The 144,179-nt window shown below is 36.9% G+C and overlaps 5 protein-coding genes, 4 long non-coding RNA genes and 3 pseudogenes across 11 annotated transcripts; 5 read left to right on the top strand and 7 right to left on the bottom strand.

The window, feature by feature from the left end:
* The first annotated feature begins 35,122 nt into the window (after window positions 1-35,122).
* On the top strand, window positions 35,123-36,309 carry LOC147481687 (uncharacterized). The gene is made up of 2 exons (XR_015206613.1): window positions 35,123-35,604; window positions 35,875-36,309. It is a non-coding gene; the product is annotated as an uncharacterized LOC147481687 (long non-coding RNA).
* Window positions 36,310-36,856: 547 nt separating this feature from the next.
* Window positions 36,857-44,025, top strand: LOC147481685 (chitinase 1 pseudogene; annotated as a pseudogene).
* On the top strand, window positions 37,224-39,723 carry LOC147481686 (SNAP25 homologous protein SNAP33-like; annotated as a pseudogene).
* Window positions 44,026-44,650: 625 nt separating the features above from the next.
* On the bottom strand, window positions 44,651-48,917 carry LOC147481684 (uncharacterized). The gene is made up of 3 exons (XM_086575419.1): window positions 46,423-48,917; window positions 45,351-45,893; window positions 44,651-45,240 (listed from the first exon to the last, which is right to left on the bottom strand). Exons 1-3 carry the CDS (start codon window positions 47,359-47,361, stop codon window positions 45,139-45,141), a joined length of 1,584 nt encoding a protein of 527 aa, XP_086431545.1. The 5' UTR covers window positions 47,362-48,917; the 3' UTR covers window positions 44,651-45,138.
* Window positions 48,918-55,521: 6,604 nt separating this feature from the next.
* LOC147481683 (glutathione S-transferase L3-like) lies at window positions 55,522-59,481 on the bottom strand. Its single transcript, XM_086575420.1, has 10 exons — window positions 59,248-59,481; window positions 59,067-59,141; window positions 58,830-58,890; window positions 58,624-58,710; window positions 58,090-58,188; window positions 57,896-57,992; window positions 57,652-57,728; window positions 56,550-56,657; window positions 55,915-55,995; window positions 55,522-55,809 (listed from the first exon to the last, which is right to left on the bottom strand). Exons 1-10 carry the CDS (start codon window positions 59,322-59,324, stop codon window positions 55,801-55,803), a joined length of 771 nt encoding a protein of 256 aa, XP_086431546.1. The 5' UTR covers window positions 59,325-59,481; the 3' UTR covers window positions 55,522-55,800.
* Window positions 59,482-64,272: 4,791 nt separating this feature from the next.
* LOC147481682 (uncharacterized) lies at window positions 64,273-66,052 on the top strand. 2 transcript variants are annotated; one of them, XR_015205601.1, is made up of 5 exons: window positions 64,273-64,833; window positions 64,917-65,013; window positions 65,193-65,280; window positions 65,834-65,901; window positions 65,982-66,052. It is a non-coding gene; the product is annotated as an uncharacterized LOC147481682 (long non-coding RNA). The 2 variants fall into 2 exon arrangements; XR_015205602.1 differs by having other exon boundaries at window positions 64,273-64,842.
* Window positions 66,053-69,906: 3,854 nt separating this feature from the next.
* On the bottom strand, window positions 69,907-72,569 carry LOC147481681 (uncharacterized). Its single transcript, XR_015205281.1, has 4 exons — window positions 72,409-72,569; window positions 72,271-72,312; window positions 71,237-71,331; window positions 69,907-70,005 (listed from the first exon to the last, which is right to left on the bottom strand). It is a non-coding gene; the product is annotated as an uncharacterized LOC147481681 (long non-coding RNA).
* Window positions 72,570-74,013: 1,444 nt separating this feature from the next.
* LOC147481680 (uncharacterized) lies at window positions 74,014-79,224 on the bottom strand. Its single transcript, XM_086579010.1, has 15 exons — window positions 79,070-79,224; window positions 78,812-78,957; window positions 78,434-78,717; window positions 78,220-78,381; window positions 77,947-78,030; window positions 77,734-77,784; window positions 77,569-77,633; window positions 77,483-77,504; window positions 77,356-77,421; window positions 77,107-77,205; window positions 76,921-76,998; window positions 76,041-76,196; window positions 75,841-75,916; window positions 75,352-75,470; window positions 74,014-74,139 (listed from the first exon to the last, which is right to left on the bottom strand). The coding sequence occupies exons 1-15, from the start codon at window positions 79,222-79,224 to the stop codon at window positions 74,014-74,016; spliced, it is 1,689 nt and encodes a 562-aa protein (XP_086435136.1).
* On the bottom strand, window positions 78,843-81,417 carry LOC147481679 (adenylate kinase 4-like). Its single transcript, XM_086578287.1, has 6 exons — window positions 80,981-81,417; window positions 80,514-80,607; window positions 80,282-80,426; window positions 80,082-80,200; window positions 79,922-79,938; window positions 78,843-78,957 (listed from the first exon to the last, which is right to left on the bottom strand). The coding sequence occupies exons 1-5, from the start codon at window positions 81,096-81,098 to the stop codon at window positions 79,926-79,928; spliced, it is 489 nt and encodes a 162-aa protein (XP_086434413.1). The 5' UTR covers window positions 81,099-81,417; the 3' UTR covers window positions 78,843-78,957; window positions 79,922-79,925.
* Window positions 81,418-92,244: 10,827 nt separating this feature from the next.
* On the bottom strand, window positions 92,245-95,373 carry LOC147481678 (importin subunit alpha-1b-like; annotated as a pseudogene). Its single transcript, XR_015205473.1, has 5 exons — window positions 95,275-95,373; window positions 94,737-94,865; window positions 94,091-94,218; window positions 93,926-94,000; window positions 92,245-92,363 (listed from the first exon to the last, which is right to left on the bottom strand). The product of XR_015205473.1 is annotated as an importin subunit alpha-1b-like (transcript).
* A 26,633-nt stretch (window positions 95,374-122,006) lies between these two features.
* LOC147481677 (uncharacterized) lies at window positions 122,007-128,829 on the bottom strand. The gene is made up of 2 exons (XR_015204253.1): window positions 124,481-128,829; window positions 122,007-122,764 (listed from the first exon to the last, which is right to left on the bottom strand). It is a non-coding gene; the product is annotated as an uncharacterized LOC147481677 (long non-coding RNA).
* Window positions 128,830-141,251: 12,422 nt separating this feature from the next.
* Window positions 141,252-141,695, top strand: LOC147481676 (uncharacterized). The gene has a single exon (XM_086579008.1). The coding sequence runs from the start codon at window positions 141,252-141,254 to the stop codon at window positions 141,693-141,695; it is 444 nt and encodes a 147-aa protein (XP_086435134.1).
* The last annotated feature ends 2,484 nt before the right edge of the window (window positions 141,696-144,179 follow it).

Raw genomic sequence — 144,179 nt, 5'->3', positions numbered from 1 at the left:
GAATATAAGAATTTCATGTCAAAGTCACAAATTGCCAACACGTTTTGCCAACAATCTTTTCCACCTCTACCTCAGTAAGGGGTCTGTTTAATAGGAGGAATAACTGCATGAATGAGAGTGCCATCTAATGCTCCAACAGCCATTTTGAATTCCCCTTGTCTAAGATCCTTATAAGTTCTAAGTTCTCCAACTGGGGCATCCCAAGATGGTGGTACATTCATCTCTTTGGAAAACACAATCATAGCTTTCAACACTTCATGAAAGTACTTGTGAATTGTTTCTTGATAAGAGCCCAAAACTGTAGTTTTAACCCCTTTAACAATATTGCTTTAGACCAATTATGTGATTAATAAGTTAGAGTTAATACTGTTATCGTGTTTTTGTGTATTTCAGGTATTGGAGTCGAATATGTGCAGAAATGCGTCCCTTTTGCGAGATCAAGGAGCAAGGGTTGGTTCATAAAAAGTTCTATGGTAAAAGGCCAAGATTCAAGGAGAAAAAGCCTTTTTAAAGCCAGGTCAAAGCTGAAAAGTAAAAGTCAACGCGGGCAGAAACAGCGCATAAAAGTCAGCAGAATTTCTGAAGGCCGTATCTTTGGACTCATACCTCAGAATTGGGCCTACCTTATGTCAAAACGACCAGCTCGGAAAGAGCTTTCGAATGGTCTAAGCCTTGACCCAATCAGAGGAGCAAAAGTGAGCAAAAAGTCCGTGGAAGTCAAATCTAGCTGAAAAGGCCTCTATGGACTAAAGAAATTGGGTTTTGGGCTCGATTTTCCGGCCCAAAACATGGCTCCTCAGCCCATGCACGAAAAAGTGGATCTGGTCTCCTCTATTTGTATGGAGAAGACTTAACTCTTAAGATAACCTAGATCTAGATTAGAAAATTAGGTTAGACTCCATTAATTAGTTCCAATAGCTGGTTTTAGATCTAGTTTTTACCTTCAATTAATTAGTGTTAAAACAAAGTAGATTATTATTTAGAATCACTATTAGTTTTATAATAAAGTATTAGTTTTCATTTAAATTTAGTTATTGATTAAATTCTTATTTAGTTTTAGTTGTTTTAAATTCATAAATTAGGTTGTCTTCATTTTGATTCTTAGACTATTGCTAAAATTAGATTTATAAAGTTTAAATTAGTTATTAAATTATGATTCGTTATTATTGTTCTTGTGTTGGGAATGATAGTATAATGATATTAGGCTAAAACCTCCATTAGAGGAGGTCAAGGAAGCCATGTGAGGATGATTGCTTGTTAGAGTAGTTGTTATTTAGAATAGAAATTTCACATCCCATTACTCTCACCATTGTTCTTTGTGTTTGTTCAATTGAATGTGTTTAAGTCTTGAGAGTTAAGAGTGGAACGAATCCGTACTTTATATATATATACTCTCACATATAGATTCATGCAATATATATATTGCATGAATCTATATGTGAGAGTAGGAAATAAATAGTTTATACCATAAGAATAAGGCTAGAGTAATCTAGTCAAGTTTTTACGGGTTATCAAATGGCGCCGTTGCCATCTTAATCTCGTTCAAGACAAGAATTAAATTGCTTGAATTCAAGGGGCAATCCCCTATTCTCTACCCACCCACCCTTTTAATTTTTCATTCTTATTTCTTGAATTTTCGGAATTGTTCACTGTTTTAGGCATAGGGGCTACGGATTCACAGAGGAAAACACTGCAGTAAAGGTATTTTTAAATTTCCAAAAATTCTAAAAATTTACAGACGTAATCCTTAAAGTGTTATTGATTTACTGTAATACTTTCAGATTTTTCCTAGTTGTTTTACCTAGTTAACTAATATGATCTTTACAATGCTGCATTTCAGTTTTCAAACCGTAAGTTTTTGAAAAACAGACAAGTAAGGTTACTTAAGCAGTTCCAAAAATTCTAAACTTTTTACAGGAGTATCTATCCTAAGTTAGGAGTTTGCAGTAAAAATTTGAAGAGTGTTTGATTTGTTTTGACCTCCTAACTAGTGGAGTGTTTCCAGTGTGTTTCTGTAGTTTTGCAAACACTTAATTTCTGAAACAACAGCCGATAAGGAGGGTTTGTAGAACTTCAATTACTCTAAAATTTTTACAGAAATACCCATGATCCTCCAGGAGTCTACAGTAAAATGTTGGCGATTTTTGTCTCTGTTTTGATTAGTTAACCATTCGGTTGTTTGTATCGTGTCCGAAAACTGTTTAACAAACTTTGAAGAGCAGTAGGACTTTCATAGCTCCGATTGATCCGAAATTTTACATGCTACTTGATAGACGTCTTAGCAATCTACTATAAAAATTTCAAATTTTTTGGAGAGCGCAACCTGCGCCCATACAAGGCCAAATCTGAGCGCAACCCGCGCCCAAAATACTGGAATTCCAAATTCCACCTAAAGCCTGAGTCAGCCCTAGATAAGCCTATTCTTGGCATACGTGCTCAACCGCTGGACATTATGTCAAGCACGAGCACGAGCCAACCACCGGAACTTGAGTTAGATAGGGAGCGACCCGCCTTCCCTCTCGAGCAAAGACGATTTTCACAAGTCAGTCCAAATTTTCATTTTTTCAAGTTATTCAGTGTTTCTAACATCATACAAACACTGAGATCGTGTATACAAGACGCTATTCAAATGCATAGCAAGGAGGCATTCAGGTACTCCTTCTTCCACTCCTCGCCTCTTCTGTCAGAGGAGTTTTAATTCTAGTATAATCAGGCTTGTTTTTCCTAGACATAAATACCACACGCCTATCTAGAATTTCACACACTACACCTGCATCAATGGCTAAAGAACAAGAGACTCCTCTATCTAATTTTTATAAAGCCCTAAACGATGGGCCTTAAGTGGGCGCATCGTTCCAGACCTAGTGGGGGATTTTCGAATTCCCCCTAATATATTTAACTTGTTACCAGTTTTTCATGGTTTAGACCACGAGAAGCTTTACCATTCCATCATCCTAGCGTATGATAGACCAAGTTCTCTCTACATTCCATCATCCTAGCGTAAGTCCGGATCAAGTTAAACTTAGGGTGTTTCCATTCACCCTAGCTGACAAGGCAGCGTCTTGGTTAACTGCCCAAACGCCAAACTCTGTGGACTCATGAGCTAATCTTGTTCAATTGTTCATGGAACAGTTTTACCCACCACTGAAGACAGATGAAATACTTCAAAAGATTCATTTCTTCCACCATAATCCTCATGAATCCTTTTCAGAGGTCTGGAATCATTTCACTGATCTTCTCATTGAATGCCCCCATCATAATCTTGCGAAGGACACGCTTGTTCGTGCCTTCTTCAAGGGGTTTTTACATCATCATAAGGAGGTTCTAGATATCATGACTGGGGGTAGTTTTCTTTGTAAAGGAGCCTCAGAGGCTTATAAATTCTTAGAGGATCAATCTAAGAGGAACAACAATTAGGGAGGTAATGAATCTTCCCACTCCACTCCTTCTTTTGAGGTTAAACCTGATTCCAAGCTTAAAACTCTTATCGATGCCCTCACTAAAAAGGTAGATGCCATCTCTATTAAACAACAACCTACTCCTGTCACAAACATTAATCTACTCATTGTAATGTCTGTTTTAGTCTTGAGCATTCCGACTTCTATTGTCCTCTTGTCTATGCACAACCACTACCACAACCATCAACCTTCCACCAGTTAACTCAACCTCAAGGACTAGGAAACTTAGGTGACCATAATAGAGGTTTAGTGCCCATGACCCAGAACTATCAACATCAAGACATGAACGCTCAACAAGCCTTAATGCCAGTTCAACCATCTACAGACAAATTAGTAGTGACCTTGTTGGAAAAACAAAATCAAATTATGCAACAAAACTCAAACTTGATGAAAGATCAGCATGATCAAAACTCTTATATAATGAAACAAACGATGCAAATGATGCAGTCTTTGTGCCAAAAGGTTATTGACATGTCTCCTAACCGAAATAATGGTTTCCAAGTCAAGCAAAGTGCCTACTCCTGAGTAAAAAAACACCGCCCGAAATAAACAAGATTCACTCTAATGGTAATATAAACCAAGGGGACCTACAGGCAGTTACTACCCTTCGTTTAGGGAGAGTAGTTGATAACAAAGTAACTATGCCCAAGACCACCCCAAATAGAAGCTAAAATGAAACCATACCAAATAATTGTAATAGAAACTGAAGACCTTAAACTGTAGAAGTACCCGGTTAAACCACAACCGAAAGGGAAAACCTTACAAGACCCAATAATAGAAATTGAAGACCCTACACCTGTAGAGGTTCCAATATGGACACCTAGATGGAAAACGGATAGAGATAAAGCAAAGACTAATAATATTGCTAAATATAGAGATAACCCACCATAGCCCCAGAGACTAGTTATGTCTAAGAAGGACGAAAATTTTGATGAGATTAGGGAAGTGTTTAAAAATCTGACTATAAACCTACCTTTTCTAGATGCTATAAAAAGTCTACCTGGACACGCTAAGTTTTTAAAAGAGTTGTGCACCAAGAAGAGGAAAACCAACATACCCCACGAAGCATTCTTAACTAAACAATATCCCTCTTTATCTGAACATAATGGAATTGTTAAGTACAAGGACCCTAGTCGTCCTACTGTACAATCACTACAAGAAACAGGGCTTTTGGCGACAAAAAAAAATGTCGTTGAAAATTGTAGAAACATCGCTAATAAGATTTGACGACGATTCAGTCGTGTCATCGTCGCTAATGATATAGTCGGCAAAGATATAGAGCGACGATTATTTAACGTCACCAAATATGAGATCTTCAACGACGATTCTTATTGTCGCCGTTTATCTAATTTTGTCGCTAACCCATTTTCACATTCTCAATGCAAGATCGTCACAAAAGATAAACTTTTTGCAACATTTTCAAAATCGTCGGTAATTAGGCCTTACTAGCAACGCTTTTATCGTCGATAAAAATCAACAAAATTTGAAAATTTTAGCGTTATTAACGACGTTTTAATCATTGCTAGAAGTCCAAAAATTTAAATTAAAAGATGTTATTAGTGACGATTTTAGTGTCACTAGAGATATTAGTGATTTGAAACTTTGTTTTTATTGCGACAATTCTATCGTCATTAAAGATCTAAAATATTTAAATTTTGTGTGTTTTTAGCAACGTTTCTATTGTCGACAAAAATTTAACGGATTTAAAAAATTAATATTATAAACAACATTCTGATCTTCGCTGGAGTATCATATCATTGCCAATTGTGCACCATTAGTTGTACACGATTATTCCCCTCCTCCCCGTTACCATTCAACAAATAAACCTAAAAAATAGCCATAACATCAATTATTTAATAATATGTAATAAACAGTAAATAAAAATGAGTCAATTTACTACATTAGAAACAAAATAGAGTTACATCATCCCCTTTCATAAAATTTTTTGAACTTTGTCTTAATAAAAGTGTTAGGTTAAACAAAAACATTTCTAAGCATCCTTCGAGTAGCTTTCGAATGAACTTCGTCTTCACAAAAAAGTGAGATACAATAGCATTTAGATTCAAAGGGCCTCTTGCAATTCCAAACTGCCATTTCTTCACAAAGAATAGTACCAAACCACTTATCTTTTAACGTAAAATTATCTGCACACAAACATATTATCCATTAGACCACCAAAAAAATGGGAACCCAAAAATATAATAAATTCATCACGTTATCAAAACGATGAACGATTAACAATTATGTTAAGTTTAAGACGATCCAAATAAGTTATCAATGTCCTAGTTCAGATTAGCAATAATAAACGGGATAGTAGTAGCGATAAGGGTGAAAGAGTTCAATGAGAGAAGAGACAACATTGGTGGAACCGAAAAGCCGTTGCCAAACACACACAACAGCCTTGTGTACCCCTTACCATTCAAGTCCCTTTTAAGTCTATAACATCACTAAGAAAATACTTTGATACGTTTCAAACCAACAAACTCCCCATTAAATGCAAAACTTAAGTCTACAAACTCCCTGTTAGAACAACTAAATGCAAACAAGTGATACAAAACTCCGGACAATGTGATTCATGAACGAAATTAATGTTTAAAGCTTAAACCAACCAACTCTTACTCGATTCCAACAAGCGGATAGTGCTTGGCATTAAAAAAACTGTCACTTAAACTCTCTACAAGATATGTTATCCTAAAAGCTCCAAACAACACAAAGGCGACTTACTAAACTTCATGAAACAAAGAAACTGACCTTCCAGAGCATCTTCTTTGGAAAAGGACCCTTTAACTCCATTTGGAGACGAAGTATGTCATTGTTTGATGGCCCGGGAAATAAGACCTTCCCTGAATAGAGCTCATATAGAAGAACCAACAGACCAAATATCCATGGGATGATCATAAGTCAAGCCAAATCTTTGTGGTAACAAAAACACAAGTAATGAGCTGATTTAATTAAAAAGCACATAAGGCTGAATAAGCGAAAAATCAATTCAAGTAAGACATATATATTTTATAAAGATGTAAACAAAAAGAGTGGGACATACTTATTTCAGAGGCCCTATAAAATCGGCTCAAGATAGGGTGTTATCTCATTCTTTCCAAAGAAACATAGCATTTCCAAAGTCACAAAGTTTCAAAGACATTTTTTTGCCTCGTTAACTTTGTTTAAATAAAAAAATAGTGAGAAGCCAAAGGCAAAATTTGCAACAATATGCAAGCACCTATGAAACAATACAAAGAAAGGTGAAAGTCTACCAAAGATATTGTCCGGCTTTATATCACAAAGGTCAGAGCACCACGTTTCTAAGATGCTTCAATGCAATAAAATCGCTTTGCATAAGCTCTCACAAAGAAATCAACTTAAGGGCAATATTACGACCAAACTTTTTGAGAACCTCACGAAGATTCATATGAAGAGATTCAAAGACTAAACAAAGATGATTACGATACTTGAAACTTGAAATAAAACGAACACAATGACGTTTGTCCTCGGGATCTGCAAGCCTAGCTTCTTTAGTATGACCCACTCTTCCAATCTGGCCTTGTACCTTTATGTTAGCACAAAAGTTAATTTTTATGTGACCAGAAGGGGATAAATAATGAAAATAAAATGAGGAATACAGAGAGAGAGAGAGAGAGGTAACTCACAATGTCATTATTACGGATAATATTTATTGCTACTTCTTAGTTCACCCTTCCCGCCCTAAGATCTTTTACCGAAAGTTGAAAAACGCCTTTACCATGAGCTGCAATAACCCTCATATCTGCTATCAAGTACTTCTCCAAATCAATAGCCTGTGAGTACATATTGTAAATACCCCCATCAAGGAAAGATGATCGGAAGAAACTTACAAAGAATGCACAAGAAAAGGCAAAATGCACAAAATAATCGGGAGGCTCTAATCAATCAATGCAAAAAGCGTTGAAGAGAAGCCACTTGAGAAATTGAGACCAACTGCGGAGTGAACTAAACAATGATATTACATTATTACAAAGCAAAGAGATTTGATGAAACTTCATAGTACCATACGCATCATCCCAATTATCATTGAGGCCATTCCTTTCAACTTGCAGGCCTTCCCCTTTCCCTGGAAGACAAATAAAAGCTCGGAGAAACAAACAAAAAAAAGGAAACAGGAATCCAAATTTTCAGTTTGCTTCAAAGGCACAACCAATACAGATAAATATAGTCTTCTCAAAGAGAGATTTTTTTTAAATGTACAAGATCCATTGTGATAGTAAATTGAAGCGATCACATTAACATTTTAAAAGATATGTTTTGGTCTTTGGGGTTGGTAATGTAGGAGAAAAAACTTGCTTCGGTGTAGAGCTCAAAAAGAAGTCACTACAATGATAACATACCAAGAAAAAGAGAACTTTTCCTTCGAGGGGACCTAAGAGGTTGGCACTACTTAGGCGCCACTTATCATATATTATTGGAGGAGAAAGAGTGCAGAGGAACTCGGATGATCTGAATAAAAACAAATCAAACAAAAACAACCAACAAAGTCGGTTAATGAAAAATCATCATAAAAATAGGAACACTACACTCTTGACAAGAGACTAGCTCGAGATAAAATATCATAGATCTCTATCTTGGCTTCCTCAATAGACGCTTAGGTTAAAGACGGGATCTCTTACTGTTTAATGAGAAGAAACCTTGCAAAGCAACAATTTCTATAAGAAAAAATTGTGAGAAACCCATGACTAAAAAAAAAATATAGAGAAAAACAAAATATGCAAGAAGAATTAAGTAAACCCCCTAGAATGAATTTCATTTGCTAATCGACTGAAACCCCAAAAATCAAATTTAAAACCCTAAGAGAGAGAATAGAGTGATGGAGAGTGTACCTTCTTCATAAAACGGTTCTCCAATCCGATGGGGAGGGTTATTCACATTGGTTGAAGTGATTTAATTTAGAAGAATGGCAGTTTAGTGGGAGAGAGATCTAGCGGAACCGAGTAGTAGTTTTTTTTTTTTTTTTTTTTCCTTTTCTTTTTAATTGGATGGGCGTGAGATAACCAAAAAATTTGAGCCCGAAATTTTTCAAACAATAATTTTGACTCGCTCAAATCACAAATTCAGAATTGGTATCAAATATATATATATAGATTTTAATTTTATTTATGCCAAACCATTGGCTACAATGAAAATGCTGCCAAAAGAGTAATTTCAAGCTACGTTTTTTTTTTTCAACGTTGGGATACTCTATCATCACCGACGCTTAAATACGTCGTTATTGGTAAAATGTTTTTCCAACAGTCCTTTCGTCGCCAAATAATTTTTTCTGATTTATAAAATTTCCAAAATTTTTGAACAAGGCTTTCAGCAACATAAAAAGCGTAGCCAAAAATTTATCATCAAATGGTACGACACTAGAGAAATTGTGACGTTACAAACGTCGCCAAAGATGATCATTAGCCACATTTTTTTATTGTCACTAAAAGTTTTGTCGCTAAATAGCCTATTTGTTGTAGTGAATGCACCTTAGGTGATACCTTCATAACAACTGCTTTATTAGACCTGGGGGCCAGTGTTAACTTACTCCCTTTTTATTTATATAAACAACTAGATCTAACAAAACTTCAACCAACCAAAATGACTTTGCAGTTAGCCGATCGTTCTATTAATTATCCCAAGGGTGTAGTTGAAAACATTCTCGCTAAAGTGCAGGATTTTTACTATCCAACCGACTTTGTTATTCTTGACACAGAAGTTGCTGATAATTCTATTCCCATCATCTTAGAGCGTCCTTTCTTGGCAACCGCCAATGCCCAAATCAATTGCCGGGATGGCTCAATGACTCTTTCTTTTGGAAATCTTTCTGTGGAAGTTAACATGTTTAGACAAAAGCAAAGACAACTAGGTTTTCTTGTAGAAGGTGAAGTTAAGTCTATTGAAAGTTTTGTATATCACATTAGTGCTTTCGACAATCTCGTCCCCACACTAGTAGATACCCCTCTTATGGAAAAAGACAAAGATCACAATTTTGACTCCTTGAACAAAACTGAATTAGAGACAGAATTTTCCACCACGCGCCGACCTACAAGAGATGGACTAAACCTCACAATGATAGGCGAGATAGATGAATTCCTCAAAGATGGAGATGAATACCATAATTATATGGATCACGAACAACCTAGATGAGGAATTCAACGAGTTTCTAAGAGCCTGTGATGATCCACCCTCTCAAGAACTACCTAAAGAGCCACCTGATACCTTCATTTTTAGATGTGTGATAATACCAACCCATGCCACCAATAAGTTTTATGCTAAAACCACGCACTCATTTTTTCCATTCCTTCAATCTAAAACTTATCCATACTCTACATATCTTCCACAACCATCCATTTTCCCACGATCATTCACTTGAACACCTTTTCGTTCAAAGAAAAAGAAGAAACTTTATGCTCGATTAGGTTCTAGATCCATCAGAATTCACTCCCATTCTACTAAGCCATGCCATAGGAAATCTTGGTGCTTAATTTTGTTTGATAGTGCTTTCCATGTTCACTATTCATAGAAAGATCCACAATTCTATAGATTATTGATATATGGGAAAATGCATGTTAATACATATATATCACATTAAGTTTAGGGAATCTGACTTTAAAAGACCCAAGTTTTTATACAATACCAACTTTCTAGAGTATAGGCCAAGCAAAAAATTTCAAACTTAAAAAGAGTTTTCCAATTTTTTTTGGGGGTGGCGTATTTTGGTATTTCATTTCAAATTTTTTTTGCCACCCTTTGCTTGTCATGTTTACTCTAGTAGAGTTTGTGTTAGTTCGTACGTAACAGTTTAATTGTGCTTCATGTTATCATATCATTTTTACAATATTTCTGTTACAAGTACTGCCAATTTTTACCATGTTTCTATGGTAAATTCTTTCCTTATCCCTTTATACTTTGAGGACAAAGCATTCGATTGTTTGGGGGTGGGATAGAAACATTTGCAAAAATTAGGCACTTTTAGGATGTAAATTACAAATCATAAATATTGTTTATACTAGGCACTTAGTGATAATAATATTATTCCCTTTTTCATGATGATATTAGTCTAGAAATCTCACGTAGTACTTGAATTAGGATTTAATTTTTAAAACATAGATTAATACATAGGTAATAGTCATTGCATCTTTTCACGAACATCTTGCATGAGCGTCTTTGATTATACTTGGGAGTATTTTTCTGAGACCTAGGTTAGAGTACTTAATACATATCCTATGAGCATCTAGCCTAAAAGCCTCATAAAAGTGAAATATCTGAGTGATGACACAAGGGAGAAGTCAATTCCAAGTAGAGAAATCACACATCCACTTGCTTGATCACCACACCATATCCTAAGCGAGAATTTAGGCCTTCTTTGGATCCATATAGCCAGAAATTCACACCTATATGAAATTTATTATCCGTTAGTTGCCCACTGAGCCTTTTATTAGCCTTTTCACAAACCACAAATCCTTTACCCAATAAAACAAAATAAAAAATAAAATCAGCCTACCTATCTGGATAAGTATGAGAAATTGGATGAGTGAAGAAAAGAAAAGAGAAAAACCTGTGTAAACAAAAATTAGTTAGTAGCTTCAGAAAAGAAAAAAAAAAGAAGTTTTCATCCAAAGAAAAGAAAAGAAAAAGAAAAATAGAAATAGAATAAAAACTCCAAAAATAGAATAAAATGAGTCAAAAAGCCAAAATAAAAAGGCTAAGGATGGAAACAAAGTGTCGAAGCAAAAGAACGAGGTTTTCTCTAGTTACATAATATGAAGACCCTATTTTCTCATACTTGTCTTTTTGAATATCCATTTCCTTCCTTCTTCAACCAACACCTACACCCCGTATCACCTAATAAAGACCTCTAGCTCAATTAGGAATAGGTTGGTGTTATAGTAAGTGGCAAATGTGTTTGATCGACCTCGGCTTCCTTGGATTGTCATTGAGATTGTGAGGAAATGTAGGCCCACTGCACACTGGAGTTAGCAAACTTGAGTGGAAAAATCAGAGTGTTATGTGTTTTGACACATTCCTTGTGAGAACCTACTTAGGCACGCTACCCAAAAGTTTCAGAAACAGACCTGCCATTGCATTTCATATCATAGTTCATTGTATAGTTGTTTGTCTTAAGATGATTTGATTATTATGCATGTATTAGTTTAAGTTTTAGAATGATCATTCTTGTTTAAATACTAGTGAGATGTATAAATCATTGAGACATAAATAAGGAAACAATAGTTTTATTTCTTAGTCGTTGTAGTATAGATGAAGTTTGTGAGTATCTTCACTGGAAAACTCTCACGAGGCTATAACTCGTCTACTAGGAAATTCCTAGTGGTTTAAGGCCTTGTTGCATATGGTCAATGCAATCGCACTCGGCGAAACGAGATTAGTTAGAACTCCATTTTTGGTCACTTATTCTAATTTCTCATATTTGCTTGAGGACAAGCAAAATGCTGTTTGGGGGTGGTTTGATAAGAGCCCAAAACTGTAGTTTCAACCCCTTTAACAATATTGCTTTAGACCAATTATGTGATTAATAAGTAAGAGTTAGTACTGTTATCGTGTTTTTGTGTATTTCAGGTATTGGAGTCGAATATGTGCAGAAATGCGTCCCTTTTGTGAGATAAAGGAGCAAGAGTTGGTTGATAAGAAGTTCTATGGTAGAAAAAGCCTTTTTAAAGCCCGGTCAAAGCTGAAAAGTCAAAGCCAATCTTGGGCGTAAATAGCGATAAAAGTCAATGAACTTAGAAGGCCGTATATTTGAACTCGGACTTTAATTGGGCCTACCTTATGTCAAAATGACCGGCTCGGAAAGAGATTTCCAATGGTCCAAGCCTTGACCCAATTAGAGGAGCAAAAGTGATCAAAAAGTCTGTAGAAGTCAAATCTAGTTGAAATGGCTTCTGTGGACTAAAGAAATTGGGTTTTGGGCTCGATTTTCTGGCCAAAACATGGCTCCTCGGCCCATGCATGAAAAAGTGGATCTAGTCTCCTCTATTTGTATGGAGAAGACTTAACTCTTAAGATAACCTAGATCTAGATTAGAAAATTAGGTTAGACTCCATTAATTAGTTCCAATAGCTGGTTTTAGATCTAGTTTTTACCTTCAATTAATTAGTGTTAGAACAAAGTAGATTATTATTTAGAATCACTATTAGTTTTATAATAAAGTATTAGTTTTCATTTCAATTTAGTTATTGATTAAATTCTTATTTAGTTTTAGTTGTTTTAAATTCATAAATTAGGTTGTCTTCATTTTGATTCTTAGACTATTGCTAAAATTAGATTTATAAAGTTTAAATTAGTTATTAAATTATGATTTGTTATTATTGTTCTTGTGTTGGGAATGATAGTATAATGATATTAGGCTAAAACCTCCATTAGAGGAGGTTAAAGAAGCCATGTGAGGATGATTGCTTGTTAGAGTAGTTGTTATTTAGAATAGAAATTTCACATCTCATCATTCTCACCATTGTTCTTTGTGTTTGTTGAATTGAATTTGTTTAAGTCTTGAGAGTTAAGAGTGGAACGAATCCGTACTCTATATATTGCATGAATATATATATATATATATATATATATATATATATATATGTGTGTGTGTGAGAGTAGGAAATAAATTTTTGATACTGTAAGAACGAAGTTAGAGTAATCTAGTTGAGTTTTTACGGTTTATCATTTCTCCAGAATGTTGGAATAACCAACTTACATGTGGCATACTAGTGTTATGACTAAGTGTTAACAAGAACATCTTCATTTTCTCATGGTTCCATAGGTAGGTGTTTACTATTAACCAAGTGCCCTCTCTCTCGAAAATGATTATGCAATGCTTGAAAAGATTCTTTCAACATCCTAAAAGATTGGAAAATTAGTTTTGATGGACCATTCAAAGTCTCCCTAACTAAATCTTATCCACTACGTGAGGAAATGCATATCTTGTGACAGACTCTCCTTGGGAGTGTATTTCTTCTTGCATGGTTGAGCAATATCACTAATGTTATAAGACTCACCAACAAGGATAACTTAAAAGAATCCATATAGACCTACATATAATAAGGATAACCATATAAATGTATCCATCGCAGTGCATTCGGTGCAAACTAATTAAAAAACAATTTATGCATTTCAAAGCGAGAATAACATACTAGAACTTGGCATAATTATGAGTGTGTGAGAACTTGGGTTGATAGTGGAGCAAGCATCAGGAACACCTAAGCGATCATCTTAACCATAATGTATATCAGCAATTTATAATGAAAAGTGCACTTCCATTATCATACAAAATATAAAATGGGGTGGTTCTCTATCAAAGTTCAAATGTAGGCTTCCTCTGCTAATACTCCATCTTTGATTTATTGATCTATTTCATCCTAAACTAAACTTACACATTCTTATCAATCAGTCCGCAACAACACAAAATTTAAAATAAAGAGAGAACCAGTCAGCAGCAAACCTAAAATCAAGTACTAAAAGAAAATAAATAAATCAGTAACCAAAAATCAATTAGTCGGCAGCAAACCGACCACAACAATCAATAAAGAGAAATTTAAACAATAGCATACAATGCAACAACAATAATGCAAGTGCTAGTCAGAGAGAGTGCGAGTGCGAATTCAATAATGAACAAAGTCCATGAATACTAGCATAATCTAAGAGACAACTCGCCAATTTAATCAATGCCAATTAAGTTTCTATTGCATACTGAGTGGCTCGATCAACCTTGACAGTGGCGACAATAGTTTCACACTTTATCGCGGTTGTGGCAGCAGCACCAAGGCGCTCGGTCGATATCAAAGATGGAGCTCGTGATTAGTGGCAACAGCAGCTGCTTGTTGGTCTGGGAAGAATGAAGAAGAGATAACGAAGGCAAGGGGTAGTGTGCTTGGGGCGTTTATGTCTTTTCCCAGCATACAAGTCTTACAGAATTGTAGTAGATCCAATGTTGGTACTAACATAAATCATTCCTCTTATAAGAGATTTCTAGTATAATGCCTCTTATAAGAGGCAAAAAACGAACCAAAAATATGTCCCAAATCACTGGTCCACGTGTCTTATAAGAGGAAAAAATAAACAAATGGCCCCTATGTTGGTAAACTGTTAGAGATACATTATGTTGGCTTATGGGATCTTTATATTGTCTTACTGGTAACCATTGAGGAAAATGAAATAACATGTTCACTAATTGAACACAATGCAATGCTTCCTGCACTTGATACATAAGTACCCAATCTATTAATATGCACTAAACCATACTCAATGCAGTGCTTCCTGTGTTGTGTGATTGTGTCTAGTAGATACTATTTCAACAAGTTTTGCCAAAACACACTAGTTGGGTTGGAAGTGATCTTTTCGGAAGAGATTGCGAAGGGGATGGTTGTTGGTGAGAGTTGAGACTAGACTTTGGTTTGAAGTTGCCTACGTACCCAAATGTTGTATTGCTTTGGGATCAAGTCTCAATTGCACAGTTCTGGAGAATGACCAATGTTGGATTTTATATGTCAGATTGGTGATAGTTACTTTCTCGTTCTCCAATATTCCAATCATAGGATCAAATTGGAGAACTTGCTGGAGTACTGTCACAAGATTTGAAGTTGATGGAAGTGAATCTTGAATTTGGAGAAAGTTGTGGAAGTTGTGGAAGTTGATTGATTCGGTCAAACAACTTCCTCGCAAATGTTCAAGACACGTGTCTAATTGAATAGACTTTGCATTATATGGGTAGGTAGGCTATAAATTGAATCTGAGCATGGGCTCTGAGCGTGGCCTTTTTAGGCTCTGAGCATGGGCTTTATTGTAGTTAAGCTCTAAGCATGGGCTTTTTGGGATCTGAGCATGGACTTTATTGTAGATAAGCTGAGTATGGGCTCTGAGCGTGGCTTTTTTGGGCTCTGAGCATGGGCTTTATTGTAGATAAGCTATAAGCATGGGCTCTGAGCGTGGGTTTGTATTGAATTGGGCTTTTATTGAGCCACATTTGTGGGGGGTCAGAACAGATACCGACCCATACTCACATTTGTAAAACGTACCAACTTTCTACAATGATCTTGTCCGTGGTTTTCAAAGAAGCCAAATGACTGCAGGGAACAATTCATCTTTGTCATAGAGTCATAATCAAGTAAGCGGAGTGAATGTTTTGAGAGAGGGGGGGGGGGTACGTGGCCCAAAATATAGTTTGGTAAATTTGTGTCTGTTTGTCCTCAATCCTTCGCCACTCTCCCTCTGCCTCCTTCACTCCCAAACTCTCTCTCTCCCCACCCACAAACCCATCTCTCCCTCCACCCTCCACTCATACCCCGACTGCTTGCAGTTATCTAGTTACATATATAAATTACCATGGAAGGGACTGCTTTAGATATTTCTGCACTTGTTAAGTCATTAGTGTTTGCAGATTGAACTGTAATGGATCTATTGATAGCGTAAGTTGAAATGAGTTCCCCATGTATTTTAATTGTGAAATGATAATGGGCAATAATTGAAGAAACATCAATTCAACTTAAACATAATGGGAAACTTAAACTTACTTACATAAGCTCGTAGAAAAACAACTAGAACTCAACAAATGGACAATTAGACAAACACCAATAGAAGTGATAGACAAATAAAGGGGTTTCCTGATTAAGTTTGTTAACCTGTTAGAGAAATACTATGTTGTCTTACAGTATAGTTATATTGTGTTAAAAGGAAACTTTAAGGAAAGGACATGACATGTTTAATTAAGTACTAATTGAACACAATGCAGTGCTTCTTGCAAGTCAAACATAATGACTCTATATTTTTGTAAGCAAGGGATAAACAAAGGTCACAGGTTTATAAAGTGCAGAAGTCAACCTAGATGCGGCGCTTTCAAATGGATTGATCTCCCAGATGAAGAAAGCCATCAAGCAACTACAACTAGGTAAGAAAAGGTCACAGAAGGAGGGAAGGTGAAGGTAACAGTGGAGGGGAACTCCACCTCCAAAATTACCATGGAAGGGACTGTTTCAGATATTTCAGCACTTGTTAAGTCTTTAGGGTTTGCCGATTGAACTGTAATGGATCTAATGATAGCATAAGTTGAAATGAGTGAACATTTTGAATGTATTTTAACTGTAATTGATGTAGTTTAACTGTGAAATGATAATGGATAATGATTCAAGAAACATGAATTCAGCTTAAACATAATGGAAAACTTACACATAATTACAAAAGTTCGTAGAAAAACAACAAGAACTCAACAAAGGGACAATTACAAATAGGTGTTTCCAGTTATGTAAGTTCTTCTATTAGAGATACACTGTGTTGTCTTTATACATAGTTATGTTGTTGTGTATTTAATCATTGACTAAATGACATAACATGTTTAATAAGTAATAATTTCACATAACCATAACACAATGCAGTGTTTCCTGCAGTTGATAAATAATAAATACCCAGTCTATTAAAACGTACTGACTAACAGGAAAGAAATAATTAGATATATAAATGACTAGTTAAATTGGGTTTCAGCAAAGTCTAACATGAATGGGAAAATGGAGTGAATGCCACTTGCTAGGATTACTTGATCTGCTAGGACCTTCTTCTCCATGAAACTGTACCATATGATCTTGTTGTACCAACTGAAAACTCCAATGTCTGATGGTAGTAGGTCAACAAAGTTTGAATGGCGAAAACTTTCATACAATATAAATATCCTCGGTTCACTCCACACACAGTTCTTGTACCGCTGCAAAACCCAGAGTTCTAATATTTCAATGCCGATGTCGTCATCATCCCAGAAAGAGAACATAATAGCTATGGAGCCATCATAGGGAAATAGCGTGTACGACTTCGGTGGACGTTGAGTATCCAGTAGCCTAATCCTTGTCCATTGCTCACGTCGAACGTTAAAAACTAATATTCCCACAACCCAAAGAGACCAATGAAGATTTCCTTTTGCAACAACTCCAGCATCCCTTTTAATGTGTTCATCATTAAAAGACAACTCCAGGTCGTCTAACCTTCTCCATTGGTTAACTTAGGAATTAAACAATTCAACATGATAGATGATACATTTCTTCAATTTGTTGTCTCTGGAAGGCCTTACAATGTTGTGGTTGGGTATTGAGAGCCTAACTATAGTGAATTGCAAAGGTTCCACAGAATTAACCACCATTCCCACACATTCTGTGAAGAATCTGTTCCTAGGATTATTTAGGTGATGAAGGTTTCTAGTCGTTGGTTTGCATACATAAAACTTTTGGTTTTTTTCGTAAGGTGTGTTCAAGAGAACAATACCTTCCATTGATGATGCAAGGACCGATGTGCCATCAGGTTTGAAGTCCAAAGTTGTGCCTGGAATTGGTGGGTTGTTTTCATTGCGTTGGATGCAAAAGATATCCTGAATTCCCATTTGTATTCTATATTTATGATGTAACCAAGAAAAGATCCCATCAGCAATGCATGGTCCTTAGTGAAGGAACTTGAACTTGTAAAGGATGACCATTTTTGGCAGAGAAACATATCTTTTTTGAGAAATGGAAGTGGAGTACGTTTGACTATCTCTTCAAAAATTTCATCTGGCATTTCCATGTTGCTGATGTTGTTGATGTTGTTGTTGTTGTTGTTATTCTGGTTGTTGTTGTCGGTGTTGGTGTTGTTGTTGTTGTCGGTGTCCATGTTGGTGTTAGTGTTGGTGGAGTTGTTCTTGTTCTTTTTGAATATAGATGAAGAATATCCTTCCATTGTTGTCCTTGAGTTTAGGTGGGTTTGATATCGAGTGTGGAGTTTTGGGGTTTGATATCCTCTCAATGCTTACAAGTTGCTCAATAAATAGAAATGAATGCTTTTAATCTTGGGAGACGTTTAGTCTTTTAGACAACCGTTTATTGAAGAACTGAAAGGTCGTGACTTATTTGTAAAGTGAATCTAACCACCTAATTAATAAAAGAAACTAAAATCTATTGTTATCACTGTCAACCATAGTTGGAAAACACAATGTTTTATAGGTGAAGTATGTTGTTATATAAGGGATGTTATGTCTTCAGAGTTTTCTAATTTGAAATTAGATTCTAGGCTTAGATTCTAACCACAAAGATAACACAAAAATTGATGCTACACTCTTTCCCACTGTATGGAATACTTAATGTGCTATATGATAGCTATCTTGTCATATCAGTTAGGTGTGTGTTCAGAGCGGTCTAATTTGAAATTTGAATCTAACCTCCTAATGAACTTCTAAAACATTTGCTTCTCAAATTGACTATAGGATGGTATACATAATGTCTAAACCAGACTTTATGTTGTCATATCACACACGTGTCATCTTCAGGATGCACTAATTTGGAATTTGAATCTAACCAACTAATTAACACAATCACATTCGCTTCTCATTATGACTAGAGGAAGGTATACATATACATATACATAATGTATGCTATCATATCAGCAATATTTCGTCTTCAGGGTGCTCTAATTTCAAATTTGAATCTAACCGCCTAATTATAACCTTGGGAACTGTTGCTTCTCTCTTTCCACTAGATAATTGTACACTTAATGGATTATATCAATGTTACGTTGTCATATTTGGTACGTTTCATGTTCTTGGTGTTCTAATTTTTAATTTGAATCTGACCACTGATTAACACAAACCCGTTGGTTTTCCATTCCGACTATAAGATGGTGTACATAATGTCTTGTAACGACTTTAAGTTGCCCTATTGGAAACATGCTTTGTTCATGCATGGTGCTCTATTCCAACATCTAATTTTAAGTTCCAAATATAAATACAGATATATATTACTAGTTATACTTAGTTGGGCCAAATTGAGTTTCACCAAATTCTGGCATGAATGGTAGAATGGAGTGAACGCCAATTGTTGGGATTTTTTATTCTGATAACACCTCCTTGTCCTTGAAACTGTACCATATGATCCTATTGTTCCAACTGAAAACTCCAACTTATAAGAGCATTACCAACGCAGGTGGATTTATTTCCCCTCTTATAACTGCCACGTAGGCAGTATTTCCCAACTTTTTCACCATTTTGGCAAAAAACAAGGTGAGGCTGCCCAATGCAAAGGTGAAAAATAATCTCGGACTAGATGTTGGATTCTGTTTAGAGGCATTTTGATTGAGACGGAATGTAACATCTCGTCCGGTATTTTGTCTGAAGTTAAAAAAAAACCGAAAAAAAATCGAAAAAACACTCGAGAGGGAATCCAACATCCCGTCCGAAGTTCCCAAGTCAGCCACTATCTCAGTTGAAGGTTTCACCTTATTTTCAACTTGGGAAAATAGTCACCAGTTAGTCACCTCTACTTTGGGCACTGGTTTTCCCCACCAAAGAGGTGACTACTTTCACAAACCCCTCTTTTCCACCTGCATTGGGAATGCTCTAAGAGGCCAAAAACAAACCAAAAATATGTCCAAAATCACTGGTCCACTTGTCTTATAAGAGGTTATAAAACCTCTAGGTCGTATAAGAGGCTTAAAAAAATGGCCCCTATGTTGGTTAACTGTTAAAGATACATTATGTTGGCTTATGGGATACATATGTTGTCTTACATGTAACCATTTAGGAAATTGAAATAAGCAGTTTAATTAAGTACTAATTGAACACAATGCAATGCTTCCTGCACTTGATACATAAGTACCCAGTCTATTAATACGTACATACCCTTATACTCAATGTAGTGCTTCCTGTGTTGTGTGATTGTGTCTAGTAGAAACCAACCCATACTCCCATTTCTAATATGTACCAACTTTCTACAATGATATTGTCCGTGGTTTTCAAAGAAGCCAAATGACTACTGGGAACAATTCATCTTTGCCATAGAGTCATAATCAAGTGAGCGGAGCGAATGTGTTTGAGAGCGGTTGGGGGTACGTGACCCAAAATATAGTTTGGTAGGTTTGTGTCTGTATGTTTGTCCTCAATCTTTCGCCACTCTCCCTCTGCCTCCTTCCTGTTAGAAAAATGGATTTGCATAAATCCATTGAGATATGAATGACTAATTTATCTCCCAAGTTACTCTCCCAAGTTACCCCACTTGAGATGAAATGGATTTCTCTTGAAACAGTACGTAAAGTGAGAAAAACCTTTTTGAAAGGGTGCACTGGTTCGTAACAGTGCATTATGTTGAAAAGGTGCGACCTTTCGAAATGTGCACTAGTTTGAAATAGTGCATCTTGCCAAAAAGGTGTGACCTTTCGAAATAGGCACTGGTTTGAAACAGTGCTTTATGCCAAAATGGTGTGTCCTTTCGAAACGTGTGACTTTTCAAAGAGTTGCTTACATTTTCCCAAGAGTCACTGTGTTGTTTCGAAGAAGCACCACTTACCTATAAATAGTGGATGAATTTGGAGAGAAAAACACAAGTCAAATACTATGTTGTGTTCGCTGATTCTGTAGAATTGAAGTGCTAGCTTTCTATAGAAGGAAATCCGTTCTATCTTGGGAGACAGTTTCCCATCAACCTTCAAGCACCGTGAGGTGGAAAATATGTCTTAAGGACATAGTGATCTTCACTAGGCTCGGATTTAATCATTGGTAAAGTAAGTTCATTCGTTGAACTAAACGGTTTGTTTGTTTGTTGAATTAAAGGTTTGTTAATGATATTTTCGTTATATCAATTTGTTTTCTTGTTTACTTAACAATAAGTATATTTTTGGAATAAGTTTCCTACACTTCCCTCCTTAACTCTCTCAGTGCTCCCATAAACCCATCTGTCCCTCTCTCTTCCCCACCCTCCACTCACGCCCCCACTGTTTGTAGTTATCTAGTTACATATATAAATTACCATCGAAGGGACAGCTTTAGATATTTCTGCACTTGTTAAGTCGTTAGTGTTTGCAAATTGAACTGTAATGGATCTATTGATATTGATAGCTTAAGTTGAAATTAGTTCCCCATGTATTTTTTTTTGTGAAATGATAATGGGCAATGATTCAAGAAACATCAATTCAACTTATACATAATTAGAGACTTAAACTTACTTACATAAGTTCGTAGATAAACAACAAGAACTCAACATATGGACAATTAGACAAACTCCAATAGAGGTGATAGACAAATAGAGGGGTTTCCTGATTAAGTTGGTTAAATTGTTAGAGATAAACTATATTGTCTTATAGTATAGTTATATTATGTTAAAAGGAACCTTTGAGGAAAGGAGATGACATGTTTAATTAAGTACTAATTGAACACAATGCAGTGCTTCCTACAAATCAAACACAATGACTCTATATTTCTATACTCAAGGGATAAACAAAGGTCACAGGTTGATAAAGTGCAGAAGTCAACCTAGATGCGGTGCTTTCAAATGGATTGATCTCCCGGATGAAGAAAGCCATCAAGCAACTACAACTATAGAAGAAAAGGTCACAGAAGGAGGGAAGGTGAAGGTAGCAGTGGAGGGGAACTGTACCACTAAAATTACCATGGAAGGGACTGTTACAGATATTTCAGCACTTGTTAAGTCTTTAGGGTTTGCCAATTGAACTATAATGGATATACTGATAGCATAAGTTGAACTGAGTGAACGTTTTGATGTATTTTATTTGTAATTGATGTAGTTTAATTGTGAAATGATAATAGGTAATGATTCAAGAAACATGAATTTAGCTTAAACATAATGGGAAACTTATACATAATTACAAAAGTTCATAGAAAAACAACAAGAACTCAACAAAGGGACAATTATTAATACAGGTGTTTCCAAATTATGTAAGTTACTCTATTAGGGACATATTGTGTTGTCTTCATACATAGTTATGTTGCTTTTAAGTTAAGCATTTAGGAAAGGACATACCATGTTTAATAAGTAATAATTTAACAGAACCATAACACAATGCAATGCTTCCTACACTTGATACATAACTACCCAATCTATTAAAACGTACTGACTAACAAGAATTAAATAATTACATATATAAACCACTAGTTAAATTGGGTTTCGACAAAGTCTGACATGAATGGGAAAATGGACTGAATGCCACTTGCTGGGATTACATGATCTGATAGGACCTTCTTCTCCATGGAACTGTACCATATGATCTTGTTGTACCTAGTGAAAACTACAATGTCCTCTAGCAGTAGGTCGATGAATTTTGAATGGGAGAAACTTTCATACAATATAAATGTCCTCGGTTCACTCCACACACAGTTCTCATATCGCTGCAAAACTTAGAGTTCTAATATTTCAGTTTCGATGCCATCCTCACCCTAGAAAGAGAACATAATAGCTATGGATCCATCATAGGGAAACAACGTGTATGACTTCCGTGGACGTTGAGTCTCCGGTAGCCTAATCTTTGTCCATTGCTCACGTTGTACGTTAAAAACCAATATTCCCGCATCCCAAAGAGACCAATGAAGATTTCCTTTTGCAACAACTCCAGCATCCCTTTTAATGTGTTCATTATTAAAAGACAACTCCAGGTCGTCTAACCTTCTCCATTGGTTAACTTGGGAATTAAACAATTCAACATGATAGATGATACATTTCTTCAATTTGTTATCCCTGGAAGGCCTTACAATGTTGTGGTTGGGTACTGAGAGCCTAACTATAGTGAATTGCAAAGGTTTCATAGAATTCACCACCATTCTCACACATTCTGTGAAGAATCTGTTCCTAGGATTATTTAGGCGACAAAGGTTTCTAGTCGTTGGTTTGCATACATAAAACTTTTGGTTTTTTTCGTAAGGTGTGTTCAAGAGAACAATACCTTCCATTGAAGAGGCAAGGACCAATGTGCCATCAGGTTTGAAGTCCAAAGTTGGCCCTGGAATTGGTTGGTTATTTGCAATGTTGGATGCAAAAGATATCCTGGATTCCTTTTTGTATTATGTATTTATGATGTAGCCTAGAAAAGATCCCATCAGCAATGCATGGTCCTTAGTGGAGTACATTTTCTGCAGACATACATTGCTTTTTTGAGAAATGGAAGTGGAGTACATTTGACTATCTCTTCTGAAATTTCATCTAGGATCTCCTTGTTGTTTTTGTTGATGTTGTTGTTGTTGTTATTGTCGGTGTCGGTGTTGGTGTTGGTGTTGGTGTTAGGTGGGTTTGATATCGAGTGTGGAGTTTTGGGGTTTGATATCCTCTCAATGCTTACAAGTTGCTCAATAAATAGAAATGAATGCTTTTAATCTTGGGAGACGATTAGTCTTTCAGACAACCATTTATTGAAGAACTGAAAGGTCGTGACTTATTTGTAAAGTGAATCTAACCACCTAATTAATAAAAGAAACTAAAATCTATTGTTATCACTGTCAACCATAGTTGGAAAACACAATGTTTTATAGGTGAAGTATGTTGTTATATAAGGGACGTTATGTCTTCAGAGTTTTCTAATTTGAAATTAGATTCTAGGCTTAGATTCTAACCACAAAAATTGATGCTACACTCTTTCCCACTGTATGGAATACTTAATGTGCTATATGATAGCTATCTTGTCATATTTGGTAGGTGTTGTGTTCAAGGCGATCTAATTTGAAATTTGAATCTAACCGCCTAATGAACTTCTAAAACATTTGCTTCTCAAATTGACTACAAGTTGGTATACATAATGCATAAAACAAAATCTATGTTGTCATATCACCTACGTGTCATCTTCAGGATGCACTAATTTAAAGTTTGAATCTAACCAACTAATTAACACAATCACATTCGCTTCTCATTATGACTAGAGGATGGTACACATATACATAATGTATCTTTGTCAAATCAATATTTTAATCGGGGTGCTCTAATTTCAAATTTGAATCTAACCACCTAATTATAACCTTGGTAACTGTTGCTTCTCTCTTGCCACTAGATAATTGTACACTTAATGGATTATATCAATGTTACGTTGTCATATTTGGTACGTTTCGTGTTCTTGGTGTTCTAATTTTTAATTTGAAAATCGCTTTGATTAACCAAACCCGTTACTTTTCCATTAGAATATAAGATATTGTATTTAATGTCTTATATATATTACTTTAAGTTTCCCTATTGGAAACATGCTTTGGTCATGCATGGTGCTCTATTCCAACATCTAATTTTAAGTTCCAAATATAAATACAGATATATATTACTAGTTATATTATTTTTGGCCAAATCTTTGTTTGACTCTTGCCCATTTGATGAATGGTAGAATGGAGTGAGATTAACAATTTTGGGATTTTTTATTCTAATAACACCTCCTTGTCCTTTTACCATATGATCCTATTGTTCCAACTGAAAACTCGGACTTCTATTTAATGGGTTTGAATCGGATATATGTTTCGTTCATACAATTTGTCTAACAAAAACTTCATCAATTCACTCCATAACCTCGATTGTTTTCATTTAAAACAGATCAGTTCTAATATTTCAATATTAATGTTGTCCTCACGTGATGAGGAGAACATAAGAAAATTTGCCATCAAGGTTAAAAAAAGTTTTTAGGACTTGGCGGGGGATTTTTTAAGTTCATTATCTTTGTTCATTGTTGCTTTTAAATGTTAAATACCAATATACCTTCTTCATAAAACTTTAATGGAGACATCCCTTTGCAGATGTTGGGTTGCAAGTTAATGTGTTAAGCATTAAAGGACGTTATAGAGATGCCAAGTCGTTCAAGATTTGTTAAATTGAATGTTTGTGAATCAAACAATTCAACATGGTGAATGATTAAAAATTCCTTCTTGTTGTCTGTTCTTTGTCTTACGGTGTTGTAGTTGGGTTTTGAGATCCTAACTATAGTGAAAATTAAAGGTGTCATGGATTTCACCAACATTCCCACACAATGAGTGAAGAATTTGATCCTAGGATTATTCAGGTTAGGACTTGCTCTATTTCGCCGGTTTCTAACATAAAATTTTTGGTCTTTCTTGTGTGGGGTGTTCAAGAGAACTATACCTTCCAATGAAGATAATTGTACGCACTTAATGGTTTGAAGTCCATAGTTGGGGCTGGAATTACGGGGTCATGGCCAATGCGTGGAGGCCAAAGATATTATTGATTCCCATCTTTGAATCGTGTCTATCATGTATCCAAAAATGATCTTGTCTTCAACGCGTGCTCCTTTATAAAGGAACTTAAATTTGTAAAGGTTTCCCATTTTAAGAGACTAACTTGGCCTTTTTAATAAATTCTCTATGGAACACGTTTGACAATTTCAAATACACAAAGGTCATGCGGCATGTTGTATCCTTGCCAATGGGTGCCACCATTCAAGAAAAGACCGCCATTGAATTTACGGTTGATGGGTGTTTTTGAAATGGTGAACATATGGGACTTTTCGGGATCTACTTCTCTATGTCCTTGGTTTTATAACATATGGTATATTGTTCTATGGGGTTAGGTTAGAAATAACCAAATCATTTGGATAATTGTATTTCGTCAGTACTCTAACTGTATATCAATAATCGTTTGATACTATTATCTATAATGCCTCTAACATAACCGTCTTTCTATTGTCTTATGAGGCAGTTAGTTTGTCCTGAGAAGTCTATTGTGATGGTCATGTGGTTTACAGTGTAGGAACCATTATGGTTTCATGTAATGATTTACAAACCGCGAGAACCAATGCGCAGCGGAATAAAGGGTTCTCACGATTTTGTTTAGAATCATACCTTTCATCAGCTGTGATTTCTCTGAGAATCCAAGCTCTATGAATCAGCAACCTCTTGATCTTCTATTGTATTCCTATCCTTAGAATGGACGTTGTGTGGGCAACGATCTTCCAGCCCCTTCTTTCTCTCTTGGCCTCTCTTACTCACAAAGTTGGAACCGAATTTGGAACTGAATTTTTGAGCAATCAAACAATTAACATGGTGAATGAAATAGGGTTTCTTTATATAGGCTCATTTTTGGGACCATGAGGAGAAATTGGGTTTGAGATCCTCTTGGCGGGCTTGGGTTTCCCATGTTTTCCCCAACACATGACCCAAGTGAGTGAAAAATGGCTTATTCCACTAAAGGTCATTGTTGCAACCACCCTAATCCCAAATTACGTTTATGGGCTCCATATTATATGGTCTTTCTCTGGGGTGTTTAAGAGATCGAATGCCCGTTGATTAAGTCAAGACGACAACTACATTAATCAAATTTTTATGTCCTTGAAGTCCATAGTTCAACCTCATTGTCATGTCGGATTAAAATCCACCCAAAGGGGTTTACATGACAATCCTTATAAACTCCTCAAGGGACATCATAAATGATCTTCCTACGGGTCCGTCGCAGATTCCTTCTATAATCAAGGAACCTTATATACAATGTCATTACCCAATCCATCGATTTTGTTGATTAACAAATGAATCTCACTCATTGACGATTTAAACCAATGTACAACACACATAAGTGCCCATTATTATATCCGGATTAAGAGGACAAGCATCCATAATAATAGAGGTGTTTGTTCTCTTATATAATTTATAAAGATAAACAACCTCACTTAGTCTTTTAGGGAATACACACAAAGTTACTTTTGTAATCCTGTAGTCAAGATAGACTAATACCAAATTATACTACAAATCAATGGTTTGTCCAAATTCATCTAGGTTGTGAACGTTTACTTATACTTTATAAATAATCGATGATGATATGATCTTCGTGGTGTCACCACACACCATATCATCTACAACTATAAGTATATTAGACACATGCATATAACTAATAACATATATAATATGTATAACATTTGCCCATATGATTCTCATTCAAAATATAAAGAATTAGAGTTAATTAATACAAAAGTAATGATTTTAGTATATAACCCTATCATACAGATGGACCACACTACCACTTTAATTATTATGTGTGCGGCGTACCAGATAACATCTTGTTCGACACATCAACTATTGAAATTCCTCTTTAAACCGTGACCAAATTTCTCCGTGACAATTAATCTTCTCAAACTCTGAATCGCCTAAATCATGACAAACCCTAAAACTGTACCCCTCAAAACTGAAAGGTTTGTTTTTTTGTTCCTTGCTTTTATACTGTTGGCTTTAATTACTTGTTTTTTTTAGTTTTTTTAATAGGAAACCTTAATAGGATTATTCCTTTGTCTGGTATTTTAGTTTTTAATTTAATACTTTAGTTCTCTGTGTTAGATATTGGGTCGACCTGAGAGAATTCGATTATATTTAGGCAGTATGCGTCTAATTAATTTAATTACCTATAGCCATAGTTGTTTTTACCCATGCTTTGTTGTCCTAATACTATCACACTATGGCTTGATATGTCCTATGTAGTGGAAAGAGGAAGAAACCTGAAGAACTGGCATGGATGTCAGGAACAAAGATTACTTGTCGCTGCTGTCCAAAAATGCTTCAAGAGAAGCTTTTCCAAGGGTTTGATATGGAGGAAAAAGGTAGGTTTGCATCATCTCCGTTTGGGTTTCTACTAACTGTTGATGGCAATGTGGACCCTCTGGATCCAAAACAAAGGAAGTACAATCATTTTACCCACCCCCAATTGGTTGTCTCCATTCTGAAAAGAAGAATTGCACCATTGACTTACAAAATTGGGAACAAATATATTAGTTTTAAGTCTTCCGATTTCTAACTACTCACCGAGCTTTCCACCGCCCGTCCAAGCAACAACTATTACGATTTGAATCCCAAGAATCCGATTAATTTCAGATTGAGGTATTTTAAAGAAAGTCGTGGTTCCCTATGTGGTCAAATTCGACTGACTGCTATTGAGCAAGCTAGGGAGGTGGCAAAGGCTAATGCATTACACAATGTGGAGATGAAGAATGGCATACATCGCCTTAATAGGTTGTACGCCCTTGGAGCTTTCCTCATACCTACTGGCTCGAAAGGGGTCGATGTAAGATGGGTTGACATTGCTGCTGATTTGGAGGTGTTTGATGCTTTTCCTTGGGGGTATCTTGCCTATGAACTCCTTTGTAAAAAGTTGGAAGAGTTGTATGATAGTATTACTGACCACTTTCTCCAATGCGCTACCCAGCAATATACTGGCACACTCAGGGTTGTGCCCTTGCATTCACCCTTTGGGTATTCCTCCACATTCCATCTCTGGAGGCAAGAAGGTTGGATCCACTGACCTTCCCATGGTTTAAAGGGTGGGTGCGAGTTGCTGGATACAGTTGTCGCGACAGTGCATGGGATAAAAAGCTTAGTAGCAAGAAAAAACTAGTGGTTCTAGAATGGTTAGACATTCCTCAAGTTGTTAGGGAAGAACCGGTGGTCAGAGATGTTTTGGAGGTGTTTACTCATATTCATTTACCCAAGTGTTCACAGCCTTATAAATTTGTTTGTGTTAAACATATTTTCATGCTTGTTTTAATACTTTTATGCTTTATTGTGACAGCGAGAGAGGGTCAGTCCGACTCTGGCATACAATCTCCTATTGACAAGTAGAGGACTAAACCAGAAGACTGAAACGGTATGGCTATGATGCAGACCTTTTGTTTGCCTTGCTATTCTTATACCATTTTTGCATTTCTGTTTCTTATTGTTTCCTTTACGTTTAATCATTTCAAGTAATGAACAAGACTTTAGAAGAGTTCCTTGTTGTTGCTCATGCAACTGGCGGAAAAAGGCTAGAAGAGAACTTAGCAGTGAAAATAGTGAGGGTAATGGGGAAGAGGATGAAGAGGAAGAATAGGTTAGAAGTGAAGAAGAGTCCACTGCGAAAAGGGTGCGACGTCCCAATGCCAGGGAAAGCCGCTCCACAAAACTGGGGAGTCTGACTAAGAAACAACATACGGTCATCACCATGAAGACACATGTTGCTGCTGGGACAAACTATCAAGAAACCACAAGTTTGAACAAGAAACAAGTAAAGATCCAAAGCAACTCTGAAGAAGAATGGGAACCCTCCTAAAAATAAGGTTACAACCCAAAACATAGTCCTAAATAAGGTGTCTGGTATTGCTTCCACTCAGAGGTCACCACGATCAGCAATGAAAGTCACCGCGGATGCAACAACTTCTTCAACTAATAGCTTGCCCGACACACTGCTTGTTGCAAAATATATCCAAAGCAAACGTAAACCATTGTTCGAGGTAGACAGAACTCCATTTGCTCCCCAGCGTGTTGGGGGGACTGAACCGGAGCCTCTATCTTCCCCTGGGGAAGTTGAAGACAGGCGTCTTGAACTCAGAATAAGCCGAACTAGCCTACTAGAACTTGTCAACAATCCTCTACCATAGGAGGAGCCTGATCTAAATAAGAGACTGTGGAAGCCAAGTGAACGTTTGGTGAGTGAAATGGTCATTTTCACGACAAAAGTGGGACATGGTTTGTTGGGTATTTTTGCAACCACCTTAGACCCCACCTCTGTGCCTAAGTATGCCAAAATAATAACTTATGTTTCTATGTTTTATCTCTAACAGGATTTCAATCACATGCCCAATGCATCTGAACTGGGTCACGGCACCAACCACCAAGTGCCAACTCAACTTCAACTGAGTCTGATTGATAACCCTTGTAAAGATACTGAGGCGCAACAAATAGTTATATGCACTGCTCATGCCATTAACTCCTCTGTCCCTCCCAATCAATTGGAAGGGATGTTCAGAACCTACCTAGGCGGGCAGCTATCAGGGAGTCAGCCTAATGTTATTGATAGGGGCGGAGAAGACTTGCTGAAAGATGTTTCGGCTGAGGAATTTAACAAGTGTTTATCTTGGCAGAGTCAACTGAGCCTACTGTTGTTGGCTGGTGAACACCTGAGGGGGAGCTTGAGTGACATGGAAGTGTACCAATTGTATGTGTCAAGGAATCTACAATTGCAAATAGAGGTGGTAGGTAATGAGATTGAGACAGCGGGTATCGATGGGGAATAGGCTCATCAAGAGGAATATCCTAGTAATGAAATTGCATCAATTTCGGCTGTGGATGCCGTAAGTGCGTCCGAGGTAATTGAAATTTAAATGTGTCCCTATGACTTATTTATCTTCTTAGTGGAGATTAAATGCTTTGTATATGAGTGGGACTTTATGTGGCTTCTTTGAGACATCATATCTACTTTCTGAGCTTATGTAAAGTTTGTTTATTGTATTTAGGTAGTCTGTGTGACTCCGAGTGATGGTGAAGTTGAATTAGTTCCAATTTGTGAGGATAACTTAGAAGATGGGGAACTAGAATTTGATCATAAGGAACAATACACTGATGGTTTTACATTTGATATGGTAATACCGATGTTTGTGTTTCACTATTAATTACTTTTTTTTTAAATATTGTCATGTCTATAGGTTATTATTATGTTTGTTTAGGCTACTATTTTGAAGGAATTGGGGATGCAAGCCGAAGAAGTTTGCGCTATGCCTGCTGTGAGTGTTCAGGGTGGTGGTGTTGATGCTATGGAAGGTGTTAATTCTGAACAAAACTATGTTGGTAGGAACACTATTTCCGAAATTCTAATTGCTCCAACTGCTCCTTTAGAAGGGGAAACTGCTATCGAGGTACATTATTCTTTTTTTACATAACTCCCAAATTACTCTAAGTTATCATCTAAATGTGGATGGAAAGGTTGCTATTTTAGTGGGACATTATGTCCCTGCTGTGAGACATCATATATGCTTTTTGACTTCTTCCATTTTTGGCATAGGATACTTCTGAGACATCAGTTGTGGATGATCGTGGTATTGGACTTTCTGAGCATTTGTTGTTGTCAGAGAATATGGAGGAAGATTCCATCATGGTTGATGAGGAAAAAGATGGACAAAATTATGTCCCTGCTTCTGTGCTGCAGGATCATATGGCACGGAGGTCGCAGCTACGAATTTTCCCAAAAAACAAGAGGAGTGAACTCGAGGTGGAAGTGGCTGACATTTGCCATGATCTGATTCTTGGTGTTTTCAATAAGGGAGTGGGATTGCTAGATAGAGCTCCTGGTGTTGCTAGTCGAAAAAGTGTTGGAGATGACCTGACGGAATTGCATACCTCGAATGTACAAGTGCCTTATTAGTGGAATAAGCACGACGATGATGAAACCAGTCACTCTGACATTGTTAGACGGTACGAGAGTGAGTTTCAAATTGACATCAGCAGCTTTTATGGACTGTTTGGGGGAGGATGGCTTAATGATGTGTATGTCTTTGTCTATTAAAAGTACTTTATGTGCATATACTTGTTCATTATTTATTCTTGTTTTTTGGGTTCTAGGTACTAGACTCCTACATGTACTTACTAAGTCAGTGGTACACTGCCATAGCACACCCCGGTGGAATAGAGAATTTGTACATCATAGTTGCCGAGTCGTGGTTCTCGGTAATTTCACACATGTTTCTAGTCATTTATTCTATAATGATTTATTTAATTTTATTATTGTAATGACAGCATTATTTGTTTGATTTTTACAACGGATTGGCCACTGTTTTAGAAGACAAGCAGATGCCCATAGAAGATAAGCTTTCTACAGCAAGACTGCAAATTGCAGGTAATTTAAAGACTCGTATCATCAGACTGGTTCAGCTTGACAATTCGGGGCCAGACTTAAGAAATTGTCGTGGGTTGATGATGACGGTGAATGTTGAAGGAGTGCATTGGATCCTCATCGTCGTTAACTTTGTCATGTGGGGTGTTAAAATCTACGACTCATTGGAGAAACCGAAAGATGGTGCCAACTGGGTTCTTGGCCCAACACCACGTTTAACCAAGTTGTTGACAGTGCTTCCTTACACACTTCTGAGCCTAGATAGTGGATGTATAGACATGACTAAATTGGGTAGTCAGTGGAATCTGGAGTTTGCGAAATGCGCCTAACAGGACGACGACAATAGCTGTGGCGCGTTCACCCTTGCCTTTGCAGATTGCCTACTCCGAAATTTGTTGCCTGTCTTTGCATCGAAAAGGTGAACATATATCAGGAAAAGAATAGCAAAGGACTTGTTATAGTATGGGATCACTGATCGAGGAAGAGTACTGTCGGCGCCAAGGTGGTCGGGGTTTGGACTTTGATGCGACGGATAAAACTGCTGATGTCAATGGTTTAGCTTTTAAAAATGATGTTGAAAAAAATGCTGATGTGAAGGGTCAAATATCTGAAGTCCAAATTGGACCAACTGCTGCTACAAAGGTGGAACAGGCTGACAAGGTTGTTTAAATATGTACCAAACGATATGTAGTACATTATGTGGCAGTTCTAAGACATTTTGGGGTTCCCTTCTGACTTCTAACCATAATTTACGCAGGTGGCTTGTGGGATTAAAACTCCATTGGTAATGAATGTGGGGAGATCTTCAAAATATATTAGTGTCACATATCATATTGTTATTATCATAACACTTTATGTTCCCCTGTTGAGACAAGATACTTACTATCTCTTATGATTTTGATTTTTTCTTAGGTTACCGATGAGAAAGTTCTGGGTCAGGAAGAAATTGTCAATCATGGTACCGTGAGTTGCTCTGGGATTACTAGTCACGCTGCTCTGGGAGTTGCTCAGTTGAATCGGTGGAATAAATTCAGTGATCTGGAGGAGCAAGCTACCGAATTATGTGATCAGAGGCTTCTGGAACACATGATTGTGGGTGGCCTATTAATAAAGAGGAATTCCTCCATTGTTACCAGGAGAAATATGCCTTTGGAGCCCGCATTATGCACTGATCTAAAATACCTTGCACAGTTGTATTGGTGGTACCATGAACGCAACCTATTAAAGTCCGGTGTTTCTAACTCTGTAAAGCTCAGGTTTTATGGTCAGGGTTTGAACTTAAGCATGAGCACATACCACTTGCTTAGCCCTAATCAGTGGCTAAATGGTGAGGTATGTCAATTGCTTCTCTGAACTTACCCAACTTAATTCGCAACTCGTTTCGTCTTATTGATAAATTTGTTATTTCTTTTTGTCGCTAAGGTCATTTCGCTCTACATGGCGCTTCTTGACAGAGCCCATAACAAACTTGCCAACTCTGATGATGTACTCAGAACACGTGATTTGTCACAGTCCTACACTGTCATCCCCGATACACTGATCCCGGTTATTTGACCGAAACACACTTCTTTTCTCGTACTTTTCTAGGCTTTCTGAGACCGTGCAAATAACTTTTGTTTCAACTGATGCAGGTCAGCTGGGAGTCATTGTATGCGTCTGTTGAAGTGAGCCTTACCAATCCGAGCCTGACTACGGAACAAAAGATTTCTATCCTTGCTTCCAACCTTTCATCGAACCAAAAGATAACCTTCAGAGATATGCTCCAACCAAACACCCGCATCCCATACGTCACCAGATCTAAGGGCATGATGATGGCCTTCAATATCTCAAACATGCATTGGATACTGGTGGTCTTTAACTTCCCCACTTGGACTTGCTAGATATATGATTCGCTGGCGGAGCCTATCGCCGATCCTAAACCCCGCCTTGAAAAGCTCGGTACCCTGCTTCAGTATGCCCTTAATGCTCGACAAAGGCTGTATACCACAATCGAAGCTCCGGAAAAACTGGAACAGCAAATACGCCGACTGTGTAAAGCAGACAGATTCTTACAATTGCGGGGTCTTCGTAAAGATTAGTTCTGCGAAATCAGCGTCTCAATTTCACCCCAACTGGGGCCATGATAAGAAATACGATGGCCAAAGACTTGCTTGCCTGTGGCTTGACCTGCTTGCCGGGTTGAACGGAATGGTAGAATCGGGGTTGACCATGAAAAAAACACAAAAATGCAGTGCTTAAGTCCCTGGATGGACAAACTAAACTACGTGCTACTGGATTTTGTTTTTAATTGCTTTAATTAAGATTAATCTTTCTTAATTAAGTACTTTTGCCTACACTACTAACATCACCTAAACGAAGACAACATGCCGTCAATTGGAGTATGCCACGAATTGAACGTTTATATAGATCTTTCTTTACCACATCATCTATTTTCCAGACTAAAACAACATACAATACCATTGAGACATTATAAACCTTCTTTGGAAATAAATTGATCTCTGATGCCTCTGCTCATATTACCATTTTCTAAACAACATCATAGCTTTCCAAGACTAATTATGAAGGTGCTCGCGTCGCGTGGTGCTTCTTAGATTTTTATGTATATTGGTACTTTATATATGGGCAAGATCATACTCCACTACATGTTTTGACTTATCTCTTTCGATATTGAGTTTTGGGCATACACATATTTGTTCTTACCCAGGTATACATTTGTACAACAAATAAAAACTAGAACTACCATGTTCTACCGTCGCATTCACATTTTTATTTTTTTTGGGTATACTTTTGTACTGATAAAAACTACGTTGTTCTACCATATACTTATAATGGGATTAACTAAACCATATCTTTGATTAAAACTAAAAAGCAGACCCAGTCATACATTTCCTATACAAGAACTCCATTTCACAACAACTAAACTAAGATATAAGACAATAGGGAAGCTCCCAAATATTTTCAATACAATTTGGTCAATATGGTAGGAGAAAAGAGAGGGAAAGGAATTGGAATTGAATTTGGGAGGAACAAAGGGGGTTTTCGTTGGTGACTTTGTACTCAGGAATGTAAATTGTTGAGAAAGAAGAAGAGGCGGCCTGTTTGGGTAGGAATAGGAGAGAGAAAATAACTTTTGATGTACTAGGTAGGAATAGATGTGACAAGAGGGTGGGAGATGTTCAAGGGTATATATGTAAATTCGTATAATGATATATCATTTTTTCTAAAAACAAAACACTAATACCTTGAAGGGTATTAGGAGTATTTCATACATCAGCAAGTGGGGGCCGGTGGAATAAAACTTGTGGTTCAGTTGTCCTAAATATAAAGTCAACGTGAACTTACCCAAATTTTAAACAGGCCTAATGTTTTGGGTGATGATCTCTTAACTAAATGAAACATCTCTATCAAAAAAAAAGATCATAATTGAAACTTCTACACTCATCAAATGTAGCTCCCAATTTGGAGAAGTGTGGACTATTTATTTTTTTCACAGTTATTCAGAGACCATATTTACCATGGGGAGAAATTTCAGAATCAACTGAATCATCCGAATTTTTGGGGTGAAGAAATCTATTTGCAAAAAGTCGCGGCCTGATCTAAAACTTCTTGGTGCAGTAACTGTCATGAGTTTGTGTGTTTAAGTACTGTATTTCCCAGGAACCCCTATGTGTTCTTAGCTTTAGTGGTGGTTTAAAAAAGAAAGAAACCAAGTTAGTTTGTCTTAGATTTCTTTTGTTCTGTATGATTTCAGAAGAAATGAAAAGGCTACTTGGTGGGTAATACCATAGAAACATTGTAGAAGACTACATGTATGAGTCTTCATTTGTGATTTATTATAACATGTTTTTAAGTGAAGTCACGTAGGATTACTGGAGACCATTTGGTGGAGAGAATATGCAATTTTCAACCTCTGGTGCTGATGAAATTTTGCTTTGTATTTGAGTTTTCTACAAATGTGACCCTAAACATTCTGAACCTGTTTAGTTCTAAATCAGTACTTCTTTTTACTACTGTTAACATTATTTTTATAGGTGGTGACTGATTTCCTCTTATCTTGTTCTTAATTTGAATGTTTGTAGACTCAGCTGCTGCTACAATTTTGGACGAAAATAATTTGGCCAAGTATGATCAGAAAAGTGGATATCTCCACACTACAGAACAAGGCCACTCTCTAGCTGCGTGTATACCGGTGGAAAGATACACTACATATCACGAGCACCTGAAGTTAGAAATGGGTGGCAGTAAGCAACATAGGCTAATATCACTTGGTGAAGTGCTAAACTATTCATCAACCGAGGATTCACCACAGGACCTGGAGTTGGATTATGTGAGCGACAGGCGTACAGAGATGTTACGTGAAGAGTTCTTAGCCAGCCACTTGAACGGTATTATGTAGCCCCCTGTTTTATGGTGCTGTTTTTATTGATCATGTACAATGTTTCACTGCGTTTCTCTTTTGTTTCTGGAACAATGTCTGTTGTTGGGGATAAAATAAATTATTAATTTCTAGTGGTTGTAGCCGTTACTAATTTACTATGCTTTATATAACTGGGCACTGCCTAGTCTCGACAGTTTGAATTTGATATGGACTTGGAGTAGTACCATTTAAACGTATCAGAAATTCAGAATTCAACGATTTCAGTTTTAGTATATATGATTTGTTAATCTATGTCATTTATGATTTGTGTAGTCTATGTATGTAGTTTATCATTGTTATACCCTTGGTATGCCATCTTCGTAAAAAAAAGAACGTCTTCAATAGAGGGTATAAATTCGTGATGGGTGTTATTAAAATGAACATACACACCAAGAAATTGCCCGGAAATAGTCTTGACGGTCATGGTCTTCTAGTGGTGGTTTCGGTCTTTTGAGGCCTGAAATGGATCTATGTTTTTCATCCAGTTTTGCACCTACGATATGGGGTGGGGTATTGGTCATTTTGCACTTTGATATCTAATTTTAATTTTAAAACGTCTTGTGCTACGTTGAAGTATTTTCGCATGTGTGATGCGTACATGTATACGCCAATTTGCATGTATGTTATGCCCGTGTGTGTATCCCATGAGTCACTATCCCATCCAAGGCAAGAACGTTAAATTCTCTGACGTACCCATCAAAGACCATTAATACTGAGTAGTGGAAAATGCTCCGAGTGACCCACGTCTGTCCCTCTTTTTTTCTCCTCTGAGACTGACACATCAGATTTTTCATAAAAAAATGAATTCTACTCCCTTTTTTGCCGATTTCAATTGTTCGTAACCCAAATTCCCAAAATAAATAAAAACTTCTCTCCACGCTCTTTTTTCAATTTTACAAAACATTCCCAACTCTCAAAAAAAAATTCATCTCTTCAAACTCTCTCTTATTCTTCTCTTCTTCCAAAATTAAACTAAGAATGATAGAGTGATATCAAAATTAAACGTCAGCTTCGTTATCATCAACTCCCTATTGATTAGTTCAAGCAATTTTTGAGGAGTTAGAGAGATGTTTGGATTTAGGAAATCACCCAATACTAAGGTTGTGAAACAAAACTCAGTTGAACCTGGATTTCTTGGTTCGTCCAATTCTAATCCATTTGATTCCGACTCGGACTCTGATGCTAAGAAAACCTTTACTCCTACAAGATGTACTTCTTTGGAACTGTCTTGCCGAATCTTAACAAAGAATGCTTTTAGTGATGAGGAGGGAAGTGGAGCTTCTATGAGTTAGTTATGCTTTGAGAAACAAATACAAGAATGACTTCCGTGATTCGGAGGATTCGAGAACCGTGAGCGTCAGGCAGAACCGGAGGGCTATGCCACGCATAAGGCTAAGGAGACAACAAAAAGTGTCGATAGTTGCCGAAGATTGCCGAGGATATTCGAGATGATTCTATTAAGACTTTGATCACCTTGCATAGGGGTGAGCAAATCACAAGGACTCACGAGGTCGCTACTAACATTGATCGGGATCTCGGTCGGGTATGGCTATTTGTCCCATTTGTTTGTTGTATTTTGCCTTGTGGTGGTGAATATAAATAAGCGTTGTGAATTTGTGTGTTTTGGGGTGGGGGTGAGGGTTGAAGCGAGAATATCGCTTGCTAAACATGGCGATATCTTTTTTCTTAAGAACTTCTTGTTAAATTGTCTAAGAAAGTTAAATTTGATATAACTGGAACCAAAACATCATTTTTGGTGACAAGATTTAACAATGTATTCTTTGTTTAGCTATTATAAGATTTGCAAGTAATGAGTTTTCAGTAAAGATTGTGAACTATGCGTGTGGAGCATTAAGTATATCCACTGGCTTTGGGAATAGGGTCATTTGACCTTTTGGTGGTGATTGAGTGTTTGCCATTAATGTCTTAGCTTGACCTTTGCCTTCGCATGCTCGATATGCTGGAGTACTTATCCCACACTACGACACTGTATATAGATCCAAATTTTTTTTTTTTTTCTGGATTCTTAGTTGCGCTTTCAGTTATTGATAACTTAGAGGCCATTTGTTTTTGCCTCTTATAAGACCTTGAGGTCCTATAACCTCTTATAAGATGTGGCCCAGTGATTTTGGACATTTCTTTGGTTTGTTTTTTGCCTCTTAAAAGAGACATTCTACTAGAAATGTCTTATAAAAGGCTCCAATTCTATAAGTACCAAAATTAGATATACTTCAATTATATAAGTCTTATAACTTGAAAAATGACTCAAACACCCCCGTCCATATACCCCTAGCCTCATTTCTCTCTTCTTCCTTTTTCATTATCTTATTTTTCAAATAACTCCATTACCCTAGCCACCACCGACTACCACCACCACTGCCGCCATTGCCACCACCACCATCACCACCACCACTACCACCACCATCATTATCTCCACCACCACTACCATCGTATTATTAAGACTATCACCACCACCACCACTACCACCGTACTATTAAGACCAATATCATCACCTCCACTACCACCACCACCGTACTATTAAGACTATCACCACCACCACTACCATGCTATTAAGACATCCACCACTTCTACTACTACTACCATCACCGTGCTATTAAAACCAATATCATCACCTCCACTACCACCACAACCGTGCTATTAAGACCACTACCACTACCACCGCCAATTAAGGTAGTTTCCTAAAATCGATATTCTAATTATCAAAATTGATTTGAAAACCGAAAATTAAACTATCGTTTATTTCAAATTAATATATTCAAGTTAAATGTGATGTAAAGTAGGGTTATATTTGTCAAATAACCATCTATAAGATGTCATGTATTTGTTTTTTCTATTTTTAAAAGTGCTTATAAGAGGAACTTAAAATTAAAAACAAACCACTTTATAAGACCATCTTATAACACCCTCTTATAACACATGGTCTTATAAGACCCTCTTATAACTTAACCCAAAAAAACAAATAGCCCCTTAGTTCCCCTTAGTTTCAGGGTGAGAAGCTATGGGGAAGTCTTGGTGGTATGTTTTCTAAAACATGGAAGCCTAAAAAGACTAAAGCAATTAAAGGGCCAGTAATTACGAGAGGTAATTATCAAATCACATTCAATCTTTGGATTTTACTAGCTGGAAAAGTTTCTCTTTGCTTACCTGAATACCTGTGTTGGGTTGCAGATGATTCATTTAAAAGAAGGGGAAATCACTTGGAGCAAAGGGAGAAGTTGGGACTGGCATCAATTCCTAAGGGAAGATCGAACCCCGAAAACCAAGCATCCGAACCCACAACCGCATCTGAGAAAGTTGAGGTACATCTTGGCGTTGAAAGTAAAACTCATGACTAAATTCATATTGTTTCTTTTTAAACCGATCTCTTTCAACTTTGATCTTTGTGTATATTAAAAAGGTGGAAAAGACAAAGCAAGACGATGGACTGAATGATTTAAGTAACATATTGGGTGAACTGAAGGTTATGGCTTTTGATATAGGTTCTGAGATTGAAAGGTGGTACTCATTTTCATTATGGAGCTGACATGTATATTGCCTTACTTGCAAATGTAAGATTTTTTCTCCTTCAGTAGTATAAAATGGAAATGTCATGAAACAGTAGCCCTGACCCCCTTCCTCCTTTAATTTGTTTTATTGATAAGAAACAATGTGTCTTAGAGGAGATGTCTCCATGGCTTTGTTTGAGACTATCTCCCTCTCTTCTCAATAGTTTTTTATGCTTAAAGCCCATTTCTTCCTTTTTTTCTCAATTATATTTTGTGTAGATCAGTTTTATAATTGAATTGCAAAATCAGTGCAATAATGTTGTTCTTGGTTTGAACTAACAGATGCTCAACTTTTCAAACAATATTTTAAACAATGAGGGATGGATCTGGACAATACTTGATGTGGGGTGTGGAGTTGCAAGTTCCGGTGCCTATCTTCTTTCATTTGATATCATGGCGATGTTTGTAGCACCTAATGATGTGCATCAGAACCAAATTCAGTTTGCTCTTGAGAGAGGAATTCCTACATATCTTGGTGTGTTGTGGACAAAGAGGCTGCCTTACCCGAGCCGATCTTTTGGACTTGCTCATTGTTCTCGGTGTAGGATTGATTGGCTTCAATGGGATGACATTCTTCTTCTCGAGTTAGATAGGTTGCTCAGGCATCAAAAATACTTAGCAACTTTTCAATATCAAAAGAAAACACATTGTTGCTTTGCAAAAGGTAAGTGTTGCTACTAATTTTATGTTTAATACCTTTTGAGGACTTTGATTTGTCTGATCATATACTGTGATTTGTTTTTAATTAAATTCAATATTTTTAGCTAAATTGACGTCATTCATTCTTCTACTAACTATTCTACTTATTTCCACTCTGATTATCTTCAAATTCTTCCTCAAATACCGTGATCGTAAAACCCCGCTCGAAACTCATAATGGAATCCCGAATAATAAGAAGCGAAGAGTCGCTTAGCTGAAAAGCTTGGTAGGTAGTTTTGTTCTCATCATCTATAGTTCTTTTCTTCCGGATGCTCTGGAAGCAACTCTGAAGGGGAAGACTCTATCTAGCATATGTATCGGAAGGATTTGGGGAAGTCACAAAATTGGAAGGACATACTTAAATATCGAGGAAGAATGGGTCACTGTTTAACTCACCGTCTACCATCGCGAATCTGCTTCTAGCTAAGCTTCAAGACATTAATTGCCTCAATTATTTTGAGATCACTCTTAGAAAAGAGTGGCAACGAGGTAATATCTCTATCTGTGTCCTAAAGGTCTACTATGTTACTACACTGTCCTTTCACCTTTTTTTAATTAATTTTTTCATCCCTGCAATTGTTGTTGGTTGCTCAGTTCTGGCTAGCTGCTTATCCTCAGGATATATATATACCGAACTCTGTATGGTAGACAGTCTTGAGAGGTTGGGAATCGCCATTTTAAGAATGAAATTAGAAATGTTTTGGATAGAACATACAGGTAATGGATACAGGTAATGCCTGAGCTTCCATCTTTTTACCATTAGTAGAAGAACATTATTTGCTAAGGAAAAGTTTAGACCTTTGATCTCAAGAAATAAATACACTAAGATCATTGATTAAGAATTACTTTGGTATGATTAAGAATAGACTGCTTCTTGCATAGTGTAACACCAAAATGCCAAATGCATAGTGTGTATGTCTGGTTATGTACTGGCAAAAGGCCTACTAAATTATATATAGAGCTGCAAGATTTCATTTTTCATCAAAACATTGCATGTACCAGCCACTACACTGTCTACTACTACTATTACTACTACAGAGTTCTGATAGGAGCTTTTGTCCACTATATATGTTCTTTTGCAAGAACTTACGAGCTTCTACCAAAAAGACAACTATGAGACTGTTAATATATGAGATTTTGCATGGTGTCGTGCATGTGAAAAAAACAGATTCAATACTTTAAGGATGAAAGGCAAGTAAATATGTATACGCACAGGGCCGGCTAAACCCAAGGCGAGGCCTTAGGCGGAAGCTCTAACTTGAGGCTTTTTTAAAACAAATATTTTAATAGAGGTCATGTAAATGTAGAAAAAACAATACTACCTGAACTAAATCAGATTATGTAATTAGAGCATGTCGAATGATGTATGCAACAGGATGATTGTCTAGAGTAGTTATGAGGTAAGTCGGATATTCCTCTTTAGTTTAGTTTAGAGTAAGTAGGACTCTTAAAATAAATTGATTTATGACCGTAAAATCCAATCTATCCATGGATGCCTCCCTCTCTTACCATTGTATACCTTTTAGAGAGGTGGTTGTGTCATATTAATCCGATAGCTAGCATTTTTTTCAAGCATTTGATATCTAATAAGAAAGTTATAGAGAAAGATATCAAATAAGTTGTACTACATGCTTTGCTGCAAAATCGTTGCTCTTAACAAGGCCCTCACTCTTTCACTACACAAAAGCTCGAGATGAGCTACCAAAAGCTGCTAGAGAACTGTTTACCAATGTCACATCTGATGTGTTGTGGGTTCGCGTTAACCACACTTACCCTCTTTCACAAGCAGCACAAGCTCATGTAGATCTTGAAAATCATAAAACAACTGGTTCTCAGTAGTGTTGATACCGGATGGTGCCGACTATAAGGATGCAAGCCTGATGATGTTTCAATTTAATTTTGAAAAGACTGATGAATAGTATATGATGGTATATACCTTCTCAGCATTTGTATATGGTGATTGGTTCCATCTCGCAGACATACTGGATATATCTGGGGTCTTTACAATTGAGCTGGTATAGTCTATGAATCGCGGTAACCAGGCAACTTTGAAATGTGTGTGGTATCGTGTGAATGCTTTATGTTTCTGTGTAAAATATCATGTATATACCTTGATAGAGCCGTTTTAGAAGTGTAGATCTTCTGAAGGCCGTATCAGTCACCAGTTCACACATTGCTCCCTTCTGGTTATATATCCACTATTTTTATTTGTAGAATTCTGTGTAAAATATCATGTCTATACCTTGATAGAGCCGTTTTAGAAGTGTAGATCTTCTGAAGGCCGTATCAGTCACCAGTTCACACATTGCTCCCTTCTGGTTATGTATCCACTATTTTTATTTGTAGAAGGTGTTCTTTCTGCCACAGAGATACTATCTGCATCAATTATCAGAGATTGCATCCCTTCTGGCATATTCTTGCCAGTTGTATTTTATATTGTTGGCAAAGGGTAAAAGGTGAAGTCTTAATACGGAGTGAAAATTAGCAAGTTGTTTTCCATGGACATGAAAACAGTGAGTAGTTTGTAGTGAAGAACACAAGGGGAGTATGTAGCACAGTAGCAGTAAGAGTAATTAACATTAAGAAGGATGCTAATTTGTAGTTGAACATTACCTGAGATCTTTGGATCTTTCAAGTCACAACAGCTCTGCTTTGGCGCCCGAAAACGGTTATGTTCTTTGATACCGGTTAGACATGCTGACTGATGCTGATGTCAATTAGATGGGGTTTAGGGAACATATGCTCCACATTCTTTAGTACAGCTATTAATGTAGTAAGCCCGGCGAATGCCGGGCAAATTATCTAGTACACGCAAATGTCGAGTTCCATTTCATTCTATCCTTCGCAATTAATTACACCATGTCATCTTCTCCAGTCCCCACCAACTGTCACTTCAACGTCTTCTGGGATACTGAAAACCTGACTCAATCACAAGTCTCCTCCATCAAGACCCACCATTCAAATGTAAAGGTTGCTCTAAGCCTTGGCGGAGATATAGTATTGCTGATGGATGCCATGTTTGCTTTGAACCGTCTTCAATTGATTCATGGGTTGAAAATGCAGTTAATTCACTGACCAAAATCATTAAGGATTATAACTTAGATAGCATCGATATAGACTATGAGCACTTCAGCGCTGATCCTCATACGTTCTCTGAATGCATTGGACGACTCGTAACGATCCTGAAACAAAAGAACGTTATAAAGTTCGCTTCAATACCCCCATATGATAAAAGCACAGTTCAGAGCCATTACTTGGCTTTGTGGAGGAAGTACGGACATGTTATAGACTATGTTAACTTTCAGTTTTATGCATATCCCAAAGGAACAAGTGTGAACGAGTTTTTGAAGTACTTCAAGATTCAAATGTCCAACTACAAAGGAGGTAAAATCTTAGTGAGCTTCGGTAATGATGACAGTGGTGGATTGCATCCAGAAAACGGATTCTTTAGTGCTTGTCACAAGCTAAAGAGCCAGGGAAAACTACATGGGATCTTCATTTGGTCTGCAGATGACTCAAAGAGTAGTGGCTTTCCTTATGAGATGTAAAAAAAGAGTAGTGGCTTCATTGTTACTTGTTAGCCAGTTCTTTTACCTTGTGAGGTTGGTGGATAAGACGTAAAAAAAAGTTCTGCATAAAATCCATATTTAAAACATTGATTTGGTTTGGTTTGGTTTGGTTTCATTTGTTTGCTGTATTTGATGTTACATTTATGATTTATCAAACATGATCTATAAGTAAAGGCCGGGATTTTGTTTTAATCGTTGCTGTTGTTTGGATGTAAAGATGTCGTTTTAATCCACAATCACCTCCCTTCTCTTCTTGTCTCTTCTTGTCTCTTCTTGTCTCATCTTCCTTCTCTTTATCCCCACTGCCAAATTGTCCCTACAAATACCTTCTTCAGCAAAAGCTAACAAGAGGCAAAAATCAACATCGAAAAGTACAACAAAACCTCCCCAGGCAAATTGGCAATAGCGGGATTGAAACCCCTTCATTGGCAGAGCATTGACAGAAGAGGGAAAATATCAAGCACATTGAGGCATAGAGCATCTTCAATCAAAGCCTCAAAGTCATAGCTGTAGTGCGGGAAGGGTTATTCCCGCACTAGCGCATGTGCTATATAGCGTGGCCAAATTGTGCACTCATATGAATTTCAAGTGAACAGCAACAAGATTTAGTGATATTCTGTTATGTTGCATAACAATGAATGAAGATTAATGAAGGCAGACTTGGTGGTCCGAATTGGTTAAGAGTTACAGCTTTTGAACAACACTATAGTTAACGATACAGCGTTGTCATCAGTCATTCACTTGGGAGATGTTTCTCAAAAGTCCCTGTAACCCCTGTTTTGAAACAACAAAACGGAAGCCCTTCTGGTGAGTAAACCTGAATAAGAGTCCTCTGCGTTCGGCATCTGAGGAGAAGTCTAGCTGTATTCTGAAGACGTATTAGGCTCCAAACACTGTTGCTACCAAATAACGATAGTGGATGTAGCAAGTCATGAAAAACAGTCACTTGCAACCTTTACACCTCCGGCCTAGTGTCCAGTCTGATATCCTTTAAGTGTAACGAACATTTATCTTTCAATTTGTATATCGTTTAATGAACGAGGAAAAAACTGTAGACAATTGAAGGACAAGTGCAGGTCCACTTTTTAGTAGTTACAGTTCACTAATTTCACCATCTCTGCAGTTGCCCACTGACAAATACATAGTCGAACTCTTCTTTGATGGAAGAACTCTACAACAATCCCTCCTTGGTGACTGGAAAAAGAAAGGAAAGAAAAGAAATTAGATTTGACAAAAAACTGAAAGAACTTCGATTAGTGCTACTGTAGGTATTCTCTTAACAACACTCAAACTTAAAAGCTTACCCTCTGCCAACGAAGAGGGTCGGTCCTTTTTATGACAACGACGGAGTCTACTATTTCTGGAGACGGCACTTTCCACCGGCATGGAGGGTACTGTTCTCTATGACGGTTGTAGATACCCACCGTTTGCTTATTAGCCGGATCATAACGAACAGTACGCATGTAGTAAACGAAGGGCTTCTGGCATGGATGCTTAGTGACAGGCCTAGTGTTGAATGCATATGCAGTGTAGTCAGCCCTTTTGTACCAATTAAGGAAGGTTCTTGTTGGCATCTCAAGCTCTCTAGGTGATAGGACACCCCTTATGATTTGAACGACATAGCCCCAGGAAATGGAGATCGACCAGATCTGCTTTTTGTCATAGCAGATGGATTGCTGTATTATACTTGATGAATCTAACCTGATCGACTGGAAAAGGTGCTGTACCCCTCTAGGTTGACTCATGCCAGGAAATATCGGCTCTACCACATCCAAATGGTGTAACGATACCAATGGAACGACAGGGTGCGCTCCTAGAAGACCCAATAGGTTCCCGTACACATCATACTGTAAAAATCAAGCATGTCATGGAAAACTTAAATAAAACACCTACTTGTAGTGAGAAAAAGGTCAATTTTGTGAAAAATATTGTAATAGACTGCACACAGCAATCTATCTGTCGATTATGCTTTTGGTGATGGAGACTTATTTCTTAGTAACCCTAAAGTATTATTAGTTTTTATTCAGGATCCACGTTGTTTATGGAAGTGTTAGGCCTGCATATAAGTATGGACACATTCAAGATCTATAAGCAGGGAGACTACTTTGGATATTTCATTTGAATTCTTGTCCTAGATATCAGAGGAAAAAAATAAAGAAAAACAGGAAAAAGCTTTGAAAGGCTACTTATATTGCTACAGTGTCCAAATGTCATTTTCGGTTTAACAAGAGACCAATTCAAGAAAATGCACTTGATCAAAGACTTGGGAAAATGTGTAGTAAATGAAGTAGACATTACGCAGTATATGCATATGAAACAACAATAAGTATCAATGTATCATCAATCGCTAATTCATCAATAAACTTGTAGGATTACCTGATGAAATCCGGTTTCTCTAGTGAGTGGCACACCAAGCTCAGCCATGCAGGCCTGGATCCTGTCATCACTCCCATACAGTCCCGGGTACCTCTGTATGCATTTGTCTTGCATTTTCTCCAATGCCTTAGCCAGAGGATAGCTTATGGCGAAACCACCCCCACCATACGCCATTGAATACGAGAAAAATATGTTCTGGACATGGCTCTCGGACGAACTTCCCACATAATAGAATTGTCGATGATCATACTTTGCAAGAACTCTCATGACGTTATCTATTACAAAGACAGTGTCATCGTCACCCATCACAAACCACCTCACATCCTTCAGTCCTAATCTCATTGTCTCAGAAACCACTCTAGAAATCCTTAACGCCGACCGCCTTCCTTGACGATGTGTATATGGGAACCCTGAGGTATTCCCCGAGATCCGTATCTCGGGTAGACCTTCATTCCTTCTAGTCTTTACAGGCTTGTCCAACCACACCATTCCTCTTGTAATTCTTGGCTTCCACCATAACTTGATGTATTCCTTTCTCTGCTCCCATAGGTTTGATGAACCCGCAATGCAAAAGACAACATGTTTAAGCTCAGTCTCAGAGGAACGCATTGGCAATTTGGATAACTTGTTTTCTTCTTGTTGGTGCTCGTAGTTTGTAGATTGAGATGAGTTGTTGATAGGGAGAAGGTCAGAGAGATGTTCTTCTAATGAAGTACAGTCTTGAAGCTCATTGTTGAGGAGGAGATTGGAGGAGTAGAGAATGTAGAGCATTGAAATGATAAGAAAAAACCATATAATGAAATTCCTAGTGCTGATAGTTAACGATGAAAAGCCGCGGTGTGGGGTTGTTGCATTTGTTCCTTCTTTAGATGTTACTTTCCTACCATGGTCGTCAGATCTGCTGCTGTTGCTACTTGTGCTTGCATGGGATGATTTCATGCTTTAATCTCAACTGGGTTTAAGAAAGTGAAGCAATATATGCGGATTACATTAAACAAAAAATGATGAAAGGAAGAAGAAGGTGAAGCAATGGTGTGAGTACTGTGGAATGAGAGTTTTCAGGATCTGCAAACTAGATGGGTGTTTTCGGTTTTTTCAGGTTTGGGTTAAAGTTTGTTTTCGAATAAACCATCTTGAAGCAGTCAACATGAATAAAGCTTTTGGGTATTGCCAAGGGTGAGATCATTTTTGCCAATTGTCCAAATTTTAGTTAACCCATTATTAAGGTTAGGAAAAGTATGGCTTATTGGCATTTTTGCCAAGTCCCATCTCTTATTTCTTCCCAACGGCCAAACTGAATGAGAATGTCTAAACTCAGCTAGCAAAGTGTGCAGGGAATTTAGACAGTCTACAAAATACCATCCAAAAAACACGGTAGATAGATCTTAAAAAGTTCGCCAAACTACCAAAGCTTTGACTGTCTAGCGTGCTACTACTTCATCAAAATCCGCAACCAATATTGCAACTAATTTAGAGCTACGACCTTCTGCTTTCTCTGGCTTGTGTTGCATTCGTATGCTTGCTTCCTGCAACACTAAGAATCTAAGATGATCAATCCATTTCTCCAATGCCCATCCAAATCTCGCTCTTCAAGATTTTCATTCATTTTTCAACACGATTATCTGTTTGAAATATTTCATTAAACCTATTTGGTAAGAGCAGATGTGCTGTTCTCATTGGAGAGATACTAGACCTATGCGAGAAGTGTTCCAAGAGTATTTCAAAATACTATGCAAGAAATTATCTCGGTTGTACTATGTTGGAATCTCCAAGAGTATTTCAAAATACTTGTGTGTGTGTGCAAAGTGGAGGAGATGAACTATGTATGTTCTCTCCACTTTAGTGCATTGTGTTTAGTTCCACATTGGTGAACCACCACTAGTAAGTGAGGTATATGAGGAATTCCTCTACCATAAGGGCGTGCCCTTAGGGTACGAAGGCTTTTGTGTTAGGAGGGAGGACTCACCCAACACCACACCCACCCAAAACACATCACGTCGGGTCGGGTTCGGGCTTGGGCTTACTATCTAGTGGGTAGTGGATTACCAATTGCCTAAACTTGTTTTTCTTTTGCAGCAAGTTTCGGTGGGAGTCCGTACTTCGAGTTGGTTTCTGCTTAAACCGACTTTTGAGTCCTTCTCCCATCTGGTAACCGGCTGCATCCCTCTATATAAACACTGCTGTGCGTCCATAGAGTGGATCTAATCCATTCCAGACGTCGAGAGAGAGAGAGAACTCGAGTACACCAGGGAATCCAGTCTAGACGCAGAGTGAGAGACAGAACTCGTGCGTGTATATCAAACAACCTTCTCCCCACCCTACACAGAGAAACAGAAACCATTACTTGTCCTATTCTTCTTCTCTTCTTCCTGTCAGCCGCCAGAGAGAGTTATATTGTTGTTCTAGAGGGTAGTTTGTTCTAGTGCAAAGTCAGGTTGCTGTTAAACATTGAATCCTATGAGGAAGACGCCACTGTTGCCTTTTTGCACCATTAGAAGTGGGCTTAAATCTTTCCTTAAGGACGTTGACCTAATCCGCCTTGGTTATTACATTGCTATTCGTCCTTGTCTTCTATTGTTTTCTTTTATTTGCATACAACAATCTTAAGGAAAGATCAAGATGTCTACACCTGTTGACACCACGCAGATCAAAAAAGCCAATTCTAGAGTCATGGAAGTTACTTCGACTATGCGAGATGCTACACCTCTACTGAATGCTCGCAACTTACCCAATGTGTCAAAGATTGAATCCTTCAACGGTTCACACTTCAAGCGATGGAGAGAAAGGGTGTTCACAGCCCTAGATGTACTCAACTATGCAAAGTATCTCACTAATACAGCACCCATGGAGGGTTCTAATGATTTCGAAAGAAATCAAGCTGCTTGGCTCAATAGGAATAAGGTATGTCGTCATGCTATTTTGAGTACCTTGTCCAATGAAATTTTTTATATTTATTGTTCAAATAAGAATGCACATGATATACGGGAGAGTTTGAACAAAAAATACATAATAGAGGATGCTGGTACTCATAAATATGTTATTGGGAATTTTCTAAAGTTCCATATGAGAGAGGATAGAGATGTAACGTCTCAAATCCATGATTTTCATGTGCTGATTAATGATTTGAAAACTGAGGGTATTAATTTACCCGAAACCTTTGTTGCTGGATGTTTGATTGAGAAACTCTCCGAGTCTTGGAAACACTATAAAAATAGTATGAAGCATAAGCGCAAGCAGATGACCCTTGAGGATGTGATCATTCACATTCACATAGAGGAAAAGAACAAGACTCGGGATGAAGGTGTTGTCTAAGGAATTTCATTCTAAAGCCAATATCATTGAAGGTAATCCCAGCAAATCTAACAAAACCTCTAAAAAGCAGAAGTACAACAAAAATAAGAATTTCAAGGTCAAAGGCACTTCTTTTAAAATGAGTGGTACTGGCAATGAAAATTGTTATATTTGTGGTAAACCTGGAGATAGGGCTTTTCAGTGCAGGCACAAGAAAGACACCGATGATCCTCCCAATGCTAATATAGTTGAGGGAGATGATATTATTGCTGTTGTGGTGTCACAAGTGTTCATGGCCACTGGGAAGAAGAACTGGGTACTAGATTCTGGTGCCACCCGCCATGTCTGTGGTGATGTTGAAGCCTTCTCAGACTACATACTAGTGAAAGATGAAAAAGTTTATATGGGTGACTCTAGGTCTGTTCCTGTTGAGGGAACAGACAAGATTCTTCTGAAGTTAACTTCAAGGAAAACCCTTTCACTTAGTAATGTTCTTCATGTTCCTGAGATTCGTCAGAATCTGATTTCTGTGTCCTTACTGGGAAAAGCTGGCGTCAAGGTGACTTTTAAGAGTGACAAATTCGTTCTGACGAAGAATGAAGGTTTTGTTGGGAAAGGTTATTATAATAACAGTGGTCTTTTCATGTTGAATGTACTTGACAACATTATTATTAATAAAGATGAATCTGCTTCTACTTACTTGTTTGACTCTTTTAATATATGACATGGTAGACTAGGACATGTGAATGTGTAGTATATGAAAAGAATAAAAGCGTGTGGTTTATTGTCTGATATTTCTGATTTTTCTAATGATAAATGTGAGATATGTGCTGAGACTAAAGCCACAAAGAAACCCTGCAAAAATGTTTCTAGAGATAAAACTGGATTATTAACTCTTATTTATACGGATTTGGGTGAATTCAGAAGTACCATGTCTAGAGGGGGGAAGTTTTAATATATTACATTCATAGATGACTTCTCTAGGTACACCATGGTATATTTACTTAGAAACAAGTATGAGGCAGGTGAGATGTTTCTCAAGTACAAAGCTGAAGTTGAAAACCAGCTTAACTGTAAGATTAAAAGACTTCGGTCTGACAGGAGTGGAGAATATGAGTCTAACCCCTTCCAGGACTTTTGTGACAAGAATGACATTATTCATGAGACTACTCCACCATACTCTCATGAGTCTAATGGAGTAGCCGAATTTTAACGGAAAAACAGAACTCTAAAAGAGATGATGAATGCTATGCTTGTAAGTTCCGGAGCTTCCTTAAACTTGTGGGGGGAAGCAATCCTATCTGCTTGCCATATACAAAATAGGATACCCAACAAGAAAACAGGGAATAAGACACCATATGAACTATGGAAAGGTCATGTACCTAACCTGAAATACTTCAAAATGTAGGGGTATCTTGCAAAGGTTCTAGTGAACGAACCTAAAAAGAGAAAATTGGGACTTAGAACTGTTGATTGTATGTTCATTGGTTATGCTCATAATAGTGTTGCATATAGATTTTTAGTAGTAAAATATGATAATAACCTTGTCGATGCTAACACTATTATAAAGAGTAAAAATATTGATTTCTTTGAGAATTTGTTTCCTTTGAAAATTGGCATTGAGAGGTTGGTTGCTCCTAGTGAACAACAATCAACAGATCCTGAAATTTATGAACAAGAAATTCGAAAGAGTAAAAGAGACAGAAAATCCACCAATTTTGGTGATGACTTTTACACGTTTCTTCTTGATGATGATCCTGTGACGTAAAATGAGGCAATCAGTTCTCGAGATGCACCTTTCTGGAAGGATGCTATAAATTCAGAATTAGATTCGATTATAGCTAATCACATATGGGAGATAGTTGATCTACCTCCTGGAGCGAAACCTATACGTTACAAGTGGATCTTCAAAAAGAAACTGAAACTAGATGGTTCCATTGAGAAATACAAGGCTAGACTTGTAGTCAAGGGATTCTCTCAAAAAAAAAGGCATTGACTATTTTGATACTTATGCTCCTGTAACTAGGATTTCTTCTATAAGAGTTCTAATGGCTCTAACTGCTATTCATAATTTATTTATTCATCAAATGGATGTAAAAACTGCATTTTTGAATGGTGATCTTGATGAAGAAATATATATGATGCAGCCTGAGGGTACGATAGTACCAGGGAATGAGCAAAAGGTATGCAAGTTAGTTAAGTCTTTATATGGGTTGAAACAAAGCCAAAAACAATGGCATGAAAAGTTTGATTGGTGTTATGATGTCTAATGGATATCACATAAATGATCCGATAAATGTATTTACTTTAAATCTTTTGATGTGAATACATATGTGATTATCTGTCTATATGTGGATGACATGTTAATCATGAATCCTAGCCTTGATGTTGTGAGAAACACCAAGATGTTTTTATCCTCCCAATTTGAAATGAAGGCCGGATTTGGGAGAAGCTGATGTGATTCTTGGAATCAAAATCATCAGAAACTATGATGGTTATACGCTTTCACAAGAGCATTATGTTGAGAAGTTTTTGAAGAAGTTTAACTTTTATGATAGTAAGCCTGTGTCGACACCTTATGAGGCAACTAGTGAACTTCATAAAAATGCTCAACATAGTGTCCTTCAGTCTAGATATGCCCAAATTATTGGTAATCTCATGTACTTGATGAATTGCACTAGACCTGACATTGCATATGCAGTTAGCAGGTTAAGCAAATACACTCATTGTCCTAGCCAGGAACATTGGAGTGCGTTAGAGAGACTAGCCAAGTACTTGAGAGGAACAATGGATTACGGCATACGGTTTAGACGAACTCTACCTGTGATAAAGGGTTATTGTGATGCAAACTGGATATCTGATTCTCATGATATCAAGTCCACTAGTAGTTATACTTTCACCCTAGGTGGAGGTGCAATCGCTTGGAAATCTTCTAAGCAGACCTTGATAGCTCGTTCAACCATGGAGTCCGAGCTTATTGCTTTAGATAAAGCAAGTGCTGAAGCTGAGTGATTTAGAAACCTCTTGGCATATCTTCCTATTGGTACAAAACCGCCTCGAGCTGTACCTATGCATTGTGACTGTCAGGCCGTGATAGCAAAGGCAAAAAGCAAATTGTATAATGGGAAAAGCAGGCATATTCGTCTGAGACTATAGTCTATAAAGCATTTCTTTGGAATATGGAGTTGTGGCTCTAGATTATGTGAGGTCGAGTTAAATTTGGCGATCCTCCGACAAAACCGCTTTACGAGGGAGACAAGTGGTTGAAACGTCGAGGGGATGGGACTTTTGCCTTAGATAGAGGCACTAATTAACCCCACCCTATGTGATTGGAGATCCCATGAAGTAGGTTCAAAAGAAAAACAAGTCACCTCATTCGCCACGGTATGCTATTGTCTTTCTTTGAGGCGCCCCCCCTATGACTAGATAGCATTATTGTATACTTTGTATAACTTGAATTGCGAATGAGAAAGGATGAGTTATTTTACTCTTAATGGAATCCATAGTCCATTATTTTTTATGAGATAGTGTATTCTAACCGCTTCTCAGTACATTTGATGGATATCCACCTACGTGAATGTAGAAGGCTGGTCGGTTCTTATGAGTATTCGTGCAAGTACTCTAGAACATTTCATGGAACACAAAAGTATATGAGGGCCAAAAAAAAAGCCATGAACCGCAAAAACGGATATATAATGAAAGAACAATGTGGGTGCATGTGCTCTATTTTACTACAAGGGAATGTTGGTTCAAAGAGTTTTTAATTCACCACTTTCATGTATTATAAAATATGTTACCCTATGACTGGTTCAAGCCCGAAAAGCACCAGTATCTTATGTATTATTTTTTCGATTCTCTCTGGCATTTCGTTAACCCTTTTCTTTTGTAATATCCTATTCCAAAATAGTGGAGAACTATTAGTATTTTGAAATAATGGAGGATTGTTGGAATCTCCAAGAGTATTTCAAAATACTTGTGTGTGTGTGCAAAGTGGATGAGATGAACTATGTGTGTTCTCTCTACTTTAGTGCATTGTGTTTAGTCCCACATTGGTGAACCACCACTAGCAAGTGAGGTATATGAGGAATTCCTCTACCATAAGAGCGTGCCCTTAGGGTACAAAGGCTTTTGTGTTAGGAGGGAGGACTCACCCAACGCCACACACACGCGCCCGCCCGAGACGCGTCGGGTCAGGTTCGGGCTTCGGCTTACTGTCTAGTGGGTAGTGGATTACCAATTGCCTAAACTTGTTTTGCTTTTGCAGCAAGTTTCGGTGGGTGTCCAACTTCGAGTTGGTTTCTGCTTAAACCGACTTTTGAGTCCTTCTCCCATCTGGTAACCAGCTGCATCCCTCTATATAAACACTGTTGTGCGTCCATAGAGTGGATCTAATCCAATCTAGACGTCGAGAGAGAGAGAGAACTTCGAATACACCAAATGAATCAGTCGGACGTGAGAGAGAGAGAGAGAACTTCGTGCGTGTATATGAGACAACCTTCTCCCCCCCTACACGAGAAGCGCGAAACCATTACTTGTCTTATTCTTCTTTCTCTTCTTCTATCATCGGCCCTTGAGGAAGTTATATTGTTGTTTTAGAGGGTAGTCTGTTCTAGTGCAAAGTCAGGCTACTGTTAACTATTGAATCCTATGAGGAAGACGTCACTGTTGCTTTTCTGCACCATTGGAAGAGGCAAAATCTTTCCTTAAAAACAGCCTAATCCGCGCCTTGGTTATTACCAGTTATTCTGTCCTTGTCTTCTATTGTTTTCTTTTATCTGCATACAACATACTATACATTACATCATGAACCACATCTACTTCATAGTCAGCAAAGAAGAACAATAGTAACAATTTTTGCCACCCAAACAGATTTATTTCTTTTTGCATATGAGTTGCAGGTACTAACTAGCAAAATTGGTAAAATTTTTGGGTGATGATACCATGTTTTAAAAGTGCACCGCTAACAAGAGATATTGATACAGAACAAAAACAACCTCATGGCAGTAAAAGTAGTAGTTACCTGTTACTACCACTGGAGGCTTCTTCGTATCTACATTTTAAACCAAATTAGCGATAGTTTCTTGTTAACAATGGTACACCAAGACGCATCTGTATTACATGGGAGGATGAACGATGAACAACAAGAGACTCCTGATTCCTGAACATTATCTTCAATAGTGATTACTTTCCTAAACGAGATAACTCTTGCCATTTACCAAACAAAAGACAAATCTTGCAATGCCTTAATCTACATACAATTACTATAGTAATGCTAACAACTATCTTATTCTCACCATCTACCATGTTTCTAACCCACTGGTACTTTAATTGAGTGATAATCCGATCAAGAGACTAGAAGTATGGAGCTAGTATTTAAACTGTGAGTGTCATACCTGCAAATCTTCATCACCCAAGTAAAGGCTAATTCTTACCCACAAGATTAGCGTGTGTTCGTGTGTGTGTCATTTGGGGGGTGGGGTGGGGGGGGTCGGGATTGTAGGCCAGTAGCAAATGGACTCATGATCATGTGGATTGCCTTGTTACACAACTGAAAGGACCAAATATCAAGTGACCGGGTAGCCTGAAGAAATATAGGCTGGTCAGGGTGACAAACGTTCCAGGTTACACATGTTAACACAGTGTAAGATGTAGCTGATGTCACTTTGGCGACCCCTATGCAGCTTCCATCTTTTGCAGTGGAGATACTCCTTTCTTTTACTTCTACTTCTCCTTATCAATAATCCTCTCTCATATCCTCTTTCTAACAACCATGATTGGAGATAAATTACCATATAAGTGATATAACACTTAGAGAAATTACCATATATAATACTTTTAGCTTGTAATCATTCAACTAAACTGAGAAAGAGTATCCTGGTCGACATGATACATACCTTGTCATATCAAAACAAAAGCCATACACACCACATTTATTGATGTAAACCATTAATCACATATCTGGAAATCTGAAGACAACAACACTGTATATCGTCTCTTCTAATAAAGTCGGGATTTACTTCCCATGGACTCTAGGATAAAAGCGTGTGAACACTGCAGGGGGCTTGAGGTGCTTGACAGCCCAATTCCTCAATTCAACTGCAGAAGATGTGAAAATAACAGCTATCCTCAGACTCAACTTCAAACTAATAACAATATTCCAGAGAATTTAATCCCACAATCCAACATAAGGTAAGAATATACCGCAAAAACTTTCTTCAATACTCCAAGTAACATCTGAGGATCCTGTTTTGTTTGTTTGTAGCCTTCAATTTTGTCCATCTCCTACAAAACCAAGGGGAATCAAGATCGACATTATTACACTAAGCTGTGAAAAAGAGCTCATTTTTGTTGACTTCACAATCTAGTATGCTAGTGTCGTATCCTGTTAACCGTTTTTGTGTCAAATTCTGGCAGCTCGGATGTAATGGTCCTTAAAATCTGAGCCATGAGTTATGCCCGCTATCTGTTAAATCTAAAAATTGTACAGACTTGTCTTTCCGAGTATACAAAAATGGGAAGCATAAACTATATTTCCCATATGATTAATGCCCCTGCCCCTGTAAGAACAATTGTATAACTTTAACAAATAAGAAGATCAATTCATTATATTGTTGAAAAATTAAATAAAAGTACAACTACTTGTCAAAGCATTACTAGTATCAAAAGTTTCAAAGGTCTAAAAGCTTCGCAGTGAAACTTCAGTCCCACATCTTAAACTAAACAGGGGTGCAGAACCGATAAGTTTACAAGTGGCAGCAAATACATGGATAACAACTTTTATTGATTCCTGCTAGATGATAAAATTCAGGTAAGACTTCATCAAACATTTGGCTTACCTCAATCCATGAGGTCAGCTTAGGCCTTCCTGTTGTGGCATCATACTCTTTTACATCCAATACCAACGGATAATATCTTTGAACAAATGGTGCATAAGCTATATCAACCTGAATTCAGTACAAGTGAAACAGAAGAAATTACTATTATGAATCAAAACCTGGAGTTATGTCAGTTAAATCTGCAGAGTCACACATTGTATAGATTGATGTGGCACTCCACCCAATATCTCTCTAATTGCAGACACTGTTCTTCATGACTGTCATATAGTTATCGAACTACTTCAATTACTATGGAATCAGGAGCTTATGGTGGCAGTGGTATTAGTAGAGATCATCTTGTCATTCTAGTTCTGCTTCGGCGGGTTTAGAACAGGCATTAGATTCTTAAGCTTTGTTGAGACAAAAACCAGGCCTCTTATGGTTGCACTACACTCTCTGCGAATGAGATGGTTTTATGGCTAGGTGATTACAAGATACCATGCCGTTCAGTTTCATTTATCTATTAAAAAAATACCTGAGAAATCGAGGCTGAAATAGCTGATACATCAGCAACACTATTAGATAAAGTAGATATTGGTATCTTCTGTCACCTAGTGTATTAAGTATTAATGGATTTAGGTTTTATTTTTCTTTTCTCATCCCCCCCCACAAACTTTATTAATGAAAAAAGTAAAACAAAAAGATATAAGTATGTTGTATGAAAGCCCAAAAGTGTTTGAGACAGTTGCTAAGATGGTAACAGAATGGACATGATGCAAGAAACATAAATGGTATACATGTAACACAAGTATAAGAAAAAATTGAAATATGACACATTCCAATGGTAGAAAACATCTAAAGACTCAGTAACCGCAGCATAACTCGAGTAAGAGTTTTCCCAACCATTTGACGAGGTGTTCTCCATGGGTTTCCCCAGAGTATCAGACATGTTTGACGTGATATCTGGACCTAAATGCATTCTTCCATAAGTGGATTTACATTAACAGTACAATTAAAGTGACGTAAAATCAATTCAAGTACAAAATGAATATATTTTTTTATTTGCTATGAAGATGAATGTCGTTCAAGCATTATTGAGGATAATACAAGTCATATCACTTACCAAACTGAACTGCCCGAGGAAGAAAGGTCCATCATCAAATTTGGAAAGAGCATTTTCTAGGTGATCAAAAGGGATACCTGAAGCAGGAAAATGATGAATGTGAATGCAAAAACAAAATCACGGGCTCCCCTTTTCTTGTTCACATGAAAAACTAAAAAGACAGCGAGTTTTGATGAAATCTGAACAATATCACATATCATTAACTGAGCGATAACACAATGAAATAGAAAAATTTAAGTCTTACCAACATCTCTGTTTCCTTTAACTGCTGCAATTACATCTCTACTGAAGGCGTCTGTGCTGGAAAATAACTCTTCTGCAAACTCTCTTTTCAAGGGATCCTAGTGACCATACAACATATATAAGCAAAGGGAAAAAAAAAGCTAAATGCAACTTCAGTATGGTATTACAAATGGCAAATGGTTCTCGTCATCTTACATCAGGAAAAAGGGATGGCCCTTCAAACTCGCTGTCTAGATACTTAATCAGATCAAGACTCTCTCCTTTTACTTCATTATTATGTTCCAGTGCAGGTACCTGCAAAAATGGAAGTCGATCACATGGATAAATCTATTATTACGTTGAGCAACTATTATTTCTCAAAACAAGGATTTTGTTATTTCTCAAAACAATCGTGTCAGGAAGTTCTAGATGAAGAACCATCTAATTTAGAAAAAAAAAAAAAGTTAACAAAAGACATGCCAATTGAAGTAAAAGACGCCAAAGTTTAAAAAGCCATTTCCATTAAAATATGAGGTCTCCCGTCTCCCTCAGTTGTTCAATATCACACTCTGGTCCTTGACATTTACAAGCATGACCTCAATATGAATAGTGTTAACTTCATTTACTGGTAGTTTTCTTCTGAATTTTAATTAGCTTCCTTGTACAGTTAGATAACATCTAAGAGAAACAAACAGGAAAATTTTCCCCCAAGATGACTAATACAAGGATGTAATGTTCAAACAAGATCACCTTATTTGCTGGGTAAAGTTTCTCCTTGTACCAAGCAGGTCTATCATTGAGATCAATGGCAACCAGTTTTATCTTTTCTTGCAATCCCTGCTAATCACAAATTAAATTTAATTAGAAACAAAAACTTTAGACTGTGAAGAACTACACTCTCATAGCTGCCGAGAGCAAATCTAAGTAAAAGAATAGCAAAGAGAATTGAAAACAACCTTACAGTTGCGAGTAATCCACGGACGCTGAGCGTACGGACATATGTAAGAAATATATAGCCTACACAAATCAACAACAAAATTATATAATAAGTTACTCCTACTAATTACTTCCAAATCTAGTTAATTAGAATCTTATACGTGGCATGCTACATGTACTGATGTACACATAATAATAGACAAATACACACATGATAATAAAAGGAAATATTGAAATGATCAAAACCAAAAAAAAACCTTGTAGTTCCATCAAAAAGAGGTGGTGGGTCTGAAGCAGAAGTCAAAACTGGTGGAAGAATTTCTGGCACAATTCTGAAAAACAATTTATAGAACAAAAAAAAGATCACGTACAGCAGTAAACTGTAAACATAATACCAGTAATAACTAAAAGAAGTCCATAAATGTTTTTTAAGTTTACCCAGTTGTCATGGCTGAAGATTGAGTAATGGTTTTCTTGATGAGCGGAAGTTTTAGGAAAAAGTGAGGTCTATTCATTCATAGTTGTACACTATATATTGAAAAGGGAAGCAAGATTTGCGCGAATCTTGTACACTACGTCAGACATGACGAGCTATAGTGTTTTAATAAAGTAATATTTTTGAACCGTGACTTTGCATTTTGCATGTTCTTGTTTTTGGGTTTAATTAAAGAGGGCTTCTTCAGTGCGCATGATTATCAGCCACATATTTTAAGGGCAAAACCGGAAACGACCGGAACAACAAGTTTTTGCTTTAATAAGCGCAAAAGAATGGATTTTTCCTTTCGCGTCTCGTTCTAAAATCGAAAAAAAAGTCGGGAGATATTAAAAGAAGAAGGGCTTTACTTTTCATATTTTCTCATCAACAAAATCACAATTTGAAGAAAAAAATGGAAAGAAAAAAGAAAACAAATGTCAGTACTTATCAGCCACATCACCCAAGATGTCTAGTTTCACTTCTTCTTCAAGCATTGCACTAAAAGCTTCACTCTGTCATTCCCGTTCCCATTCCACCACTTTTTCTTCTCTCAAATGTCTCCGTTCTTCTTCTTCTTCTTCTTCTTCTTCTTTATTCCTCGAATCACCCGAGGTTGGTTATTACAATCTTACCTCTCATTTCCACTTCTCTTTATTTCTTAGTTTCAAAATCTTGATTTGTTTTGGTTTGTTTTGCAGACGCTTCAGAGAAGAAGATCACTAACTCATTCAGTTGGTGGTGGTGGAGCTGTTGTGACCAGTGGCGGAGCTAGGAAAGTAAGTGAGGGTGAGCCAGCCAGACAAAAACCAAGCATACAAAAAAAATAAATAAATAAATAAAAACATATATTATATATATTAATGTATTAGAAAAAAAAAATCAAATCTAAACAAGTACTTGTTCATAGTTGTCCTCGGCGGACTTCTTTTTCGTCATCCTTCTTCATCTTCTGGAAGCGTTGTAAAATCAATTCGGTATCAATGCTATCAAAAACTTCTTTTTCAATGTATGTTATTAAACAATCATTCAACCACTCATCCACCATCCGATTGCGCAAATGATTCTTTATGATATTCATAGCAGAAAATGCCCTCTCCACAGTGGCAGTATCAACAGGTAAAATCAGCGCCAACTTAATCAACAAGTAAACAAGTGGGTACACAATGTCTTTCTTTGTCTCAACCATTTTTTTGGCTAGGCCGCTAATTCCATTTACTTCACCAAACTTAGTATCGGAACGCACATCAATGATATAATTCTCAAGCTGATCCGCTAATTTCATCTGATCTATCTCTGAAAAATCATCGGGATAAAGTCGAGCAAAACGGATCAACTTTTGCTTATCGAAAGCAACAAACGATTCACTAGGGTCAAGACATGCCATACAAAGAAGTAATTCTGTGTTTGCTTCATTAAACCGATCGTTTAACTCTTGAATTTGCAAATCAATACAGTGATAGAATAATCCAACACGATAGTAATGTAAATTGGTGTTTTCTTCTGCTCTTCGTCGAGACCTCCCTCGAGCCATATACCTTTCTTCCATATTTGGAACAACCACATCATGTTTGACACATAGTGAAGAAACTTCAGTCAGGAGACTATCCCACCCATCATCTCTCATCGCCTGTAAGCGTAGCTTTGTTATTTTAACAAGAGCCATGGCATTGACAATGTCTTGGTCTTCACGCTGCAATGCCTTTGACAAATCATTGCTAATTCCTAGTATCGCTTTCATCAAATGCAAATTGAAGATAAATTCAAAAGATTGCACTGAATCTAATCATCTGTAAGCCTCACCTCTTTGTTCCAAGCTTGAATCATTTTCCGCTACATTATCAAGCACATCAACTACTGAACCATAAGTGGTTATCATGCCAAGAAGTGTATAATAGTGTGAGCCCCATCGAAAGTGTCACCGGATCGTTTTAAGACTAGTCTCTTGATTCAACCCTTTGCCACTTGAAATTTCTCCACTTTGTAACGCTGCAACAACTTTAGCCTTCATTGCATCGCATGAACATATCGGCTTACATGACGCTCAGCGATATTTACCACATTAGAGAGAATACTAAAAGGTTAGCGATTGACTCATGGTTCTTTGCAACGCTACAAAAGGGCTAACCTGAAGGCGATGGGCAAAACAATGAACATAAAATGCGGACTCATTCTCCTTCATTACAAGTGTTTTAGGCCATTCAAATCACCTTGCATATTCTTTGGCCCCATCATACCCTTGTCCACGCAGTCTAGATATGCTCAACCCATGCTTGGAGAACAACTCATCGATTGCCTTTTTAAGTGTTAATGCACTAGTTTCCTTAACATGCACAACTCCAAAAATCTCTCAATCATGCAACCTTTCTTATCGACATAACGCATAAAACAACCGCCATTTGCTCCTTAATTGATATATCACGTGCTTCATCAACTAAAATAGCAAACAATGAATTTCCATAATCTTTTAGAATAGCATTTGTAGTTTCCACGCAAGAATCTAATTCACAATATCTTTTTGGATATCGGTGATGTCAATTTCGATTTTTAGAAGCATTATCAAGAACTTTCTTAATGACTTCGTTTATGATCTTTCGAAACCGTGTATAAGTTCAAGAAAATTACCTTTATTGATCAACTCATCTGATTCATCATGACCACGGAAAGCTAAACCTTGTCTCAAAAGAAACCTAATGCAATCAGTTATTGCAGTTAGGTGTATTCGATAATCCTTTCGAACTTGGTCAAATTGTCTGTGAAGAAATGTCTCGATATGCTGCTCTTGATTTAACAAAGCCTGTGCTGCCCCTATAAGCAATATTATGAGCACTATTTGGTCCTCCAACATGCTCCTTTAATTTGGTTTTTCTTTCCCAATTAGTAAACCCCCTGTGAGAAAAAACATCCCCACTTCCTTGTGCCCCCTTATTAGGTTTAAAGAGATAACAATATAGACAAAATGCGGCATCCTCATGAATACTATATTCCAACCAACTAAATTCCTCATACCACTCAATCTGAAAGCGTCGGATTCTCTTGCTTCTTGTTCTTGGAGGAAAAGCATGATTAGGCTGGCAAGGACCCCTAAGCAAATATGCTCTTCTCACCGAGTCTTGATCATTAGGATGATAATCTGAAATCTTTTTCCTCAGTGCAGGGTCTCCCTGAAGACTAGACAAGTCAAGTTCTTCACGATTTTCACGTTGAACCCGCTTTGACGTGGGTTGCTCAATACCACTATCCTCAATTTCTTGGTGACTTCACTTTGAGGAGGATCCTACTTCAACATTGGCAACATTATTTGTTTTATTAGGTGGTTGAGTAGGTTGAGTGGGTAACGACTTTCCTTTGATCAAATACTTTAACATATCTGTTTAAACAATTAAAATAAACTATTAATAAACTAAATTTAAATTGCACTAATTAAAATAAACTACCAATGTTATTATGATATTCACAAAATAAAATTAAATAAAAATATGTGGTTTAATGAATTCACAAAAAGAATACAAAAAAAATAAAAAAACATAGTTTAGGAATCAACTTAATATGAAAAGATAAAAAAATAAGACAAAAAATTTAATAATATTAGACTTACCTATAAAATTTAGAAATTATAGATAACTAATTAAAATAATAGAGAGAAAGGTAAAACTGTGGAAAAGTAGGTACCTGCGTAGTGAGTTTTGCTTAAATTTTTGATAAAAAGTCAAACTGGAGTAAGATATTTTTGTTTCGTTGTTTGTTTCAATTGTTTGGTTTCGGTTTGTGTGCCTGCTTTTTATTTTGTCTTTTGGTCGGTTATAGGTCGTGGGTTTTTAGTTAGACACTTAGACTTCGAAGCCAACACTATTAAGTAGTGTTAACCCAAGTACTTTAGTACTTTACACAGACACACAACACACAGTTAGCTTTTTTTTTTCCGATAATTCCACGTTTCATTAATTCCAGTACTTTAGTACTTTACACAACACACAACACACAGTTAGCTTTTTACACAACGATAATTCCACACAACACACAGTTAGCTTTTTCGGAGACTGTTCAATTTTTTTCGGATCTAGCTAGCTTTTTGGTTTATGTGAATAGTAGAAAAAAATTTGTTTGCGAAAGTTGAGGGTGAGCCAGGGCGTACCCTGGGCCCCCCCTGGCTCCGCCACTGGTTGTGACTTGTGAGTGCTCCGACTTTCTTTGCATCAAATCCTAATAAGTTGAAAAGTGCCAGAGAAGATATGAAAGAGCTTCTCAAGTCAACATTTTCACACCCCATCATGCTACTTCCAACTCTTTACTTGTTTCTTTTCTTTGTTTTAGTTTTGATTGGAATTTAATTTTGAATACTATATTGTGATTTTAGGAATTTTATCTAGTGAGTTATATTGCGGCATGTATGCATTTGGGATTGTCGAGAAACTGCCTTATAAGATGGATGGTCTTCATCCCTTTTTGGTGTTATACAAAAATTTCGATTTCTAGATTTTATGTTTAAATTGGGTAGATAAATTTGTTATCTTTGCATTACATTTAATTGCAATACCCATAATTGTTTACTAAGTGGAGATTGGAATGTTGAATGTCACTCAAATGAATCTTCATATCAAAATCTAGTCCAATTTGTAATATTATTATTATATTAACACTTGGTTGTGGTTGTAGAATATCTCGTATGGCAGTTATGTTTATTTCAAATATTGTTTGAAGTAGACCTAAAATTGTTTTTTAGTGTTTTTGTGCACCCAAAGGTGTTGATGCATGTATTTAATGTAAGTAGCACAGCTGGTTCGGCCTTGGGTTTGCTCCCCAATGGTCACTAGTTTGATTCCCCTCAGGGCCATTGGCAGGCAAGATTTCATCGAATTTTCAACCGGGGCCCCGGATTAGTCGAGGTGTGCATAAGATGACCCGAACACTCGGTTAGCAAAAAAAAAAAAATGCATGTATGTATTTAATGTAAGTAGATAACCATAAAAATGGTACACACATGGTGCTCCAAACTTGTGTATGGTGTTTTTTAATACATCTTTTAGTTGTAACGAATATTTCTAAGCTTACAATATTTCTATAGATTCCACACAACACAATGTGCCTACAGTTGTTGATATTTACCTTTTTGTAAATGTTCTACGGTTCTAAAAAGGAAGTTTCATTATGCTATTTAAATCTAAAAAGACATCTATTTGCAAGTGGCTACTATCTTCAAAGATTGCTCAACGTATATTGGGCTCTTTACGTAGCCTTTAGACGTAACATCTTGTTATATCTATGTCTAAATGTTAGGATCATGTCATTGCACTTGAGAAAGTAGTATGGAAGGTTATAGGCTTATAGCTGTTTTGCATGTTTATTTACAGAGGCCTTTATTGTATAGACTACGCATATCAATACATCGATAGGAAAAGTGAAGAGTTTGTTTTAGTTAATTATGAGCCTATGTTAATACTTAATAGGTTCGCTTGGGATGGCATGATGCTGGTACTTATGATAAAACTGTTGAAGAGTGGCCAAGAAGGTGGAGCCATTGGGAGTTTGAGAAATAGAATTGAAACATGCAGGTAATGCAGGTAACAGTTCTTATCTATGCAAAGCCTTAGCCTTATCTTTGGTGATTATGTGGCTTACTCAGCTTCTATCACAGGTCTTGTAAATGCATTAAAGCTTCCTCAACCTATCAAGGAAAATTATTTAGGAGTCACTTATGCAGACTTATTTCAGTTGGCCAGTGCTACGGCTGTGTAGGTCTTTCCTAAAATATTCCTTTTTTTTTACTTATCATATCCTTTTGATTAAAGAGCGTGCATTATGTTGAAAGTAAAGAATGTATGCTGATACTATTGGAATCAACAAAAGTAGTTGTATACTTCTAATTGCTTGGCAACCTTGCTTATAAAAACAACTCATTGATAACTCTCAGGAGGCTGGAGGCCCCAAAATTCCCATGAAGTATGGAAGAGTGGATATTTCTGGACCTGATCAGTGCCCATAAGAAGGGAGGCTTCCAAGTAATTTGTTGTGCATATTTCGGGAATATTTGCTTGTTAGATGGTGATAATAGAGGGTTCCTGCTTTTGAAGTTTCTTTTAAAGTAACCATTGACATATGCAATAGTATACAAATTTATGTGTCCGTTAGTTTCAGAAAAAGCTCTTAAACTTTGGACTTTGGAGCATCCTACTCAAGACCAATTGGAAACGAGTGGAGAGTCCCCAAGATCATAACCTATATATATTACGACTTCTTTTATTTACTTAATCATATACTAGAGACATAGTACCTGTGGCAAGTATTGTATTCTTCTCAATCGGAGAAGAACCCAGTTTGATTTGATAAGGGTTTGTTAAAGACATGAAATCCTTATCTTAAATCCTATGTTAAGAATTTGCTAATTTATTTTATCATAGCAACTTCCTACCTTTGAAATTGCCATCAGTTGGTTATTTTGATCATAAATAGTAATTTGTTTATTTTGATACTTTCCAACACTTCATTTGGATCCATCACCATTCCGTATTAATATACTATGAACCTGACATGTGGAGCTTTGTTTTGTTTTAGATGTGAGGCCTCCTTCGCCTGCTGGCCATGTACGTGATGTCTTCTATATTACAGGATTGAGTGACAAGGTTATACTCATCATGATACTAAAATATTCTCACTCTCTTACCCACTTCATGGATCTGAAAGTTTGTTGTTTGACTTGTAGGAAATAGTTGTTTTGTCTAGTGCACACACATTGGGAAAGTCTAGATGAGAGCATAGTGGTTAGAGCAAGCCGTAAAACAAAGTACATTGTTGGTCATCAGATCATCCTTCTAAATTTGTAAATGTTGTCTTACGCTCTTACTTTGATTGTTAAACTGATGACCTGTGATTTCCACGGTTCTTTGCTGCTGCACAAATAATTTAGACACTCATTGAGAAGAAAACAGTATCGCGATGTTTTATTTAAGATTATTAAATTGGTGTAGGTTAAGTCTACAAACTAAACGATTTGATCTTGTTAGTCTCATACTATGTTTGTATGTTTGTATGTAACAATATGATTAATGGCACTATGGACATTTTTTTTTCAGTTGTTTGGAATGGAAGAGAACCAGTTGTTGTGAGTGAAGCAAGTTTGGATTTTATTTGCATGCATAAAGTAGGTGGATATTGCTTCTCTTGGCCCTTTAGAATCTTTGAGATGTTAGTTACTACTTTACCTTGGATTGGATATATATATATATATATATATATATATATATATATATATATATATATATATATATATATATATATATATATATATATATGTTTTGGTTTTTAGAATATGAAAAGTTATATATCTTGATAGAGTTGATCAATGAGAATTGTGTTGTTTTAATTTTTAGGTTATGATAGGTTGTATGTGTTTTAAATGTCGAAAATGCAGGAGGAGACTCGTTCGGATTTTATATGATGATTTATCGTTGATTTATATTAATTAATTTTGAATGTAGTTCTATTAACGCCTTGTAATCTTTCTTTGATCCCTCGAAGGCGTTGTAGTAAAGTCATTGCATTCATTTGGGAAGTTTTATTCTTGCATCCTAAAAGTAGGTGTAATATGTTTATAACTGCTCAACTTTGGTTAGATATTTTCTTTTGGTAAAGATAATGCATGTGTCTTATATTCACTTTGGATAATGTTGTAATTGGATCTTTAGCTCAAAAGGGAGAGCACTTGGAATTTGAGTGTATCTAATCTGTATTCCAAGATATGGTGGTTCAATTCCACCAAGGTCTTTGCAGATATTTTCTTAGTTTGGTACTTCAAAACTTATTTTTAGTGTTGGACAAGTATTGAAATGCAAAGCACGTATATGTACTTTGGTATGTGTGGTCTTTTAAATCTTGGAAAATTAGGTTGCATGGTGGTAGGTGAAAATGAAGAAATCTATTAGTCTTTAGAGAAGAAAACCCATGTTGTGGTAGATACGACTATACATAAGACATTTTCCAGCACCAACATGGATCTATATGCCATTTGGAATGACATATACCATTATTATGCCACTTAGAATGACATAAATATAACTTGTTTCAATTAATTTTTGGTATCATGTCTCTTATTTTTTTGTATGACAAAAAATAGGCATAATAACATCGTATGTCATTCTACATGACTTATTTGTCATAGGTAGCATTTCCCTCGTTTAATCAATATATGTCATTTGCAATTACATATATCTTTACTATGCCAATTGAAATGATATACCATTTGGAATGACATGTACCATTATTATGTCACTTAGAATGACATAAATATAGCTTGTTTCAATTAATTTTTGGCATCATGTTTCTTATTTTTTTGTATGACAAAAAATAGGCATAATAACATCGTATGTCATTCTACATGACTTATTTGCCATATGCTTATAAAAATGACATGTAGCATTTTCCTCGTTTAATCAATATGTCATTTGTAATTACATATACCTTTACTATGCCAATTGAAATGATATACCATTTGGAATGACATATACCATTATTATGCCACTTAGAATGACATAAATATAGCTTGTTTCAATTAATTTTTGGCATCATGTTTCTTCTTTTTTTGTATGACAAAAAATAGGCATAATAACATCGTATGTACTTATTTGTCATATGCTTATAAAAGTGACATGTAACATTTCCCTCGTTTAATCAATATGTCATTTGCAATTACATATACATTTACTGTGCCAATTGAAATGATATACCATTTGGAATGACATATACCATTATTATGCCACTTAGAATGACATAAATATAGCTTGTTTCAATTAATTTTTGGCATCATGTCTCTTATTTTTTTGTATGACAAAAAATAGGCATAATAACATTGTATGTCATTCTACATGACTTATTTGCCATATGCTTATAAAAGTGACATGTAGCATTTCCCTCGTTTAATCAATATGTCATTTGCAATTACATATACCTTTATTATGGCAATTGAAATGATATACCATTTGGAATGACATACCATTATTATGCCACTTAGAATGACATAAATATATATAAATATAGTTTGGCATCATGTCTTATTTTTTTGTATGACAAAAAATAGGCATAATAACATTGTATGTCGTTCTACATGACTTATTTGTCATATGCTTATAAAAGTGACATGTAGCATAGGATTTTTTCCCTAGTTTAATCAATATGTCATTTGCAATTACATATACCTTTACCATACCAATTGAAATAATATACCATTTGGAATAACATAAATATATATAAATATAGTTTGGCATCATGTCTCTTATTTTTTTGTATGACAAAAAATAGGCATAATAACATCGTATGGTAAAGGATAGGATTTATGTTATTTTTTGTAGCATAGGATTTATTTCCTAGTTTAATAAATATGTCATTTGCAATTACATATACCTTTACTATGCCAATTGAAATGATATACTATTTGGAATGATATAAATATAAATATAGTTTGGCATCATGTCTTTTATTTTTTTGTATATGACACAAAAAATAGGCATAATAATTTATTATGTCATTTTCAATGACTTATTTGCAATATGCTTATAAAAATTATGTGCATACATAGGCCTTTTTTCAAGTTTAAACAATGTCATTTGCATTTACATATATCTTTATTATGCCAGCTAAAGTTACATAAGTACGACTTGTTGCAAACACCACATGAAATTTTGCCTCATATGACTCCAAATTGTTTGTGCATGACACAAAAATACGCATAATATATTGTATATAATTCTCAATATCATTTCAAATGACATTATACTTTATTATGCCAGTCAGAATAACATACAATTTTATTTTCTAAAACTACTAGCCGTCACATCAAATTTGGTCCCATTTGACTCTACATTGTTTTACATAACACAAAACGTAGAATAATGTTGTAGCTAGCCCCTCCTTTCAATAGAAAAATGATCTGGACATTAAGAGTTTTGAAGCCTAGGCATTAAGCCTGTAATTCCTCCCTAGAGTTCAAAATTTGAGCATCATATTCAATAGCCATTTTTTGCTATCATCGGTCACAAAGTATGAACGGATATATATAACCACATTCAACTTGTATTCCTTCAACAATGTAAAGGCTTCCTTCGACAATGTAAAGGTTATTCTTGGAGCTTTTCCCTTCTTTGAGCGTGTTATCATGCCCCTTTCGCCCACCTTACTCATTGACATCAACTATTAAACTTTTGCCTTCATAGTTGTTATTTGCACTAGATCACCACATTTGCTAGTCATTGTCTTCAACACGCAACACTGTAAGGCAAAATGCAACATGCATATAAATACCACAAATGTAAATAAAAATGACAAAATCTAATACATAAAAGCATGGATTACATCAGCTGCAAGAGCATTACATGATGAGAAGGGATATAGCCACTCCCAAAACATACAAAGTCATATGTCGTCCTACAAGTTGAATTAAAGGCTGGTAATAACATGGGAGAGAGGTCCAACAATACCTCTGTTGACATAAACTTCAGCTTGATAACAAAAGCTTTAATAGTCTTAATTGACCTGGGTTTGTAATGAAGCCGCCACTGAATGTATCAAATTTGATTTAGTAATGTAGAATACGGATGTAAATCTGAATTTGAAATAGGAAAGTAGAAGCCTCACAAACCTAGCTTGATACCCCAACAATTAATCCTTGTGCGGAACAACAGATGTGATTGTCCCATTCCAAGCCAAGTCGTTCGTCTTTGAACCACCTTGCCTTACTAACTTCGACCAATGTTCTCAGCGGGTCTTCTAACTCAACCAAAGAAACAAATCACAAAATTATCAACCACAGGATCCTACCATTTATTGCATCTCGTTATAAGTTTGTGCATAAAGATAAACCATATATAATTAGTCAATTGATTGAATCTCTCAAGCAAACAAATAACAACTAGACGAATACTATGCAAACTCTTTGAAAACAACAAAGAAACAATGAGAAACACACATATATGGATGCTCAATTGACATTGCTTCCATGAATGATTAGCACCATCTTATGCGCCACATGTTCCTAATAGTATTATGAACATGGTAAAATCTCATGTCACTTTAAATATCATGTTTGCCGAATGTTTATTAAAATGGCATACGTAAACTTTTTTAAACATCTAAGTTCAATCCATATGCCATTTGGAACGTCATATACTTTTATTATGCCAGTTAGAAGGACATAAGTACAGCTTATTTCAACAGCATATTAAGTTTGGCTATACAACTTAATTCACCATATAAAATGTTATCACATATACTCATCATCATATTTGTAATTATGACATTAAAACTTGGATGAATTGTCTAAGCAACTAAGTCTGACATAAAAATCTTATAGGACATTGATTCCATCATAAGGACAAATAGTTCACTGAATACAGTCATAATTCATTCAATACGATAGTTAAAGAAACTTCATGTCATCAATCCAATATGAAAGGTAAGTGTAAGACATTATGCATAGTCATGATTTTGATAGCCCATCCTTGTACTAAAGAAGAAGACTAAAAAAAATTGCATTCCGTTTGTATAGATGCAATTTTCGGTGCTATAAAATGTGATCCTCACCGAGATACGACACAATTCACCTCATTTATATGTTTATGCTTTTGTAACTAGTTTAGTGTAACTAACTACTCAATCAAACCACAACACTACCTAGAAAGACTACTAAAAAGAGTACTACGGTATCTTCTAGTATAGGCTCTAGAGACATTGACTTAGTTATACACAAATGAAGATGCAATTACCTTAAGACCAGGGTGCCCATGCATTGACTGATCAATGACACAAACAATAAACAACTATACTGAACTCAACAACACAAACAATTAACTCAAACAAAAACCAATAATCAATACACTACTAAAATTATAACTAGTTCGTTAAGTAGTGTTCACAATTGATTGTCTCATTTCAATTAAATTTTAAATAAATGTTAATAAAGTTGAGTACCTATTGTTGATGTTAGGTGTAGCTTGCAACATTTTTGGCTTCACAGCTACATAAGCTCCACAATTTTTAACCTTCAATCTCTGGCTTCTTATGATCTGAAACATGAAACAATACGACATATATTTTTTACCAATAATCCAATAATAATCACCCTAACAAAAAGAGCAAATCATTAGAGGCAAACACCAACAAAAGAACTTTTCCAATGTGAAATTTTTTTTGATGAAACTATATCGGTAATATTGAGATTCTATTTTGTAGTGTGTCCAACTCAATCGGACTAGAACCATCATGGATCTGTAATTCCTCATGAAGCCCACACACTCGCTACAAAAGAAACAACTTTACCCGACAGACAATAACTGTCGCCAAAAATATTACCCGACAACCAAAAATTGCCGCTCGACCGTCAGAAAATGCTCAGTCAGCATAGGCTTCCGACAGTTATTAACGATCAGAACAGGCCGTCGGGGTTGATGATCTATGCTAACGGTTATTTCCACTATTTTGGAGCGTCAGATATTGACTGCTTGCTGTCAACCGTTGGCTATACATGCTATCACTAGCCGTCGGATAGGATAAGTGTTATAGGCCATGTATAACATGTATCCTAACCATGTATCTGTTGGCTAATTCTTTCAAGTATCCCAATCCCAACATTACATTCTTTCCCTCCAATTACATCCTTGCGGGTTCCCACTCAAATCTTTACAAGCTCCAATATATTCATAAAGAAACAATTAGAACAACAAAATGCTAAAATTAAAAGTACCTTGCTAAAAAACATTGAATAGTTTGTGACTTGCATAACTACAATAATCTTGCCTAACATGATTGTTCAAAGAAGAAACAAGACTCCAAACTAAGATAAGAACAATATCGGGGCAAAATTTAAATTTAAGACCTAACAAAAAATGTAAGACTGAACAAACATCCCTTAATGTATTGCTAAAGCTATTCCCAATAACTTACAAGGAATGGTTTTACTAAAACCAACATTTACAAAGTATGAAATTAAATCTAAGAGCACTCACCCTATTTCACATAGCAACCATCAGAATGTACATTTCAAATTTCTGTACGGAGAAAAAAGACAGAAAATGAAGTTGTTAACACCCTACTGAAAAGCTTTGATAATAGTATAATATTGATCCTACAGAAAGCATCCACACCTTTTCTCCTTAACAAAATGAGCCACTACAAGAAGCTTGTATCGATGAATGTTCTCTATTGCAAGGTTGATAAGGATGGCAATAACCCCAGGTTAGCGTGCCAATAAGGAAAGCCAATGTCAATTTTAGGAAAATATATTGCATAACCGATTTTTGATCGACTCCTCCAATCATGCTTGAAAAGTTCTCATTGATCCCGCATCTAGGACATTAGAAAAAAAAAAATCATTATTCATGGCGAGAAAGAAAAAGTTGCACATAGCGAGAGAAGCTCGATCTTCGATCTTTAGTAAGGAACAAAGGTATTGTATCTGTTTTTCTGATATAAAAATGCAAAGAATCAAAGCTGTGTAGAACATATGCATGTAACATTTTCTTCAATGATTGACAGTATGCCTTTTTATATTGTTACTATCTTTTATTTATGTTGTTGGGATATCTGCTTTGCATCAAAAATACATTTTGTCCTCTTAAGAGTCAATGAATTTCATTAGAATAGAGTACTAAAAGTGGTGTCCTGAATCCTTAAAAACAAAGAAATAAATCACGGTTGGAAAGCTCACCCTAATGGTAACAAATTCTGGAGACGCGCGTTCAACTTTTGCGCTTCCCCATTCTTCTTTGCCACACTACCTTGACTAAATAGGTTGTCGGTATAAATCTCCTCACCGATAACTCCCGGAGGAATCGGTTCGTGTTTCCTCATAATAACCTTTTGATTACGATCGGGCTTCCACAAAAACACCTTCCTTTTGGTGGCGGAGAGTAGTGAAATAGTACCCATAGCTTATTTGGAAAAATTCACACCATATAAGGAGTTTACTTTTTTGAGGATTGTAGTTAAAATAGTTTTCATTGTCCTTATAAAGGAAACAAGAAGTGAAATAACGATATGAACTACTAATACTATGGTGATTTATTAAAAGATTGAGCCAAAAGTCATAACGATCACTAACAACCTTTCCTGACTTATTGCAGTTTGGAGCCAAAATTCACATTGATCACTAATATGTGAAGACAATTTAAAAACAATTAGGTGCAAATCATAGACCAGTTTGTTTATTACTGTTGACATATATAAGCCTCTAATATATTAATAGAATTGACCCTTCACATAAGTTCGAGCTTATAGAGAAATTGGCAATTTAACATGGTATCAGAGCCACTGGTTTCTGAGAGGTCTCGGGTTCAACTCCTACTAGGTGAAGATGTCCAGTCTTTCTACTTATGTATTTCCAGCGTGTCCTGCTGAGGGAGAGTGTTGACATATATGAGTCTCTAATATATTAATAGAATTGACCTTTCACATAAGTTCGAGCTTATAGAGAAATTGGCAATTTAACAATTACCAATACCACTTTAGTTTTCAACCCATGCAATCTTTAAAACGTCTCCATATTTGATAATTTTTATATAATAGATATGTTATATAGCTATTACCCTACAAAAATAAATTATAATGAAAACAACGGTGACATTGCTATAACCCTTCTCTTTAGCCTTGCATTTTATCTCCTATTGACAAGACGACATTAAATGCAAAGCATTAATTTTTTAGACATCAGATCTAAGTTTTTTACTTTAACACCACTCTACATATAGATATTATTGAACTAGAGGGAAGCTATACAGAACAAACTGTAAGCAACATGAGTAGCACGGAAAAGCGACCTCTTTCGACTCACCAGAGCCAAGTTCTATCACATGTGCTGAAGGTGAGAACGAATATTCCTACATCATAATATAAAAATAAAAGTTAGCAGAGTTTGGTATAATATCATTTGCTTAGGCGCTTAGCTTTTACAAAGTAGCTTATGGAACCCTTTCCTAAAAAATATAAGGCGTAATAACTTTGACCACATCATCCAAAAGAAAATAAAATTCCCTTAACCGACAGGGCATGGCAATTATTTGACACGCACTAACCAACATATATATGAATGTAACCAATCATATGGAAAAGAATATATATGAATGTAATCACAAGTTTAATTATAATAAAAAGGGGTAGGGGACCTCTCTAAAAATCTAAACTTCTTGGTAAAAAAAAAAATAGACGAATAAATTTGTTCTATACACAACAACACCCATCTCTCTTGAAGAGACTGAACCCCTAGCAGATATGAAATCGGGTAAGCCATAGCCCTATAGTCTACCTCAGCACTCAAACGAGCCACAAGGCTTTCATTAAAAAACTATGCCTACTCAAGACGTTGTCCCCGTTACGTTCAATATAACCGATGCTCCTTACACTGGGCCAATAACATTGAATATAGCAGCCGGATTATATAAGATCTGATTTTGAACAAGTGGATAATTACTCCTTGCGTCAAATCTACAGACTAGAATACTATGCTCAAGCTGGGTATGTTTATTACCTGTGTTCCAGTGTCAACATTCTTTATCTGTTTATGTTTGAACGTGATTACCAATATGTGGGTGTATTACTGTGTTAAGGTGTAGTATGTAAGTTGGTACATATTCTTATGCAAGTTGCCCACAACTTAATTATACTAATATACAAGTATGAGGAGAAAAGACCAAACATCAATCATCTCTCTGTTCTCTCCATTTTCTTCATTTTGTAAAACTTCACTTATACTGAAAAGAGAATGATATGGATGGATGCACATATTTAAATACTGGTCATATGCTTTTGACCAGTGTGAGCAATCAGATGGGAATTACGGATGAACAGAGAATTAAATATAAAATGACAAGCACAAAGGGAAGAAGTATTCTAGTTTGCTTTATACTTGACAATTTTTTTAAAGTGCATAACTATTGACAATGCATTTTTGTTAGGTGGGAAAGTTAATTTTAAAGATCAATATGGAATTAAACGAATAGAAGATACACATGAATTGTAATTTGGTCACAGAATCTAGTTATACTTGGAAGGTGGATGTAGGAAAAATACAATGGAGAAATTGAGACACTTACCAGTTTATTCGCAGATGCAGCACTCTCATTTGAGCTTGGGGAAGTAACAAGTGCCAACTCCCAGCCTGCTCCACTAGCAGAATTGTAACCAGTAGAGGGGGCATCAGCTGAGGGAGTAGCTACAGCAGCAAAAGAAATTTTAATTTAGTTGAGCTGCAGCTTGACTCATCCAAAATTTCAAATATTATGAGAAGAAACTTTAATGTAGTTGAGACTCGAGCAGACTTGCCAAGTCGAATTTAAGCCCAATGGTTTCAACGTGGTGACCAAGATATGGATATCACAAAAGGGCAAGGGAAAACTTATTTCCTCACTCAAGTAAAACCTATAGCGGGTTATAAGTATAATTACTCTTGCAACTTCCCCAAAATAATCTTTCAAATCTTTCTATATACCGTGTAACTTATTTATTTCTCTTCATCTTCTTTAGTTGAAATCTTAAGTTAATTGTAGATTTTGCACTATCAATAATAAGATGACAGAGATTACCAACTGGAACAATGGCAAGAGCAAAAGCATTTTTCTCATCAAGGTCCGAAGCATATGGAGTAGCATCATTCAATCCCTGGAAGCCATGTGATTTTCAGAATTTTCAGCAAGGATCACAAATTCCGACTAATATACAAATTGGTAACAGACAAGTATACAACCGTAAATCATGAAAGACGTAAACTGGTTTGACTAGTTACCAATAGGTCAGGCGGTTCAGAAACCCAAGTTTGAATTTCCACTTCAACTGTTTCTGCTGGAGGGGGAGATAGTGGGCGTATGGTCTCCTCTTCTGAAGTTTTATTGTACTCAATGGCTAAGATCTTTTTAGGAGCAGCAATTTTGTCAACAGAAACCTGCTTAATGATATGAAGAATCACAGATGAGGGGAGATTATTTTATTAAAAAAAAAAAAAAATAAAAACATTGCAGAGCAGGGCAGTATGGCAAAGACTTCCTTATTGGACAGAAGATGGACTTGGGTGAGATACATAATAGGAATAGAGCATCAGTTAGTGACAAACTTCAACATTGACCAATCAAACCAGTAATTCTTAATCATAAGAAATTCCCACAAGTCAATATCCCCATGTTTTTAATACTTCTACTCACAAGACCATTTTTGTTATTAAAAAAAAAACATTTGCTAAGAGTTAAGACCATTTGTCCATTTGTTGACACCCATATCTGTCCAAACTCATCACCTCTGTGACGAACAAAGACAGCTAGCATGAACACCATGCAGATGAAATTATAAGTATTGCAAATGTTTCAAGCTGTATAGCCACAAGAAAATGACATCTCCATGTACAGCTGCAAGCAATTATCACCATGTTACTCTATTCTAATCAATAAAATGGAGATTTTACCCTCTGTTTCAGATATATTAATAAACATTTTCTTTTAAACTTAAAGCGGTGTTTTTACAAATTAACATGATGTTACTAAGAGCCGATAAACAGGATTTCAATTTTTGGTCAGCAACAATTAAGGACGGTCAATTTTAAATTCGTATAATGATGACGCATTTATACATCTCAACAAGTTTTCCTGACATTTAAGAATAGTAATTGTCCCTACCTTATTACTGTGAACTGATGAGGCTCGTGGAGCATCTCTCACATACTCTTCCATAGCTGTTAAAAATGATGCTGGGGCCTGCACTGTTGATAAGCAAAATAGTTTAGTAAGGTCTTGTATAATAGCAACAATAGCCTAAGCTGTTCACTTGTTCAGGTATCCGTTAAAAAAACATTCAAAAGGCACCAGTAGAAAACCAGAAATCTGTTCAATCTTGATAAACCTCTCTCCATGACCAAGATCGATGCTTTTGCATATTTCGTAAAACTCAGACAGTCTCTCCGCCTGGAACTCGAGGGGAAAAGAAAAGGAAATGTTACGAGGCTAAGACAGTTACATCATAACATAGAAGAGCCCATATAAGATATCTCCTAGAGAAAAGAATACAAGGATATAGGAATTAACAATATAAATAAATATTATGACAAGCGATACCTGCTGACCCGCCCTCCGGTATATATCAAGTGCTAATACAGCATCATGGCATGGCATCTCAAAGAACTACCACAATCCCATTAAAGAAAGCATTAAATTGCAGAGCGGCATACTAAACATCCATTACCAAATAATTGACCGCAGCACCACTAATAGCAGCATAGCATGCCACAATGAATTGCAAACTTTAAGTTTAAAGGGGAAGGACTATACCTTATCAACATTTTAACTGTACCATCACTAATAGCACTGTAAATTTTCTTGCTTTCTGCAGCAACCTATTTGACATTACCAAAAGGACAAAAGAACTGAATTTACATTTTGCAAGAATATCATCCTAGAGAAATAACAGAGATACATCACATGTTGGTCAACTACCATTGAAAGTGCTAGCTGAATAACAAAAATTATAACCGCTGCTCCTTGTGGCTGCACATCAAAAATCATAAACAAATTTTAATCTTCCACTTATTTACTTGGAGAAATTATGTAGTTGTGTGAATCTATTAGGTTCTATATAGTTCTAAGACATGGAAGAAGTATTTAATTTGGTATCCTTTGACACTTGAATGGAAAATCGTCAATGTGTACCTGGCAACCAAGAACACGAAAAAGAAGCTGTTGCAAAGCTGGTATTTGCTCAAGTAACTCAGCAGTATCCAGATCCCTTGTTCTCTGGAGATAATATCCAAACCATACATCATCATGGACTACTACAGATAAGAATATGTATGGATTTAAACAAATGTAAAAGGAAGAGATGGGTTGTCAATGCAATACAAAAGGTTCGCAAGGTTTGAAAAAAGATTTGCATGCAGCCCAGTAATATATTATCAAGGAAATCAAATCATTTAGATTTCAAACCTTTGAAGCCTCAATATTGTAATCAACATCATCATACAGAGGCCCACCAATAAAGAAACCATCTGGTCCAGTTGTCGTTTCCAGCACTAATTCACCTTTCTGCAGACCCTCGATATACAATCCCGGTCGACCAGAAAAGGACCGTCCTACAGATTGGAACTGTCAGGTAATCTTTCTCGAGTTTGTCGGGTAAAGTCATTTTTTTGGTAGTGACTCTTGGACTCATATCATTCACTGAGAGCTCAGATCCTTGTGTAACAGATATTTGTGATGTCACTGAATCCTTCATAATATGTTGCTCAGTGTGTATAGAGGAAGCTTGCCAACCCTTGTTACCAACAGCAAGCTTGTAAGCATCACCTAGATCCATCAAATTGAACTTTGATTGACCCGGATTATTTGTTACCTGGTTCGTTTTCAAACCCTGCCCAGCTGTTGTAGGCAACACACAATCTGACAAAGATACTTGCCCAACATCAACACTTCCCAGAACATCAACTACAACAAAGCATACCATAGAAGAGAAAGGTCATAAAGGAACTTAAGATTGGAGAAGGAAAAAAAAAATAGAGAAACAAAAAAATCCACTCACAAGTTTCTCCTGATACTTGAACCAAGTCTTTTTCTAAGCCTGATCTTGTTGCAACAAACAAACCAGTTTCTGATTTATAGACTCCTCCGCTCTCATTTGTAGATGTTCTTACAAGATTACCGGTACGGCGGTACCCATCACACCAGCTGAGATAAAACAATCGACACAACAGAGATGTCAAATAGGTAAACATAATATTTGAAAAAAGTAAAAGAAAACAATGAGATGAAATTTCAAAATACAAGTTCCCCTGGATACTTCAACAACAATTTCCACAAATGTGATTGTGAGGGAACATCATCTAGTGAAATGAGATCCAACACTGCTGGAGTGTGGGACTTTTGCTCCAATTGTTGCCAGTTGAGCTCCTCCAAACCATGCCCAGTAGCCATACCAGAGGCTGAAGATGTCATATGATGCAGTTCACCAATATCATGTTGTTCATGATGAACTAAAAGTGACGGAGGTATGGTGTCCTAATCTATCAACTTATTTGGGACCAAAACCTCAACAGATGCATTGAGCAAAGTGTCTGAAACAATGGTGCGAGGCACTGGTTGAACAAACCGAGCAGCCATTTCTTTCTTGTGGCTGTTGATTTCACGAGCCAGAGTATTTGTCATCTGAGAGAGGAATTTCCGACTCAGAATCAGATGTAATCTTCAGCTCGCTGTTTCCAACACAAGATAAAGGATCAAATCCACAACTTGGGTGAGAATGTGCCACTGACCCTTCACCTATACAATCCATCAAAGAAGTTGAATTCACTATATCCCACTGAACCTGGTAAGGGACCATCACTTTCAGCAACCTTATAAGCAATTATTTTATTCTGAAGCAATTTGGGGGTATATGGCCTTGTGTCCCAAAACTCTTCGCAACAGGAACAGTGTCTTTCACTCGATGAAGCAAGCATACGATGCTTAAGTAGCAGTTTCTTATCTACAAAACCTTCATGATCAATTACCAATTTACCCACCAATAACCTATATGTTTTAGAGTTGGATTTCTTTTTCTGTGACAGATGAAAAGAGACAAGCTTCACACATTCCATGTACATCAGAAAGCTTAAAATGTTAAAAAGGAATCATCAATGGCAAAGTTAAGAACCTTATCAACTTTGGTTCCTTGCTTTTCCAGCATCCCGTCAAGTTGCACAAAAGGAAGATACAAACAAGAGAAAATTTCAATAAAATGATATTCAAACCAAGAAAGAAAATATGGGACGCAAAAGAATAAATTTATAACGATAAATGAAAAGATTGTAAACCTTTTCTGCTTGAACCACAGTTCTAGGTAATCCATCAAGAATGAACCTTTCTGACATGATGGCCTCTTCATTGCTTCATCGATTATTCCAACAACCAAGTCATCAGTAACAAGTTCTCCCTATAAACGAGCTCCACAATCAGGAACGACAACAAATATAAACTTGTCTCATGACCAAAGAACACTTTGTAAAGTGTATACCTTCTCCATTGCTTCTTTCGCCTTAATTTCAAGAGGTGTTTTAGTAGAAACAACAGCTCTGAGCATATCGCCTGTAGCCAAGTGGCACAAACAACAGTCATCCTTGATAATAGGAGACTGGGTTCCTTTTCTGATCTGGGTGGACCTGTCAGTCAACTAATTTTTTATTAATAGGTTTATCATATGTATTTAAATAAATCTTTAATCTAAAATGATAAAAAAATACACATACTTGACACCATAATCTGGAATGGAATTTTTTTTCCATGTGGACCAAAAACCAGAATGCTGACAATGGTATATAAACATTGCAACAACACGTTCACCTAATCATACAAATGTTTTATGTAATATTCGATGTTGTCACTCAATAAGACGGTAAGGAATTATCCCCTTGATAATCTAGAAAAAATTGTTACAAACAATTGAAATCAATCCTACTCACTTTATAAAGCCTTAAAAGGCAGTAAAAGTTTTTAATACCTTTGAAAGTTTGAAACTCACATCCAAATTCTAAGCTACAAACACAGACAAAGTACGACTTTACAGCCAAAATTATAGTCAAATCAATCAATTAGGGGTATAATATAAATCAAAATAAAAAAATAAAAATAAAAATCATAATGTTTAAAGCCCCAAAATGAAATACCCATTCATCTCGCTCAAGAATCAGCAAAAACATTAAAAAAAAATGTATACCGATGAGAATGAGACGCTTATCGAGTTTGGATTGACACTTGAGCCGACGAAAAAAATCGATCATTGTATTATCTACTGATGGCACGTTCTCCAAATCCACTGCGGTAGAGCTCGCCATTATTTTATTTTTTCTGTCTCTCTCTGTGAAGAACCCCCGGGATTGGAAAAATGAGGAGTTTTTTTGGGTTGGTGTAACCAAATATTGAAATTATACCTGCCTGCCAATTTGCAGACGTTGGTTTCAAAGCTTGAAATTAGCAAAAGCAGATCAAGTCTGGAACTGAAATCTTTAGTGGCGAGGTGGAGAGAGAAGATAGTAAACTTTATGACGGTCTCTAAATGTTTTAGTGGGAAATTGAAATTTGGGCGGCATACTTAAATTTTTCACCGAGATAACAGGCGGGAAGAAAATGGTTAAGGGCTGTCAGTCACATCTTCTTCCATCTAATCTATCTAACAAATAGAGAAGTGTGGGGCCAAAAGGACCTATCTAATGGTAGGTAATCATTCTTACCAAAATATGATTCGGTAGATCTAAGATCTAAGTGTGTGGAGAGTTTGTACAATTTTGTTAAGTGCAATCAATACCATGAAATCTATCCAAAAATCAGCTAAATGTCAACAATTGCTGCTAGACTTATAAATTGTTCGGCTAGCCCATAAACTGTTGGGCCTCCAATTTTGACATGGTAGTGCACAATTGCCTGACCCAATTGATGCTATTGGGCTTATGAATAATGGGCAATTGGGATGGCCTTGCGCCGAAAGTGCGACAAGTTGTTGGGGGTAGCGCAAGCAGCGCGTCGAGGTCTCGCGGGCCGTAGGCACGGGCATACCCTCGTAAACGTACAAAATAACGACTTTGGAAACAACCTGTGACGGGCACAACATGGTTTCCACTTTCCATAACCAAAATCGGTTCTTTTAACCAGATTGGGACCCGATCCCGGTTCAAACCACTGGTTCAACTAAAACTCTTATGGTTCTTTGTTAAGAAAAGTAGTAAACTATATATTTAATTAATGTTAACAAATATAAAATAAAAATAATTAATATTTGGGTTGAGTAAAAATCACCGAGTTGAACCGATTTTTTAACCGAGTTTAATGGCTTCTAACTTGAATCGAATAGTTCAAATTGGTGTTGAAACTGGTCTATGTTGAACCAAGGGTAGCTCCGACTCTGCTTCATGCTTGAACTAGCCGAGTCGTAAAACCATGGGCACAAGCACTCGTACTAGAACAAATGCTACTAACCCTACACACGACTTGGTTCGATTAAGCTTGACGTAGAAAATTATGAGTTGGCAAAAGATAGCTTCAATCATATTGTCAACCGGTGCACTGAGTTGAAAGACTTGATGGGCATATCATAATTGATGTAGATCTCAACATTTATGCCAACTTGGTCTATTTGAAAACGATATTACTTAACTTCTGGCTAGATGATTAAACATGATAAAACTTTAGGTTTGCATTAGAATCACATAACACTAAATCTTAATCTATATAATCTTAATCTTACTCTGTATAACTAATAACTTTACGTTGAGTAGATGCCTTATTTGAATTTTGATTCCCAGGGCATAAAGGATGTAAAACATGGGAATTAGCTAAGCTAAGCAATATTTCTCTAGAGATTGCTACAAACTTCGAGTCAAATGTAATAAATCACATTACATACACTAAATTGGTGTTGCTATCCTCAGTTAGTAATTACGCCTAAGCAATCACCTATAAATAGGAGAACCATAACTACTTAGCATGACTTTGATCCTTATCTACCAAGGCAACTTCTATCATGGGGTGAATATTGTTGTTATTATACGTGTCACATTGTGATTATCTTGTGACTGGGGGATGAATTTGTAACATTTGTAAATACATTACTTACATTTCTCGTACCTCGGTATTTAAAAGATTACTCAATGAATCTTCAATTGGACACCTTAACTATAAGAGCATAGGATAATTCCATTTCATTGATGACTCGGCCTATTCACTTGTTAAACTTAGTTTCATGTAAGAGTTATAATTGGACAAAATTTTTACGAAGAACAAAGAATCTAAAGAGTTATTATTGAACGAAATAACCCTAATTGAAAAGTACCTCTATACAAATCATATTAAAATGAATACTACAACATCTCGACACAAATCATTTATTTCAAAATTTCAACATAACCTCTTTTGTATTTTTAACGTTTTTAAGAATGTGAGACCTGTCATAATGCATTTTCAACCAAATCCAATCATTTTCCAATCAATCCAACAAAAGCAAGGAAACAATAGTTTACAATACATTACGTAAAAGAAGATAAACATCGCTCTCCCGGAAGGCGTTATTACATATACAAACAACACTAAAGGTTACACGTAGGGTGCAACATGTTCCAATCTTAATGTACACGCACGAAGAACATATTATGTCAAATCACATACCAAAATTCATTCATAAAACAAGATTCAAATGAATACATTTTATTTCTTCTTCATTTAAATCATATAAAGCGAATTCAGCGTATTTAACTAATTAACATGTGAAGGTAAAAGACATGCATGCAAGCGACTTCATCGTTTTCAGTATCATCTTACTCAAGGTAGACACGGAATTCACAGATTAATAAAGAGAGGTCGTGTAGTAAAAGATGTAGATCGAAAAGCTTGAGGGCTCCAAAACTTTAAAGGACATTCATACTAAATATTACACGAATATTTGCAAATGCCAATTTTAAATCTAAAAAGTGTAGCAAATATATGAAAACTTAAAATTCTTGATGAGCCCAAGGCATTTGAAAACTTGATAATAAAATTCAAGTTCATGCAAATACCGGAAGAGAAATAAAATACAAAACCGGTTATTTCACTAACAACAAACTCAACCATACTAACATTTAGTTCTGATTTTAACCATACTCACATGCCACGGATTAAATAGTGAGACCACAAAAGGTCGAGGATGGTAACAAAGAAATGCTTGAGAGCTAAAATTCAAACCCCATGAGCAGTTACAATGTATATTTTAGGTTGTACATGTATATAAAATGTGTCATTGCTTTAATGCTTAGCATTAATCTTAATAGTTAGTACAAATTGTCCACCCCAAACTTCACCACAAGTATTTCCAAATCTCCCAATATCAATTCTCAATCAACACAAACACATATATTATAAGATCGTTTTAATCATAAAATACCTATAAGGGCCTACCTTAATTGGATGAGATTTATAAAGAAGATTTTTGCAACTACAAGCGCTCTATCTTGGACTCTTTGGCCTTCGCTAGTTAGGTTACACACTCCTTTACCTGTATTTCGTATGGTATTTGGCCCTAACTAGAAATTAGATTTTGTTACGAGAAACAAAACAACTTAGACACCATTTTAGTGAGAAGTATTGAGCATAATATGGTGAAATGATCAGACTAACAATTTCGACAAACACACTCAGAAGTCATAATTCTCAAAGATTCATGACCCAACAAAAAACACAATCAGTAGCCTCCACACATAATTTTTTTAATAGTTTTCCAATCTAAACCACTCAATTCTATATTTTCATATCCATGAACATAGAATAAACTGCATTATAAGGGAATTCTCTTATGTAACCATAATCCTCAAAGAAAGAACTAAAACTACCTAATAAGCACTCTAAACCCAACAATGTCAAATATAGTAATAGAAATAAGAACACTACATATGTGCTAGATTTTACGTTTTTAACCAATAAAAATCATCCCAAGTCAAACAATCCACCACCAAAGTAATCCAATTAATACCCCCACCTCACTAGTATACCAAATACCCAATACCACCAATGACTTTCAAAATCATAAAATTTTTTGTAGTATTGTGTTTCATTAAAACAACGAAGTCTATTCACCGAATAACTATGAGAAGAAGTTGTGTTTTATTAAAAGGTGGTGCTATGGCAACGTAGGGATTCAGTTATTCAAAATTAATAATTAATCTTCAACTGAGGTTTTTGTAGTTAAGGGGCACTCCTACAACTTGCTTAAACACCGAGTTGTATCACGACTTGAGTAATATTTGGAGGGCTAGTAGAGCACCTTTGCTCAAAAATTGCTCTTGGTTGCCTCAAACCAACGACAAATTTAAGCTAAACTTATTTGGTATATTGAGGAGAGTCTTTAAATTGTTGGTTATGGTATATGTTAGTTAAGAGTCTTACATATTACAATAAACCTTCTCTATCCTCACTACCTCATGTACTCTAGCAATTGGACAACCACTATATTAGTTTATGATGTATCCAAGTTTTTTAAGTCCCCTTTTTACATCACCTAGTGAAGTAAGACTTAAAGACTGGCCTCCTTCCTCTTTTTTAAGTCCCCGCTTCTCAACACGTTATAATAGGGGAAGAAACAAAAAGGACGCGAGGCGGACTCAGTCATATAACATTGTGTTTTGTCAACCATGATCCGGATATAAATCACATAACAACCTAAATAACAATGGCAGATTAAGAATTCAATCAATAGAAATTGACTAATATCTACGGATCACTAATCATATATTACCATGCGGGATGCTTAAAAGAAACATCGGATTAACTGGAAGGATTTCTGCATAATGTAATATAAAATCGCCTCCAAATCAATGGACATTATAACGTATTGGTGTTAAGATATCATTATTTACATTATGCCTCATAAAGTTCTCTTTTTTCACTCAAGATCCCCAAAACTTCCCCAATCATATCGGTTCTAAGTACCAAAACAAACTAGTCGGTGAAGCGTGAAAATAAAACCACGACACCTATAAGATACTAATAACTTGAGGATTTTAAATTATGAAACAAAAATGTGTTCAAGATCATTTCTTGATTGTCACAACTCACAACACAAATTTCTCAGTAACAATTCCATCGACAAATGATTAGTGGGATTCCCCGGACTAGCTCAAGCACGCACCCATAATCAAGGATTTGAGATGGCAAGGGAAAACATTATTTGAAATGCGAAGCATAATTATGATAATACCTGCCCGACAAAGACATGGACAAGGAAGTGATTATCCTAGAATAGTTATTAAATGATGAAATGAGATCATGTTGACATACCAAATCGTCATCAAAAACTGTGAAACTTTTTTTTTTTTTTAATCGAAAGAAAAATGTCAACTCACTCTATTGAAATTTGCGATTGTAGAAATGGATACCCATCCTTGCCCATCCATGTATACGCAAGTAAATGTCCTTGCAAAGATTCTCGGGATTGAAACAACCGATCAAGTGGATCACAATATAGTAAGTTAGACAAGTGATGATTAAAACAAAACTAAATTGAATAACACATTCAAGACAATACCACATATTGATTACGGAGTAATACTCTATTTGTTTTGCTAACCTAGCAGGTAAAAGTAGGGTCTAGAGGTGCTAAAACATATAAGTTGTTGAATAAAAATGGGAACACCATCTTTGGTCTCGGGTTGGGGAACATAATATATTGGGGAGGCATATTTGCAAGTGAAAAAAAACATCAATAACATAGACAAATTAGATTACAAAAAATTCATATAATGAAAAATTACCTGAGGGAAGCCCGAGGGATTGACAAAAGGTCGAACAGGCTGGGAGCTAACAAATGGGGCAATACTAGGTGACATAGGTCTCACAAAATTTCTTTGAGGAACCCTCTGCTGCATGTGTCAATCCCTACTACCATTATAGCCCCGATGAGTAGTGTTTGAATCATGATTAGCAACACGATCATGCTCACCACTACTACATAAAAACTCATATACCACTGTTATATACAATGGTAAAAAGCCTTTAGCCACTGTTTTCAAACCGTGGTAACAACCACCGTGACAAATACTTCTAACAAAACCGTGGTAAAAAGTACCTATTATATACCACGATTTTAGCTAAAACAGTGGTATTAGGATTTGCGAACCGTGGTTAATAGTCTTTATAGTTTTCTCTATCCGAGGTGAACCGTGGGAAATAGTGATGTTATATACGACAGTTGGATAAAAACCGTGGTTTATAGAATATCCTTATACCTCAGTTCTTACAAAACCGTGGTTTATAGACATTTAAAAAAAATAAAATAAAAGCCCCAAATTATTTGATTTTCATCATATTCAACCCTGCAACCTGTCCATTTTCACCATATCCACATTGGATTTAAAAACACATTGCTCAAATAAACAATTCATAGTGCAAAAAAAAAAAAAAATTAGACATTGAATTGCTAAAAGAAGTTTGAACTTGTTCCATTTGGCCAAAACATCAAAATAATAATGACCAACTTGTTCCATCTAAAACATCAAAATAATAGCGACCAACTCCTCCATGTCTAATACCATTATCACTCTCCAATTTCAAGTCATCACCAATATAATGAGCTGCGGGGAGCTTGTTTCAAAGTAACTATATAAACCGATGCCCCTCATTTCTTTTCATGAAACAAAACACCCCAAGTAAGTTAAAACTTTCTTCTTCAACGGTAAATTCTAAAACTTTTTCTAGTACTTAGCTCATTTCTTTCAAGTACTAGAAAAGTTAACCAACAAAACTAAACACACTAGTCTTCAACTACTTTAACACAAGTTTAAAATGTGTCCCATCCAGGAATATTAGCTGTGGCCTCATTCACCTTTGTCACCAAACATGACCTGCAGTTGAAAGATTTTGAATGTAAGGGACTGAGGACTAATGAAGTTTTCTTATAGCTATCGGGTGTTAAATGCTAGCACAAACGTAAAGATATAATGTTATGTATGAATAGCAGAATTAACTTCAGGCATATGGCATACCACACTCTCCGGAACTCCAGGTGGTGGCAAGGACAAGTTTCTTGGTGGAGGACCCGAAGAATCACGATCTCTTGTCGAAGCGCCACTCCCCAAATTTTCCATATGTTAGCTTCCCCTGTAAATGTATCAATTAATAAAATAGATAACTTTAGAACCAATAATGCATCTATCCCATTCATGTGAATGCGTCAACAAAAGGAGGATTAGCATTACTTATAAATAAAACCAAATGAGAAAAAGAAAACCATCATCAATTCTTAAAGGTGTTTACAATTAAATGGGAAAAATCGACCCACCTTCAAAGAGTAGTCACATCCATAAGTATAATGGATAATAAAATTCTTTCCAACCTCAAGATCCCATGGGGGCTGTTTCACCAATTTTGAAACGTTTTAGCACATAACATAGATAATTTTTTTTTTATCTATCACAACTTATAAGGGATAAAAAAAAAACATGTATCATAAAGTCATCTGTTAAGACTATTCACTTATTTGAGTTTCCACCGGTTTTCTTCCTTAAGAAGATACATTCAACTAAAGGATATACGCTTGAACTTGCGGTTTCCAAAACAACTTTCCCAAATACTATGTTTAGCAATAACATTTTCACAGAGATGCATCTTTACGGTCGGTGACATATGTGTGGCCTTTTCCCTGGATTATCTACGGACCTACGAGAATCTGTCATCCCGAGATCGTGAATGTTTTTCGCCCGGACAACTTCTTGCCAAATCTGAAGTCTACAAGCTGTATTAATGGGGAAAAATACATGTTAATAATCTAATATCTAACTTTGTGGTTGGAATGTCAAGCTGCTACATCGATACCAAGAAAAAAAAAGGCCACTAACTTAATCGAGGATCATAACAATGGCCAATTTCTACAAAACTTTCGGCTCCGTAATGACTACAAACTTTTGAAGAAATTTGAAACCACTTATCATATGTCATAAAAAGACCTTCCCAGGACACAATCTAATAATCCGTGAAAACGGATCCACCCCAAATTTTGCTAAGTAAAAATTTTTCTATTGCTTTAGAAAATTATGCATATCAAGGAATATGTACAAATACAAACACCCATAAATGTAGCTTATAGTATTTTCCAAGACCAACCTGTACATAGCCTGCTACAGCAATGACACAGAAGCAGCACAGAATCGTGCAGATGATTCATCCAATGGGGTACGAAGTATTGAAACAAACGGGCATGCCAGGCATGTGTTCAGTAATATTCCAATGTGTGTTTGATCAGCACAAGTGCATATAATTTGTGGTATAAAAGCAGATGGAATCAAGCTCTTCATCGGTCTTTCTCTTTCAAGACTTGTGCTTCTTTACCCGGTTGCTTAATCTTACGCTTTGAGAACCTTTTCAAGCTCGGCATGTTTTTGTTAGTGGTCAAATATGTAAAGAATCAACTATCACTATATATTAAAGCGCCAAATTAAGAATATAAGCAATCACCAACCCGAGCCTCGAGAAAGAACAAGCCCAGTGTCACTCGCGCAATCATGGAATACATACATGTTCTCCCTCCTACAGATCGAGATATTATTGAGTAATTCAGATGTTTATCTAATAAGCATAGCATCACAAGCACATGAACTGAAGAAGGTTTAACAAGAAAATGTATTTTTTGTTTAGGTCACCTTACCAAATCGAAGCTAAACTTTTGCCAAATTGGAAGCATCGGTTCTCTCTCGCCAGATTCCTTTGGATAATTCAAAGTAATATCCTTCAACCTGATTTCCATGATATCATACAATTAGGAACATGAAATATTAGTTAAGCTGGGATAAAAAAAAATCCATCAAAAGATTGAAACATACTTCAATGAGAATCAAACTTCTCCTTTGTTACAAGAACACATACCACATACCACATGCGTGCCTTGAAGTCTATACAATTTGCAATTGGTTTCACTTTAGAATTCTAAGTGAGACATAAGTAAGACACTCCCCTTCCCCGCGTGCCCGAAGGGGGGAAGTGTCCCCAGGTCGTGTGGGACCCCTTGATCCCCACGACCCAATTTTTTTTTATGTTTCTATATTGTAGTCAGACTAATTTTCCTATATAAAAAGTGTGAGAGAAGGCCGAAACTAACTTAACTGTATCCTCCCCCCCCGCCCCCCCCGCTAACAAAGAAATATTAAACCGGTGGGAGTAAATTGTCCGGCAAAAAACAAAATGTTGATATCTTAATACCTTCAAAGAAAGAATAAATCACATTTAAATAGACTCACAAGTCAAAACAAGAAACTTATAAATAACCCAAAGCAATATGTCTTACATCGATTGCTAGCTCCCGAAAGAGCGACAACTTTTTTTCATTTTGTATAAAGTTTCGTGAGACCACAGGAACCTCTTCATTTTTCTCTTCATGCAATTCCAAAATTAGTTATCATACATCACCAAGATCATTCAAAGCATGCAAGAACAGATCAACCAAGACTCGCTACCCTATTAGATATTATAAAAAAAAAAAGGGGAATAGAATCAACTAGCCTACAACAATTAGAATGGAATCTGTATTACTTAAGAAAGAAATTTCAATCTATTTCAGGAAAATATTAATTGAAAGAAAAAATACTAATCAAATATATTTTGACACTATTGCACGGGTGGCCAAGACCTCAAACTCACCACCGCCAACAACATAAAAGCAATCCCCCTCCTCCACCCGCAACACGGAAAATTAGTTCAACATCCGGGGAAGTATCTAAAGATGCACAAGAAAACTCTACTATATGTTTAGCTCAAATAGCATATTTATAGTGTAAAATAACCGGCGCTAACTCGGGCTTGGCTCGTTTAAGCTCGGCTCGTTTAACTATATGAGCGAGCTCGAGCTCGAGCTCAATTTAAAGCTTGTGTAATTAGCGAGCCGAGCTTGAGCATGGTAAAGCTTCGGCTTGTTTAGCTCGAATTCCACCCTTATCGTGACAGCGTGTGAATCTTAATACATGCAGTTATCATTGTACACGCAATAGTAGATTGGCGGAGATACACCCAACACTAAGGTTCCATAAGAGTGGTTATCTTAACTTCGGTAAAACAGACCTAAGGGTGCATTGGTACAAAATAAAATAAGAGGAATGAGAGTAAAGTATACACTAGATAGGGGTCCAAGTCTATCCTACCCTAATCAGTATATATTGGGCAAATCTCCATAAATTTCTCATCACAATCAATTAATGTCGTTGAAACTTTTCAATAAATTATGGGAATATGGGCTAAACAGAGAAGGAAATGAAGAGCCAGTAACCAGTTAGTATATGGATGTACACAGAACACCATACGTATATGGATGTACTTCTCTGAGTTTGTGTTTCTCTCAAGACATAACCTAGCTTGTAATTTTAAGTGAAGTTGCCAAGTTGGTGATCATCATTCTTCAAGAAATTTAGAAACATGTGGGGGAAAGAGCAGGTGTATACAATTATCAAATATGATTAAACAATCAGTAAAATATACTTCATACACTTAATTAGGTCCGGTAGAGGTTATTGTTCTCTTATAACTAACACAAAGTCCCAAATACCCTTGTCTCTCCAGCTCTTGCATGAAATCAGACATAGCATTACTAATAAACAATTTAGTCAAACACTTTATAGACGGACTACAAACCCAAAACAGGGAGATAACATCACCCAAACAACACATTATTTCCAGTTAAGCAAATTAAGGAGTTAAGAAGAAGACAACTTATAGAGGATGCAATCTAAGTTTCAGATTGGTAGAACTACAATAAATTTTTCCAAACCAACAAGAAAATAACAGAAATAGAATGACTCTTTCAAATTTAATTGCCAAGAAGACACATGAGGATTTCTCAAAAGAGCGGTAATTTGACGATAATCAGGGATTACGCACCATGAGCTTTGAATTAAAATGACAAATTTAATTTATAAATTTTGAAATCATAATAAAAAAAGAAACACATAAAAATTTTTTGAACTAAAAGCCAGAAATTCTTACCAGATCAATTGAAAATGGAGATTTTTTGGAAGTGACCAAAATTGCAACAGAGATAGAACAACCTTGTCCGAAATGATGAACACGACTGGGAGAAATCTGGGAGAGAGCAGAAACCCTAAGTGACAATTGAAAAGAGGGAGTTTTAGTTGTTTTTTGTCTATTTTTGGTTTTTCTCTTTTTATTATTTTCTCGAGCAAGTGATTTTGGAGACTCTTTATCCACGGTAGGGGTAATTTTTGGAAAAACATAAACCACCATTTTTCGGGAAACAGTGGGGAATAAGAATATCTTAAAACAAAATGGGCAATATTTGGTAGTACCGTGGCATATGCGGATATTATATACCACTGTATCACGTAAACAGTGGTATTTGCTTGTACCTAAATTTGCAAAGCGAAATGTACCGTGGTAAATGACTATAACCCACTGTTATTATAAATCTGATGGTATATACCATTTGACCAACCGTGGGTAATGACCCTTTTTGTAGTAGTGCACGCCTATTATTTCCAAGCCCATAATGGTTGTTCCCATCACCATGATGATGTGCCCATCACCACCTCTTCTAAAAGAATTCCTCCTGCAATGCTTTCTCTTGTCCGGTATTAGGTGACCTAGATTGATAGTATATATATGAAACATATATTTATGAATGGAAGTGTGGAACTAACAGTGCATATAGGTAATGAGAGAAAATTATACATTTTCTAGAAATCAATATCCTCTTAGCAAACCTTCAAAACCCATTGTTCTTTTCGTAATCTTTTAAAAAAACATTTTTCCGGTTCTCTGGTTCTACCCCTCTCATTGTGTGGCCAGGAATAGTGCGCACCACTACTTTCAGTACAACTCAAGCACCGAAGATTTAGCATTTTTAATTATCTTCTGCAAAATGAGCAAAAGTTATTATTATCGTTGTTCTATTTGCTTATCAACTTGAATTCCTTCGATGTAAACCCTAGGTCCGTAACTGAGCACAACCATAATAAATGTGCTACTACAACATGGAAGTCTAAACTCAGAAACGACAAGAAATCCTAATTGCTAAAAGCAAAGATGTCATATTAGCATTGAGCTGAGATGGCCTTGTTTCTAGCAATATGGAACCTCTAGTGGGAGTGCAAATTTGCTAGTGAAGTATGGAAATGACTAATGAATTGGTTCATGATTATGTAATACTTCACCAATTTCAATGAGGCTATATGTCTAGAAATAAACGACGAAGTCTATTCACTAAACAACTATGAGAAGAAGTTGTCTTTCATTAAAAGGTGGTGCTATGTCATTTGTAGGGATTCAGTTATTGAATTAAATCTTCAACCTGAGTTTTTGTAGTTAAGGGGCATTCCTACAACTTGCTTAAACACCGAGTTTGTCACAGGCTTGAGTAATGTTTGAAGAGCTAGTACAACACCTAAGCTAAAAAAGTGCTACTAGTTGCCTCCAACCCAACTACAGTTTTAAGCTAAACTTAGATGGTGTATTGATGTATCGAGGGGAATCTTTAAATTGTAGGTTATGGTATATATATATGAGTTAGAGTCTTAGAGATTACATTGGTAATTTCATATTGATTATCAAACTACAATCAACTGAAGAGATAGTAAATCTCGTTCAAAGAAGATGACCCCTCTAATAATAACCTATTACATATCTCTACCTAAAATAGCTAAATCTTTTTTGTGGGAGCTGCATGCGAAAGATAATTAAACGATAATAATAACTTTTATTGCTCATTTCTGCAAAAGTTTTTTAGAACCGATTTGGGCCTAGGGCGAGTTGGTTGCAATCAGATAGTGCCTAGAGACACTGCGGACGATTAAGCCTAGGCTGATTTTTAGAACACTTGCCTACATGTATTTGAATAAAGTTTCAATCCATCATCCAAAACACATTGAATAGACACAGGTTGTTAATAGTCATAAATCAATTCATGTATTGTCCAATATAATTTCTACCATATTTTTTTTTTTTTTTTGTTATGTATACACTCATTTGTTCAAACTTTTCCATATGTTCATTCTACTTAATTCTACCTTTCACAGTCACATTCTATTATATCATCAAAGTTTCAAATAACACATGAATTGAATAAAAAGGAAAATAAATCAAACAAATTAATTATGAAATTTCACATTGGCTGCACCAATTTAAAAATAAGATGAAATCAACTAACCTGAAGAAAAGGCAAAAATTGTAAATAAATCTTCTCATTCTCTCTCCTCTCTAAATCAACATCACCACCAGGTACCTATTATCAAGCAATATTTAGTAACCAAATGGACTAAGAATATACCAGATGAGAAAAAGGCAGGGAGATGTAAAATTGAGATGTATATACTTGATTTGATTAGGATCACCACCATAAGTAGCACTTGATAATGCCCAAGCAGCCTCTTTCTTAATATCAAACTCAGCAGTTTGGAGCAAATGAACTAAGGGGCCAATAATATCTGCAGCAATTACAACCTGTAGAATAAGAAGATATATTAAGGTAAAAATGGATTAAACGAAATAATAAAGGAATATTTTTAAGATAAGTTTTACATTCTATGCTTTTAAAAGCGCAGACACCCCCAAGCCGGGAGAGCTTTTGCCGGCCTTGTTCACATCACATTTCATTTCTTTGACAACCAAATGTAGGTATAAAAGCAACAGCTGTGTTTCTTCACTTTAAAAATTCAGGTAACATTCCTAATTAGGTTTTAACCTAAACTTAGCCTGATTCAAGGATTTGTTGTGCTAATTATACAACCAAAATCCCTACAAAGAAAATGTGTAAACTCTTATAAAATTTTGTAGTCTTGAAGTGGCAACAAAGTTTTAAACTCAAATTACATCTTATTTCAAAGGATTTAGGTTGTGGAAGCACACCCACCAAGTCCTTGAACCAACATACAATATCGGGATAAAAAACATATCCCAATTCACGATGAGAGACTAAATATGGTAATAATAGAATAGTGAAAGGAGAATATATTCCGTACCTATATCTGATCCTTATTTCCAACAGTAATATTTGAAATGGTCCAACAAGCTTCTTTCTTGATACTCTTCTTGTGATTATTTGTTAAGAGGCTCAACAGGCAAGGAAGCGCTTGAAAGTTGATTATAGCCTATAAAAAGTAGAAGAAAATCATCAAAGACAAAACAAAGTAAAGATTCAACGAAGTTAAAAATATATTAATGTCTTTAAAAACTTTTTATTACTTAAATAGTTACATCATATCTCTTCCCTAACCAAGTAAAAACCGGTTATAAACTTGTTTGCCCTCTAGGGGGTTCAGAGTCACATCACTAAGACTCTTTAAAAAAACAGGTGTGGGCTCATTTTGTAGAGAAGACAAACACAGATTGACAATGACTGTAATAAGATTAAACATATTTGACTATAAAACCATGTCGGAACAGATCATGCTGATTTTTAGGGAGGGGATCTCTCACAAACATCAAATTCCAACATAACTCGAGTGACCATGAAAGATAGAATCAATATTAATGGGAGAATTTCACTATATGTATTACCTGAGTCTGCATATCATCTCCAGTAACAATATTTCCTACTGTTCGAAGGGCAGGGATTAACACTGAAGGCGATGGATGATTGAGAAAGAAAGAATGCATATGTTCAAATTTCAATCAACCTTGAGATAATTCATCAGTTGATATATTTTTAATAGAACTTAAATGAAATCCAACACTCACATCAAGAGCTCAACAAGCCGAGGACAGACACCAACTTGGATTTTGTCATTTGTACCAGCAGACAAATAAGAATCTTTATAAGATAGTGCCCAACATGCATCTGTCAATACTTCCTCATCACTTGAATGAATAAGCTGCTCAAGAGCAGGGAGTGTAGGCTTTGATTACCCAAAAGTAATCACAAATAAGTTACACCATAGTAAAATATCTACTAGAATCTATGTCACTACGTATATACTATGTGGATATCCAACCTGTTTGAAAGGAGGCTGTGGTTTCCCCTGGAAAAATTTGATAAAGTCGAAGTGGCATTTCTAAGCATAGAAAGCTTGGCATGCTCATTCAACTGTGCAAGCAATGGGATCAAGGCACCATGGCCAAGAACAAGACCTCGGCATTTCCTATACTTCTGATAAGATGATGAAGAATAATAATTTCCGACCAGTAAACACTCCAATTGCTACAAGTTGATTATGAGAACTCTCTATTTAATCACCATGTTCTTCGCTTTTCAAGTGCATGAATTGAAAATAAAAATAAAATTTTTAGGGAGACGAAACTTGGTGGAGTCGTGCAATAAAAAAAATCTAATACACTATTTTTTTTTTATTGAAAGTGATATACCCTTTTTACCCTTTTTTGTAAACTTATTCTACCGGTTGCCATTTTGCAGAATGAGTGGACAAGACTACTGCGTATCCGATGCATCTCGTGCAACATAGATTTAGCGTTAACAATAAAGTAAATAACTTTATATATTGCTTTTAAAATTTATTAGATTGAATTTGGATAATCCGATTCAATCAGAAGTACTTTGTTGTGGTAACAACAATCTACACATTTCTAAATTTTCTATAAAACGAAGTTTGTTATTGTTCAGAATTTACAATAAAAAGAATGGTCTTACTTCTTCTCGAGCTGCGACAAATAACTATTCATTGTGCAAGAAAACCACATCTCACAGTTTCCCGACCTAAAATTAAAATAGATTATAAATTATTAGAAACCATACAACAAAAGCTATAAGAAGATTCAATCTATTGGTGTACATAACAACCCACCACCTCTCTCTTGGAGGACTTGTGATCATCTTGTAAAAGTAAACATGATGACCATATGTTGAGCATTTGAGTATATAGGTTGTAGTTAGGAGCCTCCAACTTGTAGGTGGAATTAACAAAGAGATATCACCGGTTGTGATATATACCACTGAACATGAAAACTAAGGGAAACGTCCAAACCTCAGATATAAAGTAGAATCAGTATAATTATATGATGTGTTGAGTAATAGTTCATGTATCATTCCTCCAAGACTAGAAGACATGTCTTCTATAAATATTTCCTTGCTCAAAAGGGGTAGAGTTGTGATGTGTAAGTTCCTAGAAGGTGATTCAGTATCAAAGTTTGTCGGATATGTACCAATACTAGTTTCAAATTGATATAATCAATTTCTCATTTATCTTGGTATATAACATAGTAACATACAATGAAGAAGAAAGTACAAATAAATCATGGTCGCAATTGCTATAGTGAGTAAAATTGGACCTTAGGAGTAATACTTTCGAATCTTTATTAGCTAAACCAATGTGCTAATGTATCATCCAATTATCCAAATTACACATGAACTGAATGGAAAATAAAGAAAACAAAACAGTTTAATTTTAAAATCAAATAGAAGCAATTCAAACAGGATGAAATTGAGTTTGCATTATACTACAAAAATGTGAACCCCACCGATCTCTGACCTTAATTCACCCCATCTATATGTTTATGCTTTTGAAACTAGTTTTAGTATAACTAACTGCTCAAACCACAACACTACCTAGAAAAACTAATAGTTTCAGTATAACTAACTACTCCAATGTGAATACTTTTGAAGAAACTATACTGGTAATATGGTGCAATTTGTAGGTTAAAATATGGGTCGTATTAAAATCAAAGAATGTAAAAATACCAATAGTCACATAATAATAATAGTAACAATAATAATAACTAATAAGAATAATAAATCACAATGGCTGTAATGTTAAACCTACATAGCTCACATTACCATAAAAGAATTGATAGGCTAAAAGAGCTACAACATTCAAAACAGACTACAATTTCTAGACCATTCCATTACACCTTTAATGGAAGATTATAATGCCAAAGTAGTGTCTTTGCAAAATAATACCCTGACTCTGTAAACACAGTCTGAAGATTCCATGAAGTAATGTTTGCTTGGAGACTAAGATGCACCAAGTCAATCAGTGCTCTTTTTCACTATCCAGGCTTGTGGTTACTAAGAAAGAAATAAAAGTAATCAAAGCATCAACATATTCACAAGCCCAACTGCTCCAGCATATACTAATCCCATTTAGAAGACTTCTAAAGGGAAGAAGTCACAAAATACAAGAAAAACAACCATCTAAAGGGACTCAACAAGAAAAGCACCTCACTTTTATCATGTATATATTGGGATAGACCAGAAAGAGATAGAAATTAGGAAGCCTATATTTTATATTGTATATACACCTAACCATGGATATCTGGTTCCGTCAACACCTCTAATGGGTTGGCAAAACAGCAAAAAGAATCCTTGGTTGGATGACCTCATGCTGATATTGAAAAATATACTTTTCATTTGACATCTTTTGTGAGCAATTTAGTGTAATTATCACTCAACCAAGTACCCACCATCTATTTCTATTTGTTTCGCGTAGCAAAGAAAATAATAACATCTTAAAAGAGAAATATTAGTCAAGTACATTTTAAAAAGATAATTACCAATGCAACAACAATCTTCTCCTCGGTTGTTGACCATTGCAATGAAACACAAGCACAGCAGGCACGGACAAGGACTTGCATCTTGACAATGGCCTAAACACAGCGCAATGCTCCTAGCCTCCTATAGCCTGCCTTCTTTCCAAATGCCCATAGAAAGCAGCTTGCAACTTAACTGTATTCTTAAGTTTCAAGAGTGCTCTCTAAGCCTATTAAAGTCAATGTAAAGAAGAAACAACAAATATAAAATCCACAAATACTAAGTAACCAATCAAATATTCCACAAGTATGGAGTCGACTAAAGAAATCATGTTTCCTCCATTCAAATCTATTTAAAGTTAGAATCATATCATGGAAATAAAAAAAATACAGGGAAAAGAAAGTACCAAGTCCTCCATTCAAGTTGCAACTAATCTCACTTGTATTCTCTTTTGTCACTAACGTACCATTTTTTTCAGAAATCTGCGTGGAAACTAAGGGGTCAGTCTTGGCAACACTTTCTTTAGCAATCAACAGGACAGAAAATTTTGAATTCACTGTAGTTGACAAGGGAGGCATTTCTTCAGTCCATTGCAATACAGAGATTTTTTCAGGAACACTGCGCCCATTTTGTGCATGGAACTCGTTACTAGTTGATTCCAGGTTCTCCTTATTTCCAGAAAATGGAATTTCTAAGGTCACAAGTGTTACTTAGCACTTTCGATACCTTGTAGATTTCTTACGGAAACTCCACCGCATCAAAATTTTGTAGTGTTTGTCATATACAATATCCCACCCACCCCATATTCCCCCCCCCACAATAGAAATAGTAGTAACAATTAGTGGAAGCACTGCGCCCATGGCGAGAGAATCCTGGGGGGGTATAGGTTATGACAATTACTACTATTTTTGTGGGAAAATTGGTGTGGGCTGTAGCCCTTCCCCGTGCGAGAATCTTGGATCCGCCTTTGAGTAGTGTTAAGTAGCATGGCAAAGCACTTCTTTGCCAATTCTAAGCCTGGTAGTGGCATGTGCCAGTTTCCCAACTGATGTATACTTTCAACAATTCCTACAATAAATCCTAATCCTTTTCATAATTGGGGTGTTACATCTATTCACTGAACAACTATGAGAAGTTGTCTTTCATTAAAAGGTGGAACTATGGCACCCAGGGATTCAGTTATTCGAACTAAATCTTCAACTGAATTTTTGTAGTTAAGGGGCATTCCTACAACTTGCTTAAACACCAAGTTATGTGTCACAACTTGAGTAATATTTGAAGAGCTACTAGAGCACCTAGGCTAAAAAAAGTGCAATTGGTTGCCACCAACCCAACGACAGTTTAAGCTAAACTTAGATGGTGTATCAAGGAGAATCTTTAAATTGTTGGTTATGGTATATGTGAGTTCGAGTCTTAGAGATTACATTGGCAATTTCGTATTGATTATCCAAACTACAATCAACTGAAAAGATAGTAAATCTCATTCAAAGAAGATGACCCTCTAATAATAACCTATTACAAATACCTACCTAAAACAGCTCAAACCACCTACAGGTATTTCGAATAAAGTTTCAATCCATCAGTCCAAAACACATTGAATAAACACGATTGACAATAGTCATAAATCAATTCATGCATTGTCCAATATAATTTCTACCATATTCATTTGTTCAAACTTTTTTCATATGTTCATTCTACTATACTTAGGTTCCACAGTCGCATTCTATTATATCATCAAAGTTTCAAATAACACTTGAATTGAATAAAAAGGAAAATAAATCCAACAAATTAATTCTGAAATTTTACATTGGCCGCACCAATTTAAATAAGATGAAATCAGCTAACCTAAAGAAAAGGCAAAAATTGTGAATGAATATTCCCAAGGGCAAAATATCCACTATTCCAATGTGCTGAGATCGATTCTACTCTCACCAATGGTGCAGGAAAAAACTATAAAAATGTATGCACTAAAATATTGAGGATTCGTTTCCATTAGGCAAGTAGTTTAATAAGAAAATGCTTTATCGCTTTTCTTGACAAAAGAAATGCTTCATTGTTCATACCTCAAGATAATAAGTAGTCGAGGACGGCTCCTTTTAAATCAGATGAGTAAACAGCAGAGGCTTTATATTCTTTCGACTATCGATCAGCCACCTTCAAGAAAGAAAGTACCCAATCAAGTATCAATAAAAGGAAAAGGATCTCCAGAAATATACACTTACTTCTGCTTGTTGTCTCCCAACCTCATTGAGTTCTTCGCTTTTCAGTTGCATGCATTGAAGCGAGAGAGAAAAATTTTAGGGAGATGAAACTGGTGGTCATACAAAAGAAAAATCTAATACACTATTTTATTTTTAAAGAAAGTGAGATACCCTTTTTACCCTTTTTTGTAAACTTATTCTACCGGTTGCATTCGGCAGAATGAGTGGACAAGAATCAAGCGTATCGGTACATCTTGCGTATTGTAGATTTAGCCTTAATCTTAGAATTTATAAAGTTTGGTAAGGAGCTACTTCATCAATAATTATCCACTACTATGTTATGGTCCTGTGTTGGGCACTCATCAAATTAGATTGTACAACCCCAAAAAAAAAAATATTACAAATTTGTCATATTACAAGTTTGCCATCAAAGCCCAGACCCAACAACCAATCCAATCGGTCTCGCCATAATGAAACCCTCAGGTTATTTGAGTGTACACTCAGACGGTCTCGCCATGTCGTTTGAGTATATACTCAAACGGTTTATCTATGTCGTTTGAGTATATACTCAAACGACCTCACCATGTAGTTTGAATGTACGACCTCACCATGTAGTTTGAGCGTACACTCAAATGACCTCACCATATAGTTTGAGTGTACACTCAAGTGGTTTGCGCGTGTCGTTTGAGAAAAACTCTTGGTTTTTAGCTAGACGATATGGCGGGATCGTTTGGGCAACATGGTGTGGTCGTTTGGGGACTCTGGGCGATATGACTGGGTCGTTTGGACTTAAAAAATTCAGTTTGTTTGTCACGATGTTCATTTTAAAAATCAACTTCCACTTAATCAACCCAAACTCTAACTGAAACTCGAAACGACTTCATCAAGCTTGGGTAAACTCGAACTCAAAGTTAATCAACCTAATTATCTACCCAAACTCCAAAAAAACATCATGTTTGAAATAATCAAGTTAATCTTCCACACCAGTTTAATCAACCCAATCTTCCACCCAATCAAATTTAATCAACCTAACCAAGTTTGAGTATATACTCAAACAGGACACGACTCGAATTGGGTGAAGTCTCCAACTTCAATTCCCATTGTTGATTCACAACTCAACACTCGAAGCATGAACACGAGAGAAAACTCGTTTTTTTTTTTTTGGTTCAGTCTCGCGAGAGAGATGATACCGGCTAAAAAGGTTTGAAAAAAATGGTAGTTGGTATGTGTTGAGGTGGGGGGTATATTTGGCTATTGTTGTTGGACTTAGTTATTGGGCTTGGGCCGGAGGCTGCCCAATGCAATTTGATGAATGCCCGATTAAATCACCTTATGTTATTTCAGTCATTCACCACCTGGGCATGCACGATTGAACACAAAGCTTTTATTCACCTACCACAATATATGGCAATTAGAGTCATCACTCATGAGTGTAGTAAACCATTGTTTATAGAGTTATAGAGATGACGAAAACCTATGTTGTTGAAACCAGAAAGTAAGATGTGAGATCAATGCCAAAAGCATCCATGTAGGCAATGGTGCAATTTAAACTTCTCGCTTGCTCCAATTATCCATCTGTATTTAGCCTAACTGTTCCAATACCTTCAGGGTCGGCTCTGAGATTATGGGGGCCCTAGGCGAGTTTTTTAAATTGGGCTTTATAAAACCCAAAATATCTAGTGAAATTATGAAAAATCATATGCATATTGTTTATAAGTAATAACTAATCTTAAGGCTCTCTAAACATCAAAATATGAGTGATCTACTAGTTATAACCTTACATTTGCTTTATTCCAACCAAAATTTGACTCTAGGTAGAGACATTTTTCAGAAATTGAATACAAAACTGGGTCTAGTGTAATATTTGGTCACACCAAGTGGGGCATTTTTAGTGGACTATTTAGTGGGGGCCTGATAATTCTAAAAACACGCTTTTACTCCTACTTAACTAATTAAACTCGGCAGAAGTAAAAACATGGATTAGTCTCTATTTATCAAAGTCCTACTCTCAATTATCATGCAATAACATGAGTCAGAATTCGTTCCACTCCTAGTTGCTTAGACGTAACAATTTCTCTAACTTAAACAATTATACAATATCAATGAGAGCAATGGTTTAATAATATTAATATGGTGAAAATAACTAATCAAGATGTTCTAAATTATACTATGACAATTTAATGAGAAGGTGTGAATGAGAAGAAGATGTTAGAGGGATTTGATTCCACCTTGATTAATTCTTAATATGCTAGTATAAATTTGTTGCAACCCTAATCTTTATGTTTTCACATAAAAGTTAGGTCTTTTTATCCATAATTATTCATGACATCTCTACAAACTAATAATTAGCATGTGAGGCAATTGAAACCCATTCTTATGATAAATTAACTACCCTCTAGTGTGAAATATCTTACTACAACTATTCTATACTAATACATCAAGTCTTCATCAAAGCTTTAATCAAACCCTTCTAATGGAGGTTTAGCTAAGATTTATTAGACTATCATAATTAAAAGAATAAGAATAAGACATCATAAAAACAATAACAATAACTTGGCTTTTATTAATGGTGGCTAGGCTAGAAAACAATAATTAGGTTTAGACTAAAGAGAAGAAAAACTAATTTATTATCTAATGGGAGAAAGTCTAAGAGAGTTAATTAACTAAGGGGTGATTTTTTAAAGTTTTGCCTTAGTCCTCTTTATATAGGAGAGGACTAGGTTTACAATTTCGTGCATGGGCTTTGGAGCTATGTTTTGTGCCATTAAATCAAGCCTAAAACCTAATTACTTAAGTCCAAAAAGGGTTTCTCTATTGGAAATTCTTGCAACAGATTTTTCGTCCATTTTTACTCCTTTGATTGGATCAAAGCTCAAACAATTAGAAAGCTCTTTCTGAGCCGGTCGTTTTGACATATAGTAGGCCCAATTCCGATATCTGAGTACAAAGATACGGCCTGCGGAAGTTTTGTTGACTTTTCTGCTCTATTTCTGCCCGCGTTGATTTTGACTTTTCAGCTTTGATTGGGCTTTAAAAAGACTTTTTCTCCTTGAAACTTGGGCTTTAACTATAGAACTTCTTAACAACCAACCTTTACTCTTTTCTCTTGCAAAAATGATATATTTTTTCACATATTTAACTCCAATACCTGAAATACACAAACGTACATAAACAGTAATAACTCATATTTATTATAAACATAATTGGTCTAAATATAATATTATTAAGGGGTTAAAACTACAGTTTTGAGCTCTTATCAAACCACCCACAAATAGTATTTTGTTTGTCCTCAAGCAAAAATGAGAAATTAAAATAAGTTACCAAAAATGAAGTTCTAACTAATCTCGTTTTGCCTCCTCAAGCAAAAATGAGAAATTAAAATAAGTTACCAAAAATGAAGTTCTAACTAATCTCGTTTCGCCGAGTGTGATTGCATTGACCATATGCAATAAGGCCTTAAACCACTAGGAATTCCCTAGTGGACGAGTTGTAGCCTCATGAGAGTTTTCCAGAGAAGGTACTCACAAACTTTATCTATACTACAACGACTAAGAAATAAAATTACTGTTTCCTTATTTATTCTCAGATATCTATACATCTCACTGGCAATGAATACAGAATAATCAATTCAAAACCTAAGCTAATACGTGCATAATAATCAATCATCTACGGATAAACATATATATAATGAACTATGTTATGAAATGCAATAACAGGTCCGTTTTTAAAACTTTGGAATAATGTCCTTAAGTAGGTCCTCACAAATATGTCAAGAAAAAATACTCTGATTTTTCCACTTAAGTTTCGCTCACTCTAGTGTGCAGTGGACACACTTTTCCTTACAAACTCAATGTCGTACAAGTAAGCCGAAGTGGATCAAACACATCTGCCACTTACTATCACACTAACCTATTCCTAATTGAGTTAGATGTCTTTATTAGGTGTTGTGGGGATTAGATGGTGGTTTTAAGAAGGAATGAAATGGATATTGAAAAGGACAAGTTTGAGATAATAGAGTCTTCAAAATATGTAACTAGAGAAAACCTTGTTCTTACTTTGCTTCTACACTTTGTTTTCATCTTTAGCCATTTTTTCCTTTTTCTTTTGGCTTTTGACTCCTTTGATTCTATTTTTAGAGTTCTAACTTTTTATTTTATTTATTTATTTATTTTTTCTTTAGATGGAAACTTTCTTTTCTTTTCTTATTTGAAGCAACTAACAAATTCTTGGTTTTCAATAGGTCTTTCTCTTTTCTTTTCTTCATTTCATCTCTATTCTCAGACTCATTCAAAAATGGGTAGGCTGATTTTATTTTTATTTTGTTTTTGTAAAAGGATAAAGGATTGTGGTTTATGAAAAGGCTAAAGAAAGGCTCAGAGGGGCGACTAACGGAAAATAATTTCATATATGTTTGAATTTCTGGCTATATCGATCCAAAAATGGCCTAAATTCTCGCTTAGGATATGGTATATTGATCAAGAAGTGGACGTGTGATTTATCTACTCGGAATTTACTTCTCCCTTGTGTCATTACTCAGATATTTCACTCATAAGGCTTTTAGGCTATATTCTCACAGGATTTGTAGAATAAGTACTCTAGCCTAGATTTCAGAAACTTACTGCCAATACAAACATAGATGCTCATCCAATATATTTATGAAAAGATGCAATGACTATTACCTACATGTTAACCTAAATTTCTAAAAACTATTCTAATTTAAGAGCTAAAGTGAAACTTCTAGACTACTATCATCACAGAAAAAGAAACAATACAAATATATATTGGTATATATTCCTAAGTGCATAGTAATTTAAGGCACTATATATATATATATATATATATATATATATATATATATATATATTGCCTTAAGTTACGCGTGTTTCTATGCCAACCCCAAACAAAAACATGCTTTGTCCTCAAAGTATAGAAATAAGAAGGATAGGAAATACCATGGAAACGTGTAAAAATTTTAGAACACCTGCAAAACAAATTTGGAATATACTAATATAGATAAAGAAAAACAGACACAACTTTATATGAGTTGCACCCGTTATGGAAATAACAAAAAATTAAATTGCTTGGGACATAAGCAGACATTAACAAAAAGTAAAACTTACCATATATCCAGCATTTAAGCATTGTTCTAACACTAACAAAAAGTAAAATTTATCTCATATCCAATATTTAAGCGTTGTCCTTCTCTTCTATAAAGAAGTGAGGTTCCTTTGCATCCTGCCAAGCCATGATAATTTGCCAGGCCTCACGCCATTTATCATCAACCCGTGCTAACCTGTTCAGCGTTATTCGGTCTGATGGGGTGTAAGGGGCAATCCAATGAGGTTGTAGTCTCCACCCTGACCATGTCATAGCACGAAAAGAGCGTATAATGCAATTCGTGGGTCACATAATGTCAACCCCAACCCAATCCGTGTAGCGGAATGCAAAATCAGGAAAGAAACATACTATGATGCGGCAAACTAAGATAGGCATAAGAAGGTACTTATATTTCATACTATGGGCTCGTGTTAAACTGGACACTAAGGTCTGGAGAATGTCATACAGCATACGTCTCTCAGCTAAAGCAAGGAAGACGTCACCAGCGGCGTTATTCGTAGAAGAAAACCGCCATTCCCCTAAGATATTTAGCATGATAAAGAATATAATAGTGCTTACGTTAAGGGACAGACTACCAAGGGCTATGTTAAGATGCCCTTGGTCCTCTACATGAAAAATCCCCGCCCCATAAGTCTCACAGAAATACTCATAGTTATATAGGTATATATTATCAGACATATATCCCCATGAGTTTCGGAGAGCAGGCATATGCATCCCAACAGCAAAGGCTACCAAAAACTTGCTGAAATCCATTGTTATATCATCAATGGTGACAGAGAACACTTATTCCCCATCTAGTCGATAAAAGAACTTACAATTAACATAGAAATAAGCAGTAAGTTTAGGAGAATAAGAGTAATCAACACTTACCAGTAGAGTCTGCCATCTTGACTGCACAATCCTATCGCGGAACCAGTATCCATAAGTGTCACTCTCGAGCAATTCTTCAAAGGACTACTCCGGTATGATTTGAGGAGATTTCATAGCAAACAAATACACTACTGAACTCCTGGAAGTGAGTGTGGAAAACCCTAGAAAAAATAACTGGAGGTATGTTGAGGTCAGGGCGCGGGCGCGCTCAGAATGGCCTATGGAAGGGGCATGCGCGCTTAATTCTGACAAAGGAAAATTCTGCGATCCAGGACCTTGGGCATAGGCACGCTCTGTTATAAGGCAAGAGAGAGGGCATGTACGCTTCGAGTACTGTTTGTGGTATGAATTGCGAGGTGAAATAGAGAGGTGTTTGTGTGATGAAAAATAATGGTGTAGTCTGAAGTATATGGTGTGCCATGTATTTATAGAGCACTAGTTTCTCAAACCAAGTTCCTTAAATTGTTAAGGCAAGATGATGGAAAAAGAAAAATTTAAATCCAAAATAGAAACAGGTGAGATGCAGAGTCAAAAATCAAACCGATAGCTTTTCTGCTGGAATTAAAAATAGCAATCATCCAATTTCTAATCATTGAGGTTGCACAAACCAAGGGTAGCTAATTCTAGCTGCACCACATTAGCAACATGCTCATATATAAACTATATTCTTCCAACCTTGCAATATTAACTTCCAAAAACATATGGATAGGGTAAATACAATGCTAAACAAATAATGCCACCGCCAAACAAGTCGGAAAGGTGGGATTCATGAAAGATAGATAGCATGCTTGGACAAAAAATTAATTAACTTGAAATTCAAATAACAACCAAATACATAATCCAATATTAACTACTTAACTAAACAACTAGGAATAAAAATTCTACTAAAACAGGGAAATATTCCTAAAAACAACAATACAACTAAAGAAACTAGCCACGAGATGAGGAAGGGCCAAAGTCATCCGTCCTGCGTCGACGACGCTCATGCCTTCCAGAGTCAGCAGAAGAAGAACCATCATGAGGTGGCAGGCGTCGTAGAACTTCTACTTAAAACATGCGATGTTTCTCTATAAAAACATCCATGGCTTCTTAACGCTCATTATTACTCTGAACGAGAGTCTCCCCATTAGCATGGAAGTTTGCTTGGCTACGGATGATAGTACCTTGCCTAGTCTGAATAGCCTCACAGAGGTCACACAGAGAACGTTGGCTTGTATGAATCATCTCATACTTGTTATGGTTTGCAGGCCACGATGAAGTAATGAGACATGGGTTATATCCGTAGTAGCCCTTTCCAAAGCGTCTACATCAAAACATGTTATGTCTTCCTCATGTTCCTCATTCGATACCATATCAGCACCCAAAACCTCAAGCAAATTCCAATCCCTTTGAATACATTCCCAATAAATACGAGCATTTTCATGCAACTTCAAATTAACCTTACCAGTCTTCGGAACACATCCCCAGTATAACATAACCTTCGTAATCAATGTAGGGAAGGTTACGGTTAATTTACCAACTGCTCTAATCTCATTTAACAAAAAGTCAAGAATGCAAAACCCATACCTCTTTTCCTGAAGGGTCCAGAGAATGTGCAAACAACTCAAATTGATGTCACTTATCTTCGTGGTGGCAATAACATTCCTACCAACCCACTGAGCCACAGCCAGCTGGTTTCTTCACAAAGACGTCTGACGAACACAATGCGAACCAGGGTTGTACAGTCCTTCTAATACAGTCTCCGTCATCAAAGGACCGATTCCACCAAACTGAGATTCCTGCATTGTGACTACGATGTCTCTTTGCTCAATGCCAGTAATCTTTGACAACATTGTTGTAGTCAATTCCTTCCGACCACCATTCACCCTTACAAAAATCCTACGACCCTCAATCTCCCCTTTCTTATAAAAATCAAACACCAAATCGGTATGATAAAAATCCTCCATAGAATACCACAACCCATTCCACTTCCTAATACATATTTCGGTGCCAAAAAATGGTGAAAATTGTATTTGATTAAAAACTTGTTCCGGAAGAATCTTTGGGGTTTGAGGAGCCATTGAGTTTTGGATTTGAAATTTTGGTGAATGTAAAGTGGGGGATAGTTATTGAATCACTCGATCGAAATTTGAACTGGGGTTGTGTGGAGGTTAAGGCGCGGCGCGCTCAAGTTTGTCTGGCCTAAGGGGCGTGCGCGCTCAAAGTTTTTCTTTGGTCAGGAATAGAGGCGAGGAAGAAAAGAAACCAAAAACTTGCATGAGGTTTTTAAAAGTGGGTCACGTGCGGGGCACGTGACCGCGTAGGGTTTAATCATTTTGGGCCCAAGCCCAAAACAAATCCGTAATACCCATCTTGTCCTATGCCTCATAAAACTTAAAACTAAAATTCTCGATTCGTTAACGATCCGATTTTTGCGAATGAGCTATGAAAATGATTAGCAGAGAAGGTACAATCCAATGATCTATAAAAAAAAACTCAAATCTAAATGTAGTTGACATATAAGATGGAAAATGCCTCAGAACGTGTGAATGACATAAGTTATATGATTAAAAGAAATCTAAATTCATAGATAGTGTCAACCCAAATCAAAGTACGACTAAACGACATAACCAACAAGAATAGGAAGTTGAGCGATCAAGAATAGGAAAGACCAAACACCCCACCCCCAAACAAATTTTTGAAAACAGGGTTTAGAAAATTTGTTTAAAAACGTGGGTCTTTTAAAGTCAATTTCCCGAGACTTGCTAGATTACTGTTTATAGGGTTTTTTAATTTTTTTTTATGAATAAGGTTTAATATAAAGGAAAACAATAAAACAATAAAGACATAAATCACTCTATAGAGAAACATGACTAAAAAACCGAGAAAACATGCAAGAGTAGAAAACGTGAATTACGTTAAACGTGGACTTAGGATCCGGTACTTACAACCACACACTCCAAATGGAGCCCATTTACTTTCATGGTGTACTTACCAATATATGGAAATAAGAGGAAGTACGCCAAACATCAAAGGTCAGTCCTCATAGACAGGGTCCTGTAAAAGGACATCCTCTACATCTGGGGACATTAACTCATGAAAATATTTTAAACGTTGGCCATTAACTTGAAAGGTATTGTTGGATGTCCTTGGGATTTACCAAGGTGATTGCCTCGTAAGGGGTGACTTTAGTAACCAGAAAAAGACCAGACCAACGAGTTTTTAATTTTCTTGGGAAAATATGCAAACGGGAGTTGTAAAGAAAAACCTTTTGACCAACTACAAACTATTTATGCAAAATCTATTTACCATGAACACGTTTCATGTTAGCTTTATAATCCTTCGCGAGATCATAAGAATCGCTATGGATTTCTTCAAGTTTATTTAATTGCAATTTGCGCTTGACACCTGCCTCATCAATATTGAAGTTCAAGCTTTTTATAGCCTGCATAGCATGGTGCTCCAATTCAATGGGAAAGTGACAAGGTTTGCTAAACACAAGTCTAAAGGGAAACATTCCTATAGGAGTTTTAAAAGCTGTCCGATACGCCCATAAGGCATCTGTTAAACGCTTATACCAATCTTTCCGATCAAATTTGACTGTTGTTTCTAAATTTTTTTTAATTTCCCTATTAGAGACTTCTACTTGGCCACTAGTTTGTGGATGATAAAGGAGTTGCCACCTTATGGGTAACTCCGTACTTCTTAACTAAAGAAGCAACAACTCTATTGCAAAAATGCGTTCCGCCATCACTGATGATGGCTTTAGGGATGCCAAAATGACAGAAAATATATTCCTTAACAAAAAACATAACTGTCTTATGGTCATTGCTACGGCAAGCCATGACCTCTATCCATTTGGAAATGTAGTCCATAGCAACAAGAATATAAATAAAACCGTGGGAAACAGGAAAATGACCCAAGAAATCAATGCCCCATACATCAAAAATTTCTACTACCATAATGGGATTAAAGGCATCATATTATGTTTAGTGATACTCCCAACTTGTTGGCAACGAATACACGTCTTGTAGTGAACTTGGGCATCTTTAAAAAGGGTAGGCCAATAAAAACCACATTGAAGAATTTTAGCTACCGTTTTTAGACCACTAAAATGGCCACCACACTCTTTGTCATGGCAGAAGGATAAAACCTCATTATATTCCCACTGGGGAATACAACGACGAATAATTTGATCCGTATAATACTTAAAAAAGAATGGCTCATCTCAGTAGTATAGCTTAACTTTGGCCAAAAAAATTTTAGGTTCATTTTTTGACTAAACATCAGGAATAATAGAATAATCTAAATAATTCACAGTGTCGGCATACCAAGGTGCAAAAAAAATAGAATAAAGATGATCATCAAGAAAAGAATCAGGTATGGACTCAGAATCACTATCATAGTCATTTGTTAGTCTAGATAAGTGATCAACAACTATATTTTCGACCCATCGTTTATCCTTAATTTCTAGGGTAAACTTTTGCAGGAGAAGAATCTATTGGATCAATCTCTGTTTAGCATCCTTCTTGGTGAGAAGGTACCTAAGAGCTGTATGGTCAGTGTATACTAAGGTCTTTGGACCAACCAAATAAGGATTGAACTTATCTAAAACATAAACCACAGCTAAAAATTCCTTTTTCGTAGTAGTGTAATTTTTTTGAGTATCATTTAAAGTCTTACTAGCATAAAAAATAACGGTGGACTTATCATCTAGTTTTTGGCCTAATACAGCACCAACAACATAATCGCTAGCGTCACACATAAGCTTGAAAGGTTTAGACCAATCGGGAGGCTGTATAATCGGTGCAAATGTTATAGCGACTTTTAAAGTTTCAAAAGCCTATTTGTAGTCATAATTGAAATCAAAGATAACATCTTTTAAAAGACGATTAGTTAAAGGCCTAGCTAATTTTGAAAAATCCTTGATAAAACGCCCATAGAAACTTGCATGGCCTAAAAATGCTCTAATGTCACGGATAGTCCGTGGTATAAGAAGAGATGCTATTTTATCTAATTTGGCCTTATCTACTTCTATGCCATCGCTAGATACAATATGACCTAGCATTATACCTCTTTTTACCATAAAATGACATTTTTCCCAATTTAAAACCAGATTCTTCTCCTCGCACCGTGTCAACAGTTTGGAAAGGTTAGACAGGCATTCACTGAAAGAGTCTCAATAGAGAGAAAAATCATCCATGGAAACTTCCATAAAGCGCTCTACCATGTCACTAAAGACATAAAACATACACCACTGGAAGGTACCTAGAACATTACAAAAGCCGAAAGGCATTCGTTTATAGGCATATGTTCCAAAAGGACATGTGAAGGTAGTCTTGTCTTGGTCATCCGGATCAATAATGATTTGAAAATAGCCAGAGTAGCCATCTAAAAAACAATAGTAAGCATGACCAGCTAGACGTTCGAGCATCTGATCTATAAAAGGTAAAGGAAAGTGATCCTTCCGTGTCATGGTGTTTAAGCGTCTGTAGTCAATACAGATCCTCCATTTCATAGGAACTCATGTGGAAACATCTTCACCAGCAGCATTACGCACAATGGTAACCCCCAATTTTTTAGGAACTACGTGAATGGGGCTTACCCATTCGCTATTGGAGATGGGATATATGATACCCGTATTGAGTAACCGTAAGACTTCTTCCCTGACCACCTCTTTCATGGCATGGTTCAAGCGACGTTGAGGTTCATGTGAAGTCTTTGCATTATCCTCCAAATGTATGTGATGTGTGCATACACTAGGATCAATCCCCTTAATGTCGTCTAGGGACCAACCGATCGCGGAATGATGTTCCCTAATCACCCTAATCAAACGTGCCTCTTCATCAGCAGACAACTATGAAGATATGATCACCGGATGGCTACCATCCGGATCAAGCTGAATATATTTCAACTTAGCAGGAAGAGGTTTAAGCACAGGGGTGGGAGGAATGGGAAAAAAGGCTTTCGGATGGTCCTCGTCTTGAGTAGTGAAGACTTGTTTAGATAAGAGGTATTCAAACTCAGAAGATGAAGCTATAGAAGGATCTAATATAGGAGTAGACTCGAAAGGGGCGTTGACGTCCTCTACGCAGGAGTCATTGTCGAAGTCGGAACTTCCAAATTAAAGGAATTGGTGCATCTGATTTGCTAGAAACGTGTTGTTGAAATAATCTTGAGTTAAGCTCTCGATCATGCTAACTTCTCCATCAATAGTTGTATCGGGTAACTGTTGCATCATTTTGAAAACATTTACCTCAACAGAAAGATGGTCAAAAGACATAGACATCGAACCATCACGACAGTTTATGAGCACGTTGGCAGTTGTCAAGAAAGGATGCCCTAAGATGATAGGAACAGAGTTGTTAGCGACTTCTGTGTCGAGGATAACGAAGTCTGTTGGATAGTAAAAATCTTGAACTTTAACAAACACGTTTTCAACAACACCCTTATGATACTTAATAGAACGGTCAGCTAATTGCAACGTCATTTTAGTTGGTTGCATATATTTTAGACCTATTTGTTTATATAAATAGTAAGGGAGTAAGTTAACACTCGCCCCCAGGTCTAATAGCGCAGTCGTCGTGTGTGTATCTCCAAAGGTGCATTGTTCAGTAGGACGGGGTCCTTGTACTTAACGATTCCATTATGTTCAGATAGAGTGGGAAACTGCTCAGTTAAAAAGGCGTCTTTTGGTATATTTGTTTTCCGCCTAGTAGTGCACAACTCTTTTAGAAACTTAGCCTGTTGTGGTAATTTTTTAATAGCTTCAAGAAAAGGTAGGTTTATCGTTAGATTTTTAAAAACTTCCCTAATCTCATCAAAATTTGTATCATTGTTTAACATGGCTAGTCTATGGGGAAACGGTGGTTTCTCTCTATATTTAGCCTATGGATCAATAGGAGTTTTAACCTTGGCCGCTTTCCTCTTGGGTTGTGGTTTAACTAGTACCTCTACAGGGGTAGGATCTTCAGTTTCTATTTTGGTATCTAGTAAATTTTCATTTTCATTGACCACAGGTGGTGTAACAACAGGCATAGTTACGGCGTTATCAACCACTTTGCTAGAACGAATAGTGGTGATGACATTTAACTTATCTACGTTTAAATTTTCATTACTAGTATTACCGGTTACTTCAAAGGCTGTGTTTGGAGTTTTAGGATTAGGTATAGCTTGACCTGGAAACACACCTTTTGGTTGGGCTTTCTCTTGAGTTAACTGATGTAAGGATTGTTGAATTTGTTGTAGAATCTGTTGTTGAGCTTGCATGTAAGCATCGAAACGATCCGGTTGTAGATGTGTAGTGGTCACAGATGGTGTGACACGAACTATCTCACGTTGATTATTAACGGGTGGGTTGTGATAGTTGTTATTAACCGAAACGATACCTCTATTATTATTATTATTATTATTATTATAATTATTATAATTATTATACTTACTTGGTCCTTAGCTTGTCCTTGTCTTGGTGGAACCGGGTTGTAGTTGTTTGTTGGCCTAACATTTTGATTATTAAACCCGGGAGGTGTAACTTGTTAATTATTTTGCCAACCGAAGTTGGGGTTTTGTCTCCAAGGTACGTTAGGTTGGCTATTTATGGAGCAAACATTCTCCAGTTGTGCGGGTGGTTGTTCATAGATGAGAGGACAATAGGAGTCGGGATGCTTAGGACTCAAACAGAAATTACATGGAATAGAGTTGACGTTCATGACAGGAGTAGGCTTTTGTTGAACAGAAATGGCTTCTACCTTTTTTGTGAGAGATTTGATTAGAGTTCTAAGCTCGGGATCAGATTTAACCTTAAACATACTAGCATCCTTAGTTGTGGAAGAAGAATTAGCGGAGCGGGGGATGTTGATAAAACATTAATTGTACGTTTATTGGTTTTAATTTACTTAAGTCCGAGGTCCACAGTCCGAAGTCCGAAGACCAAAGTCCAAAGTCCAAAGTCCAAAGTCCGTATAGTCGTTCGTTTAGTCAAGTTACCTTACTCACGTGGTTTTGGTAGGATAGGTCGAGTAAGGGATCGTCTAAACCTTAGGGCTTGGCAAGGTTCACAACTGGAATTACAACTTTTAGTGAGTAGGATTTTAGGTTTTTTAGTTGGTTTAATTAATTTAACGGAAATGTAAATAATGTAAACTTCTAACGGTGATTTCGATGTAAATAAACAAAGATAGAGAAACAGGGAGAGGGTTAATCATGCTCATGCAAGAATCATTTTTTAATAGTTTATATTACCACATCACTACAGCTCTAATTCGTCTCGAGTTCATAGACAAATCCGAGACGACGTCAAGTATTGATCCCTAGCGAAATGCCCACATCTCTGAGCTGCATCGCACTAGCATAAGAAGTTGAACTAATATTTTATCTCTGGAATATCATTTCAGCTCCTGGCTCGATTCTACATCAGCTGGACAAATTGGAGAGCTATTTGACACCAGAGAGTCGCGCACGAGACATTTTGGGTCTCTCGCGAGACTGTTCTAGAGCATCATCACTCCAACTTTGTACAATCCCAGTCATTTTGGGACCGGATGTCTAATCTACACCTAATTCCTAAGTAGTGATTCTAGAATATTAAAGAGTCAATCCGGATTTTCACACTAGCAGCATAACCCTCCCCCTGAGGGGGGGGGGATTAGCTCATGGTCATTGAAGGAATAATTAAACTTGCTGTATACATTAAATAAATAAATGCAGGACAGAAATTAAACTTGAAAAGAAATGACTTTCATTAAGAAGAAAATGACTTACGATGATTAAGTCTTTGGAATAAAAGGGATGAGAATTTAAGTCTTTGAAATGAAAACTAACCGACATTGCCGGAGGCTAAAGCATGAAAATTTGAAGCCGAATAAAAAGACCCCCTCCCATATATATATATTTTGGATGGTTCGGTGAAGCTTTTAATTGGATTTTGTCCTTTGTTGAATTAGAGATTCAAAACTTTGAAATACAAAGTTTTGGTTTTACCTGGTTTAATTTTAGCTTTTGTCTTTTTCTCCATATCAAACCAAATTTTGTTTTTGGTTTTGTCTTGTAGCCCAATTCAATTTAAACTTTGAATTGGTACGTGTCTTCTCACATTGCAAGGTGGCACAAATTTGTGACCATCTTATGCCACCTGCCTATGCTGACTCGTCATGCCTTTTAGGCCCGCCGAGTGGCTCCACTTAGTGTGTCCAGTGGCAGCGCTGATATTGGCATTTTTACAACTTTCTGTCTTTGCGTAGAGTTGGTCGCTCTGGTAGTTCACTAGCCAACATCGACATCTAGATTTATCAAATGTGAGCTTCAGAAGTTTGCTGCTTCTTTATATGTGGACCCATTCTGCACTGGTTTTGTTCTTTTGGAAACTTCGGCTCTAGTCAGGCTTTGTTGGGCTTCACTGGGGTTGAGTGGGAAATTTCAAATATTCCAGTATTCCTGTACTTCGATGCATGTTTTATCATTATATTCATGTTAACTGCGGAAACCTGCAAAAGTACGAAATTATAATTATTACATGATTATTAAACACATAATTGATCAAAATACAATGTTTCTCGGGGTTTAATATTATAGTTTTGGGTGTTTATCACACCACCCCCAAACAACACTTTGCTTGTCCTCAAGCAAGGAAGAGACACTAAAACGATAAGTGGTCAAAAATGTGTTGTCCCAAGTTAAATCTCATTTCGCAGAGTGCGGTTGCATTGACCGTATGCAACAAGGCCTTTAACCACTAGAAATTCTCTAGTGGACGAGTTATAGCCTCGTGATAGTTTTCCAAAGAAGATACTCACAAACTTCATTTATACTACAACGACTCAGTAACAAAGGCATGTTTCCTAAAATAATCTCAAGTATCTAGACATCTCACTAGCGGGGAAAACAAGGATTTAATTCTTTCGAAATTCAAGTTAATATACATACAATAATCAAAATATCTACGTATGAGCATGCATGCAGTGATCTTATAATGAAATGTACGAGCATGGCCGTTTCTGGATCCTTTGGATAGCATCCTTAAGTAGATTCTCATAGGTATGTGTTGAAACACAATTTCTCTCTTATTTTTCCACTCAAGTTTGCTATCTCCAGTGTGCAGTGGGCACACGTTTCATCACATACTCAATGATAATCAGAGGAGCCGAGGTCAAGAAGTCACAACTACTACTTATTATCACACTATCCTACTCCTAATTGAGCTAGAGGTCTTTATTAGGTGTTATGGGGCTTAGGAGGTAGTGTAGAAGAAAATGGAATAGAAAATTCAAAAAATAATAAGTATGAGAGAATAAGGTCTTCGAGATATTTATACTAGAGAAATCCTTATTTTCTTTCCTACTTTTAACATGAGTTTCCATACTTGGATTTTTCAAGCTTTTGTATTCCCTTTTGATTTGATTTTTGGGGAGAATTCTAACTTTGATATTTCTTTTGATTTTTGGAAACATATTTCTATTTTTTTTTTCTTTTCTTCTGAAACAGGTAACTGAATTTGATTTGTGACAAGGTTTTTCTCTTCATTCTTCTGCACTTCATCCTATTTCTCATACTCATCATCTAGGTAGGCTTATTTATTTGTGGTTAATAGATGGGTAATGAATTTTTGGTAAAATAGAAAGGGTTAATGAAAGGTTCAGTGGGGCGACTAGCGGTAAAATTTTTTACAGGTGTGAATTTTTGGCTATATCTATCCAAAGAAGGCCTAAATTCTCACCTAGGATTTGGGTAGTGATCAAGTAAGTAGACGTGTGAACTTCTCTATTCAGAAAAACTACTCCTTTGTGTCATTACTCACATATCACACATTTTGAGGCCTTTTGGTTAGATTCTTACAAGATATGGAAACTAAGTCGTCTAACCATGGGTCTCAGAAACTTACTGCTGTGTACATTTAATGATAGTCAGTGCATGAATGCTCATGAAAAGATGTAAAAACTATTGCATACGTAGTAAATTAAGTTTCTAAGAACAAGTCCTAATTTTAATGCTAGGGTGAGATTTCTAAATATTTTTCATCACAGAAAAGAAAAAAAGAATTTGTCACTAAATACTTTAGACATAAAGTAAACTATATACAACTATGCATGATTAATTTTTGCAAAAGGTTCTCACCACCCCCAAACAGTTGGACACTGTGTCCTCAAAGTGTTAAGAGGAAGAAAGAGTATACCTAAGAGGCTTTGAGCAAAAATATAGCTGACATCTTCCACAAAAATTTATTTTAACACACTATATATTATACATCATAAAAGTGAAAGCACACTGTTAGATTGGCACACTGTTAGGTTATTTATTTATCTCACATCAAAACATAAAACAAATATGTACATGCATCAACTCACATTGCCCCAACCTTGAACTGGGGGATAGTCCATCCTTGCTTCGTCCCTGTAGAAATGTCATTTCTTTGCATCACGCCAATCTATCATAGCTTTCCAGACTTCGCTCCACTTCCTCTTCTTTGCAGTGTCCAGATGAGCTATCATTTTATCATCATTAGGGAAGAAACGCGACTTTCTTTAGATACCTTGGGGAGTGGCGTCGCCATGTCCGAAATCGCAAGGAACGAATGATCTTGTTGGTTGGACACATAGAGTCAACCTTTACCCAATCCTGAAAGGTGGCCGCAAACTGTGGAAAGTACGTCCTCACTATCCTACATGCTGTGACTGGCAAGGTGATATAGTGCTGCCAAAAAGACCGAGCCTTCTTTATGTTCTTAATTACTAGGTCTGTGATGTCGAAGGCGGTATGTTGCTGGGCTAGTGCATGGAACGTCTTACAAGCTAACTTTGATGCATTGGAAAAATGCCAATCCTTCGTGATGTTTAGAATAATAAATAACATGGCAGTTCCAACATTCATGGTCATACTGGCAAGTGGAATAGTAAAGTCTGGCCATCGGCCAGCTACGGCACGTTCCCTGACCTGAGCAAGGCCATCACCATAACGGGGGGCAAATTTTTCCCAAGAATAGTCGTTAAAGTTGTTTTCTACCATGTATTGGATAGGGATGTCTAGCTGAAAAGGAGGAAGGTCTAGAGCCATAGCAACTGTTGGCTTGTAAAAAGAGTGTCGGGTGTTACCAATACGGATTGTAAATCCGTTCAAAGGGAAACTCTGTACAGCAGGTAGATCTTCCATATGATCGTAAAAATAAGTTGCCAAACCTGGGGAGTATGTCTTCTCCGGGTGTAGAATATGAGAGTTCCAACCGACTCGAGGGATATAGTCTCTGAAAAGATGTCCATATGCAGGTGAATTCAGTAACGAATGGAAAGATTGTTCTTGAATCATCTTTGGAGCTTCCATTGTAGAAGATGTGTAAAGAAAGATGCTACCTGTTAGACAAAGATAAACAAATATTAGAATATGATGAGAATAATTAAGAAAAAATGAATTACCATAAGGAAATAACATTATATTAAAAAAACTAAAAAGAAAATGACAAAGAACATAAAATTGCAAAATTTAAATTGTGTCATGGGCCCAAGTAACGGCGAGGATCCTTTTGTGAAAGGAATCCATTTATAAGATCTTCGATCTTTGTCAATTGCAGTAGCATTTCGTTGCATAATTTCACTCTGTGTCTGGTAAATCTCGGCGTGGTTCTCCATTATGAGAGTGTGATTTGCTGAGAACATGTTATGACTGTGCAAGAATTGTGCTTGTTCCTCTTCCTGCATTGTCCGCAGGTCGTGAAATTCAAGGAGACTAGTGATGATAATGTTTTGACGTTTGTATAATGTCATCAGTCCTTTTTGAATTAAACGAAGGCCTTCCATAGGATTAAATACATTACTTAATGCATTTTCAGTGAAGATGTTGTCAGCGGAACAAGCTTCTTCGGTTTCTGTACTGACATGGTTCTTTGCAACGTCGGATTCCAGAAACCGTTCCTGCAAACTGAGTGGATGGTAAGAATGTTAGCTGCTCTTAGACGTGTATTAGGAGAAGTACTAGAAAAACCCCAACGTATCATGATAAGTGTCACAATAGTAGGCAAAGGAGCTGCCTTTTTCCTGGCACGTGCAATAGCGTTCCAGATAAATTTAATAATGCAAAAATCATTGCACTTAGTCTGCAAGACCCATAGTAGATGGAGGAGGGGCTTTGTTATTTCAGAAGTGTTAGACTTGCCGAGCACATTATGAGCCAGCCATTGGATCACAGATAATTGGTTTTTTGCAAGGATCACTGATAAACAACACGGTTTTTCCGGTTGTATTCACCGTGAAGGATAGTTGCAAACATCAGATGTCTGATATTGTCGAATGGTGAATCCTGAAGATGTATCCCATGGTTTGTAATGGGAATTTGAAGTACCTCAGAGATAATTTCCATAGTCAATTCACGCTCGCATCTGTTTGCACGGACAAAGAATTGTCCGTTTTGGAAATAATCGTGTTTATAGAACAACAAGACCAATTCTCTGGAAAAAAAATCCTGCTTATGATGTAAAAGGGGTACCATCCTCGACGTAAAATTTATGTGTCAAAAAAAGGATGAAAAAGACCGTTTTGGAAATTTTCCATAAAATTTTGCTCGGGCACAAAAATTCGAGTGAGGGCCATTAAAGATGGAGGGTAAAGAAAATTTTTAGTGGAAAAAGGGAAGTTGGTATTTAGGGTGTCTATCCTTGTTATAAATACGGATCGAGGTGTCACAGACCACGTGTATTTTCTAAAATATGGCGCAAGGAGTGCCTTTTTTTTTTGGAGAAGAAATAGCGTAAGTAGAAGGCAAAGGAAGATGTAAATATATTATTACAATAAGATGTAAGAACGTACAAAGGATTGGATGTTAGATACGTGAAATAAAATACAAACCTAAATATTAGATAGAATTATATGCCACATTAACAACATTACTATAATAAAACAACCGAGCATGAAGACTTGAGTAGCATATTCAATCTGCTGCTGCTCAAACTTTTCTAGTGCATCCATGAATCTTGAAACTTGGAGTGATCTAAAAACGATTTTTAGAATAAAAAGTGGAGAGGGGAGAAAGTGAAAGGAGTGAAATGTGAAGAATGTGTTGAACTTATTTATAGAAGAAAATTGAGCCATTTTCTGACCGTTTTTTGACTGTTTTTAGATGCGATTTCATGACCGTTTTCTGACTGTTTTTAGGATGCGATTTCATGACCGTTTTGCAAAACATTGGTTTACGGTAAAATTTTGCCGTTAAAAATATATGTATACATTTTTATATATCTATATATATTTTTATTACTAATATTATTATATATGTTTCTACCTATATAATATAATATTGGAGATAACTAATATACTATTTAACAAGGCAAAATTTTTTGGAGAATGTAGAAATTTACAGACATCCTAAGTTCGAAAATAAAAATGCAAATAAAATATCCGACATAATTAATTTACAAGAATGGTGAAAATAAACTGTCTACTGAGAATCCTCGAGGGCTGCAGGAGAATCCTCAGGGGCTGCAGAAGAAGAACTAGGAGTCATGCGACGTCGTGCAGGACGAGCTCCTGTGGAGGCTAATTGCTCCTAGATATTTCCCAGAGTATCCAACACCTGGGCCTGAAACTGATGCTGGTTTGCCATGAACATTCGCTGAAACTTGTTCTGGCGAGTAGTCATCTGGTCCTGAAATGCATTCATGGAAGCTCGCATTTCCTGTTGAAATTCTCCCATGCTGTCTGTCAGCGCCCCGTGGCGAGTGGTCATATCCGTCCTTAAGTCACCCAAGGTATGTTTCATCGATACCTGGCGAGTGTACATGTCTCTCATGCCACTGTTCATTGCACGCAAGGCATCCATAGGGTGACTCATCTTACTCATAGTAGTCTCATCAAAGTAGGGTGGGTGAGATAGGCCTACGTTAGCATGCTCAGCAGCCATTGGTGCTGTGGGTTCCCAAGGGGTCAGTATGCATTTCTTGAAGACAAGCATATTCTCATATTGTGGTATAGGGAGTAGCGGGGTGGCGGACAGAAAACCCAAATTAATCATAACTTAAGTCACAAGAACGACAAGAGGGGCTGACCTAAGAGTGGCATGTGTAATAATATCAAAAAGAAAGGTAACTATGCAGAAGTTACCCTTTCGCTCCTGGAGGATCCAGAGAAGGTGGAGGAAGGTCTTGTTGATGTCCGAGGGCTTCGAGGTGCCAATGATGTCCAGCCCCAGCCATTGAGTCACAGCCAGCTGGTTCCGTCGCACCGAGCGCTGATACACGCATTTCCCATCTATGTTGTACTCTCCCTCGATTAGCGTGTCGAGTGATCTAATTGTAAAACAGCGGTCGGGTTTGTTATTTCGTTCACATTTCAATAAAATTGCAAAATATTTCATCTCAATGATTTTAATAAGTTTTGTTGTTTGATAAGTTCATTTTATTCTTCCTAGAACTCATAGACAAGTCTAATAGAAGAAAACTTGATCCCTAACATGTAGGGCTCATCTCTAAGCTCATACATGCTAACAAGTGGAACCAAAGCAATGACTTATCTCTAAGCTCATCACTTTGATCCCTAACTAGACACTACACCAACTATCATTTTGGGATATGATGTAGGTCTAGTTGTTCTTCCTAAATAACTTACCAAACCAACAACGAAGATTTTCCCTCACATGAGTTTTATTAACTCCCCAAACAGATATAATTCTCACTCGGGCAGAGTTTCTGCTCTGAGATCACATAACTAAAGTTTTATTCTAATTAACAGAAAATAAAACTGAATTAAAAACATTTTAATTAAAAACTGGAAATTAAATTCTTCATTACACTAGGAAAGCAGTAAACTACTTTACTCCTACTGATGGAATGCTAACCATTCCATAAGAAAAACTAAAACTAGACCCTTCTATTTATAGTTTTTCTGATGGTCTAGATTCAATCCATCTAATCTAAATCTAACGGTTACAAATAAAATATAATATCCCAGAGAATATTCTAGGGAATATTCTAGAAATATTCTAAGAAATATTCTAGAAATATTATCTGGAATAGTAATGGGCTTGGACTAAATAGTAACAGGCTTTGGCTTTATCTTCATATTTCAAACTGTACGACCATTTTTTGGAAGCTGGATACCGTTACGTAGAGTTTTCTACGCTGATCATTTTAGCTGGTCGAATGCTTGAATCAGAGTTAGGAGACGGAAGATATCGCCATTTGAAGTTTTCTCCTGACTTCCGGGCTGATTTAGGTCAGTTTGACCAAAATCTCTTCTTTAGCTGGCTTAGGGACTCAAGTTTGGATTCTTCAACTTGTTTCATAGTTCTCTGAGTCTATGAGCTTTGCTGGCAGTTTAAAGCTTTAAATGAGCTGATACTGAAGATTTCAAGTCCAAGCATTATTCGGTTGTATTTCATGCTAAAACGCAGGTTCTGTGTTTATTTTATCATTGTCTATTGAAACCTGTGAAAACATGAAAATACAATTAATTTATATTTATTAAACACATAATTGACCTAAATGTAATGTCTCAACGGGGTTTAAAACACAGTTTTGGGTACTTATCAACCACCCCCAAATAACACTTTGGTTGTCCTCAAGCAAAGAAGAGACACTAAAATAGATAAGTGGCCAAAAATGTGTAGTCTTAAGCTAATTCTCGTTTCACAAAGTGCGATTGCATTGACCGTATGCAACAAGGCTTTAAACCACTAGGAATTCCCTAGTGAACGAGTTTTAGCCTCGTGAGAGTTTTCCAGAGAAGATACCCACAAACTTCACCTATACTACAACGACTCAATAACAAAAGCTTGTTCCCTAAATTAGATATTAGATATCAAATATCTATACATCTCACTAGCGGGGAATGAAGATTAATTCCTACATTAATAAATGTACAATAATCAAAACATCTACATATGAATATGCATGTAGTGAACTTTACAATGAAATGTACAAACAGGGCCGTTTCTGGATCCTTCGGAGAGTGTCCTTAAGTAGGTTCTCACAGGTATGTGTCGAAACACAAATTCTCTCATATTTTTTCACTCAAGTTTTGCTTACTCCGGTGTCGGGTGGGCACACGTTTCCTCACATTCTCAATGACGTCCAAGGATGCCGAGGTCGATCAATCACGTCTACCACTTCCTATCACACTAACCTATCCTAATTGAGCTAGAGGACTTTTATTAGGTATTATGGGGCTTAGGAAGTGGTTTAGAAGGAATGCATGGGATAACAAAACAATGAGTTAGAGAAAATATGGTCTTCAAATAATTACTGGAGAAAACCTAGTGTTCTTCTGTTTCAAAATTATTCCATACTTCGCCCTTTTTGGCTTTTCTACTCCATTTGATTTTATTTTTGGAGTTTAGAACCTTTTTTTTTTTCATGGAATTTACCTTTTTCTTGGTTTTGACACAACTAACTGGATTTATCAATCAGCGGTAACTGATAGAACGAATTTTCGTATTTGTATAGGTCTTTCTCTTCTCTTTTATGCTCTTCATCATATTTCTCAAACTCATCATATATGGATATGGGTAAGGAAATAATGGTTGAAAAATGAAATGGATAATATAAAGGCTCAACGGGGAAAACTAGGGAAAATATAGTTTTTTGGGTTTGTATATATTTTTTTATTTGGCTATGTCGGTCCAAAGAATGTCTAAATTCTCGCCTAGGATATGGTATAGTGATCAAACAAGTGGACGTTTGATTTTTTTCTACTCAGAATTGCTTCATCCTTGGGTCATTACTCATATACACTTATGTTGAGGCTTTTTGGCTAGATTCTCACTGGATTTGGAATTTAAGTATTCTAACCATTGGTCCCAAAAAATTACTACTATGTACAGTCATTGCCACTCATTGCATGCATATTCATGAAAAGATATAAAAACTATTGCGTACGTATTAACATAAGTTTCTAAGAACCAATCCTAATTCTAATGCTAATGTGAGATTTCTAGACAATTTTCATCATATAAAAGGAAACAAGACCTTTATTACTAAATAAGACTAACTAATTTTTTTATTTTTATTTTTTGAATTTTTTTAGAAAGAAAGAAAAATGAATAACTTGAAAGTGCCTAATTTTTGCAAAATGTTTATCTCCCACCCCCAAACAAATGGATGCTTTGTCCTCAAAGTATCAAAAGAGATAAGGAAAGAAATTACCTGAGAAACGTGAGCAAAAATTCGGCTGAATCTCTATAACAAAAATTACATAATGCATGCAATAAGAAAATTGAAAATAGCACACCAATCAAGAAAAACAACCAAAATACACACACATATATAGACATAATAATTTAGGTTGTTTATAGTCAGATTTCTAAGACTTTTATCAAATATAAGGGTTTGTAGAAACCCTTGGCATTCGCACCCAGATGGTGGAATGATTTAGCAAATACGGATTATTCACTAATATGTTGAACAAATAAACTCGTGTCGTTGATAAACATTACCTTGCCACCCATCCGGTACTAAATTGAAATACACGAGTTATTTGGACGAAGGAACCAACACTTACAACTATCTCTCCAAATAGAAGAGCGCAGTTACCTTATTATGACATTACTTGAATGTAACAGAAAATGAGTCGTTTAAAGTTAGATACTCAAAACTTTATGTTGGGTCTTTTTAAGTCAGATTTCGAGACTAGGTATGTGGGGTCTTTTTACGTCAGATTCCCCTACACTATGCACACCCCCAAACAGGATGAAACCGGGGTGAAATGTTTCTCGATCAACTATAAGGGAATAGTTGAAAGATTTGGAGGTTTAGCGAGTACCCCAAAAAAAAAAATTGGTATTTTTACACACCCGTGTCGAGATAAAAAAATGCATCAGAAATTGTCCTTCATGAAGCTTAGTTATGTAAAATAGGACAAGTAGCATTTTGAAGATGTTCAGTTGAAAGATTGTTCTCAACTATGGGAATGATTGAATTGTCTCTTAGATGAAGGGTAAAGGTTCGCTACTCTTAGGTTGGTCTACATTTTGATTTACAATGATGGTAGAATTTTTTTCCATGTAGTAAATTCCTTAAAAGTATATTTCAGGTACCCGATATAAACGCATGTGTTTAAAGTTGATCATGTTTGCAAAATTATTAAGCATTCATAAAATTTGAATTCTAATCATGCTTGCTAATCATACGTTCTAAACATGCATTAACGTTAAATTACGGTTCTAAACATGCTATCATATCATTTCCAAAATGCTAAGGTTGATGTTTGTTCAAGTAGCCTAATCATGTTTGGAAATTGCATATAACCCTTTGACAGGAGAGTCAAAGGAGAGATAAAAGAAAACGTACCTTCCCAAATTGTGCTTACACGCACTTGGGGTCGAAGATGACTTGAGTGGTTATTGACCTGTTGACAGTTCGGGGTCAATACCACTCACCTGTTATTCAGAAAATTAATACATACATATAGAAGCCCACAACTAGGCCGAAATTATGGCACAAAGCCAATAAGTTACAGAGTTTGCCTTCGAGGGCTTTGATTAATTACACGAATATATTTACAAAAATAAAAAAATAAAAAAATAAAAAATATACAACACAATAATTTTTATTTTTATTTATTTTTTATTTTTTATTTTATTTTTATTATTTTTTAAAATGTGTAGTGTTTGGACGATGAAAATCGGGATCCACAATCCATATGCACTCGGCATAATCAAGCGTGGGAGTCGGCGTTTAAGAATATGCACAAGGCATTAGTTTGTTGTGCAAAAGTCTGAAATATTAAGTCCAAGTCCTTAGTTCCGTAAGATTTAAGTCTATAGGTCCTTAAGTCTTAAACACACACATTTAATTATCTATTTATTAATATTATTATTATTATTACTAGTAGTATTAGGTTCAACTATCAATTCATTGAATACTCACTTCATTTTAAAACCTACCCACTGTCTTTACTCACTACACTTTGTCAATACCTAATTCTTGCATTTTTAATTCACCCACACACTGACCTAACACATTTCGTTAATCAATACACGCTTTCAACCACTCAACATCACTACACCTCACTTCACCTAGTCTATCTTTACACTCACATTTTTTTTTAAAACACTCACTTACACATTTTTAAATTTCATCTTAACTCATACATAACTCCAGCCACCACGTCTTCATTGTTTCCTTTACTACAACAACAAGAAGACAATCACCTAATATCACATACGCACCAACAGTTCATCTTGCAGGGCATCAACATACTTCATCCACACATACACTGATACACCATAGCACACAAACACTTTTACACCTATCTCCACCATACTAGACCAGAAGCTCACACACAATTCTCTACATGACACAGACTCACCATCAACACAGCTACAGTGCCACCTTCATCGCTTTCACCAACGACCTCTACACTGAACTTCTTCACTATAGAAAGACATTTTTTTTTTTTTTACATAAGTATGATACAGAGCAACAGAGATCACGACACGGCTTCACAAATACAGCCACCACAAAATCATAATCACCTAACCTTCTTCACAGCACCACCACAACAGAACATTACCTCAACCTGCCACCATACTAGTGCTTCCAACCACCATCGAAACATCCATCATCACCCTTCATCAGCACCACTACACTTTTACAGCAACACCAACACCGTCAACACCGATCACACTCTCTTCTCATGACTTCACCATCGATCTAGCACGACAGACACTCAAAACAACAACAAACAGCCACCCAAATCACAACCAACAGCCATCAGTCATTAGCCACCACGTCCTCATCACCCAACAGCTCCTTCGCCAGTACATCCATCTCGACACAACCAACAGCACCAAATCACCATCAGCTTCTCACATGAATAACCACCATCTTCATTCATCAATCAGCACAGCACCACCGTCCACCGTCTTCTTTGTTATTTACCATCGCAACAACCCAACTCCAATCCAGTTGCAGCAGCAGCACCTTCAACAAAAGGAAATATAGATGAGAAGCAAGGAATTAATGGGTAAGAGAAGAGAATTTAAGAAAACACAAGGAAATTTAGGGGCGAGATGAAGTTTAGTTTAGTAGAAGAAGAAGAAGGAGTTTGTCAGAGAAGAACGAAAGGGAAGAAGAGAAGAAAGAGTGGGTGCGTTTTTTTTTAGGAGAACGAAAGGCCCAAAGGTAGGCCCATAACCACAAAATGGCAGATTTTGAGGGTTTTTTTTTTTTTTTTTTTTTTTTTTTTTTTTTTTTTTTAATTTGAATTTGAATTATTGTTAGAGGAAAATGAAAAATTGTGGAGGGAATAGAAATGATTATGGAGTGTTGTGACCAAATTAATTTATTTTGCAAATTTTACGGAAAACGCAGTGGCACCATTTTGATATTAGCTAGACATAACTAAAGTTTTATTCTAATTAACAGCGGCGCCATTGATCTGACTGTAAAACAGCAGTTGGGTTTGTCATGTCGTTCACATTTCAATAAAATTGCAAAATATTTCATCTCAATGATTTTAATAAGTTTTGTTGTTTGATAAGTTCATTTTTTATTCTCACAGAACTCATAGACAAGTCTAATAGAAGAAAACTTGATCCCTAACATATATGACTCATCTCTAAGCTCATACATCTTTAAGAAGTTGAACCAAAGCAATGACTTATCTCAAGCTCATCACTTTGATCCCTAACTAGACAATTACACCAACTATCATTTTGGGATATGATGTAGGTCTAGTTGTTCTTCCTAAACAACTTACCAAACCAACAATGAAGATTTTCCCTCACACGAGTTTTATTAACTCCCCAAACGGATATAATTTTCACCGAGGAGAGTTTACGCTCTCGAGATCACATAACTAAAGTTTTATTCTAATTAACAGAAAATAAAACTGAATTAAAAACATTTTAATTAAAAATTGGAAATTAAATTCTTCATTACACTAGGAAAGCAGTAAACTACTTTACTCCTACTGATGGAGTGTTAACCATTCCATAAGAAAAACTAAAACTAGACCCTTCTATTTATAGTTTTTCTGACGGTCTAGATTCAATTCATCTAATCTAAATCTAACGGTTACAAATAAAATATAATATCCCAGGGAATATTCTAGGGAATATTCTAAGGAATATTCTAGAAATATTCTCTGGAATAGTAATGGGCTTGGACTAAATAGTAACAGGCTTTGGCTTTATCTTCATATTCCAAACTGTACGACCATTTTTTGGAAGCTGGATACCGTTACGTAGATTTTTCTGCGCTGATCATTTTAGCTGGTCGAATGCTTGAATCAGAGTTAGGAGACGGAAGATATCACCGTTTGAAGTTTTCTCTTGACTTTCGGGCTGATTTAGGTCAGTTTGACCAAAATCTCTTCTTTAGCTGGCTTAGGGACTCAAGTTTGGATTCTTCAACTTGTTTCATGGTTCTCTGAGTCTATGAGCTTTGCTGGCAGTTTAAAGATTTAAATGAGCTGATACTGAAGATTTCAAGTCCAAGCTTTATTCGGCTGTATTTCATGCTAAAACGCAGGTTTTGTGTTTATTTTATCATTGTCTATTGAAACCTATGAAAACATGAAAATACAATTAATTTACATTTATTAAACACATAATTGACCTAAATGTAATGTCTCCACGGGGTTTAAAACACAGTTTTGGGTACTTATCATCGAGCATCAGATCGTAAGTCTGTGGGTACATGGATTGCTGCTGAGTCAGCACGTGGTTGACCAAAGGAATGCCCGTGATCCCGGAGAGCAAAACAGGTGTGACTTCGTGGCGCACACCCTCGACGGTAACCCAAAAATGCTCGCCATTAAAGCTCCCATTGTCGTAGAATTTCATCACCAAATCCTTGGAATAAAGCCCGCCATTAGCATATAATAAGTACTCCCATCATCTAGAGTGAATTTCATTATCAAATAATGGAGCAAACATCCCATTTTCGAATAAATTTCCAAAAAATTTCTCCACACAAATTCGCCTATTTCCGGCCATCACTGGTCTTAGGAAGAGGCTGGCTATTGATTTATGATGAGGGGGAGAAATGGGACTTGCTGACGGAAGGGAATTGGGGTCGGAGTTGTAGGAGGAGTCATGAGAGACACGGATATAACGTGGGCCTGTCTCGTGCGAGACTTAATCGAGAGGGGGCAAGATCCGAAAATTTGGGAAGATGAAGTGTGTGATGGTGACGCGTGCGTGTGGTCGGGTTTGCCGGGTTTAAAGGGCTCGAGATTTTGAGATTTGGTTGGGCCAAAATTTTATTCCCAAGCCCAAATCAAGCCTAAAGCCCAATTTAAGCCTAAAAAATCTAAACGCTCACCCACGACTTGTTTGGACTCCGAATTGGATGAACGAGATATCGAAATGATCGGCACGAAAAATTCTATCCAATTATATGAGTCATTCTCAAAGGTCACAAGAGTTTTGAAAAGAAAAGAGGGTGTTTTATTTATATACAAGGGAGATTACGTGAAACACACTAGATGTCCAGAAGAGTCAACATCTAAATTCATAGGCAACTGTCATGTTGGCTCTGGGGTGAACCCAATCCAGCAGACTGTGGCTTTACCTTTATGTATTATGGGGTTAGGGTCAGGACGGTACCATCCTGGACCATGCGCGGTACGGTCTAATAATATTGCCCTTATTACATAAGGCTATCCTCAAACCGCCCCAAAAGGAACTCAAAGTAACCAATTCTAGGGGTTGGTCTGGTGGAATCCATTGCCCATTTGTGTTCCAAGTATGCAACATCTGAGGTTGAACACAAATCTCTATAAGTACAACTTAAAGCACGGGGAATTTCTTTATAAAGGGCAACAATATACACATATCTACAAGGTGAGTCTTTTAACGTCAAATCCTCAAGACGAATTGAATCTTTTATTGTTAGATTCTCAAGACGAATCGAGTCTTTTATCGTCAAATTCTCAAGATGATTCCCAACCTGTGGGAGAAATGGTGTGGCGGCAAAGATTATCCTGCGCAGCTGGTGTTAGACAAAAGTATACCTTAAACTGGCTAATATCGGATAGGAAGTCAAAACCTGGACAGAAGGGTGTTTGACAATGCATACACCATCCCATTTTTCGCGCACGTCATTTACAAGTAAAAGTACTACGACCATTCCCTATTCGTGATGAGTGAGACTTACACCAAATGATTAGCTGAAGTTCGTGAGGCAGAGAATAGAAAAGGGAAGAGAAGGAAGGAAGTGAAATTTTAGGCACCCATCGTTTACCGACAAGCACGTTTGCTCGTGTTGCAGAAGACATTTATACTCAGTTCTGAATTAGAGTTTCCGTGGACTAAGGTTCCGGCGCTTGCAACCACACACTTTAAAGAACTTTTGAGATCATAAAATAGAAGATGGCCCGGCTACCAAAATGGCGTACTCTCTATAGAAACAAGATTGAGTACACCAAATGAAACATCTAGTCTATGTAGACCGGATCCTAAAGAAGAGTCTGTTCAACATCTAGAGAGCGTAATTCGTGGTAATGTTTTAGGCATTGTCCATTAACTTGAAATTCGCTATTATCTTGTGGATTAAGCAAAGAGATTGCTCCATAATGTGTCACAGCTGACACAATGAAAGGACCAGACCATCGTGTTTTCAATTTACCAGGAAAAATGTGTAATCTGGAGTTGTACAGTAAAACATTTTGGCCAATTTTAAAATCCTAACGCAAAATGTGATTGTCGTGCACTCTTTTCATATTAGCTTTGTAGGATTTCGAGAGATCATAAGCATCACTCCGAATCTCCTCAAGCTCATTTAATTGCAGTTTTTGCTTCTCGCCTGCCTCGTTGATATTGTAGTTAAGGCTTTTGATGACCCAAAGGGCACGATGCTCAAGTTCAACTGGCAGATGACAAGGTTTTCCAAAAACAATGCAGTAAGGAGACATCCCTATAGGGGTCTTAAATGCTGTTCGGTATGCCCACAAGGCATTTGATAGGCGGAGAGACTAGTCTTTTCTTGATGGATTGACAGTTTTCTCCAAAATGGACTTTATCTCTCTGTTGGAGACTTCCACTTGGGCACTCGTTTGTGGGTGATATGGAGTAGCAACTTTGTGAGTAACTCCATATTTTTTCATTAAAAACCCAAAAAATTTATTACAAAAGTGTGTACCCCCATCACTGATGATAGCTTTGGGGACACCAAAACGAGAGAAAATGTTTTCTTTTACAAATTTCACGACAGTCTTATGGTCATTTGAGCGACATGCGAGTGCCTCAATCCATTTGGACACATAGTCTATAACGACTAGAATGTAGAGAAAACTTTGAGAAATCGGGAAGGGTTTCATAAAATCAATGCCCCAAACATCAAAAATTTCCACAATCAAGATAGGATTTAGGGGCATCATATTGTGTTTTGTAATTTGACATAGGTGCTGACAACGAATGCAGGCTATGCAATGTTCGTGTGCATCGTGAAAAAGGGTAGGCCAGTAAAAACCACATTGTAACACCTTGGCCGTAGTTTTCTTTCGCACTGAAATGACCTCCGCAAGATTGTTCATGGCAAAAGGATAATACGTCGGTGTGCTCCCAGTCGGGAATGCAGCGACGAATGAGTTGGTCGGAACAATACTTAAAGAGGTAGAAGTCATCCCATAAATAATATTCGATTGGGACAGTGGATAAGAACTTTTTACGATCGGGACGTGACCAAGAGGAAGGAACTTCCTCAGTAACTAGGTAATTAACGATATCCGCGTATGGAGATGAGAAAATATAGTATAAATATTCGTTTGGAAAGGAATCACAGATGGCTTCAGAATCACTATCAATTTCACCAACCAGCCTTGATAAATGATCAGCCACGACATTTTCGGTTCCTTTATTGTCTTTGATTTCCAAGGTGAATTCTTGCAAGAGAAGGATCCAGCAGAACAATTGCTGTTTCGCGTCTTTTTTCGCGAGTAAGTACCGAAGTGCGGAATGGTCAGTATATAGGATGGTGGATGATCCAACTAGGTAAGGGCGAAACTTATCCAAAGCATAGACAACATCTAGGAACTCTTTCTCAGTTGTTGTGTAATTGCGTTGAGCGCCATTAAGAGTTTTACTAGCGTAGTAAATGACAATGGTTTTGCCATCACGTCGTTGGCCTAGTACGGCGCCAATAGCAAAGTCGCTAGCATCACACATCAGTTCGAATGGTTGAGACCAATAAGGGGGTTGAATGATAGGAGCGGTAGTCAGGGAGGTTTTTAGAGTTTCAAAAGCTTGTTTGCAATTGTAATTGAAGTCGAATACCGCATCCTTAAGCAGGAGATTGGTTAAAGGTCGAGCAACTTTAGAAAAACCCTGACCGATTCGCTGTAAAACCCCGTGGCCTAAAAGGCACGATATTATATAATCAGATGCGTGGGAAAGGTAGCGAAGCAATTTTAACAATTTTAGCTTTATCAACCTCTGTCCCATCTTTCGAAATGATATGACCTAGAACAAGTCCTTTGGTAACCATGAAATGACACTTCTCCCAATTAAGTACCAAATTTTTCTCTTCACAATGCGTTAACACTTTAGAAAGGTTGGATAGGCAGTCGTCAAAGGAATTTTCGTAAATGGAAAAGTCATCCATGAAGACTTCCATATAACTTTCCACTATATTACTGAAAATGTGAAGCATGCAGCGTTGGAAGGTGCCTGGGGCATTGCAAAGACCAAAAAGCATTCGTCTATATGCGAAGGTTCCAATGGGACATGTGAAAGTTGTCTTTTCTTGATCGGCGGGATCGATGACAATTTGAAAGTAGCCGGAATAGCCATCAAGAAAACAGTAGTAAGCATGACCCGCTAAGCGTTCTAGTATCGGTCAATGAATGGGAGAGGGAAGTTATCTTTACGTGTTCTGGCATTAAGTTTGCGATAGTCAATGCAAATTCTCCATTTTAATGGAATGCGAGTGGAGATGCATTCACCATTTTCATTTTGTACAACTTGAATGCCAGATTTTTTAGGAACAACGTGGACAGGACTAACCTAGTCACTATCAAAGATAGGGTATATGATACCCGCATCAAGTAAACGTAAAACTTCCTCTCTCACCACCTCTTTCATGGCGGGGTTAAGGCGACGTTGCGGTTCTCGCGATGTCTTTGAGCCGTCATCGAGATGTATCACGATCGTGCGGCATACCGCTAGGGTCTATTCCCTTGATATCATCTAAGGACCAACCGATAGCGGAGCGGTGTTCACGAATGACACGAATCAAACGTGCTTCTTCGTCGGTAGTTAAGTGAGTAGAAATTATTATAGGGTGACTACCATCGGGATCGAGATGCATGTACTTCAAATCAGAGGGTAGAGGTTTTAAATCTGGAGTTGGAGGATTGGGGATTAAGGATTCATGAGCGACCATCTCTTCAATGGAAAAGATCGAGTCCGGTTCTTCTGAATCAGTTAGCACCGCAGTAGTAGGATCAAATAGTTGTACTGACTCTAATAATGCATGGACATCCTTGATGTATGAGTTATCGTCAAACTCAGGATTATCAAAAAAAAGAAATTGGTGTATCTCATCTTCAGGAAAAGAGTTGTGAAATAATCGTGTGCTAGGCTATCAACCAAGCTAATCTCACCCTCCATTATAGGATCGGGAAATTGTTTCATTAATTTGAACACGTTGAGTTCGACAGAAAGATTCCCGAAAGACAACGTCATTGAACCGTCCCGACAATTTATGAGAGCGTTAGCAGTTGCAAGAAATGGACATCCCAAGATGATAGGAATGGAATCACATACCACTTCAGTATCTAGAATGACAAAATCAACGGGGTAGTAAAAATCTTGGACCTTAACTATGACGTTTTCTACTATGCCCTTTGGGTACTTGATGGAGTGATCCGCGAGTTGTAGAGTCATATTGGTAGGTTTTAATTCATGAAGACCTAACTGCTTAAATAAATAGTAGGGAAGTAGGTTAACACTGGCTCCTAGGTCTAAAAGTGTGGTAGCAGTATACTTGTCGCCCAACGTGCATGGTACAGTTGGTCGACCTGGGTCTTTGTTTTTGACTACCCCATTGGTAGTAGTGATTGAGGGAAACTACTCAGTGAGGAATGCTTGTTGAGGAACATTCGTACGTCGTTTGGTGGTGCACATATCCTTCAAAAACTTAGCATGCTTGGGCAAATGCTTAAGCGCATCTAGAAAAAGTAAGTTTATGGTCAAATTTTTGAAGGTTTCACGGATCTTATCGAAATGTTCGTCACGTTTGTTCTTTGCCAAACGGGCAAGGAACGGAGCTTTTGGGCAGAATTGCACATAAGGATCAGTGGCGTCTTTCCCTAGGGACGTGGGTGTAGATTTGGAAGGAACAACTCGTCCGTTATAGGTTGCGGGTAGGAGTTGGAAGGACGTCAGCCGTGGCTTCCGTCGATTCTTCGTCTGGCATACGTATGTTATTGTCGATAGTTCGGCCAGAACGAAGAGTGGTAATGGCATTTACCTCACCCTAGCTTGGATTACTAGATCCTGGTGCATTGTTGAGTTCAAAGGCAGTGTTTGTTGGCTTAGGGTTTGGAACTGCTTGGCCAGGGAACACGCCTTTTGACTTTTAGCTGTGCTAACAGCTGAAGACACTGTTGGATAGATGCTAAGATTTGATTATGTTGATCCATGTAAGTCAGAAAAGTTTCAATTTGTTTTATCGGTTGGATTGTACCCGATGGAAGCGGTAGGAACAAGTTCACGGTTATTGTTTACAGGTTGATTTTGGTAGCCATATCCTTGATTAGCAGGAACAAGGTTGTGGTTGTTTTGATACCCTATATTTACATTGTTGGGAAAATTATTTTGCCCTTGCTGAAATTGTGGAGGATTTCCTTGACGGTAGGAATTGTAGATCGTGGGTGGTCGTGCAGAAGCGTTGTTGACACCCGGAAGAGCTTGTTGTTGGGCAGGGGGTGCCCAAGCCAAATTCGGATGTTGTCGCCAAGGTGCATTAGGGATGTTAAAAGCACAAGCCTCTTCAGAAGATTGGGGAGGGCACTCGTATACCAAGGGATAGTAAGAATCAGTGTGCTCCGGACTTAAACAAAGAGGACATGGGGAAGCATTGGCAGCCATAACCTGTTTGGGTTTTTGATCATTTACTTGAATCAAAAGAGCATCGACCTTTTTGTTTAGGGACTCGATCAGAGTTTTTAATTCCGGATCGGGTTTGACCTCGAACATAGATGTAACCTTGGTAGGAGTGTCTTTAGAAGATTTGGAAGAATCAGTGTTTCCCCAATGGGTGCTTCGTGAAGCCTATTTCTCAAGGAAAGTGTATGCTTCAGTAGCGCCTTTGTCCATGAAACAACCGCTGTTCATGATATCTAATGTTTCCTTTTGATGGTCGGAGAGACCATTAAAGAATGAAACGGACTAATACTGGCCGGTGTCGAGTTGATGATGGGGACATTCGAGAAGCGGATCGATAAATCTGCTCCATGCTTCGAAAAGGATTCTTGGGGATGTTGGCGAAAAGAATTGAATCTTCCAAGCATTTTCAGTAGTTTTCTTCTGAGTATAGAATTTTATCATGAATGCTTGTACGAGTTTGGCCCATGTGTCAATGGATTGCGGCGCTTGTCTGGCGAGCCAAACTAAAGCTTTATCAGCTAAGGTGAAGGGAAACAACCTAAGCAAGACTTGTTCGTTGGTAACGGTCGGATGGCGGAAAGTGGTGACTACTTGTTGCATCCGACGAAGATGATTGTACGGTTTTTCATGGTTTAAACCATGGTAAACAGGTAACAAACCGAAAATATTTGGCGGAATGCGAAAATCATCTACAATCGCATCGAGTTTAATGCAGGAAGCATGTCCTTCCTGTAAGGCAGTATAGAAATCCGAAAGGGGTTTCTCGACGGTGGGATTTTCCTAAGCCATAACTAAGGGAGATATGGCAATGGAGATGTTTGACGAGGTTGGTTTACGGAGGAGGAACTATGTCTAGGAGAAAGCATAAGCAGTTGTTTATTGTATTTCCGACGACGATATGTAAGTTCTAATTCCTTATGCTTACCAGACCGTAGTCTCATACAAATACAAATTTTAATTCAAGGCTCATAAGGAACGAATTATGACTAGAGATTTTAGAATTAAGGGAGGAGGGAGGTTAAGCACGTCTTCCTGAGCTGTTGCTAACTTGAGCAGATAAGCTAGGACAACGTGTGAATATTCCAGCAGCCAGGTCACCTGATAGAATTGAGGGCGGTTGTTCGTGCTAACACGTTCCTTAATTAGGCAATCTCAATTTTTTTCAAGTTTCCTAGGCACTGATGGAATAGGATGATGATTTATGATGGTGTATTATGCGGAGTGTTATTAAGATGATTAAGATGAAATTTTAATTATTAGGTTTTTTTTTTTTTTATTTTTTTATATATATTTTTTAATTTTTAGTTTACGTAATTAATGTATTATGGAGACGTGATTACGAAACATGCAATTAAAAACGATAGATGTCAAAATAGAAACTAAACATACAATTAACACATGCTAGTTTTACACAAGAAGTCTACATATGCAAATCTATGTGAATAGAAATGTGTCCTACGCATGCAATAATCTATAGCTATCGATACATGCAACTTAAATGTGAGCTAAGGGAATGTCGAGAACGAACTCATACAAATGAATACCGCGTACGTGAATTGATATAACATACACATACAAAAATATTCTAAGCAGGTAGTTTGAAACTACACATACATCCAAATATATTCGAATCATATTAATCGTGTTAACGTGAAAATGTAATGACGACCCACATTTATATGCAAAGAGTTCACATGCCAACACACAAACATGCAAGGTAAAATAGGTTATAGCAACAATCAAATAATATCCTCGACAAAGTTTGAGGAGTTTAAGAATTTGAAACCTGGCGTCCCGCAATTCCTCATACAACGATCGAACTAACTCCCGAGCTCGTGAACTTACTGGATAAACTGGACTAGAGAGTCCAAAAGAGTACTGAAAGGGAAAGTGACCTGAAAACTGGAGTGTTGATACTCTAAGTTAGTCTCGCGCGCTACTAATTTAGTCTCGTCCGAGACTCTTTTGTCAATTCAGTACTTCAAGTTCCTACGTAATACTTAGACTGTGCTAATAAAAATAAACAAGATCTGGTTCATAGGTATCTGTTAGTAGAAAAAGTTGGGGCAAATAGGTACATAATACGTTAGTATTGCAAAAAAAATGGAAATAAAAAAAGATGAGGGGGTAGGGGAGGGGTTTTAGGTTTGATGTATTCCAGTTATTACGTTAAATATTTAGAGTCCTTCGGCGTGCAGCGGCGCCATTTTATAAAACATACATTTCACATTTTTTGGTTTTCATTTACTTAAGTCCGAGGTCCATAGTCCGAAGTCCGAAGACCAAAGTCCAAAGTCCAAAGTTCGTATAGTCGTTCGTTTAGTCAAGTTACCTTACTCACGTGGGTTTGGTAGGATAGGTCGAGTAAGGGATCGTCAAAACCTTAGGGCTCGGCAAGGTTCACAACTAGAATTACAACTTTTAGTGAGTAGGATTTTAGGTTTTTTAGTTGGTTTAATTAATTTAACGGAAATGTAAATAATGTAAATTACTAACGGTGATTTCGATGTAAATAAACAAAGATAGAGAAACAGGGAGAGGGTTAATCATGCTCATGCAAGAATTATTTTTTAACAGTTTATATTACCACATCACTACAGCTCTAATTCATCTTGAGTTCATAGACAAATCCGAGACGACGTCGAGTATTGATCCCTAGCGAAATGCCCACATCTCTGAGCCGCATCGCACTAGCATAAGAAGTTGAACTAATATTTCATCTCTGGAATATCATTTTAGCTCCTGGCTCGATTCTACATCAGCTGGACAAATTAGAGAGCTATCTGACACCAGAGAGTCTCACGCGAGACATTTTGGGTCTCTGGCGAGACTGTTCTGGAGCATCAGCACTCCTACTTTGTACAGTCTCAATCATTTTGGGACTGGATGTCTAATCTATACCTAATTCCTAAGTAGTGATTCTAGAATATTAAAGAGTCAATCCGAATTTTCACACGAGCAGCATGACCCTCCCCCTGAGGGGGGGGGGGATTAACTCATGGTCATTGAAGGAATAATTAAACTTGCTGTATATATTAAATAAATAAATGCAGGACAAAAATTAAACTTGAAAAGAAATAGCTTTCATTAAGAAGAAAATGACTTACAGTATTAAGCTGCTGGACATAATTTAAGTGCTAAAATGAAAACTAACTGACTGCTAAGCAGAGGCTAAAGCATGAAAATGCTGAAGCCGAATAATGAAGACCCCCATCCCCCTCATATATATAGGTTGGATGGCTCGTGAAGCTTTTAATTAGATTTTGTCCTTTGTTGAATTGCGAGATTCAAATCTTTGAAATACAAAGTTTTGGTTTTACCTGGTTTAATTTTAGCTTTTGTCTTTTTCTCCATATCAAACCAAATTTTGTTTTTGGTTTTGTCTTGTAGCCCAATTCAATTTAAACTTTGAATTGGTACGTGTCTTCTCACATTGCAAGGTGGCACAAATTTGTGACCATCTGTTGCCACCTGCCTATGCTGACTTGTCATGCCTTTTGGGCCCGCTGAGTGGGTCCATTTAGTGTGTCCAGTGGCAGCGCTGATATTGGCATTTTTACAACTTTCTGTCTTTGCATAGAGTTGGTCGCTCTGGCAGTTCACTAGCCAACGTCAGCATCTAGATTTATCAGATGTGAGCTTCGGAAGTTTGCTGCTTCTTTATATGTGGACCCGTTCTGCACTGGTTTTGTTCTTTTGGAAACTTCGGCTCTAGTTAGGCTTTGTTGGGCTTCACTGGTTGAGTGGGAAACTTTAAATATTCCAGTATTCCCGTACTTCGATGCATGTTTTATCATTATATTCATGTTAACTGCGAAAACCTGCAAAAGTACGAAATTATAATTATTACATGATTATTAAACACATAATTGATCAAAATGCTATGTCTCTCGGGGTTTAATATTACAGTTTTGGGTGCTTATCAGATGTCATTACCCCTCAGTTATTATTACGCTTAGATTGATCTTCTTAAAACCTAAAAGCCTCTGAGGCTCCTTTACTAAGAAAACTACCCCCAATCATTATATCAGGAAGCTCTTTCGATGATATAAAAACCCTTTGAAAAAGGCACGAACAAGCGTGTCTTTCGCAAGGTTATGATGTGGACACTCGATGAGAATATCAATGAAACGATTACAGGCCTCTGAAAAGGATTCATGAGAATTATGGAGGAAGAAATGAATCTTTTAAAACATTTCATCTATCTTCAATGGTGGGTAAAACTGTTCCATGAACAATTAAACAAGTTTGGCCCATGAGTCCACAGAATTAGGCGTTTGGGCAGTTAACCAAGATGCCGCCTTATCGGCTAGGGTGAAAGAAAACACCCTTAGTTTAATTTGTTCTGAACCTACGGTAGGATGATGAAATATCGTAAGAACTTGTTCTATCTTACGCATATGCTGATAAGGCTTCTCGTGGTCTAAACCATGAAAATTTGGTAACAAATTAAATATATTTGGGGGAATTCGAAAATCCCCCACTGGGTTTGCAAGAACGATGCATGACTTAGGGCTATCGTTTAGGGCTTTGTAAAAATTAGAGAGAGGAGTCTCTGTTTCTTCAGACATTGATGCAAGTGTAGTGTGTGGTATTCTAGATAGGCATGTGCATTGACGTTTATGATAGATCACGTTAGATGGTTTTTTCTTACCAGACCTTAATCTCATGCAAGGCTAAGTTCAATATGAAAGAAACACTAACAACAGTCAAACAACCCTGATATACTAGAATTGAAACTCCTCTAACAGAAGAGGCGAGGAGTGGAAGAAGGAGTACCTGAATGCCTCCTTGCTACGCGTATGAATAGTGTATTTGATACGCAATCTCAGTGTATTAAAGAAGTTCGGAACACTGAATAAAAAATAACTTTAACAAAAAGAAAGCCTGTAACTAACCTGTGAATTGGGCTTTCTTCAGAAGGGGCGTGGGCGCGCTCAAATATAGAGTAAACAAGGGCGCAGGCGTGATGTCGGAGGAAAAACACCTGGAGGGCCTGAGGGAGACATTTAGAATACTGCGGGCACATAATTTAAAGCTCAATCTCAAGAAGTGCACATTTGGGGTGACTACAGGGAAGTTTCTGGGATACATCGTGACTCATCGAGGAATAGAAGCCAATCCTGATAAAATACGATCACTGATAGAGCTGCCTTTGCCTCAGAATATTAAAGAAGTACAGCGGCTAGCGGGAAGAGTCGCGGTGTTGAATAGGTTCATTTCTAAGTCGTCCGACAAGTGTAGACCGCTTTATCGACTATTAAGGAGTACTCCGAACTTCGTTTGGACGGCCGAGTGCAAGGAAGCGTTTCAGGAACTGAAGGGTTATTTGGGCAAGGCGCCTTTGCTGTCGCGGCCAGAACAGGGAGAGAGGTTATACCTGTACCTAGGGTTTACAGAGTATGCAGTAAGTTCGGTCCTCATCCGAGTGGTTGATAAGGTTGAAAAACTGGTGTACTTCCAGAGTAAGACCCTGTTGGACGCGGAAACATGGTACAGTAGAGTGGAGAAGTACGCTTTGACATTAATATTCTCAGCATTGAAGTTGAAACCTTACTTTGAAGCACATTCGGTAGTGGTGGTGACAAATTTGCCCCTCAAACAAGCGCTGAAAGCAGAAAAGTTCGGAAGAATGCTAAAATGGGTAGTGATATTGAGTTTTTATGAAGTTCCATATCAAATAAGGACTGTGGAAAAGGCACAGGCAGTGTCGGAGTTTTTTGGCAGAGTTCCCGGCGGAGGATCCTACTTGGGGAGAGGAGATGGTCATGGAGCCTGAACATGAGGGGGAACTAGGCTTGTTAGATCCATGGGATAAGAGGAATGGATGGAGAGTGTTCGTGGACGGGTCTGCCACGGACATGTGCAGTGGAATAGGTGTCGTTGTGGTTACTCCAGATAATGACAGAATAGAGTTTTCTATGAAGTTGGGGTTCGCGGCAACCAATAATGAGTTAGAATATGATGCTGTGATAGCGGGATTAGGAATGGCAGAGGATTTGGGGGTGGACGAGTTGACGGTGTACTCAGACTCAAATTTGGTGGTATACCAGGCAAATGGAGGTTTTGTTGCTAGATGTGCACGAATGTCGAGATATTTGGGGATTGTACGCAGCAGAGTTGCGAAGTTCAAAAATATCAGGTTCATACATTTGGGTTGCGGTGAGAACAGACATGCGGACGCCCTAGCTTATGTTGCGGCTGCAATACCGGGGTCAGAAGAGAGAACCATAAGAATAAGGAAGTTGGAGAAGCCGAGTATCGAGAGGGTGGAAGAAATATGCCAGACCACGGAAGGGATATGAAGATGGATGGACCCAATTAAACACTTTTTATCTGGAGGAGAGGTGGTTGATAAGAAAGAGAGGAGAAGGTGGGAACAGACTTTGCGGAGGTACACTCTGATAGAAGGGGAGGTGTACCAAAATTTTTTTGATGGTCCGCTGTTGAGGTGTTTGGGGCCGGATCCTGGCACAAGAAGTACTAGCATAATTGCATGTGGGAGATTGTGTGAGTCATTCCGCGGGAAGAACCACAGCACACCAGTTGTTGACTCAGGGTTACTTTTGGCCCCATATGAAAAGGGACGCAGTAGAATTTGCTAAAACATGTGGAAAATGTCAGAGGTTTTCTCACTTAATATTTGCACCAGCGGAGCCGTTGCACAATGTATCAAGTCCATGGCCGTTTGCTATGTGGGCCATGGATATTGTGGATCCACTACCAATGGCCAGCAGTAAGAGGAGATTCATGCTGGCCGCTACAGATTATTTTGCCAAATGGATAGAGGTCATGGCCTTATAACAAGTGAAGTAGGAGCAAGTGATCAAATTTTTATGGGAAAACATCATATGCAGATTTGGGTTACCACATTCCATTATAGCGGACAATGGAACATAGTTGACGGGGTCAAAGGTGAAGGAGTTTTTGCAGGCTTATAATGTGAAACAGGGGTCAGCTCCTTACAATCCCGAGGGTAATGGATAGGCCGAATCATCTAACAAGACCATAATGAACAACCTCAAGAAAAAGTTGGAAGATCGGAAAGAGGCATGGGGCGGTGAATTGAGCCACGTACTCTAGGCTTACCGTACTACACCGTGAACCTCCACTAAAGAGACTTCTTTCTCGTTAGCATACGTCATAGAGGCAGTGATCCCGTCGGAGATGGTGGTATCCACGACACGCATTAAGGCCGTTGAGGGGGGTTTGAACTGGGGCATACTGTCTAGAGGCCTGAACTTGGCTAAGGAAAGGAGGGACATTGTGCACATTAGACTAGAGGAGTATCACAGATGCCTGCATAGGTAGTATAACAAGAGGTTGAAACTGCAGCAATTCTGAGTAGGAGACTTGGTGCTCCGTAGAGTGACTCCAAGTACCAAGAAAGTAAATGACGGGAAGTTGGGACCGAATTGGGAGGGACCTTACAAGGTGGTGGATGTCGGAGGGGCTGATACCTACAAGTTGTAGACCATGGAAGGAAAGTTGATAGAGAGACCTTGGAATATAAGACTGTTGAAAAAGTTTTATGTTTAAATGTAACACCAGTTCGAAGCAAGGGACTTAGGCTGTTTGCACATATATAATACAATGACACTTTTGAGAAATTGGCATGGCTAAGTAGTAAAGGTGGATCAGCCTCAGAGAGACAACGGGGGGAATGAGCCTTTCGCGGACTTCACATCTAAATCAAACTTATGCAATGCGAGTTGCCCCAATAGGCCCACCAGCCTTAGTGAGGCAGCCGGGGGAGGAGCCCTTCGACAAGACATCCGAATCAAACTTAGAGGCAGAGTGAATTGCCCCAGCCCCTCATCATCACCACCGAGATAGCAAAGGGGGCCTTTTTGGGACAAAGACGTCCGAATCAAACTGAGGGGTAGAGTGAATTGCCCCCGGCCGGCTCATCCTCCGCCGAGAGATAGCGGGGGTGGGGGGCGGGGGCAGAGCCCTTCGCGGACATGAGGGGTCCGAATCAAACTTGGGGCAAAGTGAGTTGCCCCCATCCGGTTCTTTAGGCGCCAAGAGATAGGGGGTTGTTAGCGCCCTTCGCGGACATGAGGTCCGAATCAAACTTGGGGCAAAGTGAGTTGACCCAACCGACTCTTTAGCTACCGAAAGACAGCGAGGGGGGAAGAGCCCTTCGCGGACATTGGGTTGGGCAAAATAACGAGAAAAAGGATCACCAGTAAGCACGACTAGTGGACAAGAGAGGGGTTCTTACATTATTTTGTAGATTGCATGTGCTGATGAGCAACTAAAGTACTAGTGCAAGAGCAAACAGATTTCAAAGAGCATCAATACTTAATTAATAACGAAAGCAGTGAAGGAGGTAACAATAGTACTTGAAAGAAAACATCTACAAGGTCTAAGTCTTAGCAAAAGGAGTACATCATGTGCACAAAGAAACATACATAGCCACAAAAATAAACGAAGGGACACAAAGGGTCAAGATAGGAAATCTTTGATCTGATTCTCAAAGTACTTCGGAGGGTGGCTCCACATGGGTGGGGACCGCAGAAGGGATCTCTTCATCAGTAGTGGCGGTTTCTGTGGTGTTATCTTCCACGGTGGATCCCAGCATTTCGGTCCCACCTGCAGCTTCAAGGTTCTCTTCTGCGGGCTCTTCAGCAGGTGTGGACGGCTTCTCGGGCAGAAGACGACCCTCCTTGAGAAGCCGATAATGCTCTTCTTGTATTTTCCTGGCCACCCTCTTGTCTGCCAGGGCTTTGAAGCGGTTCTGGAGAGCGACCATATATGCCTTGTGCTGCTCCAGAAGTGTCGCG

The sequence above is a fragment of the Coptis chinensis genome, chromosome 8 (assembly GCF_015680905.1).
Source record: "Coptis chinensis isolate HL-2020 chromosome 8, ASM1568090v1, whole genome shotgun sequence".
Lineage (NCBI taxonomy): Eukaryota > Viridiplantae > Streptophyta > Magnoliopsida > Ranunculales > Ranunculaceae > Coptis > Coptis chinensis.
Note: the sequence above shows the minus strand (reverse complement) of the source record. Positions and strands in the feature narration are given on the sequence as shown.

Excerpts from the sequence above, each read along its gene's own strand:
- LOC147481684 (XM_086575419.1), bottom strand. The coding sequence starts at position 47,361 with ATGAAATCATCCCATGCAAGCACAAGTAGCAACAGCAGCAGATCTGAC. Across the intron at positions 45,894-46,422 it reads GAGAAACCGGATTTCATCAG|TATGATGTGTACGGGAACCT; the intron begins GTAATCCTACAA and ends TGATTTTTACAG. Across the intron at positions 45,241-45,350 it reads ACCCTCTTCGTTGGCAGAGG|TCACCAAGGAGGGATTGTTG; the intron begins GTAAGCTTTTAA and ends TTCTTTTTCCAG.
- LOC147481683 (XM_086575420.1), bottom strand. The coding sequence starts at position 59,324 with ATGAATAGACCTCACTTTTTCCTAAAACTTCCGCTCATCAAGAAAACC. Across the intron at positions 58,891-59,066 it reads CTTTTTGATGGAACTACAAG|GCTATATATTTCTTACATAT; the intron begins GTTTTTTTTTGG and ends TGATTTGTGTAG. Across the intron at positions 57,993-58,089 it reads GGCCATCCCTTTTTCCTGAT|GATCCCTTGAAAAGAGAGTT; the intron begins GTAAGATGACGA and ends TATGGTCACTAG.
- LOC147481680 (XM_086579010.1), bottom strand. The coding sequence starts at position 79,224 with ATGACATCTTCAGCCTCTGGTATGGCTACTGGGCATGGTTTGGAGGAG. Across the intron at positions 76,999-77,106 it reads AGATTTCTGGTTTTCTACTG|GCCCCAGCATCATTTTTAAC; the intron begins GTGCCTTTTGAA and ends TCAACAGTGCAG. Across the intron at positions 75,917-76,040 it reads CTGAACCGCCTGACCTATTG|GGATTGAATGATGCTACTCC; the intron begins GTAACTAGTCAA and ends CATGGCTTCCAG.
- LOC147481679 (XM_086578287.1), bottom strand. The coding sequence starts at position 81,098 with ATGGCGAGCTCTACCGCAGTGGATTTGGAGAACGTGCCATCAGTAGAT. Across the intron at positions 80,608-80,980 it reads TAAGCGTCTCATTCTCATCG|GTGAACGTGTTGTTGCAATG; the intron begins GTATACATTTTT and ends TTGTATGATTAG. Across the intron at positions 80,427-80,513 it reads ATTCCAGATTATGGTGTCAA|GTCCACCCAGATCAGAAAAG; the intron begins GTATGTGTATTT and ends GTTGACTGACAG.
- LOC147481676 (XM_086579008.1), top strand. The coding sequence starts at position 141,252 with ATGTGCAGTGGAATAGGTGTCGTTGTGGTTACTCCAGATAATGACAGA.